The sequence below is a fragment of the Solea solea genome, chromosome 10 (genome assembly GCF_958295425.1).
Source record: "Solea solea chromosome 10, fSolSol10.1, whole genome shotgun sequence".
Classification (NCBI taxonomy): domain Eukaryota; kingdom Metazoa; phylum Chordata; class Actinopteri; order Pleuronectiformes; family Soleidae; genus Solea; species Solea solea.
This window is the reverse complement of record NC_081143.1, coordinates 12,622,269-12,764,211: the sequence shown is the minus strand read 5'-3', so window position 1 is coordinate 12,764,211 and position 141,943 is coordinate 12,622,269. Positions and strand designations below refer to the sequence as shown.

Genomic DNA, 141,943 nt, shown 5'->3' with positions numbered 1-141,943 from the left:
GAAATTTTCCATTGAATCATTTTAAAAGGAACATTTTTGACAAAACAACTGTATTATACAGTTTACAATGTAGTACCATGCTAGTGCTGCTGCTCTTGTCCTTAAAAGTTGATTAGCCATTAAGAATCAGTGCTGTTGGAAACTACAACATAAACTACTGTTATTATTATTTTATTAACCCCATTCCGCCCAGGTGCTTTCTGCTCTCACCCAATCATAACATCTGACAGAGAAGGCGGTGGATGAGAGTGCTGAGAGGGGCAGGGGAGAAGAAACAAGAAAAGAAAAGAAAGAAATGAAAAGGAAAGGAAAAAGAAATATTTGCACAGAAAACAGGTGGACATAAACAAATCAGCAAATGTAGAAAATACACTTCATGCATTTAAAATGAGCAACAGTAGGGTGAGGAGGTGAGAGGGAGGTTCACAGTTTTCTCAGCTGAGAGGCAGAGGTGGATGAGGTGTGCATGTGTGCGTGCGTGCATACAGGCCAGGGTCATGGCGTTTAATGACATGCCCCATGGACAACACGGGGGTACAACTACATTCCTGGTCCGACTGAAATGGATACTTTCTGTTGATGTAAAAAGAGTCTCTGTGTTTCCAACACTGGTAAATTCTTGGCTTTGTCTTCAAAATTTCATACAGTCTCTTTAGAGAAATGAAGCCGGCTGTTATAAGTGCGCTGCTGCTCTGCTCTGGTCTGTAGTGAAAGGGGGTGGGGCCAAGGCAGCTATGATGCTGGGAGGTCCGTGGTATAGGAGGGAAGGTGAGGAGGGATCAGGAGGAGAAGGCGGGGCAGGCAGCAGCTCAGACGGGGGGTGCTTTGCGATGCAGTAGATACTGGTGGATGTCGTCTGCGTCGCGCTTCAGCCAGGCTGCGTTGAGGAGGATGTTCTCACAGCACTGCTGCACGGTACGCTCAGCCGAAGGCGCGGGGTGACTGTCAAAGAAACTCTGCAGGGACACAAATTCAATGGTATTAACTGTCGAATAACTGTCAACTCCTGAGAGCGAGTGACAGTGAATCTTGATAAACACTCAAAGCTGCTTTACACTAAAATATTGTCATTCACACCCATTCACTTTCATACAGTGCATCTATGCAGCTCATTTCCTATCCCACATCTTTCAAACCCATTCACACGCTGATGGACACGCAGGGTTAAGTGTCTTGCCCAAGGCACGTAGACTAGTGGAGCAAGTAATCTAACCAACAACCTTCCAGTTAAAAGAGGACTAAATTTGGAGACTTTCAGTTTTTCGATTCTTTCCAAATCAACTACTTTTCTGGATTTGACTTAATTTCAAAATGAAAGAACAAAATACGCAATAATCAAAATAAATCAATTAAAAAAGTATCATAATAATATAAATAAAGTGTTCTCACCTTCACTTCAGTGGCCATTTTGTCGATGGCAAACCCGTCAACTGTGAGCTGCAAAGACAAGCAAACAAGAGATCATAACTCACAAGAATAATAAAAAAAAAAAAAAGAGTCAAATATTCTGAAAAGCATCCGATACTTAATTCAACATTAACACCAGCAGCCCACAAATGTGAAATTAGACTTATATTTATTTACCTTTATGAGCCGTGATATGAGGAAACCGCCCTGGTAACGGCTGTAAAGTTGCTCCCAGTTTTCCTTGACAAATTTCCATGCAGCTTTCCGGCCTTGTTTACTACTTCCAGCCACGCCCCCAATTACTGACACAGTGTCCTGGGGACGAACCTCTTCCTGTTGGGGATTAGAGGCAGAAAAGAAAGATGCATCTTCAAAGATCAACGGATCACCTCTGAGCTCAAACAGGCACACACTACACTATTTGGAAATAATGAGGTAGTTAACAGTAACAACAAAGTAAAACCCCCAGACTGAAAAACACTCTTTGTGCTTTCTGTTTCAAAACTTTAGTGTCCAATATTAAGAAATGTCTGTTACATTTCAAACTATTGTCAAATTAGTTATCAATTGACAAATTACTAGTAATTATAAATGAGTTCTAGCTTAATTTCTTTGACTGGGGGTTTTGTTAATATTAATGACACCTGTCTATATATTTTTACAGTATATAAGAGAATCTGGAGCACACTGGGCACATTTTCAGGTTTGTTTTTGTGTGAAAACTGGACAGAAATTGAAGTTACTCATTCCATATAAACAGTATAATAAGACAATGTCTGTGTATAGTTTTTTTCTCTTTGAATATTTACATGAATCCTTAAGTTAAAAGACAATAAATAAGAGTTGTTTCCTTTAATATTGTGTCCATTGATATAATCTGTAAGCAACAATTAATGTGTTATAACTTTAAAACATTGAGATATAATTACTACTACTACTACTACTACTACTATAAATATGGTCAAATTCTGCAATTTCGCCTTTTTAGTAATGTGGATGTCACCTTTGTCTGACCTTAGATATTCACAAACAGTGAGTCAACTTCTTGACAAGTGATGTAAAGTGGATGTTAGTGAGGCTAAAGAGATGGTTATTAAATTTCAGTCATCAATAGCGTTTGAAATCAGAAATATTCATACTTAACATTTCAGTCTTAAAATAAATTACAAACACAAGTCCACCATATTATCATATAACAGTGGTTCCAAGTCACTACATCATGAACAGATTTGCTGTGGTCATGAATGATATTGTGATTTGGTTCATAATAGATTGCCTACTTTAAAAAGTGGAGAGAAAAATAAACTACAGAGAGCAGAACCTCTCTCTCTTTAACACCCAGTTTAAAAATAGAACTTTACAATAAATGACCGTTGTCTCGCTCCTGCCTACTGTTAACCGCCCCTGAAAAATAAACCCATGTGGTAACAGTGAGGTCGCATGTACCGCGAGGGCGAAGTTGAGGACTTTCTGGATGAGGTCTGGGGCTGAGATGGCACCCAGCACTCGCTCAATGCGATTCTTCTCCTCCATCATGTCAGCTTGTTTGTGGAGCTAAAGGAAAAAAAGAGTGAAAAATGAAAGTGAGAGAAGGAAGTTCCAAGATAAATAAAATAAATCCAATCAACGATGACCTGTTCAGGGATGAGGATGGTGAAGCTCACTCAATTAGATTAAAGTGAAATGTCAGCTGAAGTTTTACCTTGAGCATCGTGTCCAGTGTGGCGCTGTCCCCGTGTTTCAGCACTGTTAAATAAACCTGATGAAAACATAAGCCCAGTCAAATACAGTTTAACAGTCTCATCACGGTTTGTATTGTTTTGCTGCACCGTATCACCCTGTGACATTTCATTTTATACTTCCTGTTTCTACAAATTTTACCTTACCTTTTACTTTCAGGATTACACTGGGTACATTTCTCAATTAATCAAGATTAAATGATTATGAAAATCATTGTTAGTTGCAGCCCTAGAAAATTGATTTGTTACTTAAGAGAACATGGATTTTTATCTTCAGAATTTAACCTGGGAACAAACGTTTTTGAAATCTTAATTTCCTACTATTTTTCCCACTCTGTTTCACAGTTATTCACTGTTAAACCTATAATTTGCAAGAAAAGCTAAGGGACAGTTGTTTGCTCAGGTCTTGACACTAAATAACTTAAAAAGATGAAACCTGTGGGCAATTACATCCATATTAATCCATTTACCGGGCTCCTGAGGTCAGCAGGCAGGACCTGCTTGCCCTCTACATGATCCTTAAATCTCCGTCTGGCCTCCTCCAGAGTGGGTTTGTGTCCTGCCTTCCCAAGCTTCCCAAGGACCAGACTTCTCAACAAAACATCCAGGTGACCTGTAGGACACACAAAACGCCACACTCAGTTTATTCTATTTGGCATTTAATTTTCTAGGGTTTACATTTAGCTCAGTCAGGAGCTGGATTAAAAAAGTAAACATTTAATAAATTATTTCTTTATTCATGTTGAGCTCGCCCCCCTAACCTTCTCCAGGTCTGCTGTCCCAGCCAAGCTTGAGGCCGATAGGGGTGAAGAGGTCCCGGATGAATTCAAGGATGTCTTCGTGGAAGTCGGTGTGGGTCAGGAGCGAGGACAACACTCCCAGGTTGCAGCTGAGGTCGCTCCACACTGTGTAGTTTGGTTCGTTGACAAACGCTTCCATCAGCCTCAGCACCTCCACTGTACTGATCATCCCCGCACGAGACTGGAGGTAACAACATTTTTTTTATCTTTTCACTATTCATGAATTTCGAACTTTGATCTGCAGAATGAAAAACAACATCTGCCACAAGTTTTACTTTGTGCATACATCACTGTGGAAAACAAGTGTGTCTGTCCGCACCTGACTAATGGAGCACTGGCCCCTTTATCTTTTTAATAATGTTAATGTTCTCTTATGTGAGTGTATTCACACCCACAAGCTTCACCCTTACCAAGAGCCTCACTGATGTATTAAACACGATAAAAGATAGAAACACACAGTGAGCTCAGCCAACAGGTGAATGTCGAATTAAACCGACCGGTCAGAGAGCACAACCTCGAGAGGTCCAGGAGAGGTCCTCAGCTATGTGAAGCTGGTTCCCTCCTCTGTTTCCTGAAGTCTATTACCATCTCCTTTCTTTTTGTCTCGTCCCTTCCACTAATGAGGTCGATGACCATGGAATAAATGGTAAGGTTGCTCAAAGTTAATGAGTTGGAAATTTAGAGTTCAGAGTGTATAGCTGTGTAAGGAACGCACCATGACCTCATCGAAAAATTTCGAGTTGTCCATCTGTTGGACCTAGTGGTAATTACTTCAGATAGTGTAATGCAGGGTTTCTCAATCGTGGTCCTTGGGACTCACTACTTTGCATGTTTTCGATGTTTCCCTGCTCCAGAAACATCTAAAACCTGCAGGGCAGTGGGCCCCCAGGACCATGATTGAGAAACACTGGTGTAATGGGCTTCCAGGCTGTGGAAACAGATAACCGAATTTTTGATCAAAAGTGAAAGCCCTAATCTTTACTGTGTTTGTGTGTGTCTTCCAGTCTCACCAGAGAGAAGAGGTCATTCTGCAGGCCGAGTCGATCAACAGGCTGCAGACTGAGGTCTCTGACGCCTGGCAGCAGACTCTCCAGCATGGTCGAGCTGTACTGAATGCGATAGAAGCCAACAGTGCCTGGGTTGATCTGTAAACAGCAACACAACTGGGTCAGATTGTGGGAATAATGTACTTGCACCAGAATTGCCTCACAGACTTGCTTGTATCTGTGCTTTCATCCAGACTGCTAATGCTCAAGGGCTTAATTAACAAATGTGGATGATTTATCTCTGACTTAACAGAACAAACATTAGGATACAGAGAACCTCGGTCTGTCAATGTTATGTCCTCTTTTTAAAGCTGCTGTAACTTTTGGCATTTATTTTATGGCCGTTATTCTGTCCCCGTTTGGTCTTCATGAACAGAAATGTGTAACATTTGTATGCTACATACAGCATACATTTATCTACACAAACTGCTGAATGAGCAGGCTTTTTGACACGCCAATTCACTTGTGAAAGTTTTTGTGGACACTTCTTTGTGTTTTCCGTCAGACTCCAACCTGTTTGCAGCCATCTCACTTCACTAGTGCAATAATCCTGTGGATTCAGTTTGTTTTGACACAAAACAAATCACTTCCTGTATGCAGTGCAGGAATAACACCAGGGTACACAAGGAAAAACAGTTGTATGGAGCTTACAGGCTTAATCAACATTGTGTGCACTAATGTTTTGAATATGGTTTGAATGTAACAAACTTTTGTGCACTACAGTTCAATTTTTGGCTGTACATAGTGGTTGGGAGCTTCAAACTTATTAGGAAGTGAAATGGATCCAAGGCAGTATTTATAGATTTGCATCAGCTGCATAAGGCACAATCAAATTTCAACCCTTTGCACTGTTACACCTCAGATCATGTTTCTGTTCAGGCACCAAAGTCATCGACAGCTCTGCTCATTTCCGAGTTATTCCCACAAGAGTTTGAACAAGTCTGTTCATGAAGTCAAAATAACCAGTAGAGGCAACAGACAGCTTTCATATGCAGAGGGGTTCCAGGGTGGTTTAAGAAGTAGGCAAAGGAAACAACAAAGTAGACAACAATATGGACACAAAGAGCAACAACATGGTGAGAGTAAGACAAAGGGTATCAATGTAAACTTAAGAAATAAATTATGATTCATCCATCCATGAGGGTCGCGCAATGAAGAAAAAAATAATCCCTTCAATTTTTTTGAATAAATGAAAGATAAGAGATCTACAGAACTGTGAGACACTTTGAGATTCCCACTACAGGGTGAATCTGCAACTTGTCCTCCCATATGACAACCAGAAACTCCACGAACAACAAAAGCAGGCGTCTTCTTTTAAGTCTCCAGTTCAGCTGGAACCACAATCTCATAGTCACATCCATGTTACAGGGCAGCATACTGTAAACCAGCCAATGTTAGGCAATAATAAACCCCTCCTTCATTCAAAATGGAGTTAAATTTTACCAGAAATCAGTAACTGTCTAAGTGTAAAGTTCAACACATTTGTATGTTCAAGGCCTTTCCACGCATCTGTCATAGCCAGATGTAAAAATGAACACACTGGAACATCTGTCCAATGTCAAAGAGACTGTTTGACATGGGACAGATTAGTCACCACTCAATATTTCCACCGTCACAACATTAATTTAGTGAAACTGATGTCACTAAATCAAAAGCTAATCTTAAATAAATCAGTGAGAGGAGATATCATTGCTGCCTCACCTTGATCCACTGCTCTGGAGTGACGCTGCTCACAGTGACAGTCACCTCGGGTCTGTCCAGCAGAACCTCGAGCTTGGAGCACTTTGGGTCCTCGCTGGTGCAAATACTGATGGGGATCATCCAGCTGGGACATTCCTCACCTGTCCAACACATGAGCAACAGAGGTTTCATTTTCAAATAAACACAAGGCTAAGTTTTCTCCATTTACCAATGTATGTATTTTTGTATTTAATTTAGCAGGAAACACTCACCATTGTGTGGTCCACTGGCACAGAACTTCTTCTGAGATAACTTGACGATGCGGTCATCACCTTGCTGTAAATAACACCATGTTCAGTGTGAGTATGAGCAAATAAACAAGCTACAGACTTAGACTAGAATAACAGCACAGTGTTTTTTCGCTTTCACAGATCAGTTGCAGTTTCAGCCTACACTTTCACCCCAGACTTGTTATAAATAGTGGACAACAACCTCCTGGTCATATTGTCATGTTACCAGTTAACTATGGAAAATCACACAATTCCCACAACTTTTTCAAGCGACGTCTGAAAACTTAACTCAAAATGATTGCCTCATGGCGTTCCTGAACCTTCACATTCACAATGACCTTGTACTCTGACCACAAAACTCTACTCAGTTCATTCTTGAAGATTTGTAGCAACATTTGAAAGAATTCTTAAGATATTCCACTCACAAGAGTGAGGTTGATGTACGAACATATAGACAAACAGAAAATATAATCTGGATGGTCACACCTGGCACAGGTGCCAAATCAAACTGACCGATCAAATCGGCAAAATGAATATTTAATATTTCTATTGCCACATTCAACATACAGTCATTTTGTTGTTCTTTTTCAGTAGCGTGGGTGTAGGGAAGCTCACCTGTTCCTGGTCCACCACAATAATTGGAAAGCCCATCTGCTTGGTCCACGAGCTCATCACGGCAGCAATGGGTTTCCCACTGGCCTGTTCCAGACAGTCCCATAAGTCCTCTGTGGAAGACAGTCACAAATTAGGACTTTCCAAAAAAAACAAAAAACTTACAAATCTGCTTCTCCTCGAAAGAAACATTTCCAGACCGGTCTTACCTGTCGATGCATTCTTATGTTGGAACTTCAAAAGATATGTGTGCATTCCTTTCCTAAAGTCCTACAAAGAAAGAATAAGAGGTGAACGTTCAAGGGCAAAATCTAAAAGAAGAAACACCATCTGATGGTAAATGTGAGACAACCAACCTCATCCCCTATGTAGTTGTGCAACATGCGGATCACAGATGCTCCTTTGCTGTAGGAGATGGCGTCAAAGATTTCATCTACCTCTGAGGGGTGGCCCACGTTCACCTGAAACATTAAAACAACAGTTTGAAGTCAAGCAGCTTTCATGTTGAAAATACTTCATCATATAGACAATCAGTTTCTACCCACACAATCATAAATAACACTTCTGAATCACATACATACACACAAGTCTATAGTCCATGTCTACCAGCAAAGTAATCATGACCACAATCCTAACATACTAGATGAGTCAGCAGCTTCCAGATTTATGACGTGAATCTCTGCAGGAACTCTGATTAAGACCTTCCGACTGTGCAAAGCAGCATTACACCTCTCAGTGTGTAGCCAAATGGAAATTAGGAAAAGGATCACCTCTATGGGATGGCTGCTATCCAGCGCATCCAGGTCCAGAGCGCGGGTGTAGTCGGCTGAGACGAACTGAGTCCAGATGTCGTACTCTGGGAAGCAGTGATCCACGCACAGATACTCAATCCAGGATGCAAAGCCCTCATTTAGCCACAGATGGGTCCACCATTCCTATAATCATGCACACATGCCATCAGTTGGTGCTTCAGTTCTTTTAATCAATACTGTCAGAGGTGTTGTAAATAATTGTCTTTAAGATGCAGACACGGATGACTTCAAATGGACATTTGCAAACAGCTACAACAGTCAGCATGTAAAGCAGTAGTGAATTTAATAATATAGGCTTGCTACCGATACTTTTGCTAAAGGTTATCACGCCGTCAGAATCTGAAACCAACACATGCCTACGTATTGACACTGGTTGTTGATTTTTCATTTTGTTTTTGTGGAACACAAAGTTTACATTTAAGTAACTATCAGATTACTTATACTGTTTGATGAAAATCTCGACTCAAATGGAATCATTGTCCTGATAATCATAAATAAATCATGAGGCCAGTGCAGAGGAACAGCCCTACTGGAAGTAGATATGTCATTATGACAAAGCATTCATATAAACAGGTGTCTGAGGTTGTTTTCAGTAATGTTATGGCAGGTTGTAGCAGGTTACCATGGTGACTAAGTTTCCAAACCACTGGTGAGCAAGTTCGTGTCCAACGACCAGTGCCACCCACTGTCTGGATGAAGAGCAAGAGTTCTTCGGGTCAATAAGCAGCGCTGTCTCCCTGAAAAAGCAAAGAAAACTCGAGGTTGACATGTGACACGTCTGAAGGTCAATGCATCGTCTAAGCAGCAGCACATTTCCCTCCATCAGATGTTCAGAGGTCATTAAGAAAACCTGCAGGTAGGTTGATGAATTTCGCCTGCTGCTGCCGTCTGCTAATCACCTGACAGGTGGCAACATGTTTAATAAACCGTAAAGCAATAAAGAAAAACTTGTTGGTCAAGTTGTGACTAGCTTTTATTTGACAAATTTTCCGTTGTTTTGTCTTTCCTTGTGAATTAACTTTACCTGTGAAAAGTGAAAATATAAAACTGAATACAACATAAACCAAACCAAGGTGTCCCTGATAATGTGATCTGTTCTAGTGCCTGGCCAATGAGAAGATTTGAAAAAGTGTTTGATAGTGAAAATAAAAAAAAAAAGGTAAATCAATGAATCAATCAAATCATGATATTTAGTTTACCTGTAGGTAACAAGGCCCCAGTTTTCCATGGCACCTGTACAAGAGAGCGAACAAAGTGTTTTACTTGTAAACATTATCAAATGGATGTGTGTCTATGTTGATTAGGGTTGTCACCTTTAAAAAAAAAAAAAAAAAAAATCAAGCTTGAATTTTTTTTTTTTAGAATGATCCGTATTAAAAAAAAAAAAAAACCCAGGTCAATACAGTTTGAACTTGTGAACTTTACATCCCACGTTCAATATTGAAGTTTGACAAATGAATGTGTTTGTGACAACTTACCAGCAGCAAAGTCAGCAATAGCTATGAGATCGATTTTAGGCAAGGGATAAGGAACACTGAAATATTCTTTGTAGAAAGGTAGGGTTTTGGTTGCAACCTGGGAAAAAAAATAATACAAGGGAATATATTACACATCGGCTATCAAAAGATGCAACACAGCAACCAGTTGGTTCTTTTATTGTCAAGTTTTCTCAAGCCATTACGTTCTCTTAAGTGATTAATGAAGAATTATCTGGAAACACCAAAGTGTTTCAAAGGTGAGCTCACCTCCAGCGCAAATTTCCCTTGCTCTGCCTTCCCTACAGGTGTGTAGACGCGTACTGTTACACCATCTGATGACGTGCTCTCCACAAAGTCATATTCACCAATGACAAAAGCTACAAGGTATGTGGACATGATGGGCGTGGTGGCGAACTTCATTTCTACAAGGTTTTCATCCTCTGCATATGGCTTTCGATCAATGACATTCTGCGACAGGAGAAAGAAAATGGTTTAGTGCGGGGACATCATAAAAGACAAGAGCTGAACTGTTACAGTTGTGAGTGAGACAACACAACAGAAAAATACTTAGTAAGGAGAGCATGACCCACCTGTGTAAATAAATAAAAAAATAAATTAAACTATAATATAATAATAATAGTGGACATACAACCTTTCACTGAAATGTTTTTATTTTGTTGTCAACAGACAAAACAAATTAACACAATATAGTGATCAAAGAAATTAATAAAATAACTTTGTGCTGTTACACAGCCTTGTATGCAAACCATCAGTGATGGATAAACAGGTTTAATGAGGAAGCTAACTGTGCAAACAAAGTCTTATGACATCTGACAAATCATTGACAATTATTGTTGCATCAACTAAACCATGCTTACAAACAAACTTATCATACACTGTTCTGAGTTGCTCGTAGTGACATGCTGCAGTGTTTGTGCGAGGTGCTGCCTGTTCCACCCGACACACAGAGTGAAATTCTCTGACTATGACAAATGTGTGGTTTATGTATCAAGATAGGACATATTTATAGTTTGGCAGCGACGATGTCAGAGGTGAACAGCTCCGCTAATGTATGTACGCACAACGCTCACTGTCTGGTACAGAGCAGCGGTACCTCTGCATGTCCTGTTAGATTCAGTGCTGGCTCAGAACTTGAAATAAAACATTTCTGTGCCGCAGAATGCAGTTTTAAAAACACTTGAAGTAAGAAAGGAATAACTTAGAATTTAAAAATATGGTTTATGTATGAAGGTAGGACATACTTAGGACATATAGCCGTGTTGCCTTGGCCCGTCTCAGGCTCAGGAATCGTTTTTTCGAAGATTAATCATATAGTAGGTCCATCACTAAATTTATGCCTAAAGTTTTCTTCCAGGATTGCTGAAGGCTTTTCCATAACTTCAGACTTTGGGTCCTTTATGCAGCAATACGAGTTCCACCGATCAATAACACTGGGTTGCCTGCAGACGTGCCTGTAAATTGGTGCACTTTTTTAAAGGCGACATAGAATGCTTGTATCACACATATATGTTAGTTATGGAGGTCTACTTACATATATTAACTTGTTTTCATGATTAAAAACCTCCTAATCGCTGCAAACGAGCCGATCAAAATATCTCCTCGCTGACGCTCTCGTCAGCCGCGCTGTTTCAGACCAAACAGTTGCTGTGATTGGCTAGCCAACGAGAGCTTTCCTACTGTCCTGTGATTGGCCAGGTACCTGGAAGTGACGTAATAGATAGGCCAGCGCTCAGATACACAGCTCCCCCTCTGGCACGGTGGATGCTCTGCATCTCAGCAGCTACAACGAGACTAGTTCTTCTTCTTCTGCGGTTGAATGTACGCAACCGGATGTGCCCGGACTAGTGCCCGCACCGGGAGGCGCTACGGTGGTGAGGATTTCTGATGACGACATCAAATTAAGGAAGTGTCGATCCGCTTCGCAGAGCCCAGGAAAACAATACAACACTATTTTCTCAGCAGTGGCTGAACTGTTTGTTCTGAAACTTTAGGGTTTCATAAACGAGGTAATGACGCAGATACACACAAAAACGCAGCGTTAATTGGAGCTTCCGGTCTATGTCACCTTCAATACATCAGCCGATAGATTTCAAAAATGCTAAATATTGGTATATACCGTTATATTGGCCGAATCCTACATGCGAGTTGTCCTAGTGACGGTTCAGGCGTCTCCCAATGATACCTCAGACAGGTATATGCAAACCAAAGCTCAAGAGGTGGACCATCATGAGTGCAAACAGAGTCCCTTTTCGTGCTGGTTACCTACTGGTTCATTAAAAACATTGCAACCCTAAAGTAAAGTAGAATATTGTAGTTCTTTCTGTGGCATGGACCCAAAACCAGACGTTCAATAGTGCCAATACAGGCGACGCAGACCTGCTCAGGCTTTGACAAAGGTGACATTCACTATACTCTGTCACTTTAAATAATCATATTTGTTAAATAAAAGAATGTTCTGACGTAATCTATGGTGGGTTCATGGCATCAGAAAACCCCAGATTTAGCATCATCATTCAAACAGCTCAATGAACTGTGTTAGCCTGAAGGGAAATGGAAACAGTCTGAAGCAGATGGTGCATTCTGATGCAATTCGGTTTCTCAGTGGGAGAAAAGAACTCACCATATTTGACAAAGCTACTCGGTCCTTAGGAACTATCAGAGTGATGTCAAAGGTGGCTTTAATAGCTGGCTCGTCCCAACAGGGGAAAGCTCTGCGAGCATCCGTGGCCTGGAGAGAGAGAGACATGAGAGGGGGAGGGACATGGAGTGTTCAATCCACAGTCTTTCTGCAAGTCATCATCACATTTCCCTGATCCTGTCAGATTGAGGTTGTAAAAAAAAAGTTTAGATAAATATTGAATTAAAAAGGTAATTATTACAGAGGGGGAAAAGCATACAATAAATATCATCCAAAAGATGTAGGGAAACGGGTACTTTTCCTCAATGCTGGTGAAGTTCTGTGTCATGATCACACCTCAGATGATGAATGCAATTTCTATCCTCATTTGTGTTCCAAACTATTTAACTAGCAATCATGGCTACTGCAGCTTTAAATTAAGACTCATCTATGTGTAGTGTGCATGTGTTACATACACTATAAAACCTATGTTTTCGTCATCAATACAACTCAAGTTTACGACTGTGACTGTGTATTTTTACTATCAGTTTCACCAGTGTGTTTATCTGCACTTGGGACTTGAAAATCATGTCACATTTTGTGAAACAGTATTGCATAAAATATTTTCTTTGGAGTTGGTTAATCCTTTACAGAGAAAGACCCAACTTCTGTGGGTGGGTAATGTTATAGCTGGTTCATGAACTGGCAAGCTAATCTGATAAACTGATATACAAATTAGACATTTTATACATAACACAGAAACATACACTAGTAGGACAGTACTGTACTGTATATGACTCACTTTTTTTTTTTTTTTAAATTGAATCACTGACCAACCACCACAAACAGTTAAATGAAAGTGATATTATTTTTATGCTGACTCACGTTTGCCATAAAGCTCTCTTGAGTCATGTTCTGTGGCATGAAAGAATCGTAAAAAAAATCTGACCTCAAGCAAAATACCTGTCAAAATACCCCCTGACACACAGACAGATCCACTTTTACTTTCCCAGAAATGCACAGACCAGCATTACAAAAACATCCATTCATAGAAATGACATATGACGCATTGCCTCATCTTTTCTATGAACAAGGGTCACATGAAGAACACACCATGCAAGGCGAGTGAAAAAATATTCCATTTCCCTGCAGCCATCAACTCACCTCAAATTGTGTGACAGCAGCATAGCGGACGTCTCCAGCTGCGGTTGTGTATTTACTTCTGTAGAACCCTTTCATTTTGTCGTTCAGCTCCCCAACAAAGTCAACCTTCAACATACCTGAGCCTGTGGGGCGCACCAAAGAGATATACCGTTATTCTTTACCAGCAGTAATAATTGACTATTATGAGCAGAGCCAAGTCCCTCCTTCCTTACCTTTCTGAAGAGATCTAGGAAAGCACAGAGTAACTTTTTCATCCTCGTTTTGATAGTTGAATCCTGTGGCATTGATTTCTACAGGAAGAGGAGGAAAATGAATGGCAGAGCAGACGGTGTTTGCTCTGGATAATTATCCATTAAGATTGTTTTTAATGCAAACAGAGTGGTCAAGAGATATGTGCAAATTTCACTTGTGGCAATACATTATTGTCAGAGCAAAAACTGGGCACATGTGAATTACATTGACAATTGCACCTGTTCACTAACACGCAGTATAGACAAAGAGGGTGACTTGGCTTTGTTATTGCCAGTTGACTGGCACATCACAACATTATTATGTTATATCACTTTGTTTGTCTGGTCCGTCTTCCCATTATATTCTTTAATAAACTGCATACACTTAAATGATCTTCAGCAGGACTTTAGTTTATGTGCTCCTCACAGTGAAGGGCCAACTCAACCTTTTAGGGTGCATTCACACCAGCCTCGTTGAGCATGCCTGAATCAAACCCTGGAGCGTTTGTACAGTTTGTTTGGGTTGAACGTAGTCCGTAGCCATTCTGTCAAGCTCAACCAAACTATGGTGAGCTTGACAGTTGTGGTCTCTGACCGCTTGAAAGTGAACTATGGAGCAGTTCATCACTGGTGACTATCCATACCTTTCACTGGAAGTGTAGTATATACAACTACAGCCTCAAGTGCTCTTATCTGCTATATAAGTATATATTATATAGCACAGTATATGCTAGATAAGTAAGGAGAAGGGAGAGCCAGGAGAAGAGCCACTGATTAGACAGAAATGAGAACAGCACACCCATCCAGGAGGAAGAGTTGGGGCCTCTCAGACCTGAAGGATGGACACCATTTAACAGCATTAGTTCTCCGACTCTTTTCTGACTACAGTACATGTGGTTCTCTTTCCGGTTCTATCAGCTCCTCATTGGGGAATGTGGATGAGAACACTGAGGCTGTAGCTGCTCCACCTCACCCACCCATAATCCGCCTGTTGGCCTTTGGGTCATTGCTCATCACCAGAACAGCACCGCAGTTGAACATTAACCTAAACCTGCACTATTTCTGATCACATGACTTTTGTTTACAATTTATAGGGAGGTTGAGATTATTTAGGATAACTGAAGCTAACTCAGAAATCCCAATAAAGCATGATCCTTACCTTCTCCTCCTTGTGGTACAAACGAAGCCTTGATGATGTCCATGTCAGCACAATTCATCACAATCTGATTTGTGGCTTGTGTAACCTGCAAATATTGACATTAAACAGCTTCATTACACTCAGATAGTCTCCTCTGTGCTAGGTTCCTCTCAGTCACTGTGATGGGAAGATAAAGTTTCAATTAAGTTCAATGTTTCCATGACACTGACAACAGGACTTGACATTGAGAATGTGAAGAAGCCAGATTTTAGCTTATGATGGTAAATCTAAAATAAACCTTGTATTCAAAGAATTGGGAGACTCTATAGACAAATCCGGCGAGCAGTTTGTGTGTTTCGCCATCTAGCGCCGCCGCCATTACAGCGGCACGTCGTCCGTCACTCTCTGCTGTCCTGCTCTGTTCTGCGGTGGTCACGGTCACTTCTCCAAACCTGTGCCTGCTGCAGCGTTTTGCAGCCGAGAGGTCTGGATATTCATTTAAATTGTAGGCCTACTAGGAAGCAAATTATGTTTTTAAAAGTAACTAAGCAATGTAATGCAAAATTACAGACTTAAAAAAAGTATTACTCCACAATGAACTACAGTAATGTGAGTAGTTGTAATTATTTACCTACACCACTGATTACCTAGGCTACTTGATGTTTACATTGTGGTCATTAGGTTGCCCTAGTTAGAGCAACTTACGTCATATTTCACAATAAAAACACATTGAGTTAATTAATAAAAAGCCTTGATAGAGGCATCTAAATGTGAGCTAGCTAAGTGAGGTTAGCTTAGCTGATATTACTTTTTGACTGTGTTAACCTAGGTAGCCGCTTCCTGTTTATTGTGAGATTGACGAGTGTTAACCAAAAGTTATTGTGATGTTGCTGTTGGGAACAAAGTCCCTCTGTTAATATTTTTGACCCACTTCTGGTGAACATCGTGGTCCTCTGCACTCCCAGGGAATCGATTTAGACCATATGGCCGCAGAGAGGGGCACGCTTCATGAGGTAAATGTTTGTGTAGTTTGCGTTCCGTTTTTATCCAAATTTGAATTTCCCACTGCTGTTGGAGCAGCCAAGAATTGCGCAGGTTCTTCCCGACTTGTTGTCATTGTTGTCAATATTAATGCTGCATAAAAGGTACAGGTAAAAGTAGAAACACTTCTTATGACAGCTCCCATTCAACTGCACATATACTGGAGGGAGACGCCACCGCAGCAATGGCGGCTTGTTTAGTTCCGGTACTTGGCCAGATTCGTCTATACTGACGCTCAACCTCGTTTGACACTTTGACTTTACAAAACTCAACAGCTCACACAGCGTTTTTAATTTATGCTCCGGCCAAAGTTTTTTTTTTTTTTTTTTAAGTGTCCAATTACAGGTAAAGAGAGCATGCTAATAATTAAGATTGTTTCTGGTCATGAAAACAAAAGTTTTAACAGTCTGAGTTTACACAGTGTGTGTGGTGTATGTAGTAGCACAAATACAAGAAAAACAAATGTGGTGTCAGTTGTAACTAACTGATGATGTGTTTCGGGCTGCAACTAACAATTATTTTCAAATTAATCGATGAGATGTTTGGCCCACAAAATGTCAAAAAATGTTGATCAGTGTTTCACAAACCCGGAGAGACAATGTTGTCAAATGTCTTGTTTTGTCCACAAAAAAATATTCAGTTTTAAGGATTTTAGAAAACACTCAAACCAATTAATGGATTATCAAAATAGTTTAGTAGATTAATTTTGTAATTGATTAATCGATGTTGCTGTTGCAGCCCTAGATGTTTTTAGTAAAATTGTTCAGATTCTGCAACACTTTTAATGCATAATGAATCCTATATACTGTGGAAGGGCCTCAGGAAAGAGAGCCTCCATCCCAAAATATTACAATTTAACCATCTGGAGATCATCACAGGTGTGTTTTGTGTTGCTTTGTTTTTGGAGCAATTTTCCCTACCCCAGCTTTAAACACTGTACTTCTACTTCTAATTATATACTGTACAGCCGATAGCACCAGGCAATGAGGAAACCGACTAATCAACTAATCTGTGAAGCCATGAGCATGCATTTCACAAGCTGTTTAAACAACAGTTTATCTTTAACTCGTGCTGGGCTGATATGGAGCCATCATGCAAATGACACCAGCATGTCACTTTTTAGACAGGGAAGTTTTAACATCTACAAATACCGTTTTTACTTTACTAGGTACAACTACCACATATAAAATGTTATTAAATTATGTGGTATTAAATATTTAACTGTGATTATTTGGTTCATCTTGTATAACTCAGGGTTGGGTAAATAAACCTCTGTGTTAATTTATACCACAACTATGATGCAAACACATCATTGAGATTAAAATACTGTGTTGTAATACACTGCATTTCTTCCATCTATCCATAAGATAACAATAACCTATTTTTAAGCATGCTGATTCAGGTGTGTGATTACTTGGTAGGATGTTTGCATGCTGTTGTGTCAGTGTTGCAATAACATGGCAATTCATGCATTCTAATGTACCATTAGGGATCTACACGTCCAAAAAATAACAAATAAGACACCTTTCTGTAGAAGATAGGATGAGTATGTGAACAGCCCAAAGCACAGCAATTCATTATTAATCCTCTGTAAATTAGATATGCTGGCCCCAAATATTATTTTTTAAAATGTGTGGAACCCTTCGAAATTTACTAACCACTTGGCACTGGCCCTTACCACAGGAATGAGGGTAGTGTAAATGATAGTTAACTGGTCAAGTAAGAAGTTAATGGAGGTGAAAAGAATCCTTTCTTTCTTCAGTTAGACAGGCATTGTGACATATTGTGTTCTGATTGTTTTGTCATTGATAATCCAAAAAAAAAAATGTCATGATATTATTATTATTAGCATTGCATCGTGTTGGGCAACGGATTGCAAATGCTATCATGACTCATCCTATAATGAGGGATGAATCAATACTGCTTTTTCTTTTCAGATACTGAAACCTATAAAAATATTATGTCACTAACAACACATTTGTGTTGATGCATTCACCACCTAGCCACAACCTGCCATTTTAAAAACATCATATGATCATCAAATCATATGATCTGAGGGGTTTAAGATTTAAGTTTAGAATTATTTTTTTCTTTTTCTCATATCCAACCAAGTGATTGCCCAAATACCAATATTGAAATATGGATCTTGTATCAGCGCATCCCTGTTTGCGATTCCGTATAACTGTACAACTCCCAATGTTCAGCACAAACCGTTTAAAAGTTGGAAACAGTAGGCATATTAGGTGTTCCTAATAAACTGACGTAAACCATGGTTGAACTGAATGACGGTGGGAGGGGGCGACATGATGTTGCCATGATTTTGCAAACACTACAGAGCATTGCTAACGGCTACCTGGCTATAGCTAACAGCGAAAGTAGCGATGGAAGGTCAGGAAACAGTAGCTACAGTGATGTGTGAGTGTTAAAGGGGCTCGTGGAGCTCTTTCAGCAAATTAAAGCGCACTGACACGCGCGGTTAGCATGCTAACATACACGGGTTGAGACAGTTGGCTAAGCTAACATGAGAAGGCAAGTCTGCTGGTTGTGTGAACGGGAACGGGTTGAGCGAAATCACATAATTTTGCTCGCGACTAGTTTCACCAACAGTCAGTCGTCATTAGCTCTCCGGTCCTGGGTTCAACACTTGATCAGCAAGTAACCACCAGCTAATGGTGAAAAGCACCCACCCTGTAAGGCTCGGCGAACACCGCAATTAGCCGGCTACTGCTAATGTTAGCTGGTCCGATTACATAACAAGAACACACAAACCCAACCATACCTCCACCAGTGCCTCTAGCCTGCCCTCGAAAGTGAAGTCGATCAAGTCGGGCTTTAGCCATAAGCCGTAGTTGACGGGATAAACGTCAGTTGGTAGCCGTACGAAGGGCCTCCTTTCGGGCATGGTTCCTGTGTTTTTGTCCGGCTGCGCTGACGAGCACGGTATTGCAATGTCTGTGTGACAGTTTGTAGCGTAGCGGGCTTTATCGGTGAGCAGAGCGGGCCTCGGCAGCAGTGAGGGCGGACAGCAGGTGGTGTGACTCCGTGTGTTCAACCAAACCGTCTTTAGCTACTCCACTCTCCTCTCTCACCCCGCACACACGCACGGACGCACAGCCCAAACGACTCCGCTCAACGTTGGTGCGCGTGCGCACACACACACACACGTTTGCGCAGCTATACTTCATAGGACATTGTATTGACTTTCTTTCATGTAGACAACCATAACCATGGCCAGTTAATGTCTAACCCTAACTTTAACCCAACTACAATTCAAAGCCCTTAACTTCCTCAGAAATTAGATTCTGTCTCACTAGGATCCGGTTTTGGTCTCCATACTGTCCTGAGTCGAGAAATATCTTCTTTCTTTGATTTGTACACATTGATTGAACACAGTCATAGCATCATCATGTCATCAAGTGACTGGGGTAGAGCTACAGAACTTTGTTTTGGGTCATCTTTTGTAATCTAATAAAATGTATGTAACTGTACTATGCAACTTTTAAATATAAACAAACGACTGAGTTACAATGCTGATTAGGCCTTCCACAACATTCCCATTGGATGTGATCCTGGTATGGTTACAGTGTACAGGATAAGTCAATAAGTGAAGTGAATAGTTTGTTTTGTTTTGTCATGCGCGTTGTATCACATTCTTTGGACACTTGTTGACATTTAATTTTTTTAAACTTGTAAGCAAGACTTGTGATAGATAGATACAGACATAGATACATAGACACATAGATAGCTTATGATTTATTTTCATAAAATGTTTGATTTTTGATGAAGTTATAGTTCTTTCATGTTATTGTATATATTCTCTATTTATCACATTTCCTTTACACTGATAATTACAAGTCCCCAAAGCGTAATACCATAACAAATATAATACATTAAAATACTACGAAATAAAACGATTTATTTTGAAACGTACGGCCGGAAGTTCTTATTACCGGGTTCCGTAAAACGCTAGAGGAGAGATGGCGGCCCCCATGAGGAGGACACTGCAGCTCCTTCACAGAGTACCATGCAGCAGTTTGACGGTAACCACCCTCTTCATAAAATCTTACTTTGGCTGTTTTAAAACGTTGTCACTTGTTGTGTATGTTAAAGACACGTCTCGTCTGTGTCTAAGAACGTGCTACGCTGGACACAGTGCATTCCACAGCTAGCTTAGCTGTCATTTGAGGACACCCACTGTTTTAATCCTACAGTTCTATAGTAAAGTCAAAAAGATAACTGTTTTTCAATAAATATGTGAGTATATAACTGTGTAAATACATTTTATTTTATTTATTTAGTTAACAGGGACGTTACATTTCTGTAAATGCACCAGAATTAGCCAGATGTTTCTAGTCAACCTAAAAGTAAAATACAATGTTAAAAGTCAATACATGTCTATTAAAAGTTAACAGAAATGTGAGGAAATAAGACAGACTATATGTTAATGGTCACAAAGTTAATTGTCTATGAGCCATTTGTGCAGGTAAAATTTTAAATGAATGATCTGAATTTGATAATTTTGCACATTAGTCAAACATTTGCATATTTAAACATGTTCTCACAGTTATATTTTTTTTAAGATTGCACAATGGTGAGTTGATTTCTGTACAGTAATACATCAAATTTATATAGCACATCTTAACTGCTTCACATGATAAATTAACTAATCTATCTAATGGATCTGAAATTTAAGAGGTTAAATTTGACTCTACCGCAGACATTTTTCACCTGAGACTTAAATGAAAGTATCAGGTTCAACATTGAAACTTTTGGAGAAAAGCATGCACTCAGTTTTTGATTGTTTGTTTTTATTGGCAGCAAAACGAACCAAATAATTGTTTGATTAATCGAGAAAACAATTGATTTTGCAGCCCTTGTTTTCAGTTTCCTTTACTCATAACAAAGAAATCATTAAATTGAATAGTTTTGGTGTGTGGACAAAACAAGTCGGTTGACAACATCATAATTTCGAAGTCTAGGAGACATTATCAACATTTTTCAACATTTTCTGACATTTTTGGACCAAACGACAAGAAACCTATTCGGAGATCAATCAATTATCAAGTAATTATTAGCAGCAGCCCTAGATTGTTTTCAAAGTTGGCCAATCTGTAGATTATTTTCTCAATCAATTTATTATGTCATCCATAAAACGATGTAAAATGTTAAACAGTTTCCCAAACCTCAAAATTATGATGTATTAAAATGTTTTGTCTACAAACCTAACATTTTAAGTTTTTCAAGAAGCTGAAATGTTAGAATTTTGTTTTTGTTGTCAAAACAAAGCCTCACTGAAATATTTCTGGAATATCAAAATAGTCGTAGATTTATTTAGTAACTGTTTAATAATTGGTTGATTGTTGCAGTCCTACCAAACATGCACAACAATATCACAATCAACTATGGCCTAAACGGTTATTAGTAATCATGAAAATTATCATCTTTTTGACACATTCTCTAAAAGTGAATCCTCATGCTTAAGTGCTAGTTTTCATCAGACTGTACCTAATGAAGTGTCCAATGTGTTTATATTATTATATTTTGAAAACTCCTGCTGTTGTTATTATTACTATTATTATTATTATTGTTATGAAGTACTTATCCACCTCCCTTAGAACGCAGAGGCCTCTCTGGATCTACGACATCCAGTTCCACTTTCCATTCCGGTCCGGACCAAGAAGCGATACTTTATCCCTCCAGCAGTGGGAATGAAGAATAAGATGGCGGAAAACATAGAAGCTAAGATTCGAGCAGCAGGTGTTGTTGTCAAACAAGAGTATATGGAGAGGCCCATTAACATCTCCTGCACCGGTAAATTCAAAATGTTCATGTGTCTGTCACAAACGCAACATTCTCACATTCTCAAGTAAAAGCACTCTAGCATTGTTGCCTCACAGTAAGCAAGTCACCGGTTTAGATCCCGGTTCGACTGAGGGTCTTTCTTCGTGGAGTTTGCATGTTCTCCCAGTGACCATGTATGTTCTCAAAACACTGGGAAGAGAGGGCTGCTTATAGAGAGGCTTCTTATAACTTAGTCTTAAACCTTTGGCTTTTATTGTAAAGTGTTGCTTTTGACAAAGTAACATTAGGACAAAAGGAATACCTTCAAATTGTTTTCATTTCTGTTTCAGAAGCGGAGACATTTAGGTTTATGTGTACATTAACAATTACATTAACAGCCATTCCTAAACTTAATAGTGCTGGGGCTCACTTTGAAATCTGAAATCCTCTGAGGTCCACAACCAAACCTTAAATCACCACTCTTATCAACAAGAGCTTTTTGAAAGGGCATCTTTGGTCTTAATGGGTTGAGTAAACATTGCTTGATTCAAAATTATGGGGAAAAAAATGGTGGGTCAGCAGAGACAATCAATCAGTGGGCAATGATGCTGCATTGACGCGAATACCCATTTAAAACGTATGCATATCCTTGTGTGGATCTAATTTGGATGAAACATGCAGATCAGTCATTCCTGTGCCCTTCCTTTACCAGCGGGAGTCTATGATGCCTACATCCCACCAGAGGGTGATGCTCGTCTTTCCACTCTCTCTAAAGAAGGCCTTAAACAACGAACTGAACAGATCCGACAGAGTGCTGCCTCACAACTAGCGTAAGATGGATTCTTCTAACCATCTCGTTCCTGTTCTGACTCATTTCTTGTTGGCTATGTTTGGACTATGCAGGAGAGTGTGTCATTTTTATTAAAGGTTCTCAAAAGCTGAATGTCTTTAATTTTTTCCTCAGGATTCGTAAAATCAAAGGGCATGACTCTCTGTTCAAGACGAAGGAGTTTGCAGAGCAGGCACAGGAAATCTTTATAGAGGCTCACAACGCGCTGACACAGTAAGAAACCTGCATTTATCACTTTGTCAGCTGACACAGTTCTTCTCAGCCTCAGTGCTTGTGAGAACTAATCAAATGTGATAATAGTAGGAACAGACAAACAGAGCAAACCAGTTGTGATCAGATCTCTTAACAAAGATATTGATGCCAGGTCTGACCAGGGCCTTAGGCTCATGGAGGAACTCAATGGAGCTCTAGGAGCTGACGTCATGCAGCCAAGGTAACGCCCTCTGGCAGGAAACGATGCTGTTCAGCTCTATAGACGTATATTCCAGACAACTCATAAATCAGGCAATATGTCAGACAGCTTGTCTCTTTGCTGGCTATTTTAATCATAAAAGTGAAGATGGTGGATAGAGGTGCCAAAACAGTCAGAGACAGGCTCCCCACAGATCCAGAGAGACAGTAGAGATGAAACATGCTCACAGTGAGCAGAAGAAGACAGAGCACAAGCAACGGATTTTGTGGTTAACTCTTGCTCATGGACTCGGACTAGATTTATCAAGAGCTAGTCTGCACAGCAACATTAGCACAGCAATCATTTACATTGCACTGCCAGTTGCTAATGCTAATGTGACTCTTACCCTTCCTTCCCTTGACAACAACACTATCTTTATCCGATAGACTCCAGAGTTGAATGTTTGTCACAAAGCCAGGTTGTGTCCATTTTCTTTCCCTCCAGGCTCTTGTAAACCTTAAGTGATTCTCGGGAGTAAAATGAAGGGAAGTTAATCAGGACGTTGAAGATGTCAGTGAACTGTAGGTCCATCAGATATATTCAGTCTGTCAGGTTTTGCGATATATTGGTTGATCTCCGTGGATTTACAGTGCGTAGAGATTAGTGAACTCTGACAGTTTGAATCCAGCATGGGCCTGCCATGGTATCCCTGTGTGCAAAGTGAGTAGTCTGGAGCTTTATAGATTTTAGTGATCACATGTAAAGCTCATGAGAACCAGTTTTTGGCCTGTTGAACAACCTCTGCTCTTGTGTTTACAGGTTTAACAAGGCAAAACTTCACTCTTTGGTAACAGAGCGGTGTTATCCCGTAAGTTCTGTCTCTTTGTGGAGAAAACCTTTTGCTCATTTTAGCTAAATGTTAATGTTTTGCCGTCAAATTCTACAACTGCAACTCCTTTCATTGCTCAGGAGATGACGAGGGGGAACCGATACAAGACCATCCACTGGAGGTTCGTCGAGTCCTTGGAGCCGCCCAAAGTGGTGCAGGCCCGCTGCCCTGATATGGTCAGTAAAGACAACCTGTATGGCCAGGTGACGGTCCGCATGCACTCCAAACAGGTACGTAATGTCAGGGGCTACACTGCAATTGTGTAAGACGTGTTTCTGTACAGAGTTTGGAGTACAGTAGTTTGGTAATAGTTTTCAGCATAAGAGCATTAAAACTCAGGGAAGCTATGACAGATTGAAATGTAGTCATTAGATTTCTTAAATCTAATGACTGTTTATGTCTTGTTCTATGTGTTAAAGAGTGTTGTGCCTGTGTTTCTGGGTGAGTTCAATCTGTACCAACATAAAAGCAACTTTTTCTATTGCAGTAAGCTGAGAGTTTACAGTCTGTCTTTTGTTACACTGGCCAACTTTTCTAAGTGGGTCAAGCTGGTCTTTTTCCACTCTGAAACACTCTTTTTACCTCCCATCCTCCAGACAGAACTCTGCATCAAACAGTAAACCTGCTGTAAGAGAAAGGTGGTGCTGGTCAGCCACTGTTTTTCTTTAGATTGGCAGAGCTGAAGATGCAGCAACTTTTGTGGAGAGTGACCAGGATGGAGAGGTTTAGAAATTAGCATATTCCAGATACAGCTAAGGTTTGGAGATAAAGTAAGATAGTGATGGTTGAGATTAGGTCAGGTGCAGAGGAGGGATAGAAATGTTATTGGACAAAGGATGTTAAAGATGGAGCTGCCAGGCAGGAGGAAAAGAGGAAGACCACAGAGAAGGTGCATGGATGTTGTGAAGGAAGACATGAGGACAGTCGATGTAACGGGAGAGGACAGGTAGAGGACAAGATGGAGGCAGATGATCCTCTGTGGAGAAGCTGAAAGAAGAATAATGTGTTAGTGAGGCTGCAGCAACTAAGGAACATGTAAATTATGGGAAGAATTACACATAGAATAAGAAACTTAGGTACAATATTTTAATCAAGATGGGAAATAATGGTTGTATTCCTTTTTTTTTATATATATATCTGTTTCTGTAGACATTATGTTATTTATATTATGCTACAGAAACTGTTAACTTTAACCCTAAAAATGGTCAAATAAACAATGAACAGGAAGGCTTTTTTGGAGAAACCTACTTAAATGTTGGGTTGCATGTAATGATATTTAAATAAAGTCACAGCTCAGGATCCAAACTTCAGGTGTAGTTTTCAATGGGCAAGCAATGGACATGAGGAAAGGAATTGGGCTGGTTCAATCCCAGGATGTTCCAATCCCAGGCACTGTCCACTGCTCCTGCCCAGCCTGTGTGTGGTTAAATGCAGAGGACAAATTCACTGTGTGTGTGCAAAAATGACTAATTCTAAATGTTACACCCAAGAATCAAGGTTACATTCAGGTTTATAGTTCATGAACATTCTTGTATGTGCTGCAGACTCTGGCCATCTATGACCGATTTGGGCGGTTAATGCTGGGTTGTGAGGAGCACCCGAAGGATGTCTTGGAGTACCTGGTTTTAGAACGGCACCTCGTCAACCCCTACGGCTGCTGGAGATTACATGGAAAAATCGTACCATCTTGGGCTCCTGCTAAAGATCCAGTTATTAAGGTGACCTTGAACAATAACATTTTATTTACCTTATTTTATTCTAGTTTTCATTTATTCCAGTTTTCATTATAAGTATTTTATAAAAATATATATTCTTATATTTTTTAATGGCGCTGCTTCATTTTAAAAGTTTTTCCTCTGCATCGCCACTGTTTTTCTTTGCTGCAAACTACATTACGTTGTTGAACTGGTGCTTGGTTTATATGTTGTGTTATTATTGTTATTATGTGTTTATTTTAATTAGGCCTGAAGAAATGTTTTTTTTTTTTTTTTATTGGGGTTAAGCAGCAAATGCTCTTGATTTTGGTTTTGTTATGTATGTCTTTGTACACCCATTATTCACATTATTTCACATCTGCTCTTTGTCCTCATGCAGACTGTCATGATTCCTGGTCCGAAGCTGAGACCAGAAGACGAGCTGGATTCCGTCAATTTACAAGTTCCCAAACCTGCTGCAGTACAATGGTATAAATAGGCCACCAGATGGCACTGATCTTTGCATCAAAACCACTGTAGGACATGAGCTTGCTGTTCAAAAAATTGGTAATGGTTGGTGCTTTTGTCCACTTTGGCAGGAAATCAGACGTTCTTCAAGCTTTCAGTGCTTTTCATGACTTTCCCACACTTATGTTTTCTCCACTAATTTAATGGGAACAAGTATAACAATTAAATTCACACATTTCAAGAAATTGTATGGTTTATTTCATGTTGATGTCAGGAAATACTAAAATGAAGTGTCCCGTCTGCTTTTTTACCACATCAGTTTTTGTCCAGAATAATCTGACATAGAAGATGCACAAAAAGATAATAAAACATGGTACAAGGGCTGATTTTTATTTTTTTGACGTGTAAAACGCGGTGTGGTAAAACAATATTCATTTTTGTTTTCAACATGACAAATTACAGCATGCTCATTCAAAAACACAACAATGCAACAATGCTCACAAAACTAGTTCACTCAATTTACAACACAAACGTTGTGCAGTGTTTTGAAATGTTATCACAGAAAGTGAGACGGAATACGAGAGTGCTAATCGTTACTGTCACATTCACAGAAGAACTGCTGGTGCAAACGTGACTTACTCTGAAAGAACAATCATGTCTTTGTTTTGTTAGGAAAATTCTTTTATTGAATTGGCAGTCATCAATCCATAAGAAATGTAATGTCATAGCTAAGAACTCACAACTGTGATATTTAAATATAGGACCAGTCTTGATGCAAAGAAACAATAGCCAAAGATATTTTATCGACTAGATATAATCTTTGACTAATCCTCAAGTTGTATCTTTGTATATTAAAAGGATAGTTGAAAAAAATGCTTGTATAAGATAGTGGGACACAGTCTGTGCCTTACGTACAGCTGGCAGCACTAAGGGCACTCACTTTGCCGAGAAACTGCAAGAGACGAGCTCAGTGAAAACTTAACGTAAGGCTTCCTAATAAAATGCCAGCTTTGATATTTTAGATTATGCTGACTGATATATCTTGATGTTCAGAAAGCCTTCTCTGACTGTAACTGAAGATTGTGTCACATTGGAAAACACTCACCTTCCTGTTGCCTCCATCAGCTAGATCAAATGTGTCCAACTGTGTCTCAGAAATTTGAAATCCTTAGTTTGAATTTACCAAAGTGACACAAATTTACCAAATGAGGCAGCAAAAGACCAGAAAACAGCAGATTTTCTCTATGAAATTTGGTGCAGGGGAGACTTTTGCCACTTTGTCTTCTGTCAAAAAATGTTGTGAAAGATAATGGCAACATAATACAGTAAATGTAAGGTACAGTGTGTAAAATTTTGTAACAATTATTGGTGAAGTTTCATTTTGTAGCCGAGTATCCCTCACCCTTATTTCAAGTGTGTAGCAGAAACTATGTAGCCTTAATTTAGCATCAGAGCTCAAAAGATACTTAGTTTGTCCATTGTAGGCTACAGTAAAAATGACTTCAGCGATTAATATCAGTGCTGCTCCTGCTGAGAAAATGTCAGTTGTATTCATTGATTTTAGGACAGCGTTTCAATTTTTAAATGACTGCTGAGGTGAAATGGCTTTATTTGCCACATTTGGACTGAGCAGAAACATCTCAGTCGCAGTGTAGATGATATTGAATCTCCATGGCTTGTTCCTTGTTTTCCCATCTCTAAATCTGGTTTCAGTTTAACTTCATCTGTTCAAAAGTCATTGACATGATTTCCACAAATCTCAAATAAAGGTGCAATGTAAAAAAAAAAATAGAAATTACTAGTGATTTACAACCTTTAAGTGGTTGAATATTGTTTTTTTTCATATTTATGACTGAATCAGATGTGAGCTTAGAGATATGCATAGTTGTATCAATCGGTACTTGATTGAAATTCAATTTGACATCAATTGAAAGTCTGGTGTCACCGCTTAACAATTTCTCCTGTTTTAGAAATATAATTTTTTTTAATCTTGTATGCTGGTTTAGATTTAACTTTAATCTCTGAGCTTCTGTGCCATATTTGCACTGGCAAGCACTGTAGACTTGGTTCGATTTTCTGACATATTCACTTTAGCCATGTGTCCAACATATGAAACATACATGGCAAATTATGTTAAGTTTCACATTAAAAACATGCAAACGAAAAATCATTTTACACTACAATGGGGGTTGAAACAGGAAGAAAGGGGACTTCATCAAATTGCCTTCGATGCCCTTCCATCATTCCAAACTGTCTGTAGGTCATTCCTCAACCAGTGAAGGACAGAATGAGTCTACGATGTGTCTCAGTAACAAGAAAGACTTTTTTTCAGTCAGGTTTGAACAACTTGTGTCCACCTCATCAAGTCTCTGCTTCAGGCATCTTGGGTGGACAGTACTGTGGCCTGAATGAGTCCAACCTGAAAATAACTGCACAAGTGTTCATCTTTCCCAGCTGCAGGAGGGGGAGCTGACCCTAAACTCTAAAGTCCAAGGAGAGCTTGGGCAGTTTTAAACAAAGCTCCCTCTGACAATCAGTAGAGTACAAATTAAAAATGTTTTTATAGAGGTCACACTGCGATTGAATTTGTGGTAATAGTGTGAATGTAAATGCTGGCAAGGTTTAGGTTACAAGTCAGGTGGGAACACAAGCGCCTCAGCAGCACATTCTGCATCATCCTCTTCATCTTCCTCTGGAATATTCTCAGGCTCCCATGTAAAAACATCTGAGACATTGTCTGTGAATGAACCAGATCTGCTCCTCACCATCTCCCAGGGACACAAAGCATCACGCCTGCCTAAATTTGCTTTTGACTCATCTATCTGTTCTGTGCTAATGATGGCTTGAGTAACTTCTACACTTAATCCCTCTTGGAAGTCTGCGACGTCGTCTCTCTCACTGTGGGGAAAATCAGCATTGGTTGCTGTTTGCGGATCTGCTGAACAAATGTTACCTGTAGCATTATCTCGCTCTTTGACAATTTCCGGCTCTTCTGTTTCCCAGGGACAAACATCTGCCGGAGGGCTACCTTGCTTTTTGAGGACTTCAGGTTCCTCTGTTTCCCATGGACACACATCTGTCCGTGCACTATCTTGCTTTTTGAGAACTTTAGGTTCCTCTGTTTCCCATGGACAAACATCTGCCCGTGCACTATCCTGCTTTTTGAGAACTTTGGGTTCTTCTGTTTCCCATGGACACACATCTGCCCGTGCACTATCTTGCTTTTTGAGAACGTTGGGTTCGTCTGTTTCCCAGGGACAAACATCTTCTTTCATGCTGTCTTGCTTTTTTGCAACCTTATTGTATTCTGTCTCCCATGGACAAATGCCTGTGCGAGAACTGTCTTGCTTTTTGAGAACTTTTGGGGCTTCTGTGTCCCATGGACAGACATTTGATCCTTCTGTTTTTACTGCCCCTGCTTCCTCACTTTCCCATGGACACACATTTCCCCGAGTCTCTGTCTTTCTTGATTGTGGTTCCCCAGTTTCCCATTGACAAATATCTGCTGGTCCCTCTGGGCCTTGCAAACTTGTGTTGGTAGCTGCACTTTTTTCATGGGGCTCAGTTTCCCAGGGGCATATGTTTACTCTTTGATCGTTTTCCTCCTCAGACTGTACCAACCTTTCTATACCAGCTTTCAAGGGTGTGGCAACCTGCTGAGTTTTGTCCTGATTTCCAGTATCCCAGGGACAAATATCTACCTTGATAGTCATTTGTGAGGATGAGTCTATATGTGTATGCTCTGAACTTCCCTCTTCCACAATTTTAGGAGGCTCAGGGAAATCCCATGGACAACTGTCAGCTGTCTTGGTCACTTGTTTATCCCAGTCAAAGGCAGGTGATTGTGCTTGGCATTGTTGCTCATTATTTACCAATGCAGGACGAATGTCAGGTTTGACAATCTCTTGTTGATGGGGCACGGTCAATGTTCCCTTGGTCTCCAAAGGATTTAGGTTTTCATAAACAACTTCAGCCTTGTCCTGAATATCCCAAGGACAAATATTAACATATTCATTATCTTGTCTGATTGGAGGTTGGGGAGTTTCTGCTGTATCCCATGGACATAGGTCGGCTATACATTGCAAAGACGGTTGTCTCTTTGTATGTTTGGATAGAGTATGAGAAATAACAGGAATATCTGGTGATTCCAAAGGACACACTTCACCACGATCACTTCCTTGTCTCCTCACATTTCCTTGCTCGTGAGATTCCCATGGACATACGTGCTCAGACGTTTGGGATTCCCAAGGGTAGATATCTGCTTTGATACTATGCTGCTTCTTTGTTCCTTCTACTTGCTGCAAAGTACCAGTTGCCTCCCATGGACACACATCTGCATGAGAAACATTACAGACTGGTGTTATTCGATAACTACCTCTTCTGTGAGTTGAAGGAGTTCTTGAGCTGCTCACAGTTTCCCATGAACTTACACTGCTGCGTTTGCTGTTCTGCCTTGAAAGAAACACATTTTCATAATTGCCATCTTTTTGCATATCGTCTATGTCCCAAGGATAAACAGCAGATTTTACAATCGCAAGCCTTCTGGGACTTCTGTCCGCAGAATCCGCAGAGGACAGTCTAACTGCATTCTGCTTTACAAGGCATGGTTTCCCATCTGCTGTCATACTTCTTTTCTGCAGTGCCTTCTTTTCCATACTTGGACGTCTACTAGATGTTGCTGATCTTGGTGTTGTAGAAGCACTTTCTTGACTTTTTTGTGAGACAGAGTCCTCTTTATTTAAGTTCCTCTCCTTACTGGATCTGTTACCTGTGTCCATGGATCCCGTGATTGTTTTCACCGAGAGCCAATTACCGGTGGCGGTGGTGCGGAAAGAGAAGACACGCTGATCTTTTGTGACCTTTGGTCTTGGAGAGCCCGGTGCACTTGCAGACACAGGAGGTTGTGGTTTGGGCGACTCAGTTTCACTAAGTAGCCCTTTCTCCTCAGAGGGAGTCATTTGTACAGATAAATGGTCCCATGGACAGACAAGTGCCTGTGGAGATGGTGGTCTTATTTCCTCCTGGTCCTCAGAGTTTGCATAGTTGACATGCTTCTGGTTCTTGTTGGCTAATGGTTCTTGCTCCACATCCCAAGGACAGACCTCAGCCTTGTCGAATGACTCTGACTGGAGAGCACTCCTGGTCTGGTCACTAATGGAAATGCTCTGCCGGGATCTTGTTAGCACTGTGCTGGCTCTGTTAACCTTGGATACATTTTCAGTAGAATGAGAGGAAGTTGATGTTAGACTCCAGGACTTATGAAGCCTGGTGTGATCAGGATGCAGTAGGTTGGTATCAATCGACAGATTCTGGGCACTAGCTGACTTACATACACCTGGTGGAATATCTAAGGAGTCTGTCTCAGATCGCTGGGAGGATCTCTTCACAACATTTGACTTTAACATTGAGTCACGCTGGGAGGAATCTCTTTCCTTGACATAGTGATGATCACTTTGGGATTTGCGCATGGATGGCGATGGTGATTTCATTGAACTTTTGTAACTGATACTAATCGTATCCGGGGCTCTCCTAAACGATTCAGACAGATTAACACTTCTACTGTGGAAGGATCCGTCTCTGTCCTCGCGACTGCACTGTCGGCTCATGGTTTCTGGGAACTCAGCGATGCGTTTGATAATGGACCTCCCTATTGCACATCGAGAACTTCGCTTCTTTGTGAGATGAGGGTTGTTTGCGGTCATCTTCTTCGTCTTGTGAACTTCTATCTGCGTATATAACTTCTTCAGTTCATCCTGGTGCATGTGAAAAAGGGAGGAAGTTGATGGAGAGAATGACGAATAGGTTGAAATGATTGAGGAGAGGAGAAGACAGTAACAAGTCAGAGGAAAGGTAGAAGACATGTTTTCATGCAAGAACACAGTTGAGGATAAGTAAAGGATAAAGGGTGGATACAGGTCATAGAAATTATGTCAATTTTTTGGCTAACTATTTCCTATTTATAATTAAATTATGATACATATAAGATCTGTTCACTTGAGTCTACATAATATTAAGGGATATTTATACTTTTTATTTAAATGTGACCTTTGGAATTTCTTCCACCTTTTGCAAATTATACCCCAATGCAAGGTGATAACATCGTTCTGCAGGGACAAGAGAGTTTACCCGAAAGTCGTCTGGGTCCACACTGCGCTCACTCCAAGCAGAGTGAAAACTACTGTTGAGGTATGAGCCGGTGCGCCGCAGGTCCACTTCATCCTCATACACCTCTGCTGCAATCTCTTGTCTCCCAGGCTTAGAGACGTGAAGAAACTGCAGAATGCACACAAGCATTGATCATATGTAAACAACTTGTGTATGTGTGGGTGTCTACATGAACATAAACATCTCATTTATGATAAAGCTGCAATATCAAGGTCTCTGGATCAGCCTGTCTATACCAGCTTTTCAACGGTGTGGCAACCTGTTCCAACCGGGTCACAAATCCTGGTCTTCTTGCTGCAAAGGCAAAAGTGCTAACCACCAACTATGTGGCCCCTCCCTACCAGTCAGAAGCTGGAAACCCTATCCTCCTACAAACTGAGGCACAGATCCATTTCATTCAGGCCTTTGAATGCTGTTAACTACCTGCACATATTCGACAAACATGGCAACAGTGAAATAACACCTAATAAACACTGTTAAATATGCAGAATATCTGAAAAATTTGATGAAAGAATGCCAAAATATTCATGCCAAGTGTCATGAGTGAGAATACCCCAGCTGCTGTCAGTGATATCGTCTTTATGGTAACTTATAGATACTGTATCTTCTTGTCTGTTACTGCAGTTAGAATCCCCCTCCCTCCACCTGAATATATCACCTCACAAAAAGATGTCAGTTGTCTTTGTGGCAACTATGACAAGTTCCACTGGCTTTGGCAGAGGTGGCATTATTGTAGGAGACATTATTTGAAGGTTGAAATCCGACATTGTCCGACAGACCTTTTCACTTCTCTTTCCCAGAACTGATAAACATGGAAGATGAAGATGCTAAGTACCTTGGGAATGAAGAGTAGGGCAAGTGTCACAGTGATGGTGACATGGGTGTGTGTGAAGGAGAGCAGCAGCATCCAGTCGGGATGCAGAGAGGGAAAGGTGAACCTGAGGGAGACAGACGGCAAAGAAATCCGTTCACATCAGTGGCTCAGTCCATACAATTGCTCACATTGTTTGTTCAATGTTTGCTTGTTTTCTTTACCTGAACAGGTGAAACATGGAGGAGAGGAGCAGCTCGTTGTGGATGGCGATGCCCATGTAGCGAGGTTCATGGAAGGCTGAGGGGACAGGCCTTACGGCGGTCCACAAGGAGCTCCCCCAGCACAGGAAGAGAAGCTCAGCTGTGACAGAAAAACAGACATTCAGCGACCGTTTGTTTTTATCACTCGTATTCTGAGTGAATTAACTCATGTGTAAACTGCTCCAAAAATATCTCATGTTCTCATGTTTAATTTCAAATATTACCTGCTGTCACTGTAATCCAATGCAATGTGAGGGATGATTAGTGCATTCCGGTTCTACTGGGTCCTATACCGGGTTATACTGGGTCCTCTTTTCCCAGTTATGAGTGGGCTGCACCCTAAAGTTGTCATTTTAAGTTGTCAACTCATTTAAACTTCTCGTTTACCATGGACTCTAGACTCATGTGACAACATTCCTACTCCCGCTATTGTTGTGTGACATCACAAGTCACACACTTTCTCTTTTCTGCTCTGTGACAGCTGCTTCTTCACAAAGTCAGGCTAGATAGAAATCTGATTTAAGTCCCACACGAGAGGATAACTGGCCAGATTTCAGTTTTGATCAACTGACAATCATGGGTTCCTTCTGATTTTAGACTGATTTGAAAAGATTATCTGGTCAAATTACCCTGTCGTCTGAGGGGCTAACAGACATGATTTTAACGTCATCAGACGTGTCAGAGTCTTCCCGATTTAAACATGTTTGATATTTACGACTGAACAGGGATAGAGGCGTGAAAGACCTGGGTCACAGCCTGCTTTACTGTTTGCATGTTCTCTCTGTGTGCACAAGGGTTTTCTCCGGTTTCCTCTCACAGTCCAGAAAAACATGCAGTGTTGAACACTCTAAATTGCCCGCAGGTGTATAAGAGTATAAGAGAAAAGGGTTGATTGTCTCTGTGTGTTTCAACATTTTCTCACCCTCGGACAAAAATAAAAGACTTAATCAATAACGATAGCTTCTCTCCTCAGGAGCTGCTGCTTCACTTACCCACAGCCATCATGTAATCCCAGCGGTCCATGTAACACAGGTTGAAACCCTGTCCCTCTGATGTGGTGGTTGTGACAAACACTGGGATGTTGCGGTCACGGTTCTGCAGGACGCCCACGGTCCACGCACACAGAAACCAGCTGACTGTCATCAGCATCACTCCCAGAATCCTCAGCAGGTGGAGGCTGGACATGTAAGGCACCCTCTGGGCCGTACGTGAGAGGAAAACCTTCAGCACCCTGAGCAGAGCCAAGAACAAACCACTGTTTAACTGCTGAGGAGAGGACATATACGTGAATGTACTTACTCTATATACTTATAAATGATTGTATTTTTTGTGCTTCAGTGCAATCTGGTCAGCTTTCCAGTAACTTGTAAACCACCATGAACGGACCTGTGCATCTTCAGAGTGACTGTGCCGTAGACGATGGAGAAGCCAAGCATTCTGACCCAGCGGAGCAGGATGCACCTGAAGGTGCTCGGCCTGAAGAACAGGATGAAGACCTGCAGGTGAGAGAGAGAGAAAGAGGGAGAGAGAGGCACACACGCACACTCAACTCTGTGATTCAAACTCAAACATAAAATTCAATTCAATTTCCAGCTCTGCTATTCTAGGCAAGGTAAGGCTGTAATCTAATCCAAAGTATTGAAATTATAAATGTTCTTAAAGGTTCATCTCACTGAGAACCTCACACAGCTGCAACTCCATGTCAGATTTCACTATTAGACCACGCCCCCTGCACTGCACCACCCACTCTCCCCTTCCTTACTCAGCTCTTAGCCCCTCTTCTTGGCATTTTTTTTTAAAAAAGAGGCTGAGTTAGACTCAGAAGAGAGGGTTAAGTTACCTTTTAATACAACATCATGAGGTTGTTCAAACAGATCTAGTAAACATGACCCCATTTATAGGCACTTTAACTCATTGTAACTATTGTTACAGGTTAGCACTGACCCTTCCACCTACAGGTGAGAGGTGATACTTTTCCCTCAAATACTTCATCATACACGTCATACCAACATTTTGTAAAATAGCAACATTGTTTTTTTCAGATCTAGCTGTATCATCTCAAAGATTCTGAGGCGGAGGCTCCGACATGGACAGAAGCACCAAACCTGTGGGTGAGATGCTGCTCAGTAGTCTGGACAGAAACATATACAGGTCATTTTTTTCTCCTCTCCAGAGGTCGCCATAGTGGATGATCCACATACCACTGGATCAAGGAGTACACTGGATGTGGCCCCCCTGTGGCTGGGTGTCCCAATTAACAAAGAGCAATGGTGAATGGGCACTTTGCTCGGCCCTTGACATTGCAATGATTTAAACTGGCAAACCCTGCAGTTACAAGCCAAATTTCCTTTCGCTGGGCCATGGTCACATCTAATGACATCAGGAAAAGAATCAATTGCCCCTTTTTTTTGGCAGATTTTCCTTCATTAAAAAAACAAACCATGTGCATTTACTGTATGTGCTAATGTTGGTGTAAAGTGCACACAGCAGCTGTTTTCATAGTGTCACCATCCTCCATGTGCACATCAAACGATAAACCCCACACCAGACGACTGTTGGGAGAAGAACCACAAATGACCTACACCATGGTAGTACAGAATAGAAGATGAACACTTTGCTGATTTGCTTGAGTGAGAGTCATCTCAACCAATCATGTTCATCTCACTTCAACTGATTTACCCCAGTGACTCAAACTTAAATAAATCAGCAGCAGAGCTGAACATGACATTTACTCCAAGGTGTAAAAGTGAGTGGTTTACAAACTTCAATCTTCAACCAGTAAAATGTGTTGAATGGTAAAATAAAGTGTTAAACATATTCTTACGATATTGTGGACATTTTTGTTAGGTGAGGCTTTTGTTAAATGGCCTAAACGTGGTTTATATCTACCACTTTAAGCCACCATTATGTCATAATGATGAGTGCTGCCGTGAAGAAAGGGCCTGTTAACATGTCCCTCCGTCCAATTGAAGTAAAACACTGATCAATAACCTGTGAGCACACACTCAAACTCTCATTGTCAGAAAAGATGAGGTCACATCGACCGACACTTTAAGACTGATGGATAAAAAGTCACGGCTGACTAACGTTAATGCCTCTTTAATTGCTCCAATGAATCTAAAGACTGATTGATGATCTATCACTGCAGACATTATGAAAACTGTCATCCGCCCACTGGCCCCATTTCCACTTACACACACAAACACGCCCTCCTCCCATTCACCCTGCCACAAATGGTCCATTATGATATAATCTGTGGCACATTGCTGTGCAGTGATCTGTAAAGAGCTCTAATCTGCCACACTCTCAGCTGCCGCCCGTCCGTCCGTCCGTCACACTTACTGGGAAGTAGAGGAGCAGAGAGCCAAACAAGATGGCCTCCAGTAGCAGGAGGCCGGACGCTCGGATTCTCTGTGGAGAGACGGAGGAGAAAAACCACAGTTACAGAATGTGCTGACCGAGACTGTAAGGGAAGGCTCGGTTTTTTAATTGTTTTTGTTCGAGGTAGTGACACAGTGACATAGTGAGAGCACTGACCTCACTCACATGGCTGTCATAAATCTTATGCCTGAACCTCATTGAATATGTAGGCTATACAGGGGTGTAGGTTTTTTTTTGTTTTTTTTCTTTTTTCTTTTTGTTGTCCTTTTGTTTTGCTTTATGTGAGATATCTGTAATGTGTAAAACATTGCGTTTCCAACACTGTGGTGAACAAATATCATGGTGAATATAATGTAACACATATGACAATATGACAAGAATTGCCGATTTAAAGATGTCACTATTCAACTACAACATCATCAGACATTTCCCAGCGCTGATTCTAACATCATGTCTCACAGGCTTCATCCAAACCAGCCAAAACAGCTGACTCACCCTGTTGCGACGATGCCTGTAGGCCGCCAGCATGCTGATGAAGATGAGGAGCATGAAGACCCCCTGGATGGCCAACACAGCTGCTCTGAGAAGCCAGTCCTCCTGCACCCAGCAGGGGGCACCATCCTGGCAGCTCTTACAGCCCGGCCAGCATGGGAGACAGATGGGCATGTTCGGGTAACACGTACTGCCACCATCACTCGCGTTCACAGGGCCACCATCTGCAGTGCACACAGACATGCATCAACACCCACACACACACACCCATGTGAGGGCCCCACACACATGTGACTTACACCTCTCATGATGAAACCATTTAATGTAACTCGTGGTGCCGGTGGATCTGCTTTTTAGATCTAGATGGTGGATCTAGATTTGCCTTAACAGGAAATACAGTAACACAACAAAGGATTTGCTCTCTGGCTCCCCTCACAGTTGGTAAATGGTATCGTTTATTATAACTGTCATAAAATATACAGTATGTCAAGGTTACATGTGTACAGTATTTGTTGACAAGCAGTGATGTAGTACTCCGGTCTCGAGACCGATTTCTGCTTTCTCGGACTCGTCTCGGACTCGTTCCTTCAAAGACTCGGTCTTGACTCGGACTCGGACCACAGTGGGAGGAGAAGGACTCGTAATTTCAGACCGAGTTCTCGAGACCAACACATTTTTTTATGTTCATGTTATGTCCTAACTATGATTAAAAAATTAATCATAAAAAAGGGCTTAACATGTTGATGACATAGCAGCACTGTTGAAGCAGTTTATAAAAATAGGCAGAAGATGATGCATGTGGTAGGGATTTTTTTTAATGATAGTAAAAGCATAGTCCATATTAAGATGTTAAGACTGCTCCTCTAAACAATTCCCAATCTAGCTTAGTCTGTAGGCCTAACTGTTGATTATTAACTAAATCATGAATATGAAAACTGACATGTTTTTATGGTCTTGGTCTCGACTTGGTCTCGACTCCTAAAGGACTCAGTCTCGACTCGGACTTGCTTCCTCAAAGACTCGGTCTTGACTCGGACTCGACTGTATTTGAAAACCAACAGACTCGGTCTCGACTCAGTCTCGACCCTTCAAAGACTCGGTCTTGACTAGGACTCGGCATAGGCGGTCTCGTCCCCATCACTGTTGACAAGCCAACAATACCAGTGAACTTTGAACTCGTATGCCGTAAAGTGCCATAAACACTTGACTGCCTAGAGGGGAAGCCATAACAATGACCCCCTGGTGGCTGACTGCTGTATAGCTTTAACTACCTGCCTCTGCCATACAGTATAATCAGATGGGACATGAACGTAGCCAAAAAATAAATACATATAACATATATGAACTGCTATTCCATGTGGGAAACATGATTTTAGTGTTGCTCACCTGAGTCCTGAGAGACTAACTCAGGGTTGTAGTAGCCCTCTTTACAGCGGCAGCAGTACTGACCCAGTCTAAAGCCTTGACCTGGAGTTGGTACACACTGCAGCGGACAAACACATGTTTTAACACATTTTAAAACATTTTATCATTGAAAAAGTATTGTTTTGTTCCTCAGCCCTAAATGGCTGCGGATTCCATTATTGTGATGATCTCTCAGGGAAGCATCCTGATCAAACTCAAATTTGTTATTTGTATTATGATCAATCAACCCTTAAATTATTTGATATCTGCCCAGATACATTAAACGTAACTGCTTTTTCAGCTTTTCCTGCTGTATCCTCACAGTGAGTGTGACACATTTACAGTTGGAAAGTCAGTCAAAAGACAAGGAGACACGAAGAACTGCAAAACATGATTGAAATGCCAACAAAAAAACACACGAAACAAAGCAACCACTAATTGTGACTTGTGCCTTCTTCAGTTCGGAGTTTTTGATTGAGTTTGCTGGAGGTTGTGGTGGGAAAGTGGAGCTAATACTGCATTCCATTTACATCAGAACTTTGAAGTCAGAGCTGAGAGTGACATCCCCTCAGAGTTCACTCCTTTCCAGAGAGAAGTTGAAAAAAAAAAAAAAACAAGGACGCAAATGTTTCTCAGGCTGGACCATACCAACCTGTAAATCACAGTAAATCAGTCGGACACTGTGAAACACAAGTGCTAAGAATGGTAAAAGTGGCAGTGATCTTGGAATCATGACTTTTCTGAGTTGGAATTCCGAGTTCAGTGAATTTTGAATTTCAGTGAATTCCGAGTTCAGTGAATTCCAAGTTTACTGTATTCCTCAGAGTTTTTGAGTTCTGGCTTCAAATGGTTCAGCATATTAACCTAATTTTCGCTCTGTTGCATCCATGTCTGACTGGACGCTGGTTCATGTTTAAATGGATGTGTGTAATTCTTCTGTTTTTATTTATTTTGCATCGCGAACAGTAGCTGAATGAATGAAGGTAAAAAACGAGGTCACGTTACACTCTCACTCTACTTCCTGCTGATGCTAGCGTCATTTTTGGCATTCTGAGCAGTCTCACAAATACACACAGATGGACACACATCTGTGTGTGTGTGTGTGTGTGTGTGTGTGTCTGTGTGTGTGTGTGTCAATCTCAGTTAAAAGCTAAATGGATACATAATGCCTCTACTGAGAGCATTATCCTTTTCTAGAGAAATCCAGGAACCATGTGTACACACACACACACACACACAGACACACACTGACCTCACATATATATGTATATACAGTATAGAAACTCAAACCCCCCTCATCAGATGCTCACAACCTAATGTCACAGGCTGAACATAAATGTGATATGGATTACATGCAGTGGTCAGAACCTAATTCTCTTCATGGTTGTATCTCATTTCAACAGAGAGAGTAAATCAACAGATTCACTCATCCATCACGTTTAAGTCGGAGTCGTCATATTGGCCACAGACACGTACAGTAGTCTGTACGTGTCTGTGGCCAGTGTGTTCAGGAAATGTTCCTTACATACACTGAGTAAGTCCAACAAATAGATGAGCTCTGGATAAGCATGACGCTCAATGGGTCAATGCAGAAAAGGCACAAGTCTTTGGTCTTGCTCCCAAAAAATGCAATACAGAAAAAGCCAGTCGTTATGTAGTTATGGACTCAGACCTGAATTTTAACCGCCACAAAAAGACGATTATTAAATCAGCCTGTTAAAAACATGAGCAAGAAAGAATAGATTTCTATCAAAGCAAGACATGGGAAAACCTGTCTTTTATTATTATTATTATTATTATTATTATTATTATTATTGTTGTTGTAATATTGTCTTTACAGGTCTCAGTAAAACAAACAATCAGGCAGCTGCAACTCATCCAACATCCTGCTCTCAGAGTCCTGTCTAACTTCAGGGACATGGACCATTTTTGACAATGAACGGATTGTAAAGGCACTGGATGGCTGAACTTGGGCAGAGCCGAACCAAGGCATAAGCGAGATAATTAGCAGCTGCTTGGACCGATTTAACATATGAAAGAAATCTAGATATCTTTAGATATATTAAGATATCGAAATAGTGTTTATCTATAAGTGAATTGGTTTTATCTTGGAGTTGCTTATTTAGTGTTCAAAGTTTAGTTTTAAAACTAAAGTCATTGGTCAACTGGTTTAAATCCACTTCAGTATCAACACACTTAGTGCTTCAATGATTTCAAATTCAGTTGAAGTGTAGTTGTATGAGAGGCTGAGTGTGAATTCACAGCAGACACCCTCAGTGGAAACATGGCTGATAAAAGCATGTCAGTGTAAAGCTCCAGTATTTAAGTTCTGTCGTCAAAACGCCGCTTGCGTTGTTTCACTAGTTCAGCTGCTGTTCCTCTGCCTTCCACCTTCAGTAAGAGGAATCACTCAGTGTCGCCACAGACACTGCAACACTGAGGTTTAATCATCATTGTGTGAACTCATGTGACAATGGTTTGAAATGAACAGACTCACAGAACATGTTTGTCAGTGTTGCCTGTTCTGACTTTATTAACTGATCTCCTGCACCTGTCTCTCATTTTCTTTATCTCTCTACCTCTCTCTCTCCCCTTCACTTCTCTTCTTCACTCCTCTGTGCTTCATTCCATTCCATTTCTTTCTTTTTTTCTTTCTTTCTTTCTTATTTTTTTCAACTATGGGAGGAAACTGGAGAACCAGGAGAAAACCCATAAGTGAGTAAAAGAAAATATAATTCAGAAAAAATGCATATATTTTATTATTATTATTGTATCTTTTCATCTATAAAAGTAGATAAGAAAAAGAAAAGAAAAGACTGCATGATGAGATTTGGAATGGGATGATAAATGACAGAAGAAGCATAAAGGTTGAAGGTGGAACAGGATTTAAGACTGAGAAGAGAGGAAAGTAGGTGACCCACCACAAACTCTACCAAGCCAACGGGTTTGAATTGTCTAAACCAGTTAGGGCAGGACAGTACAAAGGGTGCCATGTGGATTTAGGGATTTTTGGGACTGTTCATCTCTAGTGATTCAAACCTCTGTGAGTGCAGTGCATAAAGGAGAAGTGTGCCAGCGGGCTGGATTATCGGCATAATCCATCAGATCATCCTGCAGCCCGCCACCCGGCATGGCCATCTTTAAATAGATGGATGAGATGAGAGGGGAGAGGATTGGGTCTGGACAGACGGATGGGCAGGGAAAAGGGACACTGAAGCAGAAAGCCTGGTGGAGGAGGAGGAGGAGGAGGAGGACATGGCTGAGCAGACAGAGGAGTGGACGTGTTAATGGGCAAAAGGATAAAAAGCAAAAACAGCAATTAGTGCAGACAGAAAGGGCTTAAACCTTTTGGGGGAGGTCACAAACCATTTGAGGATCTTTTTGTGACACAACTTAAAACCTCAAATATGAGTTAAACACTGTCTAGAGTTGGAAATTGGGTGCCTTGCTCAGCGGGCATCCCAGCCCTGTCCTGTGATGTAACATCACTGACTTTCTCTTGAGTTGAGCTTTTAGTTCAGTGCTTTCACCTGGAGTCCCAGCTATATATACAGTATATGCACCTTATACAACCACACAATCTTGAGCTGTTAATCTATAAATCAATTACAGTTAGATGCAGCCTTCATCAGACACTTTCTGTCTCTGGTCCTTGTCTTGTTGTGGTTACCTCCATGGTGGTGCGATTGCACTGGTGCGTATCGGCAAACCAGCTGTCTCCTGTAGCACACTGGTCCAAGTCGATGTCCTGAATGTTAACGTCCACACGGATCACACCTCTGATGCAGAGAGACATGAACACAAGAGACAAAAGATTGACATATCCCAGCAATTTCTCCAGACTCCTTTAATGTGCACTTGATGACGAAAAAGGAATTGAATTTTCTAGGGGCCAAAAACATGATTTCTGAGCCCCACTTAACCTTTGAACTCCCCCACCCAAACCTTTTGTGCCACATTTCACAGGATTTCTCCGTTCTTAAGGAAACACATTCACAAGGCAAAGTGATTTCTGAGCTCACCGTGACCTTTCACCACCAAAGTGTAATCAGCTCATCTCTGAGTCAGAGTGAATGTTTGTGCCAGATGCAACAAAATGTCTCGATATGTGTTAACATGTTAAAGCATATGATATTACTGTAACCTTGACCTGTACCTATGCAGGAGAACGTTTGAACCAAATTTGAAACCAATTTATTCAAAGGGTTCCTCATGTGTTCACAACATAATGATGTCTGTGTGTGAGTGTGCAAGTAACACACACACACCGAGGGAGAGGGGATGAGAGGAGCTTGAATGAATCAAAGCTCTACTCACCCGGCTGCCACATGAAATAACCATTAGAAAAATAAATCCTATTGCGTTCAGTGTTACTATTGTGGTGGTAGCTGCAAATGAATCATTGTATGAGAAAAATAATAACGTCAGCTGAGGAGGTGGAATCTAATCTGTCATAATTGCGTTCATTCTTCCTGGATCTAAACAGGGTCAAATAGATGTTTTTATAAAGTTTCACTGACCTTAAACCATGACCACAAAATTATAACCAGTTAATCTTATGCTGCAGTAACCACGTGGTGAGTTTACATACAAAGTCAATGTACAGATGTGAGTAGACGCAATCTATATGTCGGCCAGGCCGGGCGGCCTGAATAGGGTGTAGTATTTTTGCGTTTTCCAAAACATTCAAGTTTAAATTTTTTAATTTTGGCTAAAACTTCACCTCATGCAACAATTGGGATTCTCTTACTAATGTCACCTCTGTGACATGACAAAGTCAGCGTGGAGGTCAGTCTATCACCACTCTTATGATTAACTATACACTCAAAAATACATTTGCGTTCAGTGTTCAGTGTTCTTGAGATACCATGTCTTCACAAAAACAGGATGGACAGAATATGTATTCACACACGATGTACGGATGAATTATCAAAAAAAAAGCCTTTGGCCAGTCGCTGTTAGACAGAGTAATAAACAGCAGCTCCTCCAAATGACTCACGAGCATAATACACCTCTATTTTCCCTCTGCAGAAACCTGTGTGGCCTTGAAGTGGATTCTCTTTTCAAATGTCAGCTTTTATTGAACTCTTTTGGATCAAAAAGTTTTCTTTTTTTTCCCTCGCACGAATGCTGATGAAACGTTTCCCCAGAGTGATGGAGGAAAGGTCACAGGGGCCGACACAGGACGACAAGCAGAGGCAGGTGAGACACAAACAGTGCTGCTACGTTTCAAAGCCTCTGAGCATCTTTAAAAAGAAATGATTTATAAGAGCTACAGCTCTGGTTTCATAAAAACATGAATTTATGGATGAATGAATAAAAAGCTTGAAACAAAGCTGAGATAAAAACACCAGCATCTGATGGATGAAGAGCTAATGGACTCATTTACACATACTGGGCAACAGGGGGTGACTTTAACAACAGAGATGTAGAAGCTGATTAACTGCCCCCATATAGTGCTCAATCTTAAAGGAATAGTTCAGGTTTTTTGAAGCGTGGATGTATGAGGCAATGACACACACAGACCAGGCCGTGTGCTTCCCCTGTGTCTACAACCTGGCACACACAGACTTAACCAAATCAGCAATTTTACATGATGGCACACAGGAGTTGTTAATGCAATTGTGTGTTTATGTTTCAAATCCTTCATTTTAATTTAGCAAAGTGGCACAAACTAAAACTTTTCCCTCTGGACGTTGGTGTGGGAGACACATATTTTTGAGATATTGTAGACTTAAGCAGATATCCCTTTTATTTGGTGAGTTTCTGTAAGTGGCTAAAATCAGTTTACCCTGGTGTCCCCACAGGCGGCCATATTGTCCCTGAAGAGCATGTCTTCATGTCTCAGGCTGGTTCTGGGTGTCAGGAGCACACACAGTGCACTTAGCGCTGATTATGTGTCAGTGCCACATACAACCACACTTCCAAAAAAGAGAGATAATCCTTTAATGTATTTGCAATGCATTATTCTGTGTGTGTGTGTGTGTGTGTTTGCCAAAAAAAAGCACAGGACGTGAGGACATTTTGTGAAAAGTGAGGACATTTTGGTTTGTCCTCACATCCTGTCATACCTTGGACTAAAACTCGGTTTTAGGGTTAGTGTTTAAGGTTAAGGGTTAGTCGTGTAGTCATGATGGTTACGGTTGGGGAAGAGGTTTTAGGAAATGCATAATGTCTATGCGTGTCTTCCCCGAGACTGCTGTAGTGCTCATGGAGACCAAAACCTGAGGAACTGGTTAAGTTTAGGACTTAGATTTAAATCGTGGTTAGGTTAAATTTAGGAGTAACCCTTAGTTTAAGCTTTCCAAATGAATGGAAGTCAATGCAAGTACTTAAAAGGAACCTGTGTGTGCATGTACTTGTATTTATATCTTTGTGGGTACTCTGATAGTGGTGATGGCTAAAGGGTTAAGGGGCTAGGGAATGCATAATGTCTATAATGTGTCCTCGCTAAGATATAAAAACAGGTTGTGTGTGAGTTGAGGGAAGCTTACCTGAATTCAGGTGTCAGGTCGGGCTTGAGGCCATAGAACGACGTGGACAGCGTGAGTATCCAGCCTGGCACAAAGTACCCATCCTTACAGACCAGAAAGGGGGCACTGGCCCAGCGCACTCTACTGCGATTAGTCACGTAGCTGTCACCCTGCCCCCACTTGGGTGTATCTAAGGTGCTAAGGTCGTTGAGGAGCACCCGTTTGGTCAAGGCTGCCACTGGTTGGTTGGAATTTGAGAACTTAAAGCTTCTGAACCAACTGTCGTCAGGTGCGGGGGCTGGCGGGTGCAGGCTCTCCCAGGCCTTGGATAAATCCTGAAGAATGATGGTCTGCACTTTGGCCGATGGGTTGCGGGCAGCACGGAGAACCAGCTGTGGCACGGGGGAGGTGGGCTCGGCATCAAAGGTTAGAAAGGCCTGCTGGATGAGCACGTCAGCCTCCAGGAGAGCACGGACCAGGGCATGGTACCACTCCATGTCCTCCTGCACTGTGCTCTCCCGTAGGTCACTGGCCTGGAAGATCATGTTAAGGAAGTTGGCATAACTGGCCAGTGCATCCAGAGCTGGCCGGAGTGGGGCACCAAAGCTGACAGGCAGGGATCCAGTCAGCCCCGGTGAGCTGTACGCCCGTGAACAGCGAGCCACTTCTAGAGTGGAGGCGTCTCCAGTATACAAGTATTCCTCTGCTGGTGTCCAGTCATCCTCCTCCTCTGTGGGAGCTTCTGAAGGTGTGGCTACAAACCCAGAAGGTTCTGAGGGTCTGAGGGAGGAGATATCTGAAGTTCTTGTGCTGTTGGTCCTAGAGTTGGTGCTGTTGTCTGCTTCTGCCAGGACTTCTGCTGTAATGTCAGGAGTCACCTGGGCTCTGAGGAGGGATGGGAGAAGAAGAAGAAGAAGGTGCCAAACAGAACCCATCCTGGACTTACTCTGAAGAGGAGGAAGAAGAACTGCTAACACGCCGACTGTCTCTTTTTGGCTCTTCACCCATTTGTAGTCAGGTCTGAAGAGACAACAACATCACATTTCTGCAGAGGTTACATCCTTTTTATCAACAAGGAAGGTGCTACTGCTGCTGCAGCGGTGGTTGTCTGGCACTCTCAGTCTCACTTAGAATGTGCAGCTCCATCTGTGCACCACCCAGGCACAAACACACACAAGCACTCACTTTTGTCTGCACTTGCAGGAAAACATCATTCACCCTGTGTCATTTCCCGCATCTCTGCAGTTTCCTCCAGTTTCCCTGGTCACCAGAGCTCCAGACCAAGATGAATGCAGTGTGTGCAATGGAAAAAAAAGAGGATAAAGGGGTGGGGACAGCCTCAAAGTTGGGGGGGATTCCTGTGTCTGGTGAGAGGTGAGCACCCGTGGAGCAGAGATGGAGGGATGATGAAGAGAGAAGAGCAGAAATTCTCCCTCACTCTTCTACTGCCAGCCTATCTGTTGCTCACCAGAGCTTCCAGCCCATCTGACGGACTTTAGTGTGATGCTCTGACGTCCTCCCTCTCCCTCCCTCCCCTTCATCCCCCTCTTCAATCATTCCTGCTTCTGCTCTTCCCACCCCTTCATCCCCTCATTCACATATGCCTCCCTCCTCCATATCGAGTGGGAGGCTCACCAGTGCTCACAGGTGCTGTGAATGTGTGTGTGTGTGTGTGTGTGTGTGTGTGTGTGTTAGATGAGGGTTAAGCTCTGTTGCATCCATCAAGAATATTCCTGATGAATGGATGGATGGATGGATTAACCCCTCTGTCACAGGGAGAGTGGATGGAGAGGAGGATGCTCTTTAACTGCACACACACACACACACACACACACACACACACACACACACACACACACAGGAGGTTGTTATCAAAAGTACATTAAGTCTCATTACAGACAAGAAAAGATGTTTGAATTCTCTCCTTGTTGATCATTTTTACAGGGAGAGAGTTCTCTCTCTCTGTGTGTTCTTGTATTTGTTACCTCTGTAAGACTTTTTCTGTCATAAACACTGACCTTGTCAGGACCAGCAGTAGTAGACCAGGACTGGAACTGGTTCAGTTTAGGGCTACGATTTTAACTGTGGTTAGATTAAAGTTAGGGTTAGTCGTTAACTGGTTAGTGTTAAGGTTTGGAATAACATGTTGAAGTCACGTGGAGTGCTTAAAATGAGCTGTGTGAACCTGTGTGTTTGTATGTGCGTGCGTGTATGTGGATGCATGCACCAAAGTGTGGATGAGAGAGAGAGGGAGAGAGACTGCATTAGATGTGTGAAGAACAAAAAGGGAGAAGAGAGAAGAAAGAAATGATGTGTGCTCACTGAGAGGAGTGATGCAGGGAAGAATCCTTGTTCTGGTGACCATGGCAACAGGTTTCTGAGAACCACACACCCTGCACACACAAATAATAAAGTAGCAGAAGTAGCAAAACAACTGCATTTACCCAAGTGTCATCATCACTGCCAGTCAGAGCCAGAGCTGATAAATACCTGTGTCTATTACAGGGTCATGTGACTCAGTGTATGTTGATATTTATGTTGATATTTATTCACACTGCAGGCAATAGTAGCCTTTTTGTATATGTATAATAGTCGTTTTTCTGACCAGTGGAAAAGGTCACAGTCAGCTTATGTTTACTTTCTTTTTTTGTATTTCATTTCTCCAACAAACCCAACACACACAAAGAAAATGTCAAAACATAAATGAAAAGGAGCAGAAAGAGAGGATTATTTAGTTTCAATACAACAAGGCTGATGTTTCTCAAATACATTTCATAATGTTCCACACAAAATAAGTGACTTACTCACCACATAAGATAGCAAACCCTAAAGATCCCGTAAAGCAATTTCAGCATTTCTTGTCACACACTGACACAAATTGTTTACTGTATGTTAGAAAACATGAGAACATGTGGGAAAAAAAACTACATGTGTAGATTTAAAACTCAAAATAGTGTTTTCAAAAATGTTGCTACATGTGGTCGTTATATTCTCTCAATATTTTGGATTCAATCATCATTTTAAATATGATATTTGAATGAATGTGTTTCCTGTGAGCTTTATGCATGATTGGCAAAATATCATGATCTGTATCCACTTCTCGTGATGATTCTTGTGGCTCTTTTTTGTAACATGAAAATAGAATTAGTCTGTGTTTTGCAAATACTTCCCCGTACTTCAATACAATATGCGGTCATGTATGTTCATATATTATAATTTAGAAAGCATTTCATTTGTACTCACTAACGACTTCATGTGTCCTTCACACAGCAGCCATTTTGACAGGTCACAGATGTAAATAATTGAATTGATCATGGCTGCGTTCCATTTAGTTTCCTCAGTTTCAGGCTCACACTGTCCAGCAGCTGCTCACACTGACATGAGTGTTTAATTTCGTTTTAATATCACTACAAAGATAAGATGTTTTTAATATGTGTATCTGGTTCTATTTAGAGCTCAAACTTGAATGTTTTGTATTGTTAACTCATAACAGGAAGGAAACCCTAACTAATGAGATTACCTGTATAAATAAAAGTTAAATGAAAAGAAACCAGGAATGACCAGGCCAAAACCTCCTTTATTTCTAATTACCTTTATTCTTCTAATCAAAACTATTCAGGCTTGTACAACAAACATGTGTGTCTTTAAAAAAAGTAACTTGAGTGTGCCACATACATATATTCCTGTGTCGTACTTTTGGCCCACAGGCCGCCAGTTGCTGACCACTGTGCTAAACTGTGTCAAAATAGCTGTTATGACAAAAGACCAATGGAGTCTTTGCATGGAAATCACAGGTGAACATAATCACATTAATAATAACTTATTCCAGTTTGGATTCTTCAGTTTGTGCGTGCAGGCTGGTGATGTGATCATGTGATCAGTAACATCTGTGTTTGGCGGCTATAAAATGTCAAAATGGCCTCTGTAACATCAATACTGCATGCCAACGACCTCTGACCTCCGATGTGCATCACATCAATGCTCAGCTCTGCAGGGCAGAGTGTTAGTTTGATTACTACACACACACACACACACACACACACACACACACATGTTTGCTCAGCATTCATAGTGACGACACATCATAGACATACAGCACACCTAAATGCCGAACCCTAACCAGAACCTTAAACTAACCGTAACTTCATTGTAACCATACACCATGTAAATCATCATTTATCTTATGTGGACTTGATCTCTGTCCCCATAAGGAAGACAAGTCCCTGTAAACAGATTTAGGTCCCCACAGTAATACCTGCTACACACACACACACACACACACACACACACACACACACACACTATTAGATTAGGATTCATGGTCTCTCATCCACTCTGCTCTCATTATCTGCAGCCATCACTACTGAATGTCCTGCACTGCCCTCTGCCTGCCACACATCATACTGCAACATGTTCAGAGAAAAACTCTGTTAGTATTTCTATCTTTAAGTTGTAAAGAAATGGCAGCAATGCCCTGTCCCATTTTCATTAATTAATTAATTAATTAATTAATTAATTAATTCATTCATTCATTCATTCATTTATTCCGTACAGAAATATCCTCAGTTGAAAAACCTACATTTTATATTATTATTATTTTTGTCTTAGTTTGCTTTTTGTTTCTGTGTCTGATACTTTTTTATTTAGTAACCAAAAGCTGGCAAAGTTTTTTTTGTTTTTTTTTAACTGTTACTTTGTGTTTATTTTTTTGCAAGTAAGTCATAGACTACCAATATTCTTACTATTTCACAAACACACAATATTTGACCACCTATTTGTACAAATATATATATTTTTAAAAACCTGCAACCATAGGGCTGAGTATTTGTGGCAGAGACAAACTTTTTGTATCCCTCCACAGACACATTAAAAACCCAGTTTTGTTTATCACATTTAAAACATGTTTGAAACACTGAGTGACCTGAGAAGAAACTACAAATGTTCTCATGAGTTAATGTTGTGCTCAGATGATCTGACTAATACTGCACCTCATGACCACACTGACACAAGCTACCTGCTAATTACATATTTAACATTTTCTACTTAGTATTTGAAATTGTGGGTTCCAGTTGCCTCTGAGATCATGAGTCACAACTGGGAATCATTTTTGTAGCACTGTGTGTACAATACAAAAAAGGCAGAAATGACAAAAACACAGTAAAAACTATAGCTTTTACACCACTGATGATCGGAGCAGCCATGTTGGTGAGTTTGGAATTGCATCTTCAAAATGAATCGTGCATCTCATATCTGGGAAATTATAATCTGCTATTAGTACAACTGGAACACAGTAGCAGGCCTACTGATGGGCCCTATAAGACCTTTATGGTCTATTTGACTATAAATGTGAACATAGTTTACAAAACGGACACCACTGAGACCTGTCGAGAGTTTAACATTTACAAGTTGTGACATGCTGATGTCCACAACTTACATTTTGCAATAAACATAACAAAAATAGTATCTAATTCAGCTCCATGTGCATTTTGTATTTCTGTAAGCATGTCTTTCAAGCATATCTCACACACTATTGAATTAAAATATTAATGCTGTGAAAACAGAAGAATGCATTCACAACATTTTGTCTTATTCACTTTTCATTTTGTTATGATCTGCCCGCATGTCACTGTGTCACTTCACAAGAGTACCCACATGTACAGCTGTATGTATGATGTATACTGGGTATTTCTATTTAGTGAGATGACTAGTGCATGGAGTCAACAAGAGAGAAGTCCACTGAAATGTCGTTTAAATGTCCATCTGATAGTCTGAACTTTGATTTGACACACACACACACTCATCGAGCTGACAGCAGCACAGATGTTTGACAACTAATTGGCAAATAATAATTTAGTGTAGAAGGGGCGGGACACCTCTGAGTTTGATTGGATAAGAATGTAAGCAGGATATGTTTCATTATTGAAACCTTTGGCGAGCTACTTGGAAAGGGACCGGGAGCTACTGGTAGCTTGCGAGCTACTCGTTTGAGACCCCGGCTCTATTGTATCTGCTCTGATTTATTGCACGTACTCACACTCGTCAAACATGGTGAGCACATCTGGACCTGTGAAAATTGCAATCTGACCTAGTTTAAGGGCATTTTTCATGAATTTAAAATAATTAAAAACTTATTTTGACAGTAACCATGATATTTGCTGGAATAGCCCACTGCAAACCATAGACATGTTGTTGTTTATGTGAGTGGAATTGCTAACAATTTGAATTGAATTTTTGAATTGAATGACTTTATTCCTCCCCCAGGGGGGAAACACACAATGGCCGGCCCGGGATACTTTTGCATCCATGATTTTTTCAACTGGAACGTGATGAACTCTGGGGTGATGTTACTCCCAGTCTCCACTTCAGTGTCACGTCACAATGTGATACTTTATACATTTAAAGGTGCTCATTTATTATAAAAACATCACATGTTTTCACATTATAGTGTGATATTTTTCAGGTTACTGCATGAAAAGTTTATTGTAAAAACTGTACTTTGGATAATATACACACATTCTGGATGCAGAATGAATAATGAAACTTCCATGATGCTACAGCTGATCAATAAGAAATGATGCTAACTTTTCCGTCTGCACAGCCCATGCATTTTAAAATCCTCCTCCATGTTTCAATTTCACCCACGTTGCTCATTAACAGCAGAATCTCACCATGTCATTCCAAGCGTGAAGCAGAACTTCAGCAAATGCTGTAAATGAGCTGCGCTCCGTTAATTAATCCGTTATCTCCAAACATCCTCCTAGACAGGTTTATATCATGTTTTTATTCTAAACCTTTAATGTTATGACATGATATGTATCACATTTGTACATTCGACTATAGTTAAGACTTGAATGTACACACACACACACACACAGAAAGGCCCTCACTTGAGTGACCTTTACTTGCAATCATCAGACCACCATGTGGCCCTATATAGATAGATATTTCTTCTCAGCCAAGGAAACTATAATATATGTCTTGAAAAAATCTTAATGGGTGAATGTGGAAGCTTGTCACAAATACATTTTATAACACATACCCATTTGACAAGCAGTAGTATAGTATAATCTTTATTCTGTATGTACTGAACTTCGTATTACAGCATCCACACTGTTGCATTATTGCCTTTCTTCTCCTTCTGTGCCTCACCTGTTGTATTGTACTGCGTTTGTGTCACTGTTTTATCTCTGAAGCGTTTTATAAAAATTATATTAATAGGCTACATTTTTTAATATCATAGGCTTATTATCAGCAACGTGAGTGAAATGTTACAAATGTCTGTATAGAGCATCATTATTTAGAAATATGTAAATTGTAAAAGCTGTCTGCAAAAGCAGATGTGGAGTTTGATGGATACATATGAAGGCTGCTTATTCATAATATAAAATATATTAAGGTCGTTGTGCAGCAGAGAGTCAAACACACTAACAGGAATAATGAAGAAAAGACGTTAACTGTGTTTTGTTTCGGGGGCGAAAACAGAGAGCAGCTGTTCATGTGTGATATAAAGCTGCTACAGACTCATTTATGCTGTACTTGTCATCATTGGTGCTGATGATGGAGCTCCTGGTGTTATTATTATGGGCTGAGCGGAGGAGGAGCGGGTGGGGCCGGGGTGGCTGATGGGAACACAGACTGTGGTCACTGACCGGAGACTCTACTGGCTTTTATTCTGCTCAGATCAGACCGCATGTCTGACCCAGGGGGTCCGCCTGCTGCTGGGAGCAAACTGCATCCATCCCCCCTGATCCCTGACGGATGGATGCGCTCCTGACGTAGAGCAGGAGGATGAAAACCACCGCCTGACTTATATTTTTTTATTTGGCATTTTCGCTCACAGCCTGTTTATGGGAGGCAGGAGCTGCTTGGCCCTTTCTTTATCACAGGGAAGATGCATCCGCGGTTAGCTATGTGAAGAGCAGAGCAGATCGCCCTATCATTCTCATTTCGCGATTCTGAGGAATAATTATGAACAACGCGCAAGATATGTCGCCCGATTTCGTGTTGATGCGCCTGGTTTCCGCGGCCGAGGATGACCGCTTGGACGCAGAAAACGGGAATCTGCCGCCGGGAGGAGTGGTGGCAGGGCTGGGTAAGGAGGTCCTGGCTCACAGCGGCGTCAAGGCGGGTTTGGACATAAGCCGAGATCCGACTGCGGGCGTCGAGCATCCCAGCAGCCGCCTGAACAAAGCGCAGCCGAGCGGGGAGGGCACGGCTGCACCTGACACCGGGGTGACGGAGAGCCGAGCCCCGCTGTCCGCGCCTCCTCCGCCGCAGAGCCCCATGGAGGCCCAGGGCTTTGACTTTGCTGCCAGTCCCGGCCTCCGGCCTCAGCTGCTCGTCTTTTCCAATATAATGCGCAACGAGGACGGGATTTTAGAATTAGAGCGTCGGAATCAGCCGAGGGATGCTCTGGGTTTGGAGCAGAGCCCGGGCCCGGCTGTCAATAACAACATTCTGAGTCCTGCAGAGGCTCAGCAGCATCAGCATCAGCAGCAACAGCAGCAGCAGCAACAGCAGCATCATCATCAGCAGCAGAACCTGCTGGAGCGGACATGGGGAGCACATCCGCCGCTCTCAGCATCCGCTGAGATGCAGGGAGCTGCGGATCTGTGCCGCCGGCATCGACTCATCGCTACCCCGCCCGAGTGGCCCTTGTTGTCGGAGAGAAACAACCCTCTCACCGTCATTGACTCTAAATGGGGCTGCGCCACCAGGGACAGAGAGGGAGCCGTGTTCGAGTTGGCCCGGCGGTTCGGGGAACTGGGGGTCGGCGCGGTGCCCAAGATGCTGCTCAAAGCAGGAGAGCTCCCGCAGTGTTCGTGTCAGGGCGCACACGGGCCCGGGGGAGGCGGGGTGGAACCCGGGGATGACCCCACAGAGACCAGCGATGCTCTGCTGGTGCTAGAGGGGCTGGGCAGCGGGGATGTTGACGGCCTGGGCATGGACGAGTGTCCAGGGGACGAGGGGGACGATGAGAGTGGACGCCGTGAGTTTTTACTCAACAGGAAAAGGGAGATAGTTGAGAAAATGTCCGGCACTTTCTCCATTAGCAGTTTCCAGGCGGAGCTGAGGAGGCAGGTGGAGGGGATGGCCCCTGTCGCGACCCAGGCGACGGCGGCGGCGCAGGTGTGCAGTGTGCACGGGGGCTCAGCCAGCCGGCCGTCGCACATAAGCTCTGGGGATGCGGCTGTTGTCGCGCAGCTTTCAGCCACACCGATTCAGAACTCGCCGTGGACCATGAGCCCAAACCTGAGCCAGGCTTCGACACCAAGGAGGCGGCCGGAGCGGTGCGCCAGCGCGCCGCGGACTCCCACGGGCCGCGCGGCCGGTGCGGAAAAGACCCTCAAAGTTCCGGGGAAGTCCAAAAAGGGCTCGTTAAAGATCCGCCTGAGTAAACTGTTTCGGACTAAAAGCTGCAGCGGCTCCAATCACCTGCTGGACAAGAGGCCCTCAGTGACCTACTCAGTGTCTTCTGCCGGGAGTCTGGTGGACATGGCGAGCACTGCTGGAGCTGAGCAGGACACAGACAGGTGAGCACACTGTCCTCAACTGTCCTCAACTGTCCAACACACGCTCGCTGTTACTTTGTTGTGACTGTAGACACATACTCTTATGTTCCGTTGTCACTGTTAGCAGATTAGACTGGTTCTGTATTAATGGCTCATGGAAAATCATCCCAGATGAGAATTTAAGGCCAAAATCCTAGCAAGAAAGAAATATTTAAGAAAGAAGAAATAGTTCTACTTATAAAGCTCCAATATGTAACTTATGTTACCATAACACTGCTAGTGTGACATCAGGTGAGCCGATGCCATCTTGCTTCACTTGCAAAGCTGCGATGCTAACACCACATCACTCTGTGTCTCCACAGACACTAAAAACAAGACACTGCCATACTGAGACACAGGGAACGAGAGTTGTGCGGAGCTGATATGCTTCATCAGCATTGACTGTAACACATTATTATGTACATTATTGGCACTTTTCCATGATACAATTGTAGCAATACTCGGCTCTACTCGACTGGATTTGGTGTCAGACACGTGGTTTTCCAATACTATAGAACCTGCTCAACGTGGGCAGAGTCATCATAGCCCGGCTGTGTGAAACTGCCATGACGATTTTATACGCGACACAAACTAGTGATGTGTAAAGCAGCTGTTTTTGGTATCGCTGAATTATTACAATCAGTTGATTAAAAAGATTTGTTCACAGAATCGTTCAGTACTTCCTGCATTACCGGAGTCACTGAACTGAAATACCACTGTCACAGGGTTGTGATTCGGCTCACGATCGCTAATGGAAAAGCAGAAAAAAACAATTCAAGTCCAGTCGAGCCGAGCCGTGCTAGAACTGTATAATGGAAAAGTACCATGTGTTGAAAAGTTACAAAATACAGCATTAAAGCACCTTTTCAGAAACCCGTCTTTGTTCATCAAGACATCCCCAGTCAATTCAGCACAAGTTGTAACTACGGAAAAAGTTTATTGCTTAAGCACACAATTTAAAATAAATAAATTGTCTGACAGGTTCAGCAAAGGGTCAGCCAAGCCAACGATTGCCTGGCATCACAAACAGAGAGGGGCCCTTGAAAACAATGAGGCCATATCTGTTTAACACCGTTTTAAATTGAAAAAACGATCAGATGAGTGACAGTTCCATACAGGGCTGGACTGGCACCAAAAAATGGCACTGGCATTTTTGGCCATGGCAGCCCACCATGATTATTTATACGATAAGTGGAGGCACACAACATACCACAGGATATGTGCGCATGTTGTGTTTAAATAAAGTGCAGTAGCCTACATGGAAGAGAGAAACCATGTTAAAAAATGTATACTTTCATCTTGGTAGAGATGGCCACAGTGACACAATTCCCACCTTGAATTGAAAGTGGTTGTCAAAGAAACACTGCTAAGCTGTAATATCTGCTAACTATAACTTTATGGCAAGCTGAAATAACACTGTAAGTTGGACACCCAGTCTACTGATAGCATTATTTGAAAACAAAGGCTATAAAGGCAATTCTCTCTCTCTCACACACACACACACACACACACACACACTAGGGTAACCACCTCCAAACCAGCAAGGATGAGTTTGTACAAAACTCTATAGGCTATTATTACTATGCATGATTTAAGTCTGACTGAAAAAAATGAGTCCTGTATTTTTTTCCTATGTTGAGCATTTGCACACATCCCAAAACATTTTCATTGTTAATTCCACGGGCTAGCATCATTTCTGTGTCATTCCAGTGTGCATGCCAAATGCATGCCAATCGAAAGCTTATCTGTGGTTTATTATCCATTTCCACAGACAGACATTCACTTCTCTCCAACTCAGGTCAAACTCAAATGGCACAATTTGATAAGCTTGGTCAAGGGGGAGGGGAGGGCTGAGAGATTTCATTGAACTAGCCCAATGTCCTTCAAGGAAATTAACCAATGGGCCATTTCATGTCTCAAATACCATCGCGGTCGATGAAAATTATTTCTAATATACATTTTTGATTAAATGTGCACCGGCCCACCGGGCAAATGGCCTGTCCACACCACGTGTGTAATCTGTGTCCATACTTGCACCTGATCATGTGACCATTCAGGTACACTGGGCATGTGTGTACAGGTGTAAACAGGAAGCAGATTATAGTTTCAGAAATGAGTACTACAAAAACAACAGCGGCACAAAGTAAAAACAATGTCATGAGACTGACAGCAAGGGGAGACGGAAACAGTTGCTTCCGTGGTAATGTGGCCGAGATAAGAATCAATTACTGATTGAATGCAAGCAACTGCATTATTGTTTGCAAAGGGCTCCTTTTCTATCGGGTCTGTCCAGACTAAAGCGCAGCCAGCAGCATTTTCAAACTTCTCCATGTGTGGTTCTCTAAAACACCAGGATAATGTGGGCCTGAGGCTTATCCACGGCAGACTGTATGAAGTAGTGTGGATGAAGTCTGAATTCAACACTTTCCTAACATTTTTTTAAAGGGACTCTACATCAGAATATTATTCTCCTGCCGAAATCCAACACTGCGTTTTAATCGTCAGTGGACGGAAAAATGGATTGTCCAGACCCAATTGTCCGATCTTCATGACTAGATTGCCATTCACACCCATTCACTCCCACTTTCATACAGCACATCTATGTGCAGTGCATTTTCTATCACTCATCTTTCATACCCATTCACACGCTGCCGACACAGCCGTCAGGACCAAAGTGGGGTTAAGTGTCTTTCCCAAGGACACATTGGCATGAAGACTAGTGGAGCCGGATCATAAGGTTCTGATAATATTGGTTTCAAGTGGGTTTGTCTCTGGTTTCCATAGTGGCCTCACCCGTGTTTGCCCATATGGGTTTCCTGCATAGTTTGCCCAGGTACCCTGGAAAGTGGGCATGGGATTGAAGTGGGCAAACAAGGGTGGAGCCACTCTGGAAAGCGTGGACAAACTTTGGGACCCATATTGTCAGACGGAATATAATCCTAATGGAGCCCACATGAACATGCTGACTGGGTTTAAATGAAATGCTAGCTATGTTGTCAGTAGACTTACATCTGTCCAAACTTACTAATGCATGCACAGCAGATTTACAGTTTGACGTAGGTGGGCCCTAGCTGAGAGGGGCCCTTAGAGAGCAGCTATAGTCCAAGACTGACACAAGAAAAATTATTTAAAAAATATACACCGGCTGGATTTTATATTTTAAGAATATGTTTGACACATTGTCTCAACATTTGACATTTTTCTTTTCTGAAAAGTAAAGCTCTCTCAGTCCCTACACCAAAGTCCATAGAGAGAATCTATGTTTTTAGCTCACAGGGACACAGGAGCTGCTGATCTACTGCTGCCTTGTTTGGGAAGTTTGAGTCACGTGGATATAACTCTAAAAGAAGGATTTCAAACAGCACAGTTTACAAAATAAAACAGTTGTACTTTCTGATGGAGGCGGTAATGCATCAGCAACTCTTGCATTCTGTGATGTGCAATCACTGATTCTTTAAAAAGAATTTAGTGAGGGGAGCGAGCACCATTGGAAAAAGACTATAATGTGACATTAGACTGTAGACATCGTGATATGATGATGTATGTGTGTCTGTGATGAGTTTTTCTGGTTTTTGCATATTTATTATATTGAATGAATGAGTGAAATACACTGAATGTTAACTATATAATTGTAAATATTTCTAAGAAATACATGGAATTGACAAAATGATATTTAAGATATGTCACTTCTTTAAAGTTTAGCCTAATTATTTGGGGGAGGGGGGGTTCATTTGACCATATTTATAGTCAATTTCATAGTTTCTAACATACATTAGAATAAATAAACCAGGTATCATCTGAAATGAAAGGTAATGAAGGAGTGAAAGATCATAAGTGTGTATTAACAGTGTATTGCCACTCTGCTTTGAGAAGCACAAATATCACAAGAGTCCAGAGAAACAACCTGTGTGCAGCTTCATATCCACATATATCTCCTACATCGGGATGTAGCCTTAAAATATTTATTATTTATGAGCCATATTGCCTAGCCTTGATTTGCTATATATCGTGATATATACATATACATCGAATGAAATTAAAAAGGTATATCTTGATAGAATCTTTCTCACATGGCCCAGCGCTCGCTAATTCTTGATATACTTGAATGAAATCCTGACGTACACAAGCCCTTTGCCACCGTGTGTTTTTAGATGCAGAGATTTTTCAAGCCTTTTGCAGCCTGTCACCCTTGATCCTCCACCTCACTGCTTTGTCATCATTCACAGAAGCACACTGAAGAAATGCTGCCATTAAAAATCATGGGCTTCAGATGCACTGACTGTCAGAGCTGAAAGGGTTAGAGAAAGCTGCAAAACAACAACAACAACATCAAAAGAGATTGCAAAATAACAGACTTGTCATACAAAGCTGATTATCTGAACCTCTGTAGTTGCCAATGCTCTTCTTCTGCCCTCTTGTTCTTCTTCATCCTCTGCTTTTTTGACTGTTTTTCGTGTCTCTCCTGCAGCCACAACCTGCCCAGGCTGACCAGGGCCCACAGTGCCTTCTCCCCTGCCTCCCTCTCTGCCTCCCTCTCTGCTTTCACTGGTAAGACCTGCTTGGCTCTGACTCCCTGACATTTAACACAGTCACTGCAGCAGGGCTGCAACTAAACATCATTTATTTTCATTAGTTTCTGTCTATGAAATGATCGGAAAAACTGCAAGGAAATCCATCACCCTTTCCTCCGTCTGAACGTGATGAGCTGAGATGGTTTCAAGTGCAAATATTCACTCGTCTGAAATCACAGAGGAGCCAATAGTATTACACGCGAGCTAGTGAAACAATCTGGCAGCGAGGTGAGGCAGAGGGAAGTCTTTGTAGAAGAGAGCTGCACCTGGCTCCGCCCACCACACTCACACATGAGGAATAACCAGACAGGGAACGACAAACAACAACGCAAAAGGAGAAGGGAGGGCTGCCAGGAGAAGAATCATGACAATAACTATACAACTATAACTGTATAACTATCTAACTATATCTATCTATCTAGATCTATGAGGCACAAAAGGTCTGTGTTTACAGTGAGAATAGTGATGTGGTCTGTAGGTCAACTAGCAAAAACATGAAAATAAGTCAATACAAATAATAAAATAAGTAAATAAATAATGAAATAAGTAGATAAATGAGTAAGTAAGTAAGTAAATAAATAAAGAGCTGACTTAATGAGACACGGCTCAGAAGTCCCACACTATGTAGAGTTCTGCATTTTTCTGCTCTTTCTGTTGAATGAAGACAGACTTTGCACAAGGCTAACCACCAATGAGACAGACACATTAAAGCTGCACCAGGCAATAGTTCATGTTGTTGTTCCCATCAGAGCCTGAAGGAGTTATTAGAAGTCCATGCTCATGTTTACCCTCCCATCAGCCTGTGATGTTCAACCACCAGAGAGGAGACTGAGGAGAAGATGGAGGCAGAGATGAGAGTGTGGCTGCGTCCACTCCTCTCTGGTGTAGACCACACGCTCTTGTAGCGTTTGATTTTGTTTCTTTCCCTGCAGAATTTCACTTTGGTGAATCTGCAGTGTCTCAATTAGTGGGGATGGGATTTTCTTCTCTTTGTGTTGTTTTTTTATTGCAGTGATTTAGGCTGATTAGCTGGGTGTAATTTTCCATAAACATCCTGCCTGGTGCAGCTTTAATGGCACTCTGCAGCAACAGGAGGCAACACAGATAAACCAGACTTCTTCTTTTCCTTCTTCTACTGTCTTCGTCTTTGTTTCACTTCCCTCTTTCACTTTTCATTCTCTTCCTTCCCTTTCACCCTTTTATCGTCTTGTTTTTTGGCTCTGCAGGTGAGACTGTTTCTCTAATGGATGTGGATATTTCACGGCGAGGGGCGAACACGCCACACCCTCCCACGCCTCCTCCTCCTCCACGGCGAAGTCTCAGTCTGTTAGGTACTGTTTTCACCTTCCTGCTTGTCTCTTGTGGGTATGACACAATATGAACACTTCCTGTCAACATTATCCTGTCCGCAATAATGACAATACCATGAGGATAATTGTCAAAATGTGCGATAATATAGTGTGTTTTTTTCAAGATTCCTGAATGTGAAAAGAAGAAAATTGATGAACTAATGTTACACAAGAAATCAAAAACCTTTCTGACGTTACATGGAGACTTATGATACCAAAAATATTACAAAATGTAATGTTACAAAAACACAAAAAATAAATCTTGTTAATGTTACAAAAAATGTACAATGAATGTACAGAATGTTATAGTGTTACAAAAACATGTTTGGGGTGTTAAAAATTGTTTCTAACATACAAAAATATTCAAAAACTTGCTTTACAAAAGTCGTAATGCTCCAAAAACATTAGAATTTTAAAAATGTAACTTATGTGATACATTTTTTTTTTAACAAAACATGTTGCTAACATTACAAAATATGACTTATATTATCAAAAAAGGCAAAAATGTTACAAATGTAACATTCCAAAAACATGTTACTAGTGTTACAACAATGACTTGTGGGTCAAAAATGTCATTTATTTATTTTTACGAAAAATACAATAATGTTACAAAAAGTTACTTACATTAGCAAACATGTCACAGATGTTGTAATGTTCCAAAAAGAGGTAACTAACTAGAAGACGTACGGTTTGGTAAATGGTCTGTATATATTAGGGGTGGGACGATACCACTTTTTTGTGTCCGATACCGATATCGATATCACAAACCCGAGTATCTACTGATACCGATATTAGTCTGATAAATGACATTAGTCATTTTAGACTGTAAACACAGCTTTTAACAACACATTTATGCTGAGTCATTTCAAAGACAACAACAGTGTAACAACTATTGTTGTAATAAAGAGCCCAAACATGACTCAGCTAAAATGCTTTTGCTGATTTTTATTTACATTTTTACAGTCTGTACATAGTGAAGCATGCCACATGTATGTTTTTTGGATTGTATCGAATTTTAAATTTTTATCTGTTCGATATCCGAGCCGGTGATTTTGACCAATATTGGACAGATACCGATACTGAGCGATACCGATTTCCATCCCTAGTATATACAGCCCTTTTCTAGTCTTGATGACAGCTCAAAGCTGCTTTACACTACACTTTCTGCCATTCACCGTCTCATACAGCACATTTTCTATCACTCATCTTTCTCTCCCACTCACACACGGCCGGTACAGTCGTCAGGAGCAACGTGGGGTTAAGTGTCTCGCCCAAGGCGTTGGAGTTGAAAGACGACTCGCTCTACCACAGAGCTACTATTGCCCATACTGTCTGTGAACAAAGATCTTACAAAATATTTTTGGTGAGATGCAGCCGCTCATTCAGAATATATTTGTATACATTTGTATACATTTCAATAAATAATATAAATCCCTAATCCCTAAGTATGTTGGTGAGTAAGACAATATGAAATGGAAATATAAGATTTTTTTTTTTAAATCACAATTATATGCCAGTAATGGAAACGTGACCACACACACACACACACACACACACGTGTCACATGATGTGATATGTGCAGTGATGTAAATACTGTACGGCAGAAAGCAGCTGAGCTTACACAGCTTTTACTGTAGCTGGATGTAAAGGAAGTTTCTTTCTTGTTATTCATGAACCGTTTGACACAGTTAAGTGTACTGTCAAATCTCAGATGATGGCAAAAGGAACTTCTCCTTACTGGGAAAAACAACTGCACATTTTTGTCTATTTTTTGTGAAGATATACAGATTTAGTTCATATCAGTTAATAAAATTCACAGCTCAGGATCCCAAATTTAAAATATGGCAATAAAACAGCTTGAAATGGTAATAATTCTCAGTGTCAGGACATTTTTTCAAGACCATTCTCTGACCTTTCAAGTGCGTCATCGTTCTGTTTGCTCCTCCGATCCTCTGGTATTTTATGACCCACATATGCATCAGCCTCAAGCTTCCTTGTGTTTTTATACTCGGGGAAAATATGTCATTGCTATTTCTTGGACACATTTTGCAATTTAGTTCACTGTGTTGGATTTTATAATGCGATTGAACAAATATTTACTGCTATTTATTTTTTTGTATAGATGAGGACCTCTATTTTTAAAGGGATAGTTCCGGTTTTTTGGAGTGTGGTTGTATGAGGTAATGACAAAATAGGCGCTGACTGCGCCGAGAACCAGTCAGACACATGAACGCATGCTCTCAGTGAAAACATGAATGAAAACAGAATTTAGCCTTAGCTCACTCTCCAACACCAAAGAGAAAATCAAAGATTTTTGACCAAGAGACACAAGAGATGTTGATCAACTTCTGCCTCCATCACTAAGTTCAATGATATCCTGTATTCCTGAGAGCTACAATTGCAGATTTTCTATATGGACTTTGGTGCAGGAGTTTAAATGTTATACAAACTTCATTTTCCAGCTAAAATACTGTAGACTTGCATGCATATATTTGGTTTGGTGAGCCTTTTGTTCAGTGACTAAAATCAGTTTTTTTCTTGTGAGAGCAAGCATCCTGTCTCAGGCTGGCGATGTCAGTACCTCATACAATCACAATTCAAAACACCTGAACAATCACTTTATAGTCCAAGAGTCATTATATACCACTTCTCTTTGTGAACATTTGCTCCCACCATGGTTCAAACATGTAGAGGGGGAATAATAATATTATTTATACGTCTTTGATAAAAGACTTGGATCCTCACTCATACTTCCTCCTGGAGCCTCCTTGTCCCTCTTGAGGTGCATTTAAGGTATTAGAAAGTCCTGCATGATGGCAGTGGGGAACAATTCCCTGTTCACTGGAGGAGAACTGAGGCTTCTTCCCCTTCTTTTCATTCCCTTGCTTCCTCCTCACCCCCTTTTTCCTCTTTTCGTCCTTCCTTCCTTCCTTCCTTACCGTCATTCCTCAATCTCTCTCCTTTCCTTGTTGTCCTTCCTCCAGATGACATAGCTGGGCCTCAGCCTGGGCCCTTCCTAGTTATGGGTGCGTCCCTGCAGTCCCTCCCCCTGCCTCTCCCTCCTCCTCCTCCTCCCTTCCACTCCACCATGCAGCACAGTATCAGCCTCAACGGTAAGACACGTTAAAGCGTGTTAAAGCAACGGAATGTTGGTCACACCAACGTGAGCATGTGTCAGACAACATCTCTTTCCTCTGATCTCATTCAGACGCCTTCCTCCGGGCCCTTCCTCACTCAACATCATCATCAACCATGGCTGATGCGCGACCCCCCACCAGACAAGCTCCGCCCCCCATGCTGTGCGCCCTGCGGCGGTCTGAGGCCAGCAACTTTACCGCCAGTCTGAGAGAACTGGAGAAGGTAAGAGAAAAAAAATACAGACACGTCAGTTTCATCTGAATCAGTTCGTCTACTGATAGATATTTTTTATATTTTATTTTAAAGCTGCAGTAGGCAAGATCACTGGAAAATGTGTTTATGACACTGGCAGCACCTGCCAGTGAAACTCTACAATACTTTTTCTGGATGGAGGCTCCTCCCACTAGACAGACATGGACAGACGCACTTAGTTCATACATGACAGATGACCTGAGGCAGGTCACCATCCCTGAAAAGCTCCACCCATACTGGACATGACAAGGACACGAGCTGTGTCTCAATAGTTAAAGCGGCATCATCCAAATGTGCAGTTGATACTGTCGGCTGCACACTCAGGAGGAGATGGAAGTCAGACGCTGTGTGAAATGAGTCGGTCCCCTTCTTCTCCTAATAAATTCGGACAGACTGTACACCGAGAGGTTAAATGCTGCCCTCTACACTTCGAAGTCCTGAATCACAGTTCTACCTGTCCCTCAAAACCTAATAAACATCATTTTGGACATGAAATAGTCAAACAAATAATGTAGCCCCCACCAAAGCTCAGTGTCCCCTTCGTACCCGCTCCCAGGGTCGATGGACTCCACCCTCGGTTACACACCCCCACCGGACTTGCCCGCTGCCACACTTGAAACCTCTAACCTCCGCACTGTGCGGTCTCTGCGGCCCGGCCGCCCTCCGCACACCCACCAGGTACCCAACTGTCAATTAAATCAGAGAGATTGTCTTGTGTACACACAGAGAGTAGTAAAAAAACATGCGACTTGTCGACTCCTGACGTCTTCATGTCGACACATCGGCTTTTCTGTTAATGCCCTCCTCTGAACTGTAGTCTGTGTGACGTCATGTGTAAAAATGATTTGGAGGATAAAGAAAACACCAGCAACATGATGGAGCTCAGTGATAATGGAGCTCATTCACAAATCTGTGCTGAAACCGTGTGTATCAATCATGTTTTTACTGTACTTCAAGCTGCATATGCCCAAATAATGAAGGGGCCGCTGTCCCTCATTCCTTGAACAAAATCCACTTCATGGTGACTGTAACGGTTTCCGCCTCTTATCCTGAGTTGTCACATGTGTTGCTCATGCTTTTCTTGAACCCTTCTCACTCGCTCAGCCTGAAGAGGAATGTGCTTCCTTGTGTCAGATATAACGCTTCCGTTTACATAGCTCCAAAATATGAAAAAATAAGTGAATTTATTAACGATGGATTAATTGACTGATGATGCTGTCTCCACCTGCAGTGTGGTTGGTACTGGGGTCCAATGAACTGGGAGGATGCAGAGATGAAACTGAAGGGGAAACCGGACGGATCCTTCCTGGTGCGAGACAGCTCTGACCCCCGATACATCCTGAGCCTCAGCTTCAGATCGCAGGGAGTCACACACCACACACGCATGGAGCACTACCGAGGTGAGACACACACACACACACACGCGTGCGCGCACACACACACACACACACTGTCTGGTTTCTATCACTTCAGAGGACATTACATTGACTTCATTCATTTCATGACTTACTCTAACCTTAACCATAACTACTACTGGCCTAATCCTAACCCTAACCTCAACCTAACCTTAAAACATGTCTTCACCTTAAAATATAGTAATTTACCTTATGGGGATTTTCTTTTTGTCCCCATAAGGAAGACAAGTCCCCATAATGTGACTGTAACAGATTTAGGTCCCCACAACAGTAGTAATATCTGTGCACATGCGCACACACACACACACACACACACAGGTTCATTTGGACAGCCTAAACAAAGTGTTATCCTTAACATTTACCAAATGAGGTTCTGCGTCATTAGGACGAGGTTTTGGTCTCCATGAGGACTACTTCTCCTGACAAGGTCCTAAAGAGGTAACAAATACAAGAACACGCAAACACACATACACAGACTCTTCTGTGTATGTGTGTGTGTATTGATGCAGATGTAATACATGCACACACACACACAAACATCTGCTGGTCATCCAACACTTACACTTACCCTAACCCTCACCTAACAATCTGAAACATATACTGAGTGATCAGACCATTTTTAATTGAGCTCCAGTTCCAGGGCCTCTGTATTCAACCATGCTCCACCCTCAGCCACATCTTTTATCACAACAATCAAATGACAGAACAGTGCTTCATTTAGAATACTGTGTGAAATGCAGAACTAAACATAGACTGTAATTGTGTGACTGCAAAATAAAACAAATCTAATATAATGATGTGAGTGTATGGAAATATTGGCATGGTAAGTGTGGTAAAATACAGTGAATATCACACTATTATTATATTATATTATATTATATTATATTATATTATATTATATTATATTATATTATATTATATTATATTATATCATATGATATTATATTATATTATATTATATTATATTATATTATTTTTGTAACCACATCTTTAATAAAAAAGTTTCTTGAGCTACTTTACTGTTTTTAAAGGCTCCAGGGTTTAAACCTAAAAATGTTATGTTTCTATGACAGTCAATAACACACACACACACACTACTACAAAATTATCAGAGCAGAACAAAAGAACAAAAGAAAAAAGTACATGAAGGAAGGAAAGAGAATAAATAAATCAGGACTAAACTAGAGTGATTCAGTGAGGTCACACTACAGCAGTGAAGCATGGATAACTTACATTATAGCCCATGTGTGGCAGACTTAACACTGTGACACACACACACACACACAGAGGCAGACATTCAGAAACGGGGCTCTACATTAATGATCACAAAGCTATAGAGTCATTGCCTGAAAACATTCATTATTCAGACATACAGCCACGACTGACACAACACGTGTCATCATGTCAACATCATCACGTCTGCATGAACATGAACATGAACAAGCTGCAGATCAGTCCAGAGCAGCAGGCTTTGAGATAAAAAAAAGTATGGCATCACATTTATGTCAGTAAAATAATATTACTGCATGCGCGCAATGTTGGTCCCTCGTATGGAAAGCCAATAGGGTTATATTTCGTCTGAAAAATGACTCTCACTCTAAATAAACAATTACACAGACATGCACTCACATTGAAGCATATGTTTGATGTTAGTTTTATTAAGCAACATTGTATATTGTTACTGTAATGAGTAGGAATTGTAATAAGTAGGGGGCTGAAAAGAGACACAGCAACAGCATTTTTTTAAAGGGGGGGAGGAGTCTGGGACAACAAGCCTAGTGATGAAAGAGTGCACCAGTGATTCAAGCATGGACTAAGATAGCCAATGGCAAAATTGCAGTGTTTGACCAGAGAGGGGCAGTAGATACACTGGTTTCTTATATGTGTGTATAATTTCAATACTTTACACCAGGGGTGTCAAACTCAAATGACCTGGGGGCCAATGAGTATCTGGTCTGGTCAAGCGGGGGCCGACATAGAGGAAAGAAAGTGGAATTATAGCCGGTGGTCAATATAACATATTCATTATGATATTAGACAGAATTGCAAAGTAAACGTGCTTGTTTTGATATAAAATGATTCACAATAAAAACATATTTATGATGCACAAAAACGGAGAATTAAATTGAAAATCTAGCAAATAATGACAAGGATAATTGTGAATAAAACAGCTTAAATATATGTAATTTCATGTTGAGTGTAATGATAGATGATAGATAGATACAGAGAAATTCACACAATAAAGCACTGATTACAACCAATTGTCTTATTACTATTATAAAAATATTGCCGGCAAATACATTTAGTCTTATATTCTGTCGCTATTCCATCACCTCGCACAGTGGTGGGCGGGCCGCATGTAATCGATTGGAGGGCCACCAGTTTGACACGTGTGCTTTGCACTAACTGTGCAGATTTGTAACTGGATCAACAAATACCATTAACTAGATAGACCCATATACCCTGTTTTAAACCTGAAAATACGTGGTTTAGGGATTTAGTTTAGTGAAAGTGTTTTATTTGTGTTTTATTGAATCAGTTTAAACCTTAACCATAATCATAAATATGGCTCTCAATGAGTAATGTGTCCCCTTCTCCCTCTCTCAGCCCACTTCTTGACATTTTTCAGTCATTGGGTGGTTTTTGCCTCACAAGAGGGTGTTTAAGTTTGATGCCTGTGAACCAGAGATGGAACTTGAATACACAGTAGGGGTTTTATACCCCAGGGTTTTTAAAGGTTTTATTGGTAAAAAAGGTAATATACTACCCATAAGTATGATGTTAAAGTGTATAATAACTATAAAATCAAATTTGTGGCTCACTGGCAGCCAGGTTAGAGGTTCAAGATTTTAGTGTGCAAGTACAACAGCAGTGAAATGACATTGTGACTATTCTGTTTTGTGCAAGGGTATGTATAAATATCTAGAGCTACTGTATTGAAAAATAATAGGGTCAGAATTTTCAAACAAGTAAAGAAATGAAAAAGATGATAAGTAAGAGCAGCAGCCAAAATGATGAATGATGTTGACACTGGGCTTGTGGTTTTTGTCAGATACTGTCTATATTCAACAAAATAAAGCAGTAACACATGTTTTTTTTTTGCAATTGCTGTGACACAAACAGAAAAGTGCTCTTGAAAAATATATACACATGGCCTGACATGTTAACTGCAACGATGCAAATATTGTGGGAATGATTTATAGATGATTAAATGTTTCATGTGAGACGTTTTTCTCCTTTCAGGGACGTTCAGCTTGTGGTGTCACCCAAAGTTTGAGGACCGCTGCCACTCGGTGGTAGAGTTCATCGAGCGAGCCATCATGCACTCCAAGAACGGCAAATTCCTCTACTTCCTGCGCTCTAGAGTCCCAGGTAAAATATAGGTCATGTGTCCACATGCATCAAAAATGGATGTGAGCCGCCACTTAGTGAGGAGTGTCTGAGAGACAGAGAGGAGCACTTCATGTGATCATCTGTACGTCTGCCTGTGAATGATTTATGATTGTGAGAATGCAGTGAGGCTTTTCACCACAACACACAGTAGGAAAAGCGTGAGGGGGTTATTGTAAGAAAGTAACTGTCGACTCATATGTGGTGGAGGCATCAACTGAAAAGCTTCTCATACACTTTGAATGGAGTAACATCAAGTGCTGCCAAACTGCATTGTGGGTCTGTTGCTTAGCTTTGCTTGGAAAATGTTCAACTGGGAATGGAAATGAAAGTTTCTAAGCAGCAATGCAAGTGTAGGCCAATCAAATTACGACCAACTGACTCTATGCACAGCCCAGATATCTCCAGTAAGCTGTCAGTCAACGATGTCGAGATGTCTGCAGAAGTTACCAAGAGTCTCCATCCATCTTCTACATTGTCTACCACTACATTGTCTACAATACTAAACACGAGCTAGAACACAATTAGAATGTGTCATTAGTTAATTCAGAATCAGCTGTTTATCACGGATGACGGATCGTCTTACATGATTTTCCTATTCCCGTAGCAGCCTTCGCACTAAAACTACTCAATTGTTCTCTATGGGATGGCAATAGGTTTGTTTCACTGTGGTGAGCTCGACGCTGAAGCTCATCTTCTCTGGGATTCAATGGAGCAGTGGGCGGGGCATGGACACTGGGCTTCTGCATGATGATTGGAGGAAGTGTCTGAAAGGCGGAACCAGTTTTTGATTGACAGCGTTGCAGAAACAAACACGACAACAGAGCCTTTTCTGCCTCAGTCCTGTGTGGATTTTGTGAAGTCTGTAGACAAATAGCTGCTCCTTTTGTAAATAAAAACACTATAATAGTATTTCAGTTTTACATCATTATCACGTTTCCTTGGTCTAGTCGTTCGTTTGCAGAATTTATGTTAGAATTTATATTTAAATAACTGGGCCTGAAATGAACTTCCCCTGTTTCACAGACCAGCAACTGCCACTGGCACCTACAGGGAATTTAAAGTGAACCAGCAAACCAGAATTTTAGAAATGAGAGGAGGCCGTGCTCTGCTGTTGACCCCTCACAACAGGTCACCCAAGTTTCCCCTTATCGAGAGCTGGCTTATATATGTCTACATCTTCAGAGTTTAGTTGAAGACTTACCTGTAGCAGGTCCAGTTGCCTACAGTGAACCGCTGAAGATGATTATGACCTGGACGACCCATTACAGACACACTGCTCTGCTAACCTCCGATAGCCACCCTTAGCACCAAGCATCAGGCCCGTCTACTGTCACATAAGACATTATGATTGATTGATTGATTGATTGATTGATTGATTGGTTGGTTGATGTGTGTTTTCAGGGCTTCCTCCCACCCCAGTTCAGCTGCTGTATCCTGTGTCTCGCTTCAGCAATGTGAAATCACTACAACACCTCTGTCGCTTCTGCATCCGACAAATAGTCCGCATCGACCACATCCAGGAGCTTCCACTGCCCAGGTACTCACTCTTTAATATCACATACCAACATGGGGTCTTGTAAACACCATACACAGTAGCTATTTTTTTTAATCTGCAAAATGTCTTCATTCCGTTTACATGGACACACAATGAAAGGATCCGATTGTGGTGTGTGTACAAATGCATCAAGCATTCAGTCAGAACGGACTGTTTTGACATGTGAGGTGTTGCCAACTTTTCCAGGAGTAGAAGCAGAAGAAGAAGTTTCACTTTTGCTTCTGTATTAAACAAAAGCTGCACATGGTCTGCTCGCCCCCTCACTGTCTGTCTCATTTTCCACCTTTTCTGCATCTGTGACTTTCTTGTCTGTTAATTATTCCTTTTTTGGAATGAAAATACAGTGTGTTCTTCAAACAGATCATCAGATAAGATCAAACCAGGATCGACTGTTTATATGAATACTGATTTGAATGACGATCAGCATATTCCAGCCTCCTTTGGAATGAAATTTGTTTCCAAATGAGCTGCATCTGATCAGAGTTTTCACACTGGCATGTTTACGTGACTTAATTTTTATTTCAATCTGATCTTTATTTTGATTACTTGTGTCTATGTAAACATAGCTATTGTTTATCAGACTACTTGAAATTGGGAGCATTACATTTACTCCTTCAGAGTTACAATAACACTCAGGAAGGAAATAAGGAATACGATTAAGAAAATGGCAGATAAGATATATACACCTTAGCATGTAATATAAACATGAGAAACATATGTGCTTATTAAGAGATAAAGTTTTATGACAATAAATATAACTGAATTAATGAATAGAATGTGTAAATGTAAAGTATGTACAGAACATGTTTAAAACGTAATTATGTTGTTAAACCCACAGAGTTTTATATGAGCAGGAAAAATAGTAGAACACAAGCATGGACACATGGGCACAATATTAAAGCATGATTATTCATTTACAAAAAAACAAAAACAAATGTGCCTTTAAGCCCTTTCATGGCATCTTTGTTCTGGTGTGTTTTCTAAATCAGATGTTTAGGTCTGTAGTCAGCACTGTTACATTCAAGTGTTAAGATTTGTGTGTGCAGATGTGGGGTTACCGTGGCAATGACATGGGTGTAACTATGGGAACATGCCTTTCAAACAAAGACACTAGAGAATTGGCAATCATCTAGCCGTCCTCAAATTAACATTTGTACACACAAGATTGTGGTGTTTTTTTTTATTAGCCACAGTTGTCGCACATTTATATTATATTATATATTTAGGGTTATGGGTAGGATTAGGGTTGAGGTTACAAAGGGGCGTGGTGTGAGTGGTGGGTATGCCATGAGCGGCCACAGCCAGACCTTTCTGGAAAAGTCATGTGATATAGGTTTTCAGTTGTGATAGTTTGGGTGCAGATTGCTTCTGTTTTGGGGCTCAATTGTTGCAATTTAACAATGAAATGTTTTGGTCACAGAGTTGGACAAATTCAAGTATATAAATCAGCTGGAGATGGATGGACAGCTGGTGAGCAGTGAGCTTGTTGTTACAGTTGCAAAACCATTGAAGGGGGCTAAAGTTTAATGCCCCCTCCTCCACAAACCCATATGAAAATCACTATTGTAGTTTTGAATTTCCTTTGGCAAGGTTTGTTTGTAAATAGAAAAAAACTTCTAATGTTAATTTCTAAGGCCTGGGTCATAGATAGATAGATAGATAGATAGATAGATAGATAGATAGATAGATAGATAGATAGATAGATAGATAGATAGATAGATACTTTATTCATCTCACAGAGAAATTCACAACTTACATACTTAACGTGTTCCATGTTCGTGAAGAGGCACTTTGCATTTTGCACATGGCCATGGTTTAATTCATACAAAAGGTCCACGTCTACCATTTTGTGCATGTGCATTTAACCTCTAGATGGTAAATGTAAATGGTCTTTATTTATATAGCACTGACCATTCAAAGCCATTCACCCATTCACACACGCTTTCATGCAGTGCATCTATGTGCAGCGCATTTTCTGTCACACATTTTTCAAACTCTTTTCATACCCATTCACACACTGGACATTGAATCCACAACCTTCCATTTGAAAAATAACTTGCTCTACCACTGAGCTCCAGTCCTGTTGTGCTTCAGAGAGCATGCACAGTAGGCTTATACGGTACATATGGACTTAAACTGTAAAGGTGCTGGGAGGAATGGGTGGAAAGTACGAGCCGGGCCTTTGAACCTGGTGTCTCAATAGTTTGATGCATCACTTTAGGTAACGTGTCATATTTGGTGCCATGTGCCATGAAATTAGGTAGGGACATCCATGGTCCTCGGAGCATGAATCCTAACATCAGTGAAGATCCTCTTATGCCAGGCCCACGAGCCAGAACTTGCCCACCAGAAGGTCCAATGGTCCAGGTCGCCCTTGCCTTACAATGAGTTTGACACCCCTGTCTTATACCAGTACACAAATCACACACTTCTCACTCCCCTCAGTGAAATATCCAGATGTCTACCTGCTGGATTCAGGATGTATCAGAATGACTCTGTGTTCATCTTTTCTTCTCTCCAGACCACTCATCTCCTACTTGAGTAAGTTTTATTACTACGACCCAGAGGAGGAGATGTATCTGTCAATCAAGAGCATCCAGAGGGTGGTGGGAGCAGAGCAGGAGGCCGAGTCGCAGACGTAACATCAGAGATCTTCTCAGTTCAAGTGAGTTAGTGTCTCGTCTCCTTTTTTTAATATGCTAGTTTTCTAAAATATTATTCTTTTTAATGTCATTTTTAAAAACACTGAGAACTTTATACATATTTCAAGTTTTTTTTAAAAGACAGGCATGCTCAGGAAATTCAGATTTTCTTTCTTACATCCCTTGCTTGTATCATAATACCTGCATATGCATATCATATATTGTATGCATGCCTCTGAAGTTCAGTCAACTAATCAGAGCTAAGTGAACCACTTGGTGTTGCTGCTTAATATTTACTCCACGAACAAATGAGTGGGATCACCGGACAATAACACCCGCAATGTGAAAATGGGTCATTCTGATCATTTGTGAACTATACTATATACCATCTATATATAAATCACTCACTATATCCCCACCTGAAATGTAATGTTAGTCTCTTGGTGCATTCGAATGGGACATAATTGTGAACTTGGGTTTACAAGTGTTTCAAATTTACTTTACATGCTTGGCGATGGCAACAACAGCTAGGGTTAGAAAAAGTAAAAGAAACAACTCAATGTGACTAAAATGACAACAAATTTACTCATGATACACTGAAAAATAAACATTCTTGGAGCCTGCCATTTTAAAAATGTCAACAAACACATCACAACTCATGAACTCTAAACTTTCTGAAACTTTCAACATACAATGTTGTAAATACGACATTTGGCAGCAACTCATAAACAGCACGACACAACCCCATTATTTTAAAATGACTACATGCAAACAAGAAAACATTTGATGTTGTAGCATGTTAACCTTTTTTTTTTAGTCACGCCAGCCGGGCATATGCTGCGTCAGTACATTTCGTCATAGTTTGCCCTGCACACACCACCATGGCAATGGGAAGATTGCTAAATTTAGGTTACATGTAGCTTTGCACCATGGACGCAAACATATTTCAGGCTAGTCATTGTTAGCAATACCAGTCCATACAGGGCTCTAGTCTACATGGTCATTTGCTCACACAAACATCTTAGCAACATGTCTACAGATAAAGATTGAACAGTACTGTGTGTTCGCAACAGATTTACTGTAAATGAAATAAGATAGAAATGCAATTAACAGTAAAAGTTGATACAAGTTGCAGCCATCTTGGAATCCTATGCTTGGGATTGGCGATGGTGAGATTGCTCTGAATTTCCAAGTTGGAAATCTGAGTTTCTTTAACTTGGAAATTCTGACTCCCAACTACAACTGGAAGGCATTAATAGTTGTTGTATGGGTGTGTCTACCACTGACAACTGATTTACTATCAATAGCCCACAATATCTTTAAATTGGAAGCAGTAGTTTGTATGTATAAATAACAAGTCCATGAAAGCCTATATTAATAAGTTTTTTTTTTATTAGTTTTTTTTTAAATAATACCCATGTACAGTGTGCTTTGGTGAGGCTTAAAGTATGAAAACTATGGTACTGACTGTCAAGGACAAACCCAGAGGGTGAATCCAAGATCCCCAGTCATTTGATGTTTGATTTTACTATTGAATGAGTTGCATATTTATACATTCAAAGAGTACATTTTAATTATTATTATTATTATTATTATTATTATTATTATTATTAATAATAATGAATGCACACTGTTGGTCATTGCTTGCCTGTTGACGCCTGTTGTGGCTCTCTCTTTCTTTCCAACCTCTGTCTCTGTCTAGCTTTCTGTTTGAAGGACTGATCTGTGCTGGTCTGCCAGTCTTCCAGCATCAGCCAATCAGAGTCTGGAAATCTCTGCATCCAGATGGACTGGGACGGACTCGCTTCTCTGTTGATTTGGACTAATGAGAGGAGGGGAGGTGTGTGCAGCTGGATGTTGTGATAACTGTCGATTAGACCGCACAGTTGAAGAAGACTCGGACTCGTCTTCAGACCGACCACAAAGATGTTCTCGTTTGCAAAGATGTCTTGGGAAAAACAATGGAAAGCATACATTTTGAACTCCATTTGCAAGTTTCCTGCTGAACTGGACTTTAAAAACACAAATGCACTGGTCAATTTGTACAACTGTTTGCTGCCGTTTTCTTGTTTTTTTTTTCTCCCATTCTGTCAAAATGAGGGTGTTTGGATAAAAACTTGCCCTCAGGATCAATTTACACCCTGAGCAGGGCAACAGAGACCTGTCACCGGGCATTTGGACGGTCCAAGTACAAGAGTTTAAAAAAAGATGTGCTATCATTTTGGAGGTTGGGCATTTTATTTATTTGCTTGACAAAACCATGTTTCCATTGTTAGCTAAAAATGCTAATGCTAACATAAATTATGGATTAAGATATTTTATACCAGAACTTTATTTTAAGTGGAAGTTCTTGTCTTACCCTGAGAGAATCGATAAACTACATAATACTTTACATCACACACCTCGACCTCTGAATGTTTCAGTTCTGTTTTTTTTAAGCGTCGATGGTTCAAGCCTGAAGTGTTCATGTTAGCTGAAGTTTGTTTCACTTTGCCTTTACCAAGAAATGAGTGATATATTCACCCTGTCGGTGTTTATCACAATCTAGAGTAGCTGCTGTCAGGAGCTGTTAAGCTAACAATGAAACATGCCAACTAATTCAAGGAAAATTTGACTCTGTCTCTGAAACCACAGGTTTCTATACATCTACATTTGTACAATAATGGAATTTTGGCTGAATTACGTTTTCATCGTGTATTTTTTCAAAATGTACATTCACTTGTTGCGACCACATTATTAAAATTAATTACAGTTATTTTTCAATGACACAATCCGTTTGTTCAAATTTAAAAACTTCCAAAGTGCTTTCGTCCACCATCATTGTTCACCATCTGCTGGTGACCACCGTTATGCATTTACATCGGAGGTTGGCTCTGGGAGTGACATCACCCCTGAATTCCCTGTGATCCAGTTGAAAAGTCTTGGGCTAGCTATTGTTAGCAATACCAGTCGATTTCAACGTGGAATTCTGCTCACACAAACAGTGTAGCAACATATCTACAGTTACCTGTATGACTGATGTACTGCAAAACAAATATGACAGGAGAGAGAAATGGTAAAATAGCAGTATTTGTATGCTGGCAGCCATCTTGGAATCCCATGTCAGGGTTGGTGATGTTGCTCCGAGTTGGAAATCTGAGTTCAGGGGGCGTTCCTGTGTGTAAGAAACGCCCCCTGACCTTGGAATTCCGAGTTCCAACTACATAATATGCCATAATATGCTGTATATGACAATAATGGGTTCACTTTACCTCAATCCAGCCAGTGATTACATTAAGTACGACTAGTTGTACAGAAATGCTGTTTCTCAGAGACAGGGTTGATCAACCCACATCATTATTGCTGCCATTTCTGTCACTATTTGTCATTCTCGTTGATTGATGATCAGCTGTAGGAGAACGAGGACTTCCTTATTCTTGACTGAATGACAAATTGCTGGTTGATCAAATGTTTCTTCATTAAAGCACCACTGAGGATAACACAAGAAGTGTGCTACTTAGAGGCGTTGGTAGTGATCACAGACTGTAAATAAAGATAGACGACTGGTCTCTACTTCCACCCATTTCACAGAATGAAGCCAAATTATCAAATTATTATACGGGTGCTGCCATCTCACAATGGTGAAATGACGTATTTTGGAGTCAGAGTCTGTGCAATAGTGTTTGTGGAGTGAAGCCATTCTATCAAGGTCCCACAAATACACCTGCTCGTCCAATCATGAGTCATTTTTAGCTGTCAATCACAATGTTTCACCTCGTAGTATATGATACTGTAAAACAAACTTACGGGAAAAACATAATACTTGATGATATGCAAGTGTGATGAGATTGATGTAAAGTGATGGAAATCATCTTTGGAAACTTTGTTGGATGTCAACTTTGTTTGTTTAGTTTGGTCCATGTCCCATCCACTAATGCTGTGTTTCCACTACATTGTCCCAGCTCGCCTCGCCTCTACACGGTTTGGTTGGTTTTCCATTAAATAGTACCTCCTCAACGTGGGCGGAGTCATCACTGCAGGGCTGCATGAAACTGCCGTGACTTCGTTTTACACACCACACACACAAACCAGTGAATAGTGACTTGTAAAGCAGTTGTTTTCAGTGTAACTGAATCAATAGAATCAGTTCATTAAAAATATTTGTTCAGTACTTCCTCCATGACTGGAGCACAGACTAAAAAACAGTAGCAGGGTTTGTGATGCCGTGCTGTCGCTAAATATAGCAGACTCCTCTGGTAAATATTGAGATTTTATTTATTTCCTTGGTAATTGTTGGCGATTAATCCACGTTTTTAGAATTGTTAAGTCTTTTTAATTGAACTATAGTTCGGCATTCTTGTGTTGGACATCTTACTTCTGCCTCTTCCTGTGACGGTACTTTGACCAATCAGTGGCCGGCAGTCTGACGACGTCACGTATAGTGTCAGCTCAGCTCGCTTGGAACCTCACCAGAGAAGGTACTAAAAAAAGTACCAAGTACCAGGTACTATCGCTAATGGAAACGCAGAACAACCATACCGTGCCGAGGCGAGGCTTGTCACGCTAGTGGAAAAGGGTCTTTACATGGGGGAGTGGGGCTTATACCACCAGGGAGTGACCCAGAGAAACTGGCTTCACTTTTGGGAAGTCACGTTTCGTTACTGTTTGCCTTTGCACCATCCATGTATCACTATATTGGTGGGTATATACATGTATATCAGCTTTGAGTCATTGAAGAAAACACTGAAGTTTAAATGTGCAGCTCTGATTTAAGGTGGACTTTTCTTTTACAGTCAAACAACTCTTTGTGGATGAAGACAAGAGGATAAAGGAGTAAACATTGAGTAAATGTTTGTTTGAATTTGGGGTTTGGTGTCACTGGGACTTTCCAACACCATACCCAGATGCTTTACTTTCCCATCATGCCCAGCCTCACAATGAGTATCATTCTGCCATGACTGATATCAACCTGTCAACCAGTTTTATTTGTTGAAATGCCCAGGTGTATTTTTTCACTCTGTTTCTCAGTTTCCTGAAGCTGCAGCCACTGGTTCAGCATTTTCAGTAAAAGATGAAAAAATAAGGAAGAGAAATATTGTATGTGTTGTAATTTTTTTTATGTTTTAATATTTATTGAGGCATTTCTCCAGAGCATTAGATGAGAAAAAACCCTAATTTGGCTCCAGGATTTTAGAAATGAAACTCATAAATCAGAAGTAAAATCCATCACCTTCTACATAGAAACCAATATTATTTTCAATATTTTATTGAACTGTTTGATTAAACAAAATTGTCTCAGAAACTCAATTAAAATTCAATATGACATCTCATCTGCAGTTAGTCAACTATTAACATTTCGGAATTGAGGCTTTCTGTGCCGAGCCCCTCCCATCAGATTAGCATCAGGCATAGTGGTGTGTTGCATTTTTGTAGTCAGAACTCAGAATTTCCGAGGTCGTGGGGCATTCCTTACACAGGAACACCCCCTGAACTTGGGTTTCCTACTCAGAAACTCAGAGTAACCTCACCGATTTCAACATGGGATTGCAAGATGTCTGCCACATACAAATACTGCTACTGTTACCGTCAATATCACTTGTGTTATATTTGTTTCACAGTAAAACAGCCTCACACATAGTTCTGTTTCATTTTTAAGTGAGACATGTCGATCAGCTGTTTGCATCTCCAACATCTTCCCACTGAAAGAGAATGTATGTGCAGCTGCTCAGTAGAACAGTCAATAGGAGGCATCCCCTCTTTCTCTCTCCCTGAACTCCTCTGACATCAGGGGTCAGATTTGCCCAAGGCTGAAACTGAAATATTTACATTTTGATCCACTCAGTTTTCTGGATCTGAACTTTAACCTTAACGTTTGGCTTTATCTGTTAAGGTGTCACTGAGATATACACATCTAAACTTGTTCAATGGGACTGGGACACAAGGAAACAAAAGCAGACTCAACGATGTGCAGCATCTGCCTCAGCTGGTTGGGGTGAAAGGAAAATACATTAGGACAGATAGGGGGGAGAGAGAAAAAGAGGAGTAAAAAGGAGAGATGACTGGAAGGTTGCCAGTTTGAATCCCCTCCAGGTTAAAAGACTGGGGTTAACCCTAGGCAAGATACACAACTCTAAGTGTTTGCCCACTGCTCCTAATCAGGAAGATTCTTGGTAGAAGATGTATTAAATGCAGAGACGAACTTCCCTGGAGATTAGAGATGTTGCAAATATCTTTCATTTATTAAGTGAGCAGTGGATGAGCAATTGTCTCAATTTTCCAAGTAACAGCTGCTTGAATGTTGAGCTGCTGAAAAGGACTTGAATGTGAATATATAGATACAAGTATACAGCATTTATATCTGTGAAGTAACAGTTTAAAAACACTTAAATTGTTTCTGGTTCTTGCATTCAAAGTGTTTCTTTTCTTCCTTTAAGGCCAATAATTCTCCAGCTGGTGCTTTGGCTCATTCAAGAAGCTTGTTAAATGAAAGAAAAGTGAGATTTCCCCACTTAAATTATGTAGCTCTTTCTTTCTGATGCTCTCCACACAGCTGCCACAGGACTAGGTGATAGATGGGACCTGCATCCTCCACCTCAGCAAGCTCAGAGTGAAAATGGAGGAAATTATTCTGCTAAAAGCAGGACTCTCCCAAGCACTTAAAAACACACTGGAGAGAACCAGGAATGGCTATATATGTGAATAGGGCCAAGTGCACTCACTGGGAAAAGCCTATGTGAAAAGAGTCATGTGCATTGTGGAAGTGAATAGAGTCAAGAGGAGTGATCCACAGAGAAAGAGGGACAGCTCTTGCTGCTGCAGAAAGTGCTGGGGGGCAAGTGGATGTTGATGACAGATGGAACTGACAGCCTTGACTGCAACATTTTCTCTGCAGCAGTGTGATTGAGCTTGGATCAAGACTGCCTTTCTTTTTATTTGGGTTGTTGTGAAAGGAATAAAAAAACAAAGCAAAACCCAAGAGCCAAGTCTTCAATTGGAAAATCCAAGTAGTCCAAGTAACAAATAACAACCTTCAACTGCCTTCTTTGACTTTAATGGATAGTTCAGCTTGTTCAAAGTGTGGTTGTATGATGTACTGACACTCAGTCTGCACTGAGTGCACCATACAAGTTGCTTGCACCAAGAACCAACCTGAGGCATAGAGGCTGGCACTGAACCAAGGCTACCATTTTTATTTTGCTATTAAATGGTCTTTTCCTGGAAACTGAAGTTTGTGATGCAATAAAAACATATGTTATTAAGGGTGGCGCAGTTACTTTGGGTCATCTGCCACGTATGCAGAGGCAGACAGAGTACACAGCTTCATTACTTGAGTAAAAGTACAGATACCCCTTGCTAAATTTTACTCAAGTACAAGTAAAAGTACTGAAGTACTTGTTTTTAAAAGTACTTGCGTATCAAGAGTACAAGAGTACATTTTCTAAATATTGCATTACTACTGCCACAGTGCTTACATTTGTGTACAGAAATGTCCTACATGGAGTTATGAAAAATGTTAATGTTAATATTATGTGACCATGGAATTCACTTTGACGGAAAGCTGAAGGTGATTGCTGATAGGCTGTCCCAATCAGTGGCGCCTGCACAATCCAATCACGTTTGAGAGGGTTTCCTTCTTTTTTAGAAGAAGTAACAGGTACTCACAATATTTGCCTCTCAAATGTACTTTAGTAAAGTCATGAGTACTCCCCTAAAATGATACTCGAGTAAAGTACAGATCCCTCATAATTGTACTTCAGTACTGTACTCAAGTAAATGTACTCCGTTACTGTCCGGCTCTGCACGTATGAAGCTCTTGCATCTGCCCATGATCATCTGGAAGGAGAGGCTTAGGACAGAGAGCCTGGATCTACTACCTGGAGATGAGACTCGACAATAAAGTGACCTGCAGACTGATGACTTCAGATTGTTTTTCTTTCCCGAATGGCTTGTAAGCCTGCACCCAAAAGCAGACACAGAGATAATGTTAACCCATAGTGCTCAGGCTGCACACATCTGTGCCGCAGGAGCACCCATGGTAATTTGCTGTGAGAATAATACACAATCATCCCTGACAGAGTTCTATTCTATTCTATTCTATTCTATGATGTTCTTCTCTGCTTCTTTTTCATCTTTGATGTTTATTGGCATCTGTAGTGTTGCACTTCTGCCTTTATATCCTATCTATCTTCACCTACCCACCGGACTAATAATTATTGTAAGGCAGTTTTAAATTAAACTTGTAATCCGTTTACAGAGCGTCTGTTAACGCTCGTCATGACAAGCATGTCAAACCAAGGTTCCGTTAGGACAGGAGCGGTTAAAGCTAATTGGTCAGCCCGGTTGTCACTTTCGTTGAGGTCGGACGGCCCCTCACACATCACATTGGTGGCCATGGACGTCAGTAAAACCGAGTGTTTGCTTTTATAGGACGTTCGTCTCTTCGGAGTTTTACTTTTGGGAACCAGCCCTGTCGACCACAGTCTCGATATCCCGTTGGTCGAACCTTCATCCATAAAATGACGTACACAAACGCAATGTCGCGGTTGGCTTGCTTGAATTTCAATCACAGAGATGTCTTGAGCCGATTGGCTCTCGGGACCGTCGCTCATTGGACCTCTGTGAGCGGATTGGTGCAGCGGTGCGGGTGGGCTCCTCCCCGGGCTCGGTCTTCGAGGCTCGCGGACAGCGAATGTCGTCATGAGCGGTGGGTAGGAATTAAAACATTGGTGTTTATATTACATTCTACTTCACTAAAACGTTGTTTTGCATTGAACAGAAAAACACTGGGTGTTGTGAGGTGCTAATAAGTGTGTTTCAGCGGGTACACGGGCAGCTGCATGAACCAAAATAAGCATCGTACTTCCGGAAAGGGGCTGCCTCTTTCTGTAACGTTATCAAAGAGTTTGCAGCTAGCTGAGTGCGTGTTTAATGGGAACTAAGTAGTAGCTCCTCTGCTTGTATGTTCTTATTATGTGGCTTGCATTTCCAACAGCTGTTACTTCCACTTAAATCACAGGATTTATACGGTGAAGGCAACCACCCATTTTTGTTATTAGATTCAGCTGCACACTGAGAAAGTTAGCTTGACCTAGCTACGCTAGCCTGCTCTGGTTTAGTTGAGTGTTGCTAGTTAGCTTTCTGGCTAACGTTAGCTGGTCTCTGCCACAGCAAAGCGAACAGTGATAGATGGCGGCGCTATTTTTAAGGCCGCATTTTTTTTACTCCGTTTGTACCCGACTGTCACGAATTGAAGACACACTGACACGCTCATTTTTCATTGTGGAAAGACTCAAAAAGGTGTGTGAGTTTGTTCAGCTGCTTTGCAATCATCAGCTTGCATAGAAGCGTTCATACACATCCTAAAAATACACCAGAGATAAAGTGGGCTGAACCTATCACACAGTGACCTAAACAGTTTGTTCACTTTTTGTCTGTCATAATTGATAAATGATGCATAATTCTAGCAAAACATCAAGTAGGGTGCTGAATCGACACTTTCTTCACAATAGAATGTTTGTGGAAAATACATCGCCTGCCCACTGATGTTTGTAGTTATTCATGCTGCAAATGTAAATATACATATTAATGCAATAAATGTTAATAGATATTAATACTCTATTAATCTCACATGTCCTATCAGAACATGTTTCTGCTGTTGTTGGCTGCATGGTGTTCTTCTAGTTGTGTTGGCAAAATGGTGTTATTTTGATCAGCATCTCGATTGAAGGCACCTCATTTGTTTATGCATATATCATACTTTGTAACTTAACTGTATTTGTTCATGAACATATACTCCATAGATGGGAGTTTGTGTGCATATGTTTTTTTGCCCAAAATAGGTGTGTCGGTGTGCAGCACCCATAAATGAACCACTTTTCCGGAGCAATTCGTTACTGCCCAAATTGTACTTCTGACCATCTGAACTAAATATGCACAATAAATATAGTATCTTTTCCAGTCACAATGACTTTTGACTGCTCCCCAGTTGCATTTCCTTTCTCAGAAAGCAACTAAGTAGCTTGATATGTTTGCCAGGGTTGTTTATGGTTCAATTTTTCCTTGGTCAAACAAAGCAGCTCATATAATGTCACATTAACCAGCTATCTAGATTAACTGTTTAAGTTTGTCTCTTAATTTAATGAGCTTTTGTTGAAAATGTACACGCTGCACTTACTAATATAATTTCCTAAATTATTACATCACCCCATCATCATAAGTAACCAGCCAGTGTTTTGCCTAGAATTTCGTTTAGCATGTGTGCTTTTGTGCCACTTTCCACAAGGATGACACTGTGTCACAATGGTGAGGCCCATATTTATTCAATCCAAAGCTCAATTAAGAAAATATCCAAATAATCCTATTCTTCTTTCAGTTTCTCCCTTAAGGGATCACCACTGCAAATCATCTGCCTCTGTGTTGCTCTATCAAAAATTGCATAATAATGTATGTTGATTATTATATTTGTGTCTTAATTTGTAGCTCTTGGTGTTACATATGAAAATTAATCAGAAGTGGCATGTTGATATTTATTTATTTATTTATTCGTTTATTTCGGTCATGTCAGTTAGATCATTCATCATCACACATCATCTTAGTGTAGTTCACACAATACACATAACTGAAAGGGAAAGCGGGAGAAGCAAAAGCTTATCTAGTCCCGCCCCCATTACCCACAGAATACATATTTTCATCGTACAATACATAATTTCATCATACTTTTTTTCTGACTGTTTGACAAATATTAATGAATGCACAGCTGATGCACTGTTATCAACTGGAGTGCACAGATAGTAATGTTGTGTTCTTCTTCTTGCATTCCGTCTTTCATTCCAGTCTTCTGTAATCTATATACTACTGTAATGCTGTAAATGAGAATGTTTAAACATCGTGTGTGGAGTGGGGCCTGATTTTGACTCTGCTGTATCTGTGTTTTTTCCCCAGAACAACAGGACAGTATGGCCACCACTGTTGCTGTCAGTCCCAGTGAATACCTTCAGCCTTCCTCAGCTTCCACACAAGTGAGTGACAGCTGGACAATTGCAATTTTGCTGTTACTCTTCTGTTGTTGTCACACTTATTTTCTCATGTTACACTTACATGAACTGTAGAGTGCTGCAGGAACATTTGTGGACCAGGGTTATACATAGAGACTTGAATTTGAAATTAAAAAGCATTCACTTGCATTGATGCTCAGGTCAGTAATTTGTTTCTGAAACATTGCTATTGAAGAAAGTCATACTTTCTTTTTTTGTATTGTCACCCAGCTTTTGTAGAGAGGATTTCTTCATCCAATGTGATGGTTCAGGGACATCAAGTCGTCCAGTGTAGATTAGATGTTTGAACACAATTGCAGCTGACATTCATGTAGAATGCCTCCTTGTTCTGCAGCTTGAGGATCACAGACATGGACCACAGACGGACCCAAAAGCTTCTCAGGTGGACTCTTACACCTCCTGTTTGACACGGTTTATGATTCTGCATGTGTTTTTAAATTAATTCTGAAGGTTTTTTAAGTTGTGGTTGTACGAGGTAGCAATACTGAGTCAGAGTGAACTGCGCTGTGCATATTCTCTTTGCCCATAATCAGGTAGGCTCACTCTCTTAACAAAAACCTCACCTACTAGAATCTATGCCTGCATAAGTTTGTTATATGAGAATAAAGGAGTTGTTGAATTACTGCTGCCTCTATCACTATTTTGTGACTTCTGTATTTGAAATCCTTCATTCGGATTAAGTGAAGTCATGCGGAGTGGCTAAAAGAGGCAGCAACATCTATGTCCCTGAGAGCTAATAGCTGATTAGCTCAATGGACTTGAGGTCGGGAGAGTGATTTGTTTACATAATGACACAAACTTTAGTTCCATGTTGTAGAAGACAGTGTAATGGTAAGATAAACACATTGTTAAGATATTGTAGACATAGACTGATGCTGTCATAGATTTTATTTAGGCAGGCCTTTGATAAGTGGCTAAATCTGTTATCCTTGTGTCCCAGCTGGCAGCAAAGTTTTCACAGAGAGCATTGTTGCCTGACTTATATGGGTTCTAGGGGCAAGGGGTGCACACTTATATAGCTGTGTTTCCATCATACTACGGTACAGTTTGGGATTGTAAAGTCCTGGGTCAGGCTTATGTTTCGGCTGAGAACTGCACCTTACTTGGTGGTGTGGGCTGTGCGTGATGGGCATTTAGTTTTGTATGAGAATAGACTGCAGGCGTTTGTCTCGATATTTACACCTATCACAAGGGAGTGATGTTTTGTTCTCCCAATTCGGTGATTGTCATGGATGGAGCCACCCTGACTGTACGCTACCATTTTACTGTGTTACCCCAAGGGATGGTTACCAAAGAATGGAATGGATATTTTGCTACTATTCCTAATGGAAATTCAAAAAAACACGTACTGTATTGTACAAAAGCGAACCGTTCCAATCCCGTTCCACCTGAACTATCCTTTTAACTGCTGCTTAGCTACTCAACTCTCACATCACCTTTCCTCTCTCTCTCTCTCAGTGCTTACCTGTTTCGACACAGGTTGGTTTTATTTCAGACTGTGTGAGCTGTATCTGAGTCATTGTGTGTGACTGTATATTTCCCTGCAGGACACCCAGCCCAGTCCTTTGGCGCTCTTGGCTGCCACCTGTAGTAAAATCGGCCCTCCAGCTGCACAGGCTCCTGTTAGTTCCCCTGCACAACCGCAGCCTCGCAGACTCCTCCCCATAAAGCCGGCTCCAATCGCGCCTGCGCCACCCAAAAATCTGGGATTTCTGTCACCCAAGGGCAATGTGATCCTCGGCTCCGCAGCTCACGGCAACCCCATTGTCCTCACTATCCAGCAGAGTCCTGCTCGCAGCAGCACCTCAGCTCCTGCCAACATCCAGTACCAGATGGTGCCACAGATTCAGGGCACCCAGACGATCCAGGTGATGCCACAGGGCGGTCAGATCCAGCTCATACCGGGTACCAACCAGGCCATCATAACCACACCCATGACTGTTCCGGCCCCTGTGGCTGCCACTGCTCCGGTCACACCGCAGAAGACTGTAGCCATCAAGCCCTGCCCTAAGTCACGCAAGCAACACAACTCCACTGCGAACATTGTGCAACTGCCAGGTGGGCTCACACTGCCACTTAATGTGGCGACCGGTGAAATGGGTGGGACTCAGATCATCACAGAAACGGCTGCTGCACTCCCAAATCCTGGAAAGGGAAGACGTGGGAGGAAAAAGAAATTGGTTGTGGCGACGCTGCCTCAACATCCTCCTGCACAGGCTGCCTCACCACCCCCAGAGCAGATGGAGGCCTTTGTGATAGAAGCCGGAGACAACATCATTCAGGTACATGTGCCCCAATGTGAGAGAGCATTCAGTGCAAACCTATGCTAATAGTGAACCACCCACAGCATATAATTGCTGGACTTAGCTTGACTTAACTGTGCATAGCAATGCAGTGACATCAAATATGGTTGCTTTTGCACTGTTAAAATACTGAACTTGAGGCTTTAAAACTGCAGTATATAATTCAATCAGTAACATCACGGTGTGTTGATACTTGGCTTGTACCTAGTTTGACCTCTCCCCTCCTGCACCTGTTTTTGTTCACAGGCTGGTAACAACCTGCTAATTGTGCAGAGTCCTGGACAGCCAGCAGTGGTGCAGCAGGTGCAGCTGGTCCAGCCCAAACATGAATCTCAGATGGTTCAGATCCCACAGCAGGCGCTGAAGGTGGTGCAGGCCGCCTCCGCCACGCTGCCGCCCGTCCCACAGAAACAGTCGAACCTGCAGGTCACCACAACAGAACCATCACCAACACAGGTATCTATGCTGTTGCAGTTTTACTTAATAGAACAGAGTTCGCATTGGCTACCAATCAAAGCAGTGACAAAAATATTAATGTTTAATGAAATATTTCAGTTTTTTTTAATTGTGGTAGTGTGAGGTATTGACACAGAGACAGTAGAGTTGTCAAAAAGATTCATGTAAAAATTACATATTGTATGTATGCCTACAAGTGTATGCCGTACATAACTCAGATTATACCCAGGAAACTTGTTTTCTTGGATTTGCATGTGTTTTTCCAAATATAAAAACTACTTAAACACCTTACTCTGATTTCATGACGACAGAACCTTTCTGGGCACATAGTAGCAGAGTAGAACCTTAATTAGCAGCTGTATACTGTATATCTATATGCAGACAGTTTGCTTGAGCAGCATTTTCTTGGAGGTTTCATTTGCCTTTGTCAAAAGCAAAGTAGAGACACAGCACATCTTCAGCACCTGGTAATACGACCAGTTTACGGATGTAAAATAGACAGCAAAAATGTATCATGGTATAAGTAGTGTAGCTTCACAACTTGCTAACCAATTTTAGCTTTATGACATGACGGTTTCTTTGGACTCAGTTCATCTGGGAACCTTACCCTCAACAAGAATCAGGACCTGTGCCTTCATGTGAACCCGCAAAATGGAGGGGTAGGGCTAAGTAATAGGGGTAAAGGGTGAAAAGAGATTGAGTCGTAATTTACGTGTATAATCTTCTCTCAGCTCATCTTCAAAACAGCACTGGGCGAGTGGCCATCAGTTCTGCTCCAGGACTCCATCTCCACAGCAACCCCAACCATGTCAGTCGCCAGCACCACGACTTCGCCACCAACAAGCGCCAAAAAGATGCCAGCAGGGGGGAGGAAGGAAAGGACTCTGACAAAAATTGCCCCAGCGGGGGGGATGATAACGCTGAATACGTCGCAGCTTCAATCTGCAGCCCAGGCAGTGCAGACCATCAGCATCAATGGGGTCCAAGTTCAGGGTGTTCCTGTCACCATCACCAACGCAGGGGGTGAGTGAGTTCATGTGTTTGTGTTTCCAACTAGTTAAATATAACAACACTGACTCAGCCAAAAGTCAGTATGAGGACAGATTTTTATTTTGACATCAGTTTTAATTTTGACACCACATTTTGATTTAGTTTTAGTTATAGTCTTATGACAAAAGTACCATTTGGTTGTAGTCATATTGCAGTCATCTGAGATGTTTTCGTTTTAGTCGACTAAATCTGATGTGTTTGTTTGTATTATTGTTTCTCTATCATCCTATCTATTAATCTGTTATTATTATTATTATTATTATTGTTGTTGTTGTTGTTGTTATTATTAAGGTTTGAATTTACAAAACAGATATAACTGTTTTGATATGAAACAATTTTATGTCTTAACAATCAAATGATTCAATTAAGTACATGTTTGTTTTAAGACAGTGAAACATTACACTTGGACTTCTTCAGCAGGTCAATTGACATTTTTTAACACAGCAACCCTCCTGTGGAGGATAAAGCAGTAGAACATGGATGAATGCATGGATATTTTGATATGTGTTATATATACAATGCTGTATTTAGTATATTTTGAATGCATTTGATCTGATATATACACTGTATGATAATAATCAAAGTTGCTGTAAACTGAAAAAAACCCTACGTAAAATACACTCTCTACATTGTAGAACATTTTTCTGTTAACTGTATGTTTATCATCAAACTTGTATGTTATAACAGGTCAACACATTTTTTAATATTTCTACAGTTTTATTGTCCACAAATGGTACTTTCACATAATATAAATCTCACTATTATTATTATTATTATTATTATTATTAATAATAATAATTTTTATTTGTATTATTATTATTATCATTATCATTAAATTATTATCGCATGGATTTTCTCCGGGTTCTCGGGCTTCCTCCCACGGTCCAAAAACATGCAATATGTGGATTAGGTCAATTGGACACTATGAATTGACCGTAGATGTGAGAGTGATTTTTGCATTGATTAATTTCCCAGGCTCTCAGCTGTGGTTTGGTCCAGTAGCATCTCTGCTGTGTCTCTTACAGTGCATTTGTGTCCGTGTCCTTCAGGCCAGCAGCACCTGACAGTGCAGACCATGCAGGGAGGAGGACTCCAGCTGGCTGCCGCACAGGGGCAGCCGACTATCCAGGTCGACCAGACCCTCACTCTGGAGCTGCCTGGTCAGCCCGGAGAGAAGAAGCGACGCATGGCCTGCACCTGCCCCAACTGTAAGGATGCAGACAAGAGGTCAGTGTCTTAGCACAGTTTAGATTTTCTTCTTTGTATTTATAAGGCTCTGGTGTGTGAAACATTCAGTAATTAAAAAGGTAAATTTAGATCTGAAAAAGCTATATTACAGCTCAGTGTCTGCTGGCCTGTTGATGTCCACTGTGGTCTGTGGGAAATACATTTTGCCACCAAATATTAAGGTTGGACAGTATATTGGAATAGACGTAGAATAGAATGTGGGATCAGGTATGCATGCAGGGAGGACCAGGCTGGAACCTGGACATATATGTGAGGAATGTGGTATGTTTTTTTTGACAGTGAGGATAAAGAGGTAGACGATGGATGGATGAATGTTAACGGGGGTGTCGTAAAAATATGTACTCCCAAACTGTAGGGGGAGCCCCATAGAGAAAATGGCGAAAAAGCGACGCTTTAAATGTCCTAGGGCTGTTGTATATCAAATCAATTTACTTTTACTTACAGAATTAAGTTTTGTATTACAATAAATGAGGTGAAATCCTTCAGTTAAATCTGTTGCTCTGTGGGAGTGCAGCACACACACAGAGTCACAGAGCTGTAAAATAGGTTTTGTTTTCTCCTCTGTTTATTTTACGATTCAACACCAAAAAAAAAAAAACAATGTCAGTTTTTTCCAATATCGTGCAGCCCTAGTGAGTAATGCAGAGAAGCAATTTGTGTTTCTTGTGAGACCCAAGACTTGAGACCTCCTGATTGTGAGGAGTCCAGGTCAGCAGCCCTGATCTTGTAAGGCTAATAACAGACAGTAGGGGGCAGTGGAGACAGTCCCCAATCTCCCCGCAAAAAGACATTTAAGCAAAATGACTCTAGAGCTGTTAAATTAGAGTATAAATCCGGGATAGTTCTGCTTTAACTATAGTGTCTCTCCACATCACAGGTGTTCATAGTAATCATTAATTACATCAGCTGTCAGACACTAGCTAAATGTTGTGTCGCAACAAACTACACTGAAAAGATGGACGTTTTTCTGGAAATAACATTTGAGATGATTATGAATTGTTGTCAAGAGAAGATAGAAAAAACAGCAGGATACTTTCATGTAAAGGCACATATAGCAAAATGTATTAAAAAAATAAACGTTCAGGTCTGAAAGCTCAATAAAAGGTTATTGGAGGTTTTCTTCTGAGAGGACACAGTGGAGCAGCAGCAACTGTCAGATCAAGCTGTTAATGAACATGATTCATACAAACCACTAAGGCAACAGACACATTTTCCTCTGGTTGTGCAATTAATGGAAACATACAAATATAAAAGAATTGCAGTAACATATCATGCAGGACCACACTCGTTGTTTGTGTTGCTAGGCAATGGCCAAGTTGCCTGCGGCCTTGTGCCTACAAGAGCATCTTAGCCTTATTGATATTCAGTACAACGGCACTCTCTGTCTCATGTGATATTTCTTAAGTAATAAAATACTATAAATAAGGAACACACATTAAGCTAAAAAATTGTGTGAGGGAACAAACTTAAACTGCAGTAGTCCCTTTGACCATTTCTTAGCCTATATTATCATGATCACGTCCTCATTTGTCTCGCGTCGTGCTGTGTCAACAGCAGCAGCACCCGCTCCCGCTTCAAATAAAACACCGCGCTTCAATCAATGGGAAAATGTATTTCGGGATGGTTCGGGTGGACAATTCATGCAGGTGTGTCGGGCCGGGGCGGATTCGGGCTTAAAGACCTGCGGGCTGGTCGGGTTGTAATTTTCAGGCCCGTTGAGAACTCTAACCTCAGTCATTTAATTGTGTTAAGCACTTTGTGGTACAATTTATGTTTGTATGAAAAGTGCTATATAAATAAAGTCTGATTTACTGTTTGGTTTATTAACCCACTGAACTTAAGGCGAGGAAAATGCACAAAATTTGCAACATTAATGAAAGCATGTCTCTGGCCAGCCCCTGCCACACGCCTCTAAAACTGCCACTGCTGTGGCGGAGACGTCAGAGAGCTCTACCAGCTACACAACTGAGTCACTGTTTCACTGTTTCACCCTAACCCATAACAACAGAGGCACCAGAATGTCATCTGGTCTGAAAGATACTGATCGTGTAGGAACTGGTGCCATTATTGCGACTGGGTATTACTGACCAGCCCTAATGTGTGTTTCACTGAACTCTCAGCCTGAGTGTATCATACTAAATGTGTGTGTTTGTGTGTGGACACTTTGCAGGCCCGGGGAAGTAGGGAAGAGGAAGCACATCTGCCATGTCCCTGGCTGTGAAAAGACATTCAGGAAAACGTCACTGCTGCGAGCTCACGTCCGGCTGCACACCGGCGAGAGGCCTTTCGTCTGTAACTGGGTTTTCTGCGGGAAGCGATTCACGCGCAGCGACGAGCTGCAGCGCCATGCTAGGACACACACAGGTGCCTGACACACTCATAAACAAAATAATCCCCCTAGTTTTTCTCTGTTAATTGATCTACTCACTCTTCTTTGTTTGCCCTTCACAGGAGACAAGCGCTTTGAGTGCAGCCAGTGTCAGAAACGTTTCATGAGGAGCGATCACCTGACAAAGCATTTTAAGACACACATAAACACCAAGAACCTGTGAGTGGAATGTATACTGAGTGTAAACCCAGATAAACTCTGAGACTCAAGACGGGTTAGAGGAAGGAGAAGCAGAGGGAGTGCCTGTGACTTGTCCCATAATGGGAAATACTCCAAAAAACAGTCCCTGTATCTCCTCTCACTCTTTGAAGAGTGTGGTGTACAAAGAAAACCCTTCCTCCTGGTGAACTCCAAACTTGCTCAGCAAATTTATTAATAATAGATTATTTTTATTTGCTTTTCCCACTGGTCTGAGTGGAGGCCACAAACCGCTTTTGCTGAACTTGTAAGATGAAGACATGGGCAGGTTTCAGATGCAGATGCTTAAATCTGCTTACTTATTCATGAACATCTCTTGCAGAAGAACATACACAGAGATCTGACATCACAGGTGTCGACACCCGAGACCACAGAAATCCACACACACTTAAAACAGTTTCCATCTCTTGCTTCTCCTAAACCATGCCGCTTTTTGTTTTGTTTGTCATGGAACGTCAAAAGCTCCCAGATACTGGCAGTGAAGAACCAAAAAAATTACATATTTTATGAATTGACCAGAAAAAGGTGTGTTTATATCATTTGAATGGTAATTTTAAGTTATTAACAGCTGTTTAATCCCCAAACATTTGTGGCTATAATATAAAAACAAGAAAAAGGTACTATTATACATAGTATTGATATTAAAAACAAACTATTTATCATGTATTTCCATATTTTTTATTCAAAATGAATTAAAAAAAAAAAGTACATGTAAAAAAAAAAAGACAAAATTAGAAAAGTTGAAAACAATAGGTGCAATATAGCATCATGTAGTCTGAGATAAAGAACTAATCAACAACATTACAGGATCAGTTCAAAAGCGCTGTGCCTGAAACATTAACATTTTAAAGTAAATTTACAAACAAACATGCCACAAGCCAAGAGCAGCTGGTTTCAGGATCATATTGTCAGTAGTGAAGTGCATAAGTCTTAAAGGAAAAGAGTGTTGGTGGAAATCAAAAACATGGCTGCAACTACCAGATATATATAGTCTAAATTATCATCTAAACCTCAAAATGACTTTTCATAAATTAATTTAAAGAGGAGCAAAGAAATAAAAGAATATTAGTTTTCAAGAAGCTGGAGTCACACAAATTGGACTATCAAAACAATTAAAAGAAGAAATAACTGAAGGACTTAATTGGGTAAATAATGGAAGACCTTGGATTGATCCTTGTGGAGCTCCAGGTATAAGAGAATTCAAAAATGTGCCTCCAATAGCAAATCTTTCAAGGGATTATGAGGTGAAAGCTGTGTTCAGGTGTAGTAAAGCCACAAGTAACATATTTGTAATGTGATGGAATTCTGGTTATCAAAGACATGGCGGAACATTCAAGTAAAAATGCACACCGTCTAGTAATCAATGAGATTTTTTCTCATCAAGTGCAGCAGATTGTGCAGACAATAAGGTCAGGACAATGTCAAAGGATAATGATGATTCCACCTGTGAAGCTACATCATGTGTAACCGCCTGAAATTCTCTGTCAAACACTCTGTCAGACGCTTGTATTTCCTGTGTTGTCAAGGGCGACACGCTGGAGTTGAGTCCTGTAAAAATGTGTTTTATAAAAAAAGAAAGGTCCAAAATGTTTCATGAAGATTAAATGATGGGAAGAGCCTATCTCCTGGTGAACCTGGCCGCTACCACAACATGGTACGCTTACAAAGCAAAATATTACTGTGGTACTATAATATAATGACTGTGGCCACATCACAATACTCATCAAACATATCACATAATTCCTAAACATTAAACATTTTTCTATACGGCTGATTGTGTTAACACAACGTTTATGGTTAATATTTGATTAAACTTGACTTCTTTTGCTAACTAAAAAAAAAAAGCTTTTGTTGTTGTGGTAATTACAGTATATTCTAAACATGTTTATACTTAAAAAAAAAAAAGGTGAACATTTTGGTACCTGTACCAAAGCCACCCAGGTGTCTTCTTACTCCTTGTGTACTACTAACAAACGATCAAACGAAACTCCAGGGTAATAATCTCATATTCTGCTCTGTCACAGTATAGTTTTCATTTGGCCATTTGTAGCCTATGCATTGCTGTAAATATGACCTGATTTACACTTTATTGGTTTTTTATTCGGCCTAACTTGACAATCATGTCACAAGATGCAAAAAAAAATAAGAAAAAAGCTTTCTCAGGCATTTGATCAGTTTCCTTGTACATTATATTATTATTATTATTTTTTAATTTCCAGCTCTAATGTCATAGCTTTAATTCTGAATTTAAACTGGACATACTGATGACCAGCAGTAGGACCTACTGTGCAGTACTATCATGATATAATGTCACTGTACTGACCTTTTGCCAGCAGCTCATCAGTCAGTTTGAAGGAAGATTCTCATTCAGACTCATTTGATCAGCTTTTTTCGGTCAAATTAGCTCTGTGCCATCAAACAGCCACCAGCTGAACTGTCGCTGTGGCTCGTTCTGATACTGTGACATGAGTAATCGATGGTGGCTTTTCTCAACACTGTCCAACTATGACTTCCGCTCTGTATTCAACAGAGACATTTGACCAAACAAAGCTCAAGTCAAGTCAGATTCACATTTCTTTGTAAAGCACTTAGCGCCAGTTTTGTGATGTGTTTCACAGCCAGTGGGAGACAGATGATGGTGTAAAGCTTAGGTGGCCAATATTTGGTGTATTTTTCTAACAGTGTGTCTGAACGAAATGCCATCATACCTTTGGAATAGATAGAAAGACCCCTGCTCATATTTATGTTTGTATTTCATGTCTAAAGATGTAAATACAGTGTATGGCTGTTTGACACGGTAAATGTAGGATATACAAAAAAAAAGCGAGAGTTAAAGCTGCCTAGTGTTGTGGTTGGCCTGACCAGCCCTGAAGAAAATGGTCTTTGTACAGTGTTTGAGGAATAAAATATTATGTGACATTGTATAGCTTCATTACTGCTTTATATAGATCTCTTAGATCTTTTTTTTTCTATTGAATTTAAGATGCCTTAGCTAGCTGCGCCCAGTATTTAATGATGTTCCTGTCTCTAATTCCAGGTTACAACATTTGTAAAATTCCTTTTGTGTTTTTAACTTATGTTACATGCTAACGTCATGTGCACTAATTCAAACCCACAGGTTCCAAAATTTGTAAATTTAACCTCGATTGTAATTAAATGTAATAAGATTTTCAAAAGTAAGACATTTCTCTCGATCTATTTCTGTGGGTTAAGTGCTTCTTTTTCTCCGAAGCATCTGTGTCATATCACTTTTGAGGAGAACCAGCAGTTTATTTTCTAACTTTTACGAAGGTGCTTAAACATGACGTTTGCTCCTTTTCTACAGTCACCACCTCAATAAATAACTCCAAACTATTTCTGCTTTCTTTATTTTTCTCATGGACAGAACAGTTCCAGTGATCAAGTAGTTAATTAAATAATATTTACAAATACAGTATATGTATAAAATATACTTTTATTTTGTATTCACAAATGCAAGATATTTTTTGTCTGGGCTAGAATAAATAAATGTATTCAATTTATTATTTATATAGCACTTTTCATTTTATTCATTATACATAAGAAATCGTAAATTGTACCACGAAGTTATTCACACAATGCAATCAATCCCACCCCCTCAAAAAGACATTAAAAGAGACAGCTGTCAGGATGTGTCATAATCACTTTATTTAAAAAAATAAAACAGATATTACAAAAAAAAGGTAGGGTGAATAAGAGTAAAGAAAGCAAATGCTGAAGTAGCTTAAAATACCCAGGGAGATGAAAATAGTATTAAAGGAAGATGAGATATTGAATATTATTATTATTATTATTATTATTATTATTATTATTATTAAGGAAATCAAGGTAGAAAAAAAGGAATCACATACTTACAGTCTCTCTCTCTCTTTTTAAAAAAAAATAAATAAAAAAAATATATATAATATAATAAATAAATAAATGAATGAATAAATAAATAACCTTTATTGCCTTTGAGCCTTGTTTGGGGGAAATTCATCCAAGTACTAACAGAAACATGATTTATGTTCTTTAGGACAGCATAATTTGCATGTAAACCTGTATAAAATACTCCTTCATTCCAAAACATTCACTTTTTAGATGCTGAAAATGACTTCAGAGCTAAGTTGTATCTTATTGTTGATTAAAAAAATATTTCTGTTGATAAATGATAATAAAAAAGTAACCAAAAGTAGACTTTAATATATGTTTATATATGTATATATATATATATATATATATATATTTATATATATATATACATATAAATATAGTGGATATTATTTTCTGTTTTTATAAAATGGAACATTTAGATTATTTTTGTTTGTTAAAGTATACTGTTAAGTGGCCATAAGACAATACACAGCACATATTACGGATTATGAAGTAAAGAAAGTTGTAGAAAGAAAATCTGAGAAATACAGAACATTCATTCAGTGGAAGAAAGTGCTTAAGTTGTTGACACGTTTAGTGTAGTTTTTTTTTTAATTTTCCCTTAATTTTAATGATATGAATATAAATTAATAATAAGAAAAAAAAAAGAAAGGAATGATTTATATAATTTAGGATAAAGTGGTTGAAGGTTGGGCTGCACGGTTGGTGTAGTGGTTAGCGCTCTTGCCTTTGCCGCAAGAAGACACGGGTTCGAGCCTCTGGAACAAGTACTTTTCTGCATGGAGTTTGCCTGTGTGTGGGTGTTCTCCGGCTTCCTCCCACAGTCCAAAAACATGCAATATGGGGATTAGGTAAATTGGACACCCTAAATTGACCATAGGTGTGAGTGTTAGAGTGAATGGTTGTTTGTCTCTATGTGTGTGTGGCCCTGTGATGGACTGGCAAACTGTCCAGGATGTACCCCGCCTATCGCCCTATGTCAGCTAAGATTGGCACAGCACCCCCCGCAACCCTCTGGTGGAGGATAAAGTGGTAGATGATGGATGGGTATGGATGCTTGTCAATAAAAAGCTTGCATACAGTTATAAATTAACTATAATTACTTAAAGTCTCCATCGTTTGAATTCACATAAGAACACGTTTTAGGCTCAGGTGACCAGGATTTACAAATCCCGCCTGAAAAAAGTAATTTTAAATCATGGGAATTAATGGGAAATTTCACAATCAAAGGAGGGGGAAACAATATCATATTATGTAATATATATATAGATATATGTATATATGTATATGTATATACATATACATATATGTATGCATATGTATATATATGCATATGTATACATATAATTACAATAACATTTTATGATACATCCAAAAGCACAACGCATGTTGCCTACGTCATCAGAGATGGACGGAAGTGTCCCCCCCGCCCCCCCGCTAGTCATTTCTCCATTTATCAGCCGGTAACGTTCAATGGTTCAGTAGCTTTATATTATGACAGTAGTGGTTTTGAGTTGTACTTCACACGTGAATACCTCGACAGTTTTTTACTCATCATGTTGACATCGCGGCGGAAGAGTTTGGTCCTTCTTCGTGTCTAAGCTAGTAGCTAGCCTCATTTGTTTACATCCCACAGAAGGAAACCCCTGACGAATCTGACTGACATCTGCCTCCTCACTCCTTCCTTCCTTCTTTCCTTCTCCTGCCGTTTGAAAGTTAAAGGTCAGTGTTGAAACACACTCACGTTTTACATGCACTCAGGATAATGTGTGAAGTTGTGGTTTGTGTGTTAAACTCTGCTCACATGTTGTTGCTTCATGTTGTCAACTGAGAGTGAACCAAGCAAGCAGGTCATTCTGGAAAAACAACGTCTGTTTAAAGCAGGAGATTAAAAAGCCTTCACTTTTATTTCTCTGTAATAAACCTACATGAGAAAAACATGCAACATGCAATATAATATAATGGTATTGAATATACACTGCCCAGCCAAAAAAAAAGGGTCACACACATTAATATTTCGTTGGACCGCCTTTAGCCTTGATTACGGCACTCATTTGCTGTGGCATTGTTTCGATCAGTGTTGCATTCATTTTTCACAAGATTCGGCGTGAATCTTGTATTGATGATGGGAGAGTCGTCCCACTGCGCTAAGCCTTGTCCAGCACATCCCAAAGATTGTGTGTGAATATGATGTCTCATGCTCTCTGAACCACTCGATACCATTCACAATTTGAGCCCGGTGAATCCTGGCATTGTCATCTTGGAATATGCCCATACCATCATAGAAGAAAAAATCCATTGATGGAATAATCTGGTCAGTATATTCAGGAAGTCGGCTGACCTCATTCTTTGGGCACATAATGTTGCTGAACCTAATGGTAACCTGATGGTGCGTTCCAGTTGTAGTCGGAACTCAGACTTGGAAACTTGCAACACCTCACCAACCCCAACCAAGGTGGCTGCTACCATACAAACACTGCTACTTTTACTGTTAATATCACTTAAAGCATTATCAACATAAAAAAACAATTCCTATCAGTCTATATTGATAGTTGTTGTGATAAAATGTCATAATTAAAGATTATCTTGAGTTGAAGAACCTAGTTAATCTAAAGAAAAACAGTTAATAGCAATTGTGTGTCGTGTCCCGAAATACTTAAACATATCAAATTATATTACCATATATGTTATGATTATATGGTAATGTAATGTCAGTGCTTGTTATATGGCCCCTTCTGTGGGCTGTGCATACCACTTGCAGTTTGTCCAGTCTGTAAATCCAGCTGAATAGATGTTTACCAGACTGTGATGATGACACATGCATTGTACTGTTTGTTTGCATTTACTGTATACTTGAAAAGAAATTAACACAATTAACAATACAACTTAACCTAGTGCTAAAAAGCATGACAAGTGTGATTTTGTTTAAGAGCTTTTACCTGCAGCACATTAAAGACAAGACTGTTGTCTTTAATGTGCCTTTTATCCAGCAGGTGAAATAATCCCTGTTGTTTGTTTGTTTGTTTGTTTGTTTGCTCCTCAGATGTTTTCTTTAATGACAGTGGACAAATAAGAGGGAGGATGAGTTACTTTGGACCAGCAGAGCTGGTGGCAGGTCTCTGTCACACAGATAAGCAGAATCCGTTCCCTCTGTGGCAGAATGGACACGTCAGCTCCTGCTTCAACCAGCTCGTCCTTGGGGCCCTGCCTTATGCTGGGATGGCTATTTTCAGCGCTTGCTACCTCAGTGTAGCAAGGTATGTTATTCATAATAACAAGACACTGACTGTATTGTTCATGAGTTGCTGTTTGTTCCTGTTGTTTGATGACATTTGACATCCATGGTGTTGTATTGTTGCCTTCTTGTTTTTCTTTTGCCTCTTCTGTAAATTGTTTGCAAGTGTTGTTCTGCAGTCACTAGAACATTGAAGGAGTAGCATTATTATTACCTACCCTGTAATGGTAATGGAACAGTAAAGGTTAAAGAAGGGGAGGGAAAGAGGAGGGAAATACCACCAACCAACCAACTCTGTGACATCATTAATTACGCTGTGACATTATTAATTTTTATTAATTTTTATTGCTTATCTGCAGTCTTATACTGAAATTGCAGATACGTAATTGGGACATAATTACCTGTCCTTGCAAAGAACTTTGAATTTGGACATCAATGCAGTGGATGATGGATCCCCGCTGATTCTTGTGCCTCTTCCCGTGACGGCACTGTGACCAATTGTGCAGCCCTAATTCTCTGATATTATAATCCTATATCAAAACATTTTCAGTCTCAGTGATTTATATTTCAGTGTCATTCCAGGCTTCTTATTTTCAATTTAATTTTTTCACAAAAATATGTATCCTATCTGTAGTGAAACACATTTTTTTGTCGAAAGTGATTTGAAGAGTTTGGATCAGAGTTTACAATCCTGGCAATAATTAAGTGAATTGCAATTGTTGTGGTCAGGATAGTTGTGACATGAAATTTTCATATTTTCCCATGCTGTAATTGCCCCTGCACAACTCACTGAACTCATACTTGCTTGTTTTTTGAATTTAAAAATGAAAGAGCTCACATGTTTATGTTTTCCTGCGCTTCTACAGAACTCACTCACTCTCATTCATCTTTTACCGCTTTATCCTCCACATGGGGGCGCGAGGGGCGTTGGTGCCAATCTCAGCTGACATAGGGTGAAAGGCAGGGTACACACTGGACAGGTCGCCAGTCCAACATCACAGGGCTACATAGAGACCAACAACCATTCACTCTCACAGCTATGGCCAATTTAAGAGTTTCTAATTTGCCTAATCCCCAAATCTGCATGTTTTTGGCCTGTGGGAGGAAACCATAGAACCTGGAAAAAACCCATGCATACAGGGAGAACATCAGAATTCTGTAGTAGATAAGGATTATACAGTCATGTCTCATTTGTGTTCCTCAGATGCAGCCTCCTCCAGACGTCTGCTCCCTGTGGTTGGACACTCAGGCTGGTTTCTGCTCTACTGGCTTTATTGCTCTTCACTGCAGATGTTGTTCTGGTCAGCATCCTCCAGCAGGGGGACATGTACCTGGATGTCCTTACTGACAGCTGTGCCATCCTGGCCTGGCTGCTCCACTTGAGTGCCATAACAGTGCTCCAGAAAAGTGTTTTCAGGGGAACTCGAGGGCCTCCCCAGCTGTTTGTACTGGTCCTCTTATTGGTCCCTAATCTTGTCATCACCTTGACGATTTACTGTGACAGTGAAGGATATTTAAACATTAGAGAACCTCTTAAACTGGCCCGATTTGTCCTTGCCTCAGGCCGGGCATTCCCTCTTCTGGTTTACCTCCTGGCATTTGCATTTCCTTATGTCACTGATGGTGACTACACCTTGAACATCAACACAGTGGATGATGGATCCCCGCTGATCTCAGAGAGTGCCCTGCCAGATACAGGTGAGATAGTGGCTGAGGACGGGAGTGGTTGGACCTCTCGACTCTTCTACCTGTGGTTGTCTCCGCTACTCAGACGTGGGCAGCATGGAGAGCTGGACAAACCAGCTGATGTTTATCATCTTCCTTGGAAACTTCGGACTAGTGTGGTAACTGGGTACTTCCATCAGTGCTGGGAAGCCTGCAGACGAGGGACATCTGTGAGTAATAGGCAGGACCAGTGGCCCAGGCCGGTCAGCAGGCACCTCCTCAATGGCACCTGGAGTTCACACTACCTGGAGGAACCGCTAGAACTGGAGGGTGATGTAGGCCTGCTGAGAGTGTTGCACAATGCGTTTGGGTTGAGATATTACATGCTTGGTCTGTTGAAGGTGGTGGTTAATATGCTGAGCTTTGCAGGGCCCTTGCTCCTCAGCAGTTTGGTGAACTTTATTGAGGAGGTAGAAGCACCGGTGAGCACAGGGGCCTTGTGCGTACTGGGGCTTTTTGCTGCCACCTTGCTCTCTTCCATTCTGCGGAACGTGTTTGTCTTTGAGGTGTCCAAGGTGGCACTGTCTGCACGTGCTGCACTCATTTCGGCTATCTACAGCAAAGCCCTGCGGGTCAGTGGCAGCAGTTTGACTGGCTTCACTCTGGGAGAAGTGGTGAACCTGATGAGCACCGACTCTGACCGTGTTGTGAACTTCTTTAACAGTTTCCATGAGTTGTGGAGCCTGCCATTCAGTTTTTCTGTCACCCTTTACTTGCTGTATCTGCAGGTAGGGTTGGCTTTTCTTGGAGGACTAGGCGTGGCACTGCTGCTGGTGCCACTCAACAAGTTCCTCGCTTCTCGTATCATCAGCAACAACAAGCACATGCTCAGGCACAAAGACAGCCGTGTGAAGGTGAGACCTCTTTCATTTTGTACAAATACTGTTCCAATGGATAAGAATCTAAATGTTTAACCTTCCTTAACTTTTGCCATTGTCCCTTTGTTAATGTCTTCTTTAGCCAGATGTTAACATTACCATAATTTATGTGAGCATGCGTTTTGATCAGTGCTGCAGTTCCACCCCAAAGTACTCCATTTACTTCAAATTTGCCAAAGCCTTAACAATGACATTTAATGTCTCTGTGTTTATGTATTTATTAGGGCTGCAACTTAGGGGTGGGAATCACAGGGTACCTCACGATATGATACGTGATACATGGTCCACAATACCAATAATATCACAATGCAACAATTCTGTGATAATCAATGTATTGCAAGACCGTCATATAGCGATACATCACGATATCTTTCTAACTGAAGAAAACAATATGTCTGTGCAAAGTTAAGTGCTGTTTTTTTTTAAGTGCATAAAGTCTGTGTATTGAACGTGGATGGAGCATCTCTTAATGTAGCTTTCTCCACCATTATCCCACTGTAAACTCCTTCTTCTTCAACCAGGTAACTTCCCCCAAGTTTCCCTCATTCATTTGAGCAGTGACACCGCGAGGAGACATGAAGTAGTGAAACTGGCAGGGACTGTTTGCTTTAGAGCACCTTAATTAGTTAATTAAAATATCAATATTTGCCCTGGCGTATCGATTGTCTTACTGCACGAGGAAGGACAACGATATATCATCAAATGGATGTTTTGATGCACCTCCACTTCCACTAATGATGATGCTTTTAATGATGAATCTGTTGATAATTTCTCGATTAACTGATTAGTTTGTAAAATGTCATAAAATGCTGAGTAATCATTGTTTCCCAAACGTTGAAATTATCTCAAAAGTCTTGTTTTGTCCTCAAACAAAAAAAAACACTTTCAAGAAGCTGAAAAATCAGAGAACTGAAACAAATAATTGATAATTTGATAATAACTAAATAGGAATTTAACTCCCTTCCTAATCCACTCCTGATGTTCTCATGCAGTATTTCAGTAAATCGATGAACCGTGATGACATTCTGTGACTTCTCTCCCTCTCAGCTCATGACAGAGATCCTCTTTGGTATTCGTGTAATCAAGTTCTACAACTGGGAGTCACACTTTACCCAGAGGGTCGGCGACTGTCGTAAACAAGAACTTTCCCACCTCAAGAACCTCAAATACCTGGACGCCATGTGTGTGTACACGTGGGCAGCGCTGCCTGTCGTCATCTCCATCCTCACCTTTGTGACGTATGTGATGCTGGGACATCAGCTGACTGCAGCCAAGGTACGGGTGAACTTAATCCAGCCAAGGTGTGGCGAGCTGTGTGGATGATCTGGATCAATATAGTGATTCATTTAGCAACGATATAATGAAGGGAAGCAAAAATTAAAAATTTATAAACATTGATTTATTATTACTTACATGACTTCCGTAATAGTAACCATGTATGTTCCCTTCAGCTGACCTTACAAAAAGATCAGCAAATACATTCTACACCAGATTATGTGTACACTGTCTTCAGAGCATTGTTTTGCCATTAGACAACATTTTTCTCTGGGGAAGTTCCTGTTACTCAATCCCCACACAAAGAATATCAGACTATTAGGATATCAGATATGAGGACTAAAAGAAAGTAATCTGAAGATAAATTTTAAGCATGTTCTGACAATAGATTATTATGGTATCGTTATCGTAACGATCTCTGATATTCTGTATGAGCTATGGTGCAGGAGGGAGTGAAAGTTTGTCTGATGTCTCCACTGACAGCTATATTTTTACTGATGGCATTTACAGAAGAAATGGATGAACTAATTTTGATAATGTGACAAAAAACATTTATCAAAATAACGTAATGTTGCTAGTATTAATAAAAACATAACTTGTCCATTTAGAGTTGTGTCATGTGAGTGTAGCCTGCTGTTGTTAGCTTTGAAATGACCTGAGCTTCAAACAATCCCATTCTTCACTTTGAACAATACATGTAAAGAATGATGTGGGTTTATTTCAGTTCCGAATCAGCAGCTTTGGTTTGTCCTCAACCCTGTAGGTGTTCACCACGCTGGCTCTGGTGGGAATGCTGATTATTCCACTGAACTCTTTCCCCTGGGTCCTCAACAGCATCCTGGAGGCCAAAGTGTCTCTGGAACGAATCCAGTCGTTCTTCAAACTGACCAACCAGGATTTGCAGGCTTACTATGCCTTAGGTAGGCCACTGCTTTGACTGGAAAAACAGATCCTAGTATTTATTCTGTCTAACTGCCCAATTAAAATTATACTAGCCTCCCTTCCATTTGTTGTAAAATATTTCTACAGATGAAATGTCTGACATATCTGTCCACAGTGTCTCCTGAAGATGCCCAAACATCTGTCCTTTTGAACCAGGGGACATTTTCTTGGCAGAGTCCCGATGGTCTTGACAATGACAAAGAAGAAGCAACTGAACCTGGAGCTGGTAAAGGGAGTCTGCTTCTGCACACTCTCAATTTACATATAATTAAGGTACACACTCATGTTATTTCAGCAACTAAACTACTAATGCTGGCATAAAAATAACATTTAAAGGGCAAAGTAAATGTCCTTTATGAATGAGATAAAACAGTCCTGACAATGAAAACTAAATGAAAATGACACATTATATTGTGATAACAAGTTTAAAAAGAATAGTTTTGTGTTTCAGGGCTCCCTAATTGTTGTGGTTGGCAAAGTTGGATGTGGAAAGAGTTCCTTATTGGCTGCTCTCACAGGAGAACTCAACAGGTACACGCCCTGTTTTTTTAACTCATAGTGTGATCCACTTGTTCTATTATGTTATTATGTTTCTCATTGGAAGGCATCCTGAAGATCATCATGTTTATGGCTGTTCTGAGCGTCAGTGAAAGCTGTGGTTTTACTGTGGTATTTCTCTTTCAGCACTTTAGTTGTCGTTTTGTGTCCAGTTTTAATAAATCTGTACCATCTGTCCTCTTCCCTGAGGTCTGTTTTGGTGAACTACATATATGTTTTTGGCTCTCTATTCTCCAAAAGAGCCAGCAAAACAAAGGCTCTCTTCAGTTCATGCGGCCCACTACTAAATATCAACTTAAAATGTCTGGTTTTGATATTTATGGATATTGCATCATGAATACAGAACAGAAATTGTTACAGATGTTGTTACTGCCATATCATGATGGAATATCGTGTTATAACTGATAGTTATTATTATTATTATTATTATTATTATTATTATTATGTAATAAACAGTTGTTTTTTTCCCCACTCAGTTGAACAAGGTAATTTGATTTAGAGGCCCCTGCCTTAAATGTTTTTTAATAAAGAATAAAACAAGAGCACAGGCACAAAGAGTCAGAACTTATTGTTGCGGTCCATCACTCTTTCCTTTGCTCTCTGCAGGCGGAGCGGCGTGGTTTATATTGCGGACAGAGAGACGGGCTTTGGTCTGGCCTCTCAGGAACCATGGATCCAGCATGCATCAGTACGTGACAACATCCTGTTTGGCAAAGAATATGATCCCACCTTCTACCAGGCAGTGATTGAGGCGTGTGCTCTTGCAGATGATCTCAACGTAAGATAAATATCTTCTTCTTTTTTGTTTGAAATATCTTGAGAACTCTTTTTTTCTATGTAAGCTGAATATTCATAATGAATTATTATTATTCATGACTACATCAGAGCAGATGAACTTCAATTATAAAAGGACGTTTTATAGTTGCAGCTCTGTCCTGATCAGATGAGCTTAGACAGATGTACTAATTTCATACTTGACGTACGATTGAAGGCAATCTTTCCACCTCTGAAAGGCTCTGCCCATGTTGACATTTTTGCATTTATTGTCACGTCACATTCTGTCCACTGAAGGGACATGTATGCAGAGCAGTTGCAGTAGACTAGTAGAACAATTAGACCCCTCTCTCTCTGATTGGTGAAATACTCCATCACTTGATCTTCATCTACATTAGGACACTGAAGTTAGTGGAGGGGAATTTGAGGACTTTATGCTTGATTTATGCCTACTTTTATTTAATTAATTTTGCCATTACATTTCTTTATTTTTAAGTCCAGTTAGGAGAACATGCTATTGTACAGACTGAGCAGGTTTCAAGGTTGGCTTCAAGAGAAAGCTATTGTGTACATTCCTTGTCAGTAAGAAGCAGCAGATCAGAACCTTGTGTAAACCAAAATTTAATGATGGAGCTTAGACCAGATTTGAGCTTGTTTCATATGTGTCATCTTGGGGAACTCGTCTTAAGCCATGTACATGCCTGTCTTGATGTTGCCTCTGTTCGTTTGGCCAAGTATATTCAAATATGAATCCTTCACTGTTCTCCAAACTCCCCAACATGTATATTGTGTAGATAAAGAATGAAATCTAAATCAAATGGTTATAGGTTCAGTAAAGTTTGCATGAAATTTCTCAGCTGTGATTCCATTATAGTCTGATGATGATCGTTTCCTCTCATGCTTCTTACCTGAAAGCAGATGTACTTCTTCTTTCAGTACATCAACCTTGATATGAGAGAAACAAACATACTGTATTTGCAACCTTGAGTGAACTGATGACTTTACTTTGCATCACGTTTATAAATGCAGGTTTTGCCAAAAGGTGACAAGACAGAAGTGGGGGAGAACGGAGTGACACTGAGCGGAGGACAGAAGGCTCGGGTGGCGTTGGCCAGAGCTGTGTACATGGTCAGTCCTCCACCCAAATTGTCCCTCAAAGAAACTGTTGTAGATGTTTATATAATAACACATGCGTAAAACATTTGAACAGTACTGTATATACATACATACAGTTTGTATTCTGTCTTGTTATTTCCACTGACCTCATCACTTCAGGACAAAGACATCTACCTCCTGGATGATCCGCTGGCAGCGGTTGACACAGATGTGGCTGAACACCTTATGCAGAAATGCATCATGGAACTCCTCAGGGGAAAGACCAGAATCCTTTGCACTCACCGTATAGAGTTTGTGGACAAAGCCGACATGGTGGTCCTCATGGACAATGGAACCATCATCAAAACAGGTAGAAATTAAAAGAATTATGGTCATGTCACAAGAAGTGTCTTTTAATGATCCTTGTAGAAATTGTAGATGCTGTTTCACATTGCTGTTAAACAGGTAGTCCAGCAGAAATCCTTCCTTTGATAGAGGCTGTGCCAAAGAAACGGAAGAATGACAACAACGCAAAAGAAAAAGGTACCATTAGTACTATAGTTTCACTGAACTGCTCTTGTTTTTTTTGGACCACGGGTAAAAACAATAATATCATAAGTGATTTTTACTCTTTAGATCCCAAAAGTAGAATAGAAAAAAGGAAAGAGAAAGAAAGAAAGAATGAAATATAAAATATACCTTTTATAGAAAGTTTTCCACTCTCCTTCTTGGCGGTGCAGAGCAGGATGAAGATGAGTCCAGTTCACCATCAGATCTGTTGGTGGATGATGATGCTGACCAGTTGCAGGCAGAGCAGAAACAGGCGGGTGGTCTGGCATGGAGAGTTTACCAGACTTACTGGGCTGCTGTGGGTGGAGTGCTGGCATCCTCCGTACTGATATCTCTGCTCCTCATGCAAGGTCAGTCCACTGCTTGTGTTTTCAGCTTGACCGTTGCTCTCTGACCTCACTTGTCACCTAATATCCTCAAGTCTTTGTTCACATTGCATCTCAAATTTGGCACAAATATCACAGCACTATTTTTATTTTTAGTGAGTGCATTATTTCAGTTTAACATGTTTTCTTAATCTCTGATGACACATAAACATGTTTTGTCATGTTCTTATTGTGTTTCAGCTTCTAAGAATGTTTCTGATTGGTGGCTGTCCCACTGGATCTCTGAGCTGACAACCAACGGTTCCACTGTGCCTAATGCTTCATTCACATTCACCTCTGCTCACCTGCTGCTCTTCTCCCATGGAGAATTAATGTACGTGCAAACATCAATTTCTTTTTTTCTTTTTAATTGTTTTTTTGTCTTTCAGCTTCTCCCTCTCTAGGGGTCACCACGGCGGATGATCCTCATGTGTGATTTAGCACTTTTTGTAAATCATCTCTGAAAAACATACTTATGCTTATTTTTTTATATTTATTGTCACAGCTGTTTTGAAGACTGCTGTGTAGAAACAATTATTATAAAGAATAAGACCTTTTTATTGATCAGTTTTAAAGAGTCAAAGTTTACGGAGCCTCTTTCGTGAGCTGAATCTTGTTTTTATTTTTTTGTATGCAATTCTTCGTGACAATATTTGCGAGAGCTACAGATACCGGCTTTTTCTTTTCTTTTATCGGACACTGTTAAGACATGAAGAGGATTTAAAAAAAAAATAAGATAAAAACAAATTACAGACAACAGAAACATAAAAGAAGTTACACACTCAGTGTTTTTTCCCTTGTCTTTATGTAACTTTTACATTAAAATCCTAAATCAGATTTTCATATTCACCATCCAGGTCTCCCATGCTCTCTGCTCAAACCTTCCCATCCAACAACATGAGCTCTGACGTCAAGTTTTATCTGATTGTGTACGGCTCCATCGGCATGGCTAACACTGTCTTCACGGGCTTCCGAGCCATCCTGTTTGCCTATGGGGCCATCTGTGCTGCCAGAACTATCCACAATAGACTTCTGGATCGAGTCCTCAAGGTTTGTTTGTACCTGGTGCTGCCTCTGCTCAACAGCATAGATTAATTGTTGTCTGGTTTGGCAACACCAGCTGAAGTTTAGAGAACCAAGCTGGTGACTGAACGTTTCCCAGTATGGAACTGAAACATACTCATCTTCTTGCCTTCAGACTGGACAACTCATGTTTTTGTAAATCATAGCTTTTCATTGAGATGTCCGCCCTAACAATATCATGTAGGTGTAATATGTCATTGTTGTTTGTCTGCACGTTAGTTTGCTGATGAGTTTTGTCTCCAAACATCATTCTTTGCATCTTAAACCCAGCAAATGCTGTGATGTCATCTTGAGACATAAATATTATTTCAGGTGCAGTGTGGAATAAAGCCAGTGGGTGGCAGCAGAGGTCAATTAACATGACGCAGCACAAGTCTCAAACACACCCATGGCCTCTGCTGTTCAATTAAACAGCTATTGTAGTAAGTTGTGTGTAGGATATAACCATTATTCAATATAACTGTATATTGTATCATATCATGGCCTCTGTATCATGATAGGTATCATAACATGATATTCTAGAAAATACCCAGCCCTTCAAAATGAAGAACAATGAAGCTGAACTAAAACTGTTGTGAGCCAGAAAATCAAAACTATGTTTAATATCTTAGTTTTCTAAGATATTCATGACACCTTAGAAAACCTCAGTTTGACCTTTGAACAAACTAAACCCTGAGCCTCTTCTTTGTGTCCAGGCCACAGTGACCTTCTTCGACACCACGCCTCTTGGACGCATCCTTAACCGCTTTTCTTCAGACCTTTACAGTGTTGACGACAGCCTGCCGTTCATCCTCAACATCTTCCTCGCCAACATCTTTGGCCTGCTGGGAATGCTGGTGGTGATTAGCTATGGTATGCCCTGGGTCCTAGTGCCCCTGCTGCCCTTGGCTCTGCTTTACTACCGCACGCAACAATTCTACCGGCACACCTCCCGGGAGCTGAAGCGGCTGTGCAGCCTCACCCTATCGCCCGTCTATTCTCACTTCTCTGAGACACTGACCGGGCTGGGAACCATCAGGGCCAGTGCCAGCTCTGCCAGGTGAGACATGAGACAACTTGACATGTCGTGACACGTCGTGACACGTCGTGACACGTTGTGACACATCGTGACACATCGTGACAGCACATCTACTTCGGTGTGTTGATTATTTGCAGCACAGTCAGTGGCATCTATGTTTCCAGGTTTGTGGAGGAGAGTGCTAAACGTCTGGAGCAGAACCAACGCTGCCTGTTCCTTAGCAATGCCGCCATGCAGTGGCTGGACATCCGCCTGCAGCTGATTGGAGTAACTGTGGTGACGGGCCTCGCGATGATCGCTGTCATCCAGCATCAGTTTCACACTGTGGATCCAGGTGAGCCTAAAGCAGAGTTTGGTGACTGTGTGAGATGTGTAGTTCCGTAACTGGTCGTGTGTAAAATCTCCCTCAGGTCTGGTTGGTCTGTCCCTGTCCTACGCTCTGTCCATCACGAGCCTGCTGTCCGGCCTCATATTCAGTTTCACTCAGACTGAGATGCAGCTCGTGAGTGTGGAGCGGACTGAGGAATACTCCACCGGTCTCGCCATCGAGTCTCAGCAGCAAAACACAGAGGTCAGAGAGGGTTTAAAGCTGGGGTAGACAACAGACATGTGTTTGTTGTAATGTCATTCAAGTGTTCTGAGAGAGAACTAGGCTTTCCACCTCTAGACTCTAGACTGTTTACAGCCTTGGGGACTTTGACCAACCACAGGGCAGTTCAGGTTTTTGCTACATGTACATGGCACTTGAGTGGAAAGTTCACTATTCCGCTGGTTCTTTGTCACATATGAGGTGTGTGCTCCTCAACCTGCAGGTGAGTTTCAACAGTCAACTGTTTTTATAGAGAGCTCTACAACTGTAGATTCAAAGTTTGCTTTATATTTTATGCATCCACATGTCCACAGTGGTCCACTGTGACGTTAATGTTGTCATCTGTCCATGATTGCATGTACAGATCTTATGCGGTCTTATGTGGCATGCATGTTGTATGTTTGTTACCAATTGGCACAAACTGTGACCAATATTTGTAGATATTATTATATTTATTCCATTACATAAAAATTCATTTTTCATCTTGAACACTTTTTATAATGAACTTTATATGGATTCCTATCAAAAACTTTGTTGTAATTCAGTTTGAAATGTTGTCATAAATATCATCATCACAAATTTCCCCCAGTACATTGTCATAGCTCTTATTCTGTCATATGAATCTGATTAAATTTAAAGTACAGCAATAAATAAAATACAAGAAATTGTAGTTTATTCAATTGTAATTATCCATAGTCACTTTTCTGTCTGTTTCATCAACATCAGCTGCCCACTGCGTGGCCCGAGCAGGGCTGGTTGGAGTTTCGCGGGGCAGTTTTGGCATACAGGGACAGCCTTCCTAACGCGCTGGACGGAGTGAGCATGGTGGTGCGGCCAGGGGAAAAGGTGGGCATCGTGGGCCGCACAGGGTCCGGCAAGTCCACACTTTTTCTGGCCCTCTTCCGTATGGTGGAGCTGAACCAGGGTCAGATTCTCCTGGATGGGCTGGACATCAGCACAGTGGGCCTGAGTCAGCTCAGGTAGGCCTTACGTGGTTGTGGGTCAGATAGGTAGAAAATAAATGTATCAATAACTGTAAAATAGTAGTATACAATACTACATACTTAGAAAACTAATTCATGTGGTTTTTCAGACTTTGACAGTGTTGATTAGTCTGTTATATTAAGGCAGAGTTACACATGTGTGTGCTGCTTCTGCAGGTCCAGGTTGGCCATCATTCCTCAGGATCCCTTCCTGTTCAGTGGGACCATCAGAGAGAATCTGGACCCGTGTGGGCGACACCTGGACCAGCAGCTGCTGGACGTCCTGGACCAGTGCCACCTCCACTCTGTGGTCAACAGAATGGGTGAGAGACTGGGGGTGAGGGAGGGAGACTTTGTGGATGAGCTGATATGATATTTCATATTGTTATCCATTTTTTTGTCAGATGCCTGCATCAAATATTGGTTAAAAAAATTTGATTTTTTGTGTGTGTCAGGTGGTCTGGATGCTGAGGTTGGAGAAAGAGGAAAATCATTGTCTGTGGGACAGAGACAGCTGCTGTGTCTGGCCAGAGCTCTGCTGACCGAGGCCAAGGTGAGACGTCCTCCACTCTATTATTTTTTTTTTTAATTAAAGAATTTAATTTTATTAATCCCCTTAGGGAAAGTATTCCTCTGCATTTGACTCATCCTAGAGCAATACAAATAAAATCTATTATTATTATTATTAGAATTAGGAGCAGTGGGCTGCCACACTGAGTAGCGCCCGGGGAGCATTGGGGGCTGGGTACCTTGCTCAGGGGTACCCCAGCCCTTTTTGGCCGGGTGGGGATTTGAACCGTTAACCAAGTTAGAATTAAGTTAGTTAGTTAGTTGCAGCCATAGACAAAACACAAGAAGCTGTGCATGTGTTAACAAACAAAAAAGAGTGAAAACACGTCATCTCTCACGTAGGTTCTGTGTATCGATGAGGCAACAGCCAGTGTGGACCACAGGACAGACAGACTGCTGCAGCAGACCATCAGGGACAAGTTTCAGGACAAGACTGTCCTCACCATTGCCCACAGGTGAGACATTTCTCTAAAATAAATGTGTTCACATGTTTGCACATAGAGGTAAGAGGTCTTTGGTCTTTGTGTTTGTGTGGTCAGGATCAACACCATCATGGACTGCGACAGGGTTCTTGTGATGCACAGTGGGAAGGCGGTGGAGTTCGACACTCCGGCGGCTCTCTGTCAAAGTGACCAGTCCATCTTCCACAGGCTGGTTGGTGGGAACGGAGAATGAGACGTCTGAGAATTAGAAAATATATTTTTATACTTTATCATCATGTCGTCCTGCTCTTTTTGGTCTTGGAATGGACTTAGGTTAATCTTTTTCAAGGCTACTTTTTTTTTTTTTTAGAAACCTCAATTTCCTGAGGTTGAATGTATTGATTCATTTAGTTTGAGGCTGTTTTATTGTCTCCTGTAGTGCTACAGTATGATGATTCAAGAGGCACAGTGGTTTCACATATTTTGGAAATAACTTGAAGATTTAAGGGGTAAATACAAAAATGAGGTTCGGTGCTGATTGAGGGTGAAATTTTCTTCACCTCTTGTTACATTTAAATATAACCTTATATATAAGACCTTTGCTGGACTATTTGCAGTAAATCTCAGACTGTGGGTGCAAGATCAGTTGAGACACTCGGCTTCTGTTTTATACACTATCAGGATTTGTTTCTACTCTTTATAAGAGTTTTTACCTGAAAATGGATAAATAAGAAGTGAGATGTTATGGGTTAGTGGGTGAGCTATGTTATGGGTCTCTTTGCAATAATCAGATACTTTTCAATTCACGTTATTAGTTATTTCTGGTGGAATAAGGTTTAAATTAAGGCCTTTCTTTTGCACAATAAAATGATCAACGAATTAAGGCTTGTTAAGGAGTTATCTGAGCGTAGATTGGTTCTAATTTAGTTAAATGAAATGTTTCTCAGAGGAGCTGTTTTGTCCTCTTCTTTGACTTAAACACATGTTTTGAGGGTGATCTCCTCAGATAACATTAATATCTGCTGCTGCTGATGTACTATGTTACATTCATGTTATCCAAATTAAGTTATGTTTATATTCATGTGTAGGTTCACAAGTGGACAAATTGTGAGACATTAACAACATTTAATTACTTTTCCATTTAAAGTAAAAGAAGCTTCTGTTAAGCTGGAAGATATGCTTTTAAAAACCCACAAAGGTCTTTACGAGCATCACCATCCATTTGCAACCCCACTGGAACTGAAAACCCTTAAATTATTACTGAATTCAAGAACTTAATTTGGACCAACTTACATCTTAGATTAACTACATTTAAAAAAAAAAAATGTGTAAATCATTGATCTGCTGCAGTATTGTCTGAGATTATCCCATGTTTTTTTGTTTTATAGACTAGTAGTAGTTGTTTTCATTTTAATCCAATTGTTCATTACTTTCATTTTTTTAGAACATACTTTGTAAATATTTAGTATGGGATATTGATGGAATTTCCAATTGCCTGGTTAATTTATTTTTCCAACCATGATATGTTTTGTCATTTTAATTTTGCAAATAAAATAAAATAAAAATAAAGGTAATTTTTTTGTAAATTGAGTCTTGAAAAAAGAACAAATCACAGGGTTAGGATTAGCTCTGTTGTGTTTCTGCACAGACTCTCATGCTTGAATTTGTTAAAGGTTTCTTTCTCTTCTTTTTGGCTGAAAACAGAGTTCTAGTACAAGCTCTGTGTTCTTTAAACTGTTAAGATCACTGTTCTGCCCCCTTCTTCCCTCTCAGATGCCCCTCATGTAATTCTGGTTTGAACAACACTAACTGTCACTTTTGTGAATGACTTGGACTCTAATTGTAATCACTTGAATTATAAAGCTGTCTTTTCTTCTTTTATATATAAATACCTTTATTTTCCCATATGTGCTGCAAACAAACATATGGTTGGTTTAATGGAGAAATCAAAATCGTTGTTTATATCACTTGATTTCATCTGTGAATCAAAGATGAACAGTGGAAATGTCATTGCAGTAATCTGAAGAGGAAAGATGTAGTTACAGTAAATCTAGTCTTTGTGCCTGATTTGCTTTTTAGAATATTTTAGAACATTTCATTTGTGGGGGGAAAAAAAGGGTGAAGAAGATTCTAAATGTTATGTGTTGTTTTGTTGACTTGTTGTTTTTGCCATAGGACAAATCATTGAATCTGAGTTTACTCAGAAACAATGAGACAAAGTGATTTGTTTTATTTGTTGTCACCCGCATGTTTATTAGTTTATTAGTGTTTACTGTGACGACAATAAGACGCCGCTTCATTGCTTCTGATATTGTTGTCGTACTGGTTTTATTTCAGCAGGTTTGTACAGGCTGGTACATAATTACATTCTATGATTGCATGAAAACAAAAAGTCTCTTTCCTTTTCCTTCTCTCTCTGCAGATTGACTGCAGCAGAGACAGGTGAGTGTATCACTGTGAGTCACTCAGTGAATACCTCAGCATGTTTCTCAGGTTGAGACTCTCGTTGTCATGGGGAGTGTTGACTTCATGTTTTCTGCTTCTCATAAATCCAGGTTTCAGTATTAATGCAGTGCGTGCCTGTGTGTACGTGTGGGTGTGTGTTACTCTCACAGCTCTGTGCGGGCCAAAGCCAGGTCCCTCATTTCCGAGGACCTTGTTAACCCTTAGGACACAGAGCATTTCGGCTGCTTTTTTCCACGACTATGTTAAAACATACAGTATATAGAGAGGTTATAAGAATGTGCAATATAGAGTTTTGAGTGGCAATCTGATGAAAAATGTCTTTCATTATAAAGACACCTGAGCAAAAAGTACTCAAAATGCTTAAAATTGATTGAATTTGTGAATTGTGGAAATACACCACAGTTCAAAGTTCACTTGGCTCGTTTTTATGAACAAAAAGAAAAGAAAAAAGCTGTAATTTTGTGACTTCTGCATAATTATTGCTACTTTATATCACTACTAAAAATGCTATATAAAATGAATCATAACTTTGACTCAACAACACATGAGAAGATGAAAAAACACGTTTTTTGTAAAGACTGAATAATGTGAACTATAAACACCTCCCCTCCATTTTCGCCTCCTCGTCCTGCTGCTTTACCTCCCCCATTCACACACACACACACACATGCACCTTTTTCCTTCCCTTCTCTCCTCTCATGCAGGTTTTTTTTTGGCCGTAGAGCAGATGTCCTTTTATTGATATGATCATGGTTAGTGGTCTCCAGGTGCTCATTGGATCCACTGTATAACATCACACACAGGCGTACCTCATATACCTCATTAGGGCCCGAGCCACAAATGTCAGGGGCCGAAACGGCTCCTGGCACAAATTTGTGCGAGATTTCTCAGATTATTTTTTTTTTTTTTTTATTTTTTTATTTTTTTTTGTTTTTATTTTTGTTTTTATTTTTATCATTATTATTATTATTATTATTATTATCATCATCATCATCATCATCATCATCATCATCATTATTATTATCATTATCATTTTTATTATTATTATTATTGTTATTATATGTTTTTGTTAGACGTCTAAAATAAATATGAAATATTATTCTTTTATTTTGCCCATGTGCTGCTGACATAGTCACTGAGAGTGACTCTGTTGTACAGGTGCACTAACAGTAAAGTATCATGTCATGTTTCAGCCTAATGGACGGAGGGAACCACTTGTTTTGTCATATGATGTCAGTGGTTTAAAGTTTGCTGCTTATGTTTATGTTTGTATGCATATGAGAGGGAGGTGTGCGTGGTAGTCAAGGTGTGTTTTCTTGGGCGTGTATGACGTGAGTGTCTGTGTCTGCTGACAGTTACCGGAGGCGGGACGTTTAAGGCTGAACAGGTTTGTCAGCTTCATGTTGAGTATTTGTCCACCTGAGTGACGGCGCCTCACCTCAGTCTCACCCTGCCGAGCAAAGGCTGTGGACGCTGAGACTCTACACCACAACAGCAAAACACAGAAGCCAAACCAGATATGGACTGAAATATCGGCTGCACTGATTCTGGGCTCAGGAGTGTTTTTTTTGGTGAGTTGACTGTGAAGTTTGTAGCTTTCTTCTTCTGTGGTGTCTGGTCCTGAAGGTGGCAGGTTTAAGGGGACGCTGGGCTGTGATCCAAGTTTCAGGCACTGTCATTCATGCAGTTTCTGTCAAGATTTAGACCACAGAATGACTGTGTCTGCTCCTTGAGTTCACTTTCATGCTCTCGTTGTTTCATTGAGACATGAGATAGAACCAGAGAAGGTGTGCCTGTAGATGCATTTCACTTCATTCTCTTCCTCCAGGGTCATTTTCATGTTCATGCCCACTGAGTGAACTTTTTCTTTGTGTGTGTGTCATAACTGCAGACATGTGCCCTTTGAGTCCTCATAAAAAGATGATTGCATAACTGTCAGCGAGGTGCTTGGTTGTTATTTACACCTGTGTGTGATAAAAAAAAAAAATATATAAATGTAACGTGTGGAGGAATTAATGATGTGAACATGACATAAAACCTCCCATTCACTAATTATAGTAAACATTAAGCTGTTTTTTTTTTGTTTTTTTAAATCACATTTATTAACTCGGTGGATCAGTGTCATTACTACATGAATGATGGCTTGACATTGGTCATCTTTCTTGATTCGTGGTTTGCTGTTATATCATCTGTATTGAATGTAGTCCTTTGTTTCAAAGAACTTTAGGGAGCCCAGGAGGCAAAAGGACATTAAACTTTTCAGCCCCTGAAGTATAATCACAGAATGTGAAGAGATTTGAGTTGTGTTGGTCATGTGACTGTGGTCATTGGATCACCTGTGATTAGTAAACACTACTTATTGGTGGCTAATAACAGAGCTGGCATTAAAGAGCGAATAACGGCGTGGAAGAAGTGACACACGCACATTTTTTCAGAAGTAACTCTGTAGTTTAACTTAGCAACTGGTCTCCATTTATGATAACAACATCAGGCTATTAGAAGGATCGCACTGACATTGACATGACACACATTTTTGTTGTTGTTCTAGTTCAAATAGTTCAACTCAAGCAACTGGTGTGAGTGCATTGAGCTGGGTGTGAGAAACAATGATAAAGTTGATTAGTGTTTCTGCATCTTTTACTCAATTGTAAAAAATGATCCAGTTGATGTAATAAATGATACTTAGCACTGCCCCAAGTTTTAAAAATGAAGGACGACTACAAACATTGATGCTACGTGTGTTGTAGTGTTGTGCGGGAAATGGCACATCGCTGGCAGGGTCTTGATTAAAAACCCCTGTAAACTTCAGAGTCGTTTGACCTGTGAGTGAATGCTGATTAAACACATTCTCATTGATGAAAAACCCATTTAATCTGGGATTAAACTGTTTTTTGGGTATTTGAGTGCTTGGTGGTTACGAACGGACGACCACAAGAGTCACAGAAATGGTAAAACCCTTCTGGATACATCTATTTACACTTTCATTTATGAATCTATATGTAAATAAATGCATTACATGACAAAAGAATTGTTAGGACATGTCCATTCATCAGCCAATGAATCAAATTACAGATGTATTTCTTCTCGACTGGTCTGGAATGGCAGTTACTGTTTACAATGATCCACATATTTGATTTGGCAAAGGTTTTTTTACGCGTATGCCCTTCCTGATGCAACCCTCCCCATTTGTCCAGGCATGGGACTGGCACTAGGCGTACACTGGATGTGGCCCCCTAGTGGCCGGGTTCACATCTATACATCTATAAAATGAGAAGCTGTATTTTATTTAATTATGTTGGTATTTTGCAGCTGCTCTCAGGGCAGTGGTAGTGACTGTTGGTGATCTCAGAGGATCTGGACTGAACAATTCTGAGTCTGGATTCAGGTTTTCTCCACTAGAAAGCAGTGAGTGGGGTGTGGTTACAGTTGAGTTTGCGTGTTTACAGAAAGGAAACACCCGACAACAGAACACTTCTCAGCAGCACTCTCGATAAACCTGTTGCTTTCCCTGCATTTTGATCCAACAGCCCTGAGGCTGTGACTCAAATATCTAAGAAATGTACCTGTGTGTTACCTGTGCGTGTTACCTGTGTGTCACCTGTATGGTACCTGTGTGTGTTACCTGCATGTCACACATCTTAACTGTCACTCCCTTGCTTACGGTCTCATTATTTTGTTCTACTTTTTCATGAATCATTTTTACATTGATATTTCCACATCTTTTCTCTCTCTCCCTCAGGGTGTGTGCAAATATTAGAGTATCACCATACATAATTTTTTATATTACTTTATATGATCCTGACATCAGGTGTAAGACATGTCAGCATATTCAAACACTATGACAACCCCCTTTTTACTTCAAAAAATAAAAATAAATAAAATAAACTTTGAAAAATTAATGATTGAATCTATGCATTTAGCTTTTAATTGTATTTCATGTTTAAAACAATGCTTCTCAAAGTCATACAACTAGGTCCATGATATTTTGTGAACTGCTCACTCTCTAGTACCAAAGTCCATAGAGAAAATGAAGTTTCTGATGCCCTCTGAAAGTGTGTCTAAATCTCATTTCAAATAACCTGAACGGTCACTTTAACATGTTACAAACATATCATTAGCTCCACAGCATATCACACTCGTGTTAAGAACTGCAGTACATCATGTTTCCATAGCATGGGTTTACTAATTATTTTGTTCTCTGTAGGTTTAGTTGAGGAAGAGTTCTCGATGCTGCTGTGACACAAAAACAAGGATCATGGTACGATACATCAACATTTTCATTCTTTCATTGGAGTTACCTTTTTTTCGCTTGTGTTGTCAACATTTTTTGTTCCAATTTGTTTGCAGCTGTCTCACCGCAGAGGCAAGAGCCTCTCTGATGCCATCACCCTGGAACAGTCAGAAGATGGCGGAGTGGTCGTTTCCAGAATCAACAACGATGCCACTGGAAATCAGGGTCTGAGGAAGGGTAAGAACCATGACTTTAATTAATTCTAGCGAGCAGAGAGGACAGCCTCTTTGTGGACCTCTAATTTTGGATTGAATATGTATTTTGTTTGATAATGGAAAAGAATCGCCCAGTCTCACTTTTATTGTATGCATTACATCTTACACAAGTTTATTCATCCACAAAAGGCAGTCATTATAGCAAGGGCTGTCATCACAAACCGAAGCACTTATATTGTAAAGCTTGGGTGTTCACCATGTTTTTGTGTTTCTTGATCAAGATTCCATAATAACCCTTTAACACAATGTAAATCATTATTTACACTTCAAGTGGAAATGTTCTGGCTATTGTTTTATGCATAAACATGTTTTTTTTTTCTTTTTTAGGGGATGAAATTTTGGGGGCAACAATTGATTTTGACAAACTGTCAAAAGAGGAGGTGCTAAATGTATTGAAAATGATAGAGCCCTTTGATGACAACGTCAAGGTCCTCACCAGGAACACACTGAGCAGAAGCCTCGGTGATCTGGACCAATGTGGCAGACAGAGTCCTAAGACGGTAGGTACACAATTTGTTGATTTTCTGTTTTTGTTGTTCTGTTATATTTAATCAAAATTAAAGTTATCAATTGGTTTTTCTCTATTAAATAAATCAGGGATTGAGGTAGCCGTTTTACAGTGTTGGACTAATGCTGCAAGATACTAAAAGGATTTTTGATACCAAGCCGAGTTGCTAGAATATCCTTACAAGAAAATGAGATATTACAGTTACAGTCTAATCACGAAGTTGTGTTTTGTAATTCTAGATGCTAAATGACTCCTACAGCAAACTCTACAATGCCAAAATCAAGAGGTTCATGAAGGATGACATGCGTGGTGTGGATGCAGGCGGTGTGAGCAGCAAGCTAACTGCAGCAGGCTTGTCCAATGTCAGCCTAAAACATGACATGGGGTTGCCCCGCCTTGGAGTTGACTTTGGACTTCTAAAAGCAAACACTCTGAGCACAGATGATGATAGTGATGATTCAGAATCTGATGATAGATCAGCTGGAAGAGTGACAGATGGCAGCAATCTGAATCTGCCACCTTTGGGTCTTGGTGGAGTTCAGATACCAAGATTTGAAGATGACGCTGAAAGTCCACAGCTTAATGGTCCAGACTTCGATCTGTCTGGAACATTACCAAAAGGTCCAAATACAAACACTGCAGGTGGTATGCAACTGTCAAACACTGATAACCCATCAGTTGACTTTAGAATGCCACATCTGGAAAGACCTCATATCGAACTGGAAGGCAAAGGGATTTCTCGTGCTCAAAAAATGCAAGGCTCAAATACTCATACTCCTGAAATGGAGATGAACTTAAGTGGAGGAAATGTATCTGGTCCATCCTTCAACACTAGTGCTCCCAGAGTGAGCATTGAAGGAACCAAAAAAGAATTCAAAATGCCAAAATTCAAACTACCTGACCTTGGTCTATCTGGAACTTCTTATAGTGCTACAGAATTTGAGACTGAATCACAAGGCCTGGATGTTCCTTCAGATAGACTTAATCCTAAGTATTCCCAGAGACTCAAAAAGCCAAATCTGAATGTGGATGATCTTTCTGGCTATGTAGAGTCACCTAAACTTTCATTGTCTGGTAGATCACCTGACCTAGACCTAGAAATGCGAGGTGTCAGTGTATCCAAACACAATCTAAAGGGACCCAATGTGGACACACCCTCCGGTGGAATCAAAGTGACATCCATCAAACCACAGATCGATCTTAGATCTCCAGACTTAGATTTGGATGCACCAGCTGGTCAACTCACTATGCCTAAATTTGGATTCTCGGGCAAGGGTGGAGCTGATGTTAAAACACCTGATCTAGGGCTCAAAACGCCAAAGATAAAAGGTGATATCCATGCCCCTGATATAAATCTACCCAAAGCTGACGTAAAAGGTATATCTGGAAAATACAAGGCTCCTAAATTTGCCATGCCAAAGTTTGATTTACCGGACATTGAAGTTCCTGATATTAAAGGATTCAATGGGAGACCAGATGTGCATTTGTCTGCACCTGATCTAAAAGCTGGAATTGCAGAGCCAAATGTTGACTTGAACATGACTAGCTCATCAGGTAAGCTTAAAATGCCTGTAGCTGGGCTATCTGGGTCTAAGATTACAGGACCTGAATATAAGTTAAAAACTCCAGACATTGATGTATCTGCTCCCAGGTTTAAAGAGGGCATTGGTTTGCATCTCAAAGACCCAAAACTAGATCTAAATACCCCTGATGTTGACATTAACATGCCTTCTGGTAAATTGGACATTGGAGCAGATGCTCCATCTGGCAAGTTTAAAATGCCAAAATTTAAGATATTTGGAACACTGCCAAAGAATAAAGATGTAGATATCAATGCAGGGATTAGAACACCTAAACTAAAGACTGGTGAACTAAGGACTCCAGACTTTGATCTGTCAGCACCCAAATTCAAAGGGGCTATTGATTCCCGAGATATGAATTTGGACCTAAATAAGCCCAAATTAGATCTATCTGGACCAGATGTAACGTCAAGCAAATTCCAAATGCCTGAATTTAACTTTTCAGGCACATTGCCAAAGGGACCAAAGTTAGATGTAAACACGGATCTAAAATCACCAGATCTAGGTTTTAAGGGTGGCATTGATGCCCCTGATTTGGACTTACCAGACATGCACCTTAAGGGTCCTAAGTTGGATATGAATACTCCAGATGTCAATATGGGTTCACCCAAAGCAAAATTAAAAATCCCTAAATTAAAGATGCCTAAATTTAATCTTCCAGGAGTAAACGGACCAGAGATTAATGGCAATTTAGATAGGCCAGACCTTGACATTGATATACCCAATGTAAATCTCAAAGGTCCAAATGCTGACTTGGAAATACCAGGTGTCGATATTGCTGGTCCATCAGGGAAATTCAAGAAGCCGAACTTGAACCTACCTGAGTTGGGGGGTGAAATTAATCCACCAGATCTAAAAATGCCCAAGGTTGACCTGAAAGGCCCAAAGGTAGACCTTAAAGCTCTAAAAATGCCAGAGCTTCATGCTCCAGACTGGGATGCCAGTGCTCCCTCAGGAAAACTAAAAATGCCTAAATTTAGCCTACCAAGCCTAAGAGGACCTGACATTGATGGAAACTTCAACCATCCAGATGTAGATATAAATGCACCCAAGGTCAACCTCAAAGGTCCTAAAGCTGACTTGGATGTTGACATGGCGGGTCCATCAACAAGATTCAAAAAGCCAAACTTGAATATGCCTGAGTTTGGGGGTGAAATAAATCCACCGGATCTAAAAGGCAAACTGGAAATGCCAGAGCTTCATGCTCCAGACTGGAAAATGAAAATGCCTAAGTTTAGTTTACCAAGCTTAAAAGGACCTGAGATTGATGGAAAATTAGATGGCCCAGACGTGGATATAAATGCACCCAAGTTAAACTTCAAATCACCCAATCTAGATTTGTCTGGTCCGGACTTCAGTGGTGGAATAAATACACCAGATCTAAACATGCACAATGTTGACCTAAAAAGCCCCAAACTGGACCTTAATTCCCCTAAACTCAACTTAGACATGCCGTCAGGTAAACTGAAAATGCCAACCCTGGCAAAACCAAAGGCAGAACTTCATGCCCCAGACTGGGATGTTAATGCTCCCTCAGGCAAATTGAAAATGCCCAAGTTTAATCTTTCAGGTACATTGCCAAAGGGACCAAATTTGGACATAAAAACAGATTTAAAGCGTCCAGATTTCAGTCTCAAATCTCCGAAGATAAATGGTGGAATTGATGCACCAGACTTGAACTTACCAAATATGAACTTAAAAGCTCCAAAATTAGATGTGAATGCTCCAGATGTTAACATTGGTTCTCCTAAAGGGAAATTAAAATTCCCCAAAATTAAAATGCCGAAATTTAGCTTCCCAAGCTTAAAAGGACCTGAAATTGATGGAAATATAGATGGCCCAAATGTAGATATAAACGCACCAAAGGTCAACCTTAAAGGTCCCAAAGCTGACTTTGATGCTGATTTTGATGGTCCGTCGGGAAAATTTAAAACACCAAACTTGAACTTGCCAAAATTTGGACTGTCTGGCCCCAACATTGATGCCCCTAAGTTGGACTTCAAATCACCTAACCTAGATTTGTCTGGTCCAGACCTCAGTGGTGGAATAAATGCACCAGATCTAAACATGCCTAAGGTGGACTTAAAAAGCCCCAAAATGGACTTTAATTCCCCGAAACTCAACTTAGACATGCCATCAGGCAAACTGAAAATGCCAACACTGACAAAACCAAAGGCAGAGCTTAATGCACCAGACTGGGATTTTAATGCTCCCTCGGGTAAACTGAAAATGCCTAAATTTGATCTTTCAGGTACATTGCCAAAAGGACCAAATTTGGACATAAACACAGATTTAAAGCGTCCAGATTTCAGTCTCAAATCTCCAAAGATAAATGGTGGAATTGATGCACCAGACTTGAACGTACCAAATATGAACTTAAAGGCTCCAAAATTAGATGTGAATGCTCCAGATGTTAACATTGGTTCTCCTAAAGGGAAATTAAAATTCCCCAAAATTAAAATGCCGAAATTTAGCTTCCCAAGCTTAAAAGGACCTGAAATTGATGGAAATATAGATGGCCCAAATGTAGATATAAACGCACCAAAGGTCAACTTTAAAGGTCCCAAAGCTGACTTTGATGCTGATTTTGATGGTCCGTCTGGAAAATTTAAAACACCAAACTTGAATATGCCTAATTTTGGTCTGTCTGGTCCCGACATTGATGCCCCGAAGTGGAACTTAAAATCACCTAACCTAGATTTGTCTGGGCCAGATCTCAGTGGTGGAATAAATGCACCAGATCTAAACATGCCTAAGGTGGACTTAAAAAGCCCCAAAATGGACTTTAACTCCCCCAAACTGAATTTAGACATGCCGTCAGGCAAACTGAAAATGCCAACACTGACAAAACCAAAGGCAGAGCTTCATGCACCAGACTGGGATTTTAATGCTCCCTCAGGAAAACTGAAAATGCCAAAATTTGATCTTTCAGGTACATTGCCAAAGGGACCAAATATGGACATAAACACAGATTTGAACCTGAAAGGCCCAAAGGTAAAGGGAGGAATTGATGGTCCTGACTTCAACATGCCAAACATGGACCTTAAAGCTCCAAAGTTGGATGTCAACACCCCTGATGTCAACATTGGCTCACCCAAAACAAGGTTTAAAATGCCCAAACTGAAAATGCCTAAAGTTCATCTACCAACCTTACAAGGACCTGAGATTGATGGCAATTTAGATGGTCGAGGCCTTGACATCAATGCACCTGACATCAACCTCAAAGGGCCCAGAAGTGGCTTTGAAATGCCAGATGTTGGTTTTGGTAGTCGGTCTGAAAGAATGAAAATGCCACATTTGAAAATGCCAGATGTGGGATTTTCTACTCCGGATTTAGATGGACCACACTTTGACCTCAAGACACCAAATCTTAATGCCAAACTACCGAAGGGACCCAATTTGAACATTAATTCAGACCTAAAATCCCCTGATTTGAATCTCAAAACTCCAAAATTGGGTTTACCAGATGTGGATCTTAAATCTCCAAAGTTCGACATGAACACTCCAGATGTCAACCTTGGTTTACCTGATGCAAAGTTCAAAAAACCCAAGATGCCAAACATCCCAAATATCGATATAAATGGAGACCTACGGCGACCCGACGTCAGTATTCCTAATGTAAACATTAATGGTCCAAATGGAAAATTGAAAATGCCAAGTGTAAATAGACCAGACCTCAGTCTGTCTGGACCTAAGGCAAAAACACCAGACATAAATTTGCCCAATACCAGCTTCACAGGTCCCAAGCTAAACCGACATGACCTAAGAATAAATGACAACATAGGGCAACCTGACATAAACCTTAATGCCCCCCATGTTAAAGGAAGAATCAGAAGTCCAGACTTTGATATGAATGTTCCCTCTAGAAACTTCCAGGGTCCTCAGACTGATCTTGATCTTGACAGAAAATTCAAACTCCCTTCTTTTAAGCTTCCTCAGTTGGGAGGCCCAGGTCTCAATAACACAGGGTCTGACATTGATTTTGGTGCACCTTTGAGACCAACAAATCTTGATATTTCTCCCCCTAATGCAAAAATGAATGCAAAACCAGTAGAATTGAGGGGGAACATCAGAGGTCCAAATATTAATGCTCCTAATGTGGATGCCCATATGCCTAAAGCAGCAATGAGGAATCCACAGCTGCATCTTAAATCTCCAGAACTGAACCTTGATGATCCTTCTTTCAGTTTCAGAGGACCCTCACATAAGCATCGCATATCTGATACAACAGGTATGAATATGAGGATCCCTGATCTGGATGTAGATGGAGATCTCAGACCAAGACATAGTGATAGAAAGTCACATCATGGCCACGTTATTGATTTTAACCGATCAGATCTCAACATTGACGATTTCACAGGAAAGGATCATGTGCTCAGGGCCAGAGCCTCAAAGCCAGACCTCCAGATGTCTCATAGTTATAGACAGGTGTACTCTCCATCAGTTGTCCATACTGACATGAAGAACCTGGTGCACACCAGAAGAGTCCCAGCTGGTGACATTAATGTACATTCAAAGCAGCAGAGAACAATGCAGCATGCAGCTAATGTACGAGTACCACATTTATCTCAAGATGCACGGGTAAGAGTACCTGACACCTCTGATGGATACTACATCACAGTTTTTCCTACTGTGGCACAAAATCAAAAAATGCCAAATCGTAAACACAACACTCTTGGACGGCCTGACTTACATCCAGGAAACATAGAACTTGAAGTTCCAAATGAGAATGACCAGAAGGGGTCAACGTTTTTTTTCTCTGACCTTGTGTAGGTTCAATTCACGTTTCCCGTGACATCATTTGTTTGTGTTTTTGTATTTTTTTTTGTCTTTTATTGATTTAATATGAGTTTGTTTTTTTATAAACAATCATGTCTCTTTTTGATTTATTTAATTTGTTTTGTATATAAAGCCCCTCCTCTTGCTTTGTAATGGTGTAAATTGATTACAAAGCTGCATGTTTGCACTTAACTCAAATGTTTTTACATTTTGTGTTTATTAGTTTTTATACTGTTTTAAAACATGTACATGTGCATATTTAGCCTTAGGATGAAAAAATCTCTTGAAATTTGCTGAAACACAATTGTTTATATTTTATTTTGAGAAACCCACCATGTTTATATTCATTGTAGATGTACAGAGCATTTTCAGCATACATGCACTTGTTTAATACATATTTAAATAAAGTCTTTACATACATATTTTGTTGTAAATACATATTTAATTAGTCTTTTACTGAGTATTTGTACCGCACACATTATGTAATAGTTAAACCTGCTCAAGAATTATTACTGATTATATTAGAAAACTTGTAGATTTGATTTAACAGGAGTTATTTTATTGTATATCATCTATATATATCATGTAAAAAAATGATGCATGTTTCTATTTTATTATGCATATGGTATTCAGAAAAATTATAGAGATTATTGAAGTAAGCCATTTAGCTTCTTTCAGGGAAATAACACACCTATGTACATTGAGTAGCCATTTTAAGGGTGACTGTAAAAAAAACATTGTTACAAAATGGACCAAGAGGCCACAGGAAACATTTTGCTGCCATTATTTACTCAAAGCTTCCAATATGTAAATAACAATAATAACAATAAACGTTGAATTTGCCATTTGTGTCACTTATTTTTTGTGTTTTGTTATTTATTATTATTACTATTGTTATCTATCTATCTGTCTATCTGTCTATCTATCTATCTATCTGTCTGTCTGTCTGTCTCTCTCTCTCTCTCTCTCTCTCTAGAACAAAATAAGGACATTTGTTTTATTGAGTGTTGTTGTTGTTGTTTGTTATTTATTAAGTGTCTCAGTGGTTAAGACCGGTACCCTGTGTGCAAAAGACTTCATGGTCGCAAGTTCAACTCTACCCCTGGCAGGTTGTACATAAATGACATGTAATGTAATGTAATGAAGCATCAGTGGATGAGATTGGGCTGTTGCTAGAAATGTTATTTCCACCCCCCACCGCTAGATGGCACCCCCCATTTCCGCGTGACGTCATACCCATGCGCCAGCAGCAACAGCAGCACGACGCGACCTCTGCCGCTGTCTCCAGCGAGGGGAACAAACAGCGACTTAAATAAACTGCGTTTATGTTTATTTGTGAATGATTTTAGGAGCAGAATACGTTTTGGAAGCTGGGGAACAAAGATAACAGAGATGCTGCGCCTGTCGCTGGTGGTTTGTAGCAGAGGAGTCGCTAAAAGGGTAAGGAATATACATGTTCACACAGTCACACACGGTAATAACTTAAATGCTCTTCGTGTACATTTACAGTCATGACTCTATATATCTTATTATATCGTAATAAAGGCATACATTACACTGCTGTGTAATGACATTATTTTACCCATATATTGCAGACTGTAGCTGACAGGTTTTGTTAGATTATTAGTTCACGAGTGGTCTCTTTCAGCACTATACTGCATAAAGATATTTTCATAATGATCACATTACTGTGTTTACTTCTTGGCGTGTCTCACAAACTTTGTGTTTTCTCCTCCTCAGTTTTCCTCGTCGTTCTCCGGTCTGAACTCGCTACCTCCAAATTTACTGCTGCCCTCCAACCTTGTTGATCCTGCCAGATTAAGTGAGTCTGAAACTGGTGGCTAAATTTGGATTTAATTTAATTGTTTATTAGTCCCACATTGGGTATATTTACATAATTACAGCATCAAAGACGGTCAAGATGAGAAGTAATAAATAACAAACATGCATTTTCATGCAAAATAGTGACTGTTTTTATAGATTATAGAAATGTAATAGAAAATACAGTATGGACAATAAGTAACGTAAATATATACTGCATGTGTGTAGACACTGCTAGGAATGCACATAAAATATTGAACTTTTGTAAATGACACCGGTTGAATTGACTGGGAGCGATGCTTGTTGTACAGCAGGAGTGGCCAACTTGTCGACCTTTGGCTCTTTCTCGTAGATGCTGAAAATAATAGGAAAAATAAATACACAATCACCTAATTTTTTTTACGTTTTGTGAGCGTCTTCCTTTCTCTAAAATCAGCGGTAGTGCTTTCTTAGTAGCGTGAGTGACCAGTAAGTTAGTTAAATTAGATAATGAGAGCGAGAAGCCGTCCTCGCTGGTTGGGGCTCAGCGAAAATATGCTATTTTCATCCAGAATGAGAGGAATTGATTCTTAAGTGTATATGTATGTTATGTCACAAAACTGAAGTGAGACAGCGTTAACGTTCTTGTTTAGCTTCAGGTTTGTGGTCGGAAAGCACAGGGGAGATGACACTTCCAGGGCTGGAGCTATAGCTGCAGATAGTGAAAACTCTTATCAATGGCAATACATATGATCTACTCATGATAAAATGTGTTGTTTTTTTCCTACTTTGAACATAATTCTGTAAAGTAAATGGAAAATAGGCCACATGCCTTTATTCTTTGTGTTAAAATTGATGGTGTAATGTACAGTTCTTAAAGCAAAGGCCAGGACATGATTAATATGCCAGACTTTGCCTAAATAAAAGGCCTTGAGTTGGAAGTATTTTGGCTTTTTTCCATTTGATACTTCAATAGGTAGATCTTGCCTTTGTTCAGGGTCAGAGATCTTGAACTGTTGTACAGTCTATCAGCAGCAGGGAGGAACAACCTGTGATAGTGTCCTGCAGAGGGAGGGACAGGTTGTCAATGATAGCCTGGCTATTATCACATAGAAAATGTTGCACCAGTTTATTTAATGTTGTTTTCACATTCATGAAGTTGCACACTGAATGTGGGCAACAGCATTAACACCACCAGCTTCAATGCTGTGCTGCTGTATGGCCGATTAATAAATGACACCGACTGGTTTCATGTTTCCTCCCTCAGAGCGTTCACCTCCACCTGCAGACTGCTCCCTGCCCCTTCTGAGGAAGTGCGATGCTGTCGTTCCTGCTCACCTGAGCCCTGTCCACACGTGGGTGGAGTCTCTGCAGAGCCCAGACAGTGAGCCCTTAGGCTTGGCTCAGCTCCACCCTGACGTTTTCGCGGTGGCTCCGAGGTAAAGCTTCAGTGGTCTGCTCTCACTTACTTAAATGCTCTCCTTAAGCCTTACATTACCCCTCGACTACTCCATTCATCAGATTGTCGTCTGGTGGTGCCAAACACACCGCACAAGACAATCCACACTGTTCTCAAGTACTGAGTGCTACCAGAACAGGGGCATCTCTTTCTGTCTTCAATAAGCTCTTGAAAACCAAGCTCTTCCAAGAGCATCTTCTGTCCTAGCCCTTAACCCCTCCTTCTGCACTTGGCTCCACCTCAGCTCTCTTACCCTCTGTCAGTCAACTGTTTTTATCTAGTGGAGTTCTTTCCAAGACTACTCCCATGTAGCTTATTGTTTGTTTTTGAGGTTTTATGAACTGCATCTTTATTGTGGTTTGTTTTCTCTCCTCTCAGGCTTGACATCCTTCATAGCGTGGAAAAGTGGCAGAGAAATTTCAAAAGAATTGTAAGTTATACATGCATAAAAATCTCTGCTTTTATTAACATCTTTCAGAGATGATGAGGTCAGCAGTGAGAGGCAGAGGCCACACTCACAACTGTTCTACTTTTGTTTTCATTAGAGCCACGCCCACACGAAGGTGAGGTCAGAGGTCAGAGGAGGAGGCAAGAAACCATGGAGGCAGAAGGGAAGTGGAAGAGCTCGTCATGGAAGCATCCGGTCACCGATATGGAAAGGAGGTCCGTGTAATATTCCTGAACCTGTCTGTTTCTCTCTGTACTTTCATTAATTTGAGGACTGTGTGTGTAGCTGAGTATAGCGTTCACACCACGCTATTTTCAGCCTGTTATCCCACTCGCTGACAAGTAACTCCGAAGTCCATACATGTTCTTTAAATTGTCCAGAGGAGGATGAACATAAGAACATGGGAATTTCTGCAGTAGTTTCACTAGACTTTAGGGCTGCTACAGTGAACTCTGAAAGTCGTGTCATGAGAAGTCTGAAAGTGGTGTCGCGAGAACTGTGAAAGTCGTCGTGTGAACTGTAAAGGACGTGTTGTGTGACCTCTGAGAGTCGTGTTGTGTGAATTATGAAGCTGTTATCAACACAATTGTGCTGAGTCATTTCAAAGACATAATTTCCAACTGTGTAACAAATAAGAAAAAGAAGAAAAACGTGACTCGGCTGAAATGGTTTTGCTGATTTTTAATTTACATTTTAACAGTCTGCGCATTGTGAAGCATGCGATACATAGAATTTTCGGATTGTATGGGATTCTACATTTTTATTTAATTTAGTATTGGACCGATTCCCATCCATTATGTGAACTCGGAAAGTCGGCTTGTATAACCTCTGAAAGTTGTGTGGATTGTGAAAGTGTGAAAATGTGTGAAATCATTGAGACAGTTGGTGGTGTTTCTCTCAGGTGGCGTGTCTCACGGACCCAGAGGACCCACCAGTTACTACTACATGTTACCCATGAAGCTTCGAGTACAAGGACTGAAGGTGGCGCTGAGCTCCAAGATGGCACAGGTGACTGAAACTTATCTTATAGCATCTTTATATTCAGACATTTTTTTATTCTATACTCTATCTATTACAATTATTTAGCTTTCATATTTTACCGTGGGTATGACTTGTATACTGTGTTCGTTCACCTTAGTTTTGCGACATTTTTATCTCTTGTGTATTATATAGGAAATGCAGTGATGAGACACAGTCCATCCTTCCAACTAAAATAATCTTTACATCTGAGAGGGTTTTACCCAGTGATTATTCAGCATTTATTTTTTTTATTTTTTTGCAGGACTACCTTTACATCGTGGACTCCCTGGACATCCCCACACCAGACTCCCAGTACCTACTGGACCTGATAAAACACAAACACTGGGGAGAGTCTGTGTTAATAGTTGATGTGTGAGTGTCATCCACCAAGGGTCAAGTTTAAATGCTCAGCCAGTCATTTGCTCAGTATTGATATTGTTTTTGTTCTTTTTTTTTTTCCCCAGAGGTGAAGATTTCCCAGAAAACATTCTTCAGGCCACAGCAAACCTGAAGACAGTGAACATCATTCCAGCCATCGGTGAGTCAGCAAACTCACCATAGTAATAATGTGATGAGTCGGGTAGATCTTTCATACTGGGTTCTTAAAGCGGTTATTTTGTGCGCTCTCACTTCGGACTGCTGAGGATATGTTTCCTCGAAGGATCTGTGTTTCATCTCGCTTTTGATCAATACAACAGTTTCACAACATATGAGACATAAAGGTTTGGTACTTGCTGTCGGAAGAATGAACATGTATTGCTCCGTTCATTCACTTTTAAACGCACTTTCAAACAAGTCATGTCTTGTCATTCCTATGTTGCGCTCTGTAAACATTTATAGTGACACTATGCTTATGGTAAACAATGTGCTGTATTAACTGGATTAGCTGCACCTGCAGTCTGTAACCGCGACCACCGAGAGAGAAAAAAAAACAATGAAGATTATTGCATTTTCTCATAAATTTATCACAAGTTGGTTATGGGTCTGTAACTTGGTCCGTGCCCAGACTGAGGTCCGCCATTTGGTGATTTTGGAGACCAGCATCAATAAAAAAAAATTGGTGCAGGGAAAGTAGTGGTCAACAAAGCAACACAAAGTTGATTTTCTTGTTGGAGAAGGCTGTGTGATAAAGTCACAAACAGTCTTAAGCTATCAGATATAAACTGGCACAGGTGAGATCTCTTATTTAAATGAATACATAAACTGTTTTGTACGTTTGTACTTTGTACAAAGTGAGCTTGAGGTTTTTTTTTAATCTGCAGCTGTGACTGTGTTTGTGCCCTTCAGGTCTGAACGTCCACAGCATGCTGAAACACGAGGCCATCGTCCTCACACTGCAAACTGTCAGGTTTCTGGAGGAGAAGCTGCTCTGGCACGACGAGCGCTTCACGCCGCTCTACCCGTTTAAACTGCCCTACTCTGACTTCCCATAGCAAACGTGAAATGAATTGACTCTATTGTTTGAAAAATGTGTTTATTAAGTTCAGTATCAAAAAAACTCAAAAATAAATATTTAAAAAAAGTATCTAAAATTGATAATTGAATTTGTGAGGCAGGACACCATTGGCGAGGTCGTTTCTGACTTCCCAGCGGAGCGCAGAGCGTTTCTTCTCTGTTGGCACGACGTAGGTGTTTGGCACCAAAACTCTCCGAGGTTTAGGCTGCGACACAGAAAAAAACAGAGACTCGTGTGGATTCACTGTAAAGATGTGCACGAGTTAGCACTGACAGCTCATTGAACATAAGCATAGATTTTGTATGTCTGGTTTCTCTACTTTTTTTTTGTAAAGGAGTAAAAAAACAAGTTTACCTTCCAAATATAGCGTCATTATTTACACAAACATTCAGTCCACATGAAAACCAACAGCATTAGCAAGAACATATATTCAGATTAGGTTATATTAAGGAAAAGCATGATGTCGTCATCATCGACTTCATCAGTGTGTACCCTCTGCTTGTCCGTGCTACTTTGTGATGTTTACATCTATGATGACAGAACAGCCCCCCTTTCCTGTTTATACCTTTAATGTGCAACGTTCCCATTATGAAGGCTTTCTAAAAGAGGCTTCTTACTAGAGCTGCAACTAACGATTATTTTCATAATTGATAAATCTGTCGATTAATCGTTTAGTCCATAAAATATCAGAAAACCTTAAAAATGTTGATCGGTGTTCGTCAAACCTGGAAATGATGTTCTCAAATGTCTTGTTTTCAAGATGATGAACTTTTAATGATTTCTTTGTTATCCAGAGCAAAGAAATTAAGAAAAGATTCACATCTACGAAGCCTAGAAATCTTGTTTTAATAATGAAAAAAGCTTCAAACCGATTATCAAAATAGTTGTCGATTAATTTAGTAATTGATTAATAATCGACAAATCGTTTCAGCTCTACTTACACTGTGGCACATTTAGAACGTCCCTAAAAAAGACACTGTTCTCAAACCTGTCACTGGATTGTGAATTAAACAGCTAAAACCATTTTTGTTGCATTGTGCAGCTATACAGTAAATATATTTGAGGGGATACTTACTGGTGGAGGCTGGTATGCAAGACGTTCCTGAAAACAAAGAAAACAACTTAAGGACAAAGATTATCATGACTTTTATAGTGTAAACACAATGGCACAATGTTCGCGTCTCAAGGGTGAAAAAGTAGGTGAAGCTTTAAAAAGAAAGAAAAATGCTTATTTATAAAGTGGACAAAAGGGTTGGTCTTTTATTTGAGATACGTTCATACCTTTATCTCCCAGCGCAGATCTTTTCTGTCTCTCTCTCCAGGAAGTTTATACATTTCCCAAAACTGTTTATACTGGAAATACCTGCATCAATGAGGGGGGGGGGGGGGGGAAAACTGATAAAAAATGAGTCTACATCAGCAGACCAGTGTGAATCTGAGTCAGACGCATGATGCCCATCATGGGTTTTTTCTAGTAAACGGGAGTTTGAACATACTTGGACACTGGGTCAGTCTTCTTGACGCTCTGCTGACTCATCACTGGTCGAATGACTGAAACGAGCAGATGGAATAAATTGTCGAGTGTCACTTTGAAAAACCACAACATAAACTGGTGTATTTGGTTTCATGTTTGACGTACAGGACTTGGGTTTGGGCCTGAAGTCGCCATCACCTTCAGCTCGTGTCTGTTCAAAATGAAATATAATCATGTAGTGATAAGTCACTTTGTTCAGGGCTATATTTCTATTTCTGTTCAGGATGCACATAAAACGAGACAGTAGATGAATAATGCATAAAAGCACATACAGTATAAAAGATCTGATCATAGCAAGTTGTAAAATTGTAAATAAATTGTATTAAGATACAATTTATGATGATACATGGTGAAAATATCACATTAGTAGGGTCAAAATGACACATTAAAAACAAATCCACGTTTTATAGACCAAATGATTCATCACGAAAATATCAACACATGAATCAATCGTGAAAAACTGTTATTTACAGCCAGTCTTAAAATAAGTCATAAAAAACATCATGGTAAAGTTAAATGTAGGAAACCTTTTATGGATGTCATAGAAATATCTAAAGGTCATAGAAAAGACATATACAAAAAACCCATAAAGATGCAAAACATAAAAAATTATAATAAGAAATCTTAATGGAAATGTAAAAAAACATCCCTATATTAGAGTAGACTTCTGTGAAAACACTGACGTGTCATCTGCACAGACTACATTACCCACCATGCCTCTGATGTAGGATTCAAAAGCACTCAGTGAGATCCCGTCAGCCTCAGAGCTGAGTGTGTCACTCCGACTGACATCGTCTTCATGCTCCGTCTCCAAGTCACGCTGAGGCGACGTGGAGAGATCAACCTCTGCCAGACGTTCTTCTAAACAACTGACTGTATCTGCCAAGAAACAGAGGACATAACCATCCATGAAATGTCTGAATGGTCATAACACACTACAGATATCTTCATAAAAGACCTCTGAAATACTGCTGACCACTTCATTGTGTCTTGTTCCAGACAAGTTATATTAGATTCATTCATTTCATTTTCTGCTTTTTCTGAATTCAACTTATTGCTATTCACTCACACTCACCGGCAGTCAGGAGCAATGTGGGGTTAAATTAAAGTGTCTTGCCCGAGTACACATCAGCAGGTAAGACTAGCAGAGCCAGGAATTAAACCCACAACCACTGAGCCACCCTCCCCTAAGAACCTCCCGAGAATTAATAGAAGTGATCAGCGCCCATGGAGAAATGGGGGTTGGGTACCTCAGTCCTTGAAATGTTGGGATTCAAACTGCGGACCCTTTGGTTTAAAGTTCCCTCTCCACTTGGCCATGGGTTGCCCAAAAGGCTAATTTCTTTCAATCAACAAACAACAGGAAGCAAAGGAGTCTTTGACATGTTTGCACAAAGCTCATTTTAAGTTCACTGAAGTTTAGAAGTTGGGTTTTAGAAAACAGAGAGCATAGACATCAGAAAACATTCACTAGAGACCATGCACAATAATAGAATCTTTGCCAATATCTGATATAGCCAGTATTTTTTACATATTAATGTAGGTGTACATTTTCTTCATTCTACAAAATAAATAGGGAAACAAAAGATGAGGGCACCAGCAAAGAATTGAAGGAGGTAGAAGCTTCTTCAGCTTATTGTTTTAGTCTTATCGGGGGATCAATCCAATGATTTATCTTAAAGCCAATATCGGCCAATAATATAGTGCATCCCTAATCTTTACCTTTCTTCTGTCTGAGGTTTCCCTCCCACTCCTCCAACATCTTCTTGTACATCACCCAGTTAAAATCCACTTTGGAGTCTATGAACTTGATGTCTTTGTTGTTTAAAGATTCGTCTGAATCTTCGAGCTCCACTTTGCGCTTCGCTTTTTTCTTCATGTGATTCTGCTCTTCTTCATGAAGCTTTTCATAACCTCCTTCCTCTTCAGGATCACTCACACTTTGGATTGCTTCCAAATGCTTCTCAAGTTTCAATAACGTGTCTTCATAAATCGCAGTGTCTGGCTGTCGTTGTCGTCCCTCTTTGTTTTCAGACTCTGTGTGTAGATCTTCACATTTCTCTTCTCCTGTCGGATCTTTATTGTTGTTTGATTTTAAGTCTTCAGTGTCCACCTCTTCACGTCGACCTCCACGTTCACAACATGCAACAGGAAAATCAAGTTCGTTCTCATTTTGGTTTTCTCTGAAGTCTTTCTCAACGTCAAACCCGCCATAGCTACTAAATGACCCAACGTCTTCCTCATTGTCTCTCATCTCAGACAGATCTCCTCGACTGTCTTGGTCAAACTCAGTGATGGTGTGGTCGTCTTTGTGGTCTCCACCCTCCTGTTCCTCCGGCCTGTAGGTACCATAGCCAGAGGTAATCAGACTTGGAGCTGTACTACTACAACTCATGGTGCAATTTTGCTCATCATCATCTTCCCAACTCCATGTAGGAAAGTTCTTCTGATTGTTCTCCTCAGGTTTTTCTTTCACTGAATCCTTCTGGAGAGAGTCTGTCTTATATAAAGGTTTGAAGTCCTCTTCTTTAACCTTGGGCTCAATTTCCACCTCCTTATCATTATGTCTATTTTTCTCCTCTGATGCCACAAGGAGAGGGTCATCTGCCTCTACAACAGGTTCGAACAGGTCTTCTTCACTGAACACTGGCTCATTCTCCTCCTCCTCATCATCATCATCCCCATCATAGTCATCATCACTTCTTTCTTCAGAACTCCCGCTGGTCAAGTTCTCCTTGTTGTTGACCTCAGGTTTTTCATCCTCTGAATCCTCCTGGAGATACTCCTCAGTCTCAACTACCACATGCTCCATCTTCTCCGCCTCTTCATCAACACTTTGGTGATTATAACTCTCACTGGATGAGTTTCCCTCACCGTCAAGCTCAGGTCTTTCTCCCTTACTTCCATCTTCCTTCTCTGAATCTTCCTGTAGAGAGTGCTCTTCTTCACTTACAAGATTGGAATCTTCATCATTAACCACTTGCTCGATCTCCTCCTCACCATTACTTTCTTGTTCCTCCTCTGAAGAGTCCTCATCTTCAGCTACAAATACAGAGTCTTCTTCATTTACCACTCGCTCAGTCTTCTCTTCCTCCTCTACAACATTACTTCCATCTTTTGAACCTTCTTCGGTGAAGTTCCCCTGGTCCTTCAGTTTAGGTTTATCGTCCTCTGAGGCCTCCAGGAGTGAGGCCCCTGCCTCCGCTACAAATTTGGCTTCATCTTCAATAACCATTCGCTCAATAATCTCCTCCTCCTCCTCCTCCTCATGTTTCTCTCCATCGGACCAAAAAGATGAGAAAAGGGAGTTCTTATCATCATCATCATTGCTACCCTCATCCAACTGAGCATTGTACATTTTGTACATTGTGGACTTGGACTCCCTGTGGAGGTTTGTGCAGTGTGTCATCTGTGTTCAAGAGGCTTAAAGAGGGAGCTAAGAGGATTAAACGTCCGAGAGCCTCAAATGCCAAAACTGCCAAAACACCCCCTGCTGGTGATTACAGGTAGTACACATACACTTCTTTGTATTTACTCCTTTTAAATGTCATATCATTTATCACTTGGATTTTTTACTTTTTCTGTATTACTGGAATAATTTTACTTATTTTGATTTTAATGCCCAAAAGTTTCCCATCTGTTATCATTTTATTTTTCACTTAATTATTATTTACAGGTTCAACCCAAACATTTCTGTATAACATTATAGAGAAATGTTGAATGTAAATTACCTGAGTAGTCACTGTAGAACGACTCATCGCAGACCAGAGACTGTCCTTTATGTTTCCTATAAGAAGAAATAACAACAGAAAGATTCACTGAGGTGGTAATAGACTGCACACATGAATGCTTTGTGCAAGTAATATGCTATAAGGAGACTTGTGTAACCTCTGTCATGTGACCAGGATGTGACTGAGGGCCGCACATGTTTGCTATACTGATGAAACTATTTTTTTTCAATGGCTATAGCTTGGCTGTAAATGTATCATTACATATGTGTTATTAAGAGCTACGTTGATGATGTAAAACAATTTCCAATAATGCAAAATAAAGAAAAAAATCACACATGCTGGTTCACTGTAGACTGTTAAAAAAATAAACTGAAAAGAGCCGTTGTTAATGTGATCAGTGACACCAGCACTTTTTCTTGCTAAAACATGTCAAAAAAGCTGCCGTGAAAATGTGCTATTAAACTCAGGTCATCAGGATCATTAAACTCATCCACAGTCTGTCTTTTCATTATTACCTCAGGACTTTTCTCTTGATGAGGCATCTCCCCTGGTAGTCTGGGGAAGACGTGTAGCTGTCTGTGAGCGGTGGTTGGAGTGTGTCCTCGGGGTCTGGCTCCACCTGTAGCCGTGAGGGAGCACCTGCAGGCAGCTGGAGCTTTGGAGCCACCGAGTGCTGAGCGTAAGAGTCAGTGTATTCCTGCTGCCGACCATTGTCTCTGTTCTGGCAGGTGGTGAGCACCTGAGTGTTGCATATAATACATATACATATATAACAAAGTCACACCTGTGCTTGACTCTGTTGAAAAACAGTTCACATATGATGAATGCAGTGGGAGATCGTCTGGGTCAGGTGCGTTAAGCACAGAAAGAGAACATTCAGGTGAAGGATGAAGCCTGACTCGAGCATGCACGAGATAGAACATTAGCTCACCCACCCCCTGTGAATTATACAGAGCTTTTCCTGTTGTGTTCTCGGACATTATCTAAAAACTGACTATGGAGTTGGCAGGAGAATTTGCAGTAATTGTCCAGTGTAGTGTTTGTGTTCTCACATACATCCAGTCTAGAAAATGTCAGAGGGGATGTATGTGGACTTTGCAACCAGTGTGAACGCAGCTAACAGACAACCTTCTGCTTTTTAAAACTACAGTGGCCTTGAATTGTAATCAAACAGCAAATGTTTTAATTTTTTTTATCTTATTTGTCGTTTTGATTTGCACTTCAAGGCTGCTATGAAAATCTTTGTATTAGAGAGTGATGACCATGATCGGATAGCAATCAGATCTTTTTGTGGACCCCGGAGACGCATGTCAATACCAGATGTAAATGCATGTGGTTGATTATCACAACCACACTTGACAAGACATTGACTGTGCAAAAAGTCAATCTGAGGTTATATAAAATCTTTCCACAGATGCATTTTTCCCTAAATGAAGCTGGACATTGCTGCAAAACAGTGACTGAAAAAAGTGACCTAAGATAGTTTTGAGTTTTTAACCTTTTTCTAAGAAAAAATGCCGGTATTTACTGCTGCTGAATCCTGAACATGACATTGTGTTGACAGCATTTACCTGTTTCTCTTCATCTGCTTTGGATGAATGCAAGAAAAATCCCTCGCCACTGTTTCTAATGTAGCACTGACTAACTGCAGAGAAAACACAGGAAAAGGGTCATTTTGAAAAGTCTATACTTTGACAAAAATATAATTCTATTATTCTAGACATCTGACAGTTACAGTAGATATGCATCCTGACCTTTTTCTTTGGTGTAGGCAGGGGGACTTGGCTGAGATATAGGCTGAGGTTTGGTGGAATTTTTCTGGGCAACTGAAGTGAAGGCTTTCCATTCGCCACATCGAATCAGTTCATCAAGCTCTGACATGATAAAAAGAGCGATAGCTAAATTGAGAAATCATAGATATCACACACACACACACGTTTTGTTGAAAATCAACCTTTTATTACTTCACCCCATGGAGTGAGCGTGAAGTATTGGGTTTGGTGGCTCTGTCTATCTGTCTGTTTGTGCTTCCACACTTGCCAATATGACCACCAGAAGCTGCCAGAGGATTGTTGCGTGAATGGGGTAAGGTCTGCCCTCTCTGATTGCCTTGTTTTGAATGTTATGAGACGTTGGCCAATTTTCACTTTTACAGATGAACAATGTAAATATTTAGAGTCAAAACAAGCTACAATATACAGCGGAAAGAGGGAAGGAGGGTTCATGATCAAACAAACCTTGTTTGAATTCACGCAGCCTGTGTTTTGGAATGTTTTTATAGCCAAGGATCTCCAGCTGTTCCTGAATTTCCTCTTCTGAGAAATCCAGGTAATCCATAATATTTCAGCTCTTCATCAAATATGTTGTGTAAAATCTGAAGGGGAAAAAACACAGCTTACATTACCAAGTTATTTTTGCTGCCATTCAAGTAGATTTTAATTTGACTGATTATTTGTGCAGTGCTGTGGAAATGAATTACCCCTGGACACAATAGAGTGTTTGTCTTATGTCTTTGCAATTACACACACGTCTTAATCTAATGTCTCTATACCAGTGTGTGAAGTACATATGAGGAAAAGGATGATGAGAGAGCAATTTGTCTTGGAATAAATCTGCTTCCTGTGAAAAGTCTGTAGTTGACTTTGCCTGGCCTATTTACTCCATGTATTTTGTTGGTGATAATGGTGTTACTGAGAGAGCTCAATCTATTCTCAGGTGGTACTTGGTATAAAAAGTTTGAGAACCACTGGTCTAGAAAATAATATATATAGTACTATTCATGGTTACCTTAAATGCATTGTCTTTTGTTTTATTTCGTAGGCTGACACTGTATTCAGTATACCTCTTAGTATTGTGACATTTTGAATACCAAGGGAAAATCAACACAAGACCATTCTTCTGAGATTGTTAGCTACCATTTAAGATGAAAGCCAATACCAGAAAATTCCGCAATGAACTTTTCATCATGCCTGCTTCTTGCTGCTGGATGGACTGAACCTTTAAAACTTGAAGTCTTTAGACAAAGTAGTGTTTAGACAGAGACTGACTCTTGCAGCTGGTTGCACAAGCCCCTCCCTCTTCCAATCACCTGTTTGTAATTGTCCAAAACTAGTAAAAAACAGAGAAACAGCATGTTTTAAAGTTGTCCTATTTCAAGAATGGTTGAAGATACAGATTAAATGGTTTGTGAGCATCAGGAGGCTTTCAGGAGCTCCCACATTTAAATTTGTGAGAAACGGGTGTGAATTGACAGAGAAATTACTGTTTTAAAATCACCCTCGTCTTAATTTATTAAAAACTCCAAAGTAGAGTTTTAACATGAGAGTCAATGGGAGGTTTGGCCAGAACTCTCTGCACTTTTAGGTGATTTGAAGAAAAACCACAAGTCATATGTGAATGAAAACAACACACAGGGTTACACAACAACCATAGCAACGTTTTTATGTAAAAACATTTTTTTTATCTGTGTAGGTTTAAAATTGTGGGCAGGAAAATAGTTTGTTTCTGGATTTTTGTGATTATTTTCATGGACCTTAGCTGAGTATGCCACTCTAGCAGTGCATACACACAAAGTTGTTCTCCCTGTGTGTGCATGGGTTTTCTTGTGGGAGTGTTGCTGGCCTTCTTTGTTTTGTTTCAGGCCTGGAGGCGGGGTCATCATCACAGGGATGAGCTACACCTGGACACACCACTTGTTTTAAGAAGCCTTCCTTCCTCTCTCTCTCTCATGGATACAGACACCATCAGCATGGGCCTTGGCACAGCTGTTTGTTTGCTTTAGTTTAGTTTTGTTTTATGCATCCACACATACCTGCCTACACCTACTGATGACTGACACTGATATTTAATCCTAAATTTGCAAATAAATCATTGTTTTGCACTAGACCTCATCTTCTCTCCCTATTTTTGTTACAGCCTGGCTCTTAGGCTGCAATGGGGATTAGGCAAATTGGACACTCTAAATTGACTGTAGCTGTGAGTGTGAGAGTGAGAGTGGATGGTTCTTTGTCTCTATGTGTGTCCCTGTGAGGGACTGGTGAACGCCCTATGTCAGCTGAGATTGGTACAGCACCCCCCGCGACCCTCAAAGTCTGATTTTGCTTAGGGCCCCATGAAGACTTGGATCGGCCCTGGGCATCTCATGTCTCATTCGCAATGTAAACAATGTCGCTTTGTGCCGTTTGTGTTAAGCTACCCCGAACTCAACTGAACACTATTAGTATTGTATGTAGCTGTAATGCTGTGTATGCTGTGTATACATTTCAATCACATGTTTTAAAAGGAAGTCTAGCAAGTTAACCATTTTACAGAGGAAATACAACGCAGCAAACACAAAGTTGTGTATCTTCTTACCTACTCGTAAACCATTTTCGGTGAATCTATGACGCATAATTAAACGGCAAAGTTTGTTGTCATTGTTCGTGTTTACATGTTCGCTCAGCACCAAGACAACAGCCGTTAACGAGCTTCGAAAGAGACGCCTTCTCACGCTCACTTCCGCTCTTTCTTCGTCGCGTCAAGCAAACTTCCGGTCTCGGTTTCGGCAGGGTCGACGGTTCAAAGACGAACTGCTGCCCTCTATCGGTTGAAGCTGACTTTCATATTTTTCGCTCTTTAGCGTGGGTGCTGTTTGCCTCCGGTTAATTAGGTAGTCCAGTCGACCATGTAAAAACAAACAAACAAACACACACACACATATATATATATATATGACACTATGTTATATTCCTTTATATCAATTAGTACATTTGGCAGACACCTTTATTCAAAGTGACTTATAAGTGATCAACACTCAGCTACCAATTTAATAGGAACACACAGACAAGCTCTGCCTCTTTGTTTAAAATTCCTAAAGATGAGGAAATGAAGTAGAGAAGATTAAAAAGAAGAGTCATGCTGTGAGGCTGCAGTATCACTGATAGAGACAGAGAGCAGCTCTGTTTGTGTACAGTATGTCATTAAACTGTGTTACGTGTACCACCGGTGGTACACAATCTTCCTCT

At 40.6% G+C, this 141,943-nt stretch overlaps 9 protein-coding genes across 15 annotated transcripts in view; 6 read left to right on the top strand and 3 right to left on the bottom strand.

The window, feature by feature from the left end:
• npepps (aminopeptidase puromycin sensitive) overlaps positions 1-19,347 on the bottom strand; it is a 20,210-nt gene extending 863 nt beyond the window's left edge. Inside the window, exons 1-23 of the mRNA XM_058641357.1 lie at positions 18,855-19,347; positions 15,056-15,140; positions 13,879-13,956; positions 13,667-13,788; positions 12,506-12,613; positions 10,132-10,332; positions 9,865-9,961; positions 9,586-9,619; positions 9,009-9,123; positions 8,345-8,509; positions 7,931-8,035; positions 7,784-7,844; positions 7,578-7,687; positions 6,945-7,008; positions 6,694-6,833; positions 4,957-5,091; positions 3,908-4,127; positions 3,617-3,759; positions 3,110-3,166; positions 2,854-2,961; positions 1,585-1,740; positions 1,390-1,437; positions 1-956 (exon numbers count right to left, since the gene is read on the bottom strand). The exon at positions 1-956 is cut by the window's left edge and continues 863 nt beyond it. Of these exons, the coding sequence (XP_058497340.1) occupies positions 810-956; positions 1,390-1,437; positions 1,585-1,740; positions 2,854-2,961; positions 3,110-3,166; positions 3,617-3,759; positions 3,908-4,127; positions 4,957-5,091; positions 6,694-6,833; positions 6,945-7,008; positions 7,578-7,687; positions 7,784-7,844; positions 7,931-8,035; positions 8,345-8,509; positions 9,009-9,123; positions 9,586-9,619; positions 9,865-9,961; positions 10,132-10,332; positions 12,506-12,613; positions 13,667-13,788; positions 13,879-13,956; positions 15,056-15,140; positions 18,855-18,977 (2,622 nt within the window). The 5' untranslated portion in view covers positions 18,978-19,347 and the 3' untranslated portion in view covers positions 1-809. The remainder of the gene's footprint in view (positions 957-1,389; positions 1,438-1,584; positions 1,741-2,853; positions 2,962-3,109; positions 3,167-3,616; positions 3,760-3,907; positions 4,128-4,956; positions 5,092-6,693; positions 6,834-6,944; positions 7,009-7,577; positions 7,688-7,783; positions 7,845-7,930; positions 8,036-8,344; positions 8,510-9,008; positions 9,124-9,585; positions 9,620-9,864; positions 9,962-10,131; positions 10,333-12,505; positions 12,614-13,666; positions 13,789-13,878; positions 13,957-15,055; positions 15,141-18,854) is intronic.
• A 610-nt stretch (positions 19,348-19,957) lies between these two features.
• mrpl45 (mitochondrial ribosomal protein L45) lies at positions 19,958-26,529 on the top strand. The gene is made up of 8 exons (XM_058641358.1): positions 19,958-20,115; positions 21,691-21,886; positions 22,569-22,686; positions 22,821-22,919; positions 23,917-23,965; positions 24,067-24,216; positions 25,531-25,704; positions 26,081-26,529. The coding sequence occupies exons 1-8, from the start codon at positions 20,053-20,055 to the stop codon at positions 26,177-26,179; spliced, it is 948 nt and encodes a 315-aa protein (XP_058497341.1). The 5' UTR covers positions 19,958-20,052; the 3' UTR covers positions 26,180-26,529.
• Positions 26,530-27,910: 1,381 nt separating this feature from the next.
• Positions 27,911-46,847, bottom strand: gpr179 (G protein-coupled receptor 179). Its single transcript, XM_058641361.1, has 12 exons — positions 45,159-46,847; positions 42,335-42,443; positions 38,647-38,743; positions 37,264-37,484; positions 36,730-36,798; positions 34,774-34,883; positions 34,380-34,618; positions 33,349-33,487; positions 33,149-33,251; positions 32,275-32,421; positions 29,802-31,901; positions 27,911-29,759 (listed from the first exon to the last, which is right to left on the bottom strand). Exons 1-12 carry the CDS (start codon positions 46,070-46,072, stop codon positions 28,776-28,778), a joined length of 5,232 nt encoding a protein of 1,743 aa, XP_058497344.1. The 5' UTR covers positions 46,073-46,847; the 3' UTR covers positions 27,911-28,775.
• Positions 46,848-52,768: 5,921 nt separating this feature from the next.
• socs7 (suppressor of cytokine signaling 7) lies at positions 52,769-78,193 on the top strand. Of its 2 annotated transcripts, XM_058641506.1 has the most exons (10): positions 52,769-54,670; positions 59,157-59,236; positions 60,486-60,590; positions 63,593-63,721; positions 63,817-63,968; positions 65,230-65,398; positions 68,657-68,785; positions 70,208-70,343; positions 72,883-73,026; positions 74,706-78,193. In XM_058641506.1, the coding sequence occupies exons 1-9, from the start codon at positions 53,106-53,108 to the stop codon at positions 73,001-73,003; spliced, it is 2,586 nt and encodes an 861-aa protein (XP_058497489.1). In that variant the 5' UTR covers positions 52,769-53,105; the 3' UTR covers positions 73,004-73,026; positions 74,706-78,193. The 2 variants fall into 2 exon arrangements, with proteins under 2 accessions (XP_058497489.1, XP_058497490.1); XM_058641507.1 differs by lacking the exon at positions 63,593-63,721.
• Positions 78,194-81,317: 3,124 nt separating this feature from the next.
• Positions 81,318-95,034, top strand: sp2 (sp2 transcription factor). Of its 2 annotated transcripts, none has more exons than XM_058640924.1 (8): positions 81,318-81,686; positions 83,924-84,000; positions 85,584-86,318; positions 86,586-86,795; positions 87,527-87,818; positions 88,895-89,072; positions 91,264-91,457; positions 91,545-95,034. In XM_058640924.1, the coding sequence occupies exons 1-8, from the start codon at positions 81,680-81,682 to the stop codon at positions 91,643-91,645; spliced, it is 1,794 nt and encodes a 597-aa protein (XP_058496907.1). In that variant the 5' UTR covers positions 81,318-81,679; the 3' UTR covers positions 91,646-95,034. The 2 variants fall into 2 exon arrangements, with proteins under 2 accessions (XP_058496907.1, XP_058496908.1); XM_058640925.1 differs by lacking the exon at positions 81,318-81,686 and adding an exon at positions 81,720-82,279.
• Positions 95,035-97,002: 1,968 nt separating this feature from the next.
• abcc10 (ATP-binding cassette, sub-family C (CFTR/MRP), member 10) lies at positions 97,003-112,021 on the top strand. Of its 2 annotated transcripts, XM_058641024.1 has the most exons (24): positions 97,003-97,293; positions 98,615-98,828; positions 100,011-100,504; positions 101,260-101,385; positions 102,457-102,493; positions 102,651-102,684; positions 103,448-103,604; positions 103,742-103,899; positions 104,078-104,157; positions 104,791-104,962; positions 105,988-106,086; positions 106,234-106,423; positions 106,519-106,596; positions 106,794-106,973; positions 107,190-107,322; positions 107,846-108,038; positions 108,767-109,110; positions 109,254-109,423; positions 109,500-109,660; positions 110,405-110,658; positions 110,839-110,984; positions 111,117-111,214; positions 111,574-111,686; positions 111,771-112,021. In XM_058641024.1, exons 2-24 carry the CDS (start codon positions 98,653-98,655, stop codon positions 111,904-111,906), a joined length of 3,729 nt encoding a protein of 1,242 aa, XP_058497007.1. In that variant the 5' UTR covers positions 97,003-97,293; positions 98,615-98,652; the 3' UTR covers positions 111,907-112,021. The 2 variants fall into 2 exon arrangements, with proteins under 2 accessions (XP_058497007.1, XP_058497006.1); XM_058641023.1 differs by having other exon boundaries at positions 100,011-101,385; positions 102,457-102,684.
• Positions 112,022-115,546: 3,525 nt separating this feature from the next.
• On the top strand, positions 115,547-126,337 carry si:ch211-69b7.6 (neuroblast differentiation-associated protein AHNAK). Its single transcript, XM_058640868.1, has 5 exons — positions 115,547-115,690; positions 118,324-118,377; positions 118,467-118,587; positions 118,953-119,125; positions 119,373-126,337. Exons 2-5 carry the CDS (start codon positions 118,375-118,377, stop codon positions 125,484-125,486), a joined length of 6,411 nt encoding a protein of 2,136 aa, XP_058496851.1. The 5' UTR covers positions 115,547-115,690; positions 118,324-118,374; the 3' UTR covers positions 125,487-126,337.
• Positions 126,338-126,727: 390 nt separating this feature from the next.
• Positions 126,728-131,744, top strand: mrpl4 (mitochondrial ribosomal protein L4). Its single transcript, XM_058640433.1, has 9 exons — positions 126,728-126,932; positions 127,233-127,314; positions 128,560-128,731; positions 129,130-129,181; positions 129,297-129,414; positions 130,101-130,207; positions 130,482-130,591; positions 130,684-130,757; positions 131,507-131,744. The coding sequence occupies exons 1-9, from the start codon at positions 126,885-126,887 to the stop codon at positions 131,650-131,652; spliced, it is 909 nt and encodes a 302-aa protein (XP_058496416.1). The 5' UTR covers positions 126,728-126,884; the 3' UTR covers positions 131,653-131,744.
• hyls1 (HYLS1 centriolar and ciliogenesis associated) lies at positions 131,677-141,568 on the bottom strand. 4 transcript variants are annotated; one of them, XM_058640431.1, is made up of 12 exons: positions 141,298-141,568; positions 139,178-139,314; positions 138,695-138,814; positions 138,512-138,585; positions 137,456-137,679; positions 136,941-136,996; positions 133,922-134,088; positions 133,315-133,360; positions 133,172-133,226; positions 132,957-133,038; positions 132,751-132,777; positions 131,677-131,880 (listed from the first exon to the last, which is right to left on the bottom strand). In XM_058640431.1, exons 2-12 carry the CDS (start codon positions 139,275-139,277, stop codon positions 131,746-131,748), a joined length of 1,086 nt encoding a protein of 361 aa, XP_058496414.1. In that variant the 5' UTR covers positions 139,278-139,314; positions 141,298-141,568; the 3' UTR covers positions 131,677-131,745. The 4 variants fall into 4 exon arrangements, with proteins under 4 accessions (XP_058496414.1, XP_058496413.1, XP_058496410.1 ...); XM_058640430.1 differs by having other exon boundaries at positions 141,294-141,511; XM_058640427.1 differs by lacking the exons at positions 136,941-136,996; positions 137,456-137,679; positions 138,512-138,585; ... (1 more) ...; positions 139,178-139,314; positions 141,298-141,568 and adding an exon at positions 134,932-136,898.
• Positions 141,569-141,943: the final 375 nt, after the last annotated feature.

What these genes read in the sequence shown, in the direction of transcription:
- abcc10 (XM_058641023.1), top strand. Translation starts at nt 98,653, where the DNA reads ATGAGTTACTTTGGACCAGCAGAGCTGGTGGCAGGTCTCTGTCACACA. An exon ending in TGGCCAGAGCTGTGTACATG is followed by an intron (nt 106,087 to 106,233) that starts GTCAGTCCTCCA and finishes TCATCACTTCAG; the next exon opens with GACAAAGACATCTACCTCCT. An exon ending in CTCAGCAGCAAAACACAGAG is followed by an intron (nt 109,661 to 110,404) that starts GTCAGAGAGGGT and finishes CATCAACATCAG; the next exon opens with CTGCCCACTGCGTGGCCCGA.
- gpr179 (XM_058641361.1), bottom strand. Translation starts at nt 46,072, where the DNA reads ATGGGTTCTGTTTGGCACCTTCTTCTTCTTCTTCTCCCATCCCTCCTC. An exon ending in GCAATCGCACCACCATGGAG is followed by an intron (nt 38,744 to 42,334) that starts GTAACCACAACA and finishes TGTCCGCTGCAG; the next exon opens with TGTGTACCAACTCCAGGTCA. An exon ending in CCCTACTCTTCATTCCCAAG is followed by an intron (nt 32,422 to 33,148) that starts GTACTTAGCATC and finishes TGCATTCTGCAG; the next exon opens with TTTCTTCACGTCTCTAAGCC.
- mrpl4 (XM_058640433.1), top strand. Translation starts at nt 126,885, where the DNA reads ATGCTGCGCCTGTCGCTGGTGGTTTGTAGCAGAGGAGTCGCTAAAAGG. An exon ending in GTCACCGATATGGAAAGGAG is followed by an intron (nt 129,415 to 130,100) that starts GTCCGTGTAATA and finishes TGTTTCTCTCAG; the next exon opens with GTGGCGTGTCTCACGGACCC. An exon ending in GAACATCATTCCAGCCATCG is followed by an intron (nt 130,758 to 131,506) that starts GTGAGTCAGCAA and finishes TGTGCCCTTCAG; the next exon opens with GTCTGAACGTCCACAGCATG.
- hyls1 (XM_058640427.1), bottom strand. Translation starts at nt 136,618, where the DNA reads ATGACACACTGCACAAACCTCCACAGGGAGTCCAAGTCCACAATGTAC. An exon ending in AAACCTCAGACAGAAGAAAG is followed by an intron (nt 134,089 to 134,931) that starts GTAAAGATTAGG and finishes GTTTCTTGGCAG; the next exon opens with ATACAGTCAGTTGTTTAGAA. An exon ending in AAGACTGACCCAGTGTCCAA is followed by an intron (nt 133,039 to 133,171) that starts GTATGTTCAAAC and finishes TCATTGATGCAG; the next exon opens with GTATTTCCAGTATAAACAGT.
- si:ch211-69b7.6 (XM_058640868.1), top strand. An exon ending in AAATCAGGGTCTGAGGAAGG is followed by an intron (nt 118,588 to 118,952) that starts GTAAGAACCATG and finishes TTTCTTTTTTAG; the next exon opens with GGGATGAAATTTTGGGGGCA. An exon ending in GCAGACAGAGTCCTAAGACG is followed by an intron (nt 119,126 to 119,372) that starts GTAGGTACACAA and finishes TTGTAATTCTAG; the next exon opens with ATGCTAAATGACTCCTACAG.
- sp2 (XM_058640924.1), top strand. An exon ending in CCGGAGACAACATCATTCAG is followed by an intron (nt 86,319 to 86,585) that starts GTACATGTGCCC and finishes TTTTGTTCACAG; the next exon opens with GCTGGTAACAACCTGCTAAT. An exon ending in CAGAACCATCACCAACACAG is followed by an intron (nt 86,796 to 87,526) that starts GTATCTATGCTG and finishes ATCTTCTCTCAG; the next exon opens with CTCATCTTCAAAACAGCACT.
- socs7 (XM_058641506.1), top strand. Translation starts at nt 53,106, where the DNA reads ATGAACAACGCGCAAGATATGTCGCCCGATTTCGTGTTGATGCGCCTG. An exon ending in CCTGCGCTCTAGAGTCCCAG is followed by an intron (nt 68,786 to 70,207) that starts GTAAAATATAGG and finishes GTGTGTTTTCAG; the next exon opens with GGCTTCCTCCCACCCCAGTT. An exon ending in CAGGAGCTTCCACTGCCCAG is followed by an intron (nt 70,344 to 72,882) that starts GTACTCACTCTT and finishes TCTTCTCTCCAG; the next exon opens with ACCACTCATCTCCTACTTGA.
- mrpl45 (XM_058641358.1), top strand. Translation starts at nt 20,053, where the DNA reads ATGGCGGCCCCCATGAGGAGGACACTGCAGCTCCTTCACAGAGTACCA. An exon ending in TACCATGCAGCAGTTTGACG is followed by an intron (nt 20,116 to 21,690) that starts GTAACCACCCTC and finishes CACCTCCCTTAG; the next exon opens with AACGCAGAGGCCTCTCTGGA. An exon ending in CATTAACATCTCCTGCACCG is followed by an intron (nt 21,887 to 22,568) that starts GTAAATTCAAAA and finishes TTCCTTTACCAG; the next exon opens with CGGGAGTCTATGATGCCTAC.